This window comes from Pleurodeles waltl, unplaced genomic scaffold (assembly GCF_031143425.1).
Source record: "Pleurodeles waltl isolate 20211129_DDA unplaced genomic scaffold, aPleWal1.hap1.20221129 scaffold_39, whole genome shotgun sequence".
NCBI classification, from domain to species: domain Eukaryota; kingdom Metazoa; phylum Chordata; class Amphibia; order Caudata; family Salamandridae; genus Pleurodeles; species Pleurodeles waltl.
Genome location: NW_027150097.1, coordinates 4208236 through 4352414, shown reverse-complemented (window position 1 = coordinate 4352414; position 144179 = coordinate 4208236). Strand labels below are relative to the sequence as shown.

At 47.6% G+C, this 144179-nt stretch overlaps 13 non-coding genes across 13 annotated transcripts; 7 read left to right on the top strand and 6 right to left on the bottom strand.

Moving 5' to 3' along the window:
* Window positions 1-7022: 7022 nt before the first annotated feature.
* TRNAP-AGG (transfer RNA proline (anticodon AGG)) lies at window positions 7023-7094 on the top strand. Its single transcript has one exon. It is a non-coding gene; the product is annotated as a tRNA-Pro (tRNA).
* Window positions 7095-7221: 127 nt separating this feature from the next.
* On the bottom strand, window positions 7222-7293 carry TRNAP-UGG (transfer RNA proline (anticodon UGG)). Its single transcript has one exon. It is a non-coding gene; the product is annotated as a tRNA-Pro (tRNA).
* Window positions 7294-37745: 30452 nt separating this feature from the next.
* TRNAE-CUC (transfer RNA glutamic acid (anticodon CUC)) lies at window positions 37746-37817 on the top strand. Its single transcript has one exon. It is a non-coding gene; the product is annotated as a tRNA-Glu (tRNA).
* A 19287-nt stretch (window positions 37818-57104) lies between these two features.
* TRNAC-GCA (transfer RNA cysteine (anticodon GCA)) lies at window positions 57105-57176 on the top strand. Its single transcript has one exon. It is a non-coding gene; the product is annotated as a tRNA-Cys (tRNA).
* A 917-nt stretch (window positions 57177-58093) lies between these two features.
* On the bottom strand, window positions 58094-58165 carry TRNAC-GCA (transfer RNA cysteine (anticodon GCA)). Its single transcript has one exon. It is a non-coding gene; the product is annotated as a tRNA-Cys (tRNA).
* A 9742-nt stretch (window positions 58166-67907) lies between these two features.
* TRNAT-UGU (transfer RNA threonine (anticodon UGU)) lies at window positions 67908-67980 on the top strand. The gene has a single exon. It is a non-coding gene; the product is annotated as a tRNA-Thr (tRNA).
* A 4795-nt stretch (window positions 67981-72775) lies between these two features.
* On the bottom strand, window positions 72776-72847 carry TRNAC-GCA (transfer RNA cysteine (anticodon GCA)). The gene has a single exon. It is a non-coding gene; the product is annotated as a tRNA-Cys (tRNA).
* A 24470-nt stretch (window positions 72848-97317) lies between these two features.
* Window positions 97318-97390, top strand: TRNAT-UGU (transfer RNA threonine (anticodon UGU)). Its single transcript has one exon. It is a non-coding gene; the product is annotated as a tRNA-Thr (tRNA).
* Window positions 97391-103823: 6433 nt separating this feature from the next.
* Window positions 103824-103895, bottom strand: TRNAC-GCA (transfer RNA cysteine (anticodon GCA)). The gene has a single exon. It is a non-coding gene; the product is annotated as a tRNA-Cys (tRNA).
* Window positions 103896-110681: 6786 nt separating this feature from the next.
* TRNAT-UGU (transfer RNA threonine (anticodon UGU)) lies at window positions 110682-110754 on the top strand. Its single transcript has one exon. It is a non-coding gene; the product is annotated as a tRNA-Thr (tRNA).
* Window positions 110755-121349: 10595 nt separating this feature from the next.
* On the bottom strand, window positions 121350-121421 carry TRNAC-GCA (transfer RNA cysteine (anticodon GCA)). Its single transcript has one exon. It is a non-coding gene; the product is annotated as a tRNA-Cys (tRNA).
* Window positions 121422-133885: 12464 nt separating this feature from the next.
* TRNAQ-UUG (transfer RNA glutamine (anticodon UUG)) lies at window positions 133886-133958 on the top strand. The gene has a single exon. It is a non-coding gene; the product is annotated as a tRNA-Gln (tRNA).
* Window positions 133959-140608: 6650 nt separating this feature from the next.
* On the bottom strand, window positions 140609-140680 carry TRNAC-GCA (transfer RNA cysteine (anticodon GCA)). The gene has a single exon. It is a non-coding gene; the product is annotated as a tRNA-Cys (tRNA).
* Between the last annotated feature and the right edge of the window lie 3499 nt (window positions 140681-144179).

Here is a 144179-nt window from a genome sequence, read left to right as displayed (position 1 = left end):
AGAAAAGAAGCAACGCGTTCTGCAGGACCAGCGACCCATGAAAAGCCTCCAGGGGACTGCCTGCATCACAGAGGACCGAGAAACTCCTGTGGACAGTGAACCTGTCCAAAAAGAAGACAAAGAAACCATCTTTAAAGGGACTCTCACCTCACTCCAGAAGCGTGAGTCCAACTACTCTGCACCCAACGCCCCCAGTCCGTGTCCAGAGAAACCGACTAGCCAGAGAGGATCCCCAGGTGACTCCAATGACGTGTCCACCCTGGGCTGACTTCTCTACACCCCCACGACGATGCCTGCAGAGGGAATCCCGAGGACTCCCCTGACCGCGACTGCCCGGGAGGAAGATACCTGACGCCTGGAAAAGCACTGCACCCGCAACCCCCAGGTCAGAGAGAAACCGACCACCGTGTAGCAACGACCAGCAGACGGCCCTCACCCTTGCCCAGTTGGTGGCTTTCCCAAGAGGGCCTCTAGTGCCCTGCCTGCAGCGCCCAAGCGACCCCCGGGACCCTCAATAGAGTTTTATTGAGAGCCCGACGCCCTGTTTGCACACTGCACCAGGCCGCCCCCATGACACTTAGAGTGTGGTTTTTGTGCCTACTTGGTGCACCTCCAGTATTCCTCCAAACCCCCCTGGTCTGCCCTCCGACAACACGGGTACTTACCTGCAAGCAGACCGGAACCGGAGTACCCCCTGTCTCCGTAGGGGCCTATGTTATTTTGGCTCCTGTTTGACCTCTGCACCTAACCGGCCCTGTGTTGCTGGTACTGGGTGTTTGGGGTTATCTTGAACCCCCAACGGTGGGCTACCTATGCCCCGAAGATTGAACCCGTACGTTTGTTACTTACCTCACAAACTGTACTTTACTTACCTCCCCCAGGAACTGTTGAAAATTGCAGTGTCCACTTTTAAAATAGCTTTTTGCCATTTTAAAGAAAACTGTGTACATTGTTGATTCCATTCAAAGTGCTAAGTATTGCTGTGTAAAGTACCTTTCATTTAATGTACTTACTTGCTAAATTAATTTTGTGGTTCTAGAAATAAATTAACAAAAGAATATTTTTCCATATAAAAACCTATTGGCCTTGAGTTAAGTCATTGAGTGTGTGTTCTTACTTATTGCTTGTGTGTGTACAGCAAATGTTTAACACTACCCTCTGATAAACCTAACTGCTTGACCACACTACCACAAATGGAGCATTAGTATTATCTATTATTGCCTCTGTCAAGCCTCTTGGGGAACCCCTGGACTCTATGCACACTATGGGGGTCATTACGACCCTGGCGGACGGCGGAGAAGCGGCGGTAAGACCGCCAACATACATGCACTCACACACCCCCTCTACATACACACAAGCACAACCTCATGCACGCACACAACACACAACACCCCCCACCCCCCTCCCCTAACGGACCATCGACTTACCTGGTCCGTCGATCCTCCGGGAGGGGACGGGAGCCATGGGGGCTGCTCCGCCGACACCACACCGTCAACAGAACACCGCCACGCCGAATCACAGGACGTGATTCCGTGGGCGGTGTTCTGTTGACGTGGCGGTGGAGGTGGAGCAACCTCCACTTCCCCGCCGCCCGCCAGTATGGCTGTTGGTGGCTCTCCGTCCGAAAAAGGACGGAGAGCTGCCAACAGTCATAATAAGCCGAGCGGAAAACCGCCACCACTGGCAGTCTTCAGCATGGCGGTCCCTCGGTGGTCTTTCAAAAAGACCGCCGAGGTCAAAATGACCCCCTATATCTCATTTTGATATAGTATAGACAGAGCCAGCTTCCTACAATGCCCCTTACTGTGACAACTGCTGTATCAAGATTACCTTTGAGCTCCAGGGCACACAAGGGGAGGTGTTGCTCAGCTGATAAGTGGAGCCATGATGCGTCATGATGTCATCATGATGCTGAAAGTACTTCAGAGCCTCCTCACCGATATGTCTAGTTCTTATCTATCCAATGTATCTTCTAGATTCTGGGTCAAATAGTGCTCACCATCCGATGTGGGTCACAAAAACGCTAGAGAACGTACTTCCAAAAATCTGATAGATAGATGCTCCTGGTGATGATTTAAGAAAACATGGAGGTTCTTTTTTTAATAATATAGCTTCTTATTTATATGCATTTTTATTACTTCAAAGTAGCTGTATTTTTTGTGACTTGCCCTTTTTAGAAGGGCTCAAGAAAAGAGGCACAGGCCTTGTCTGCTTATTGCCATGGACGCAAAGACCAATGCTGTCCTCAAAAGTTTATTAAGAGAAATGTGTATGCAGAGTTCTTTGTCGGGCACCATTGTCTATAGAATAATGTTTGTGTCGATGCTGGCTATTCAGAGAGCTGAGGAAGACAGCAAAAAGAGAAGGAAGTGTTTCTGAATGCTAGAAATTACCTATTTGTGCATCATAATATATTATGATGTATAAAGATAGAATCTAGGCAGTGAGCTAATATTTGGAAGAATTTGAGTAAAGTTTAGGAAAGCTGAGGTCCTAGTGAGATTTGAACTTGGATCGCTGGATTCAGAGTGGTAGCTATATCATGGAACCACACAAAATGACTTGATTATAACCTTCAATGAGAAGGCCCAACCAAGGGAGGCTCCTCATCCGTGCTTCCATCTTTCCATTTACTGCAGGTGCTTTCAATATTTCACATTTAATATAAACCTCAGGTAAGATTCCAAAAGAGACACTTCACAATTACAACAGGAACAGCCACAGCTGTTTTCCTCCAAATTGCCACAAGACATTTTAAAAAAGGACATGGGAAAGGATGTGTTTTGCTGCATTCATAGGCAACTTAGCACAAACACTTCTCACACAGACACATGTACATTGCTCACAAATCAGGCAAAAGTGCCAGGGGACTCTTATCAAAGCAGTTAATTTTTACGTCTCTGCGGTCATAGATAGAAACAGACCTTGACTTGACTTTAGGCTAGAGGAAAGCACTGACCCAAACTTTATAGTCCTTCTAGAAAACCTCAGAAACCTCGGCCTCATGCAGCACATTACCAAACCCACCCACACTGCCCGACACCGATTGGATGTGATTTTCTCATAAATTAGCAACATAACAATTGACAGTCCAGCACTGTGTCCTAGACAGACAACTCCCTCGTCGGATTTAGCATACCCATCCTGCATCACCACAGACCTACCACCACCAGACCCACCCACCACAGCTTGAAAAGCATCACAGAAGAGAGCTGGGCTTCCACTTTCTAAGAGTACTAGCTCGAGCACCTCAGCAACCTGCCAAAAGCCATTAAGAACCTCAAAAGCTGGATCACCTCATGCGCCCACACCCTGTCGCCCCTCAAGTGAAACCCAATGGTATGAGGCTGACCTCAGACCAGCTAGTAGACAGAGAAACTGAGGGTGCTGAAATGTCACTGCAAGAAACTGGAGCACAAATGGAGAACAAATCAAAACACCACGGATAAAGACATCTTCAAATCCTCCCTAAGAAACTATCATCAGCAAATAAGGGAACAGCAAGAGCACATCTCTTGCAGACAGCATTGACGCTGGAGAAAACATCAGCAAGGAAATCATTACCTTCATCGACTATTGCACTGAGTTTTATGCCGACTTCAGCGACATCAAAAACATTAGCTTTTCTTCAAGCTTGTAAAATTCTTCTGCAGCAAAATCACCTACATATTTGGGAACTTTGACGCGCAAATAGACCCCCATCACTGTTACTCCTCAACTTCCCATCATGGTTGAAGAACGAACCCTAGCGTTGTGGCGCACCATTTCCACAGTTGAAACTGTAGCTACCATGAATACTATCCACTTATGGGGCCTTTCTGACCCTTGGCCTCACCACAGGACTCTCACTGATCAGTGAAGCATTAGCACCCATCCTCAATGCCTTCATTGACTCAGTCATGTTCTCAGACAGGGGAAAAATGCCATAGTCACGCCCCTTCTCAAGAAACCACCGCTCACCCAGCCACACTCTCCAACTACAGATCCACCTTCCTTCTACCATACACAGCTAAGTTCTCAGAGAAACTAATCAAACAACACCTCACCGACCACCTCAGCAGCCACTAGCTTCTTGATGTCATGCTGTGAGGATTAAGGCCCAACCACAAAACAGAAACATCATTTGTTGCTGCCACACACAACATCTGCATGTTCCTTGGCAGAGGAGACACAGAAGCCCTCATTCTCCTTGACCTCTCTGCAGCATTTGACACTGCCTCACACCCCATGCTAATCAGGAGCCTGCATGAGATTGGCATCAGGAGCCTGCACAAGATTAGCTTACATGGACTCACTCTCCACTGGATCTGCTCTTTTGGCCAGAACACAAGCTGTCAGCCTTGCACATTCCTCCTCAGAAGCCCTCAAACTCACATAGGAAGGGCCTCAAGTTTCATCACTTAGCTCCACACTCTTCAGTGCATACATGATCTGTTTGCCCAACACCAATGACCCACAATGTATTCCTCCCCTTTCGGATAGGACCCCCAAAGTAAGAAACAAGTTCACTGCCTACATGACCGAAGTCACTAAATGGACAAGACAGAAATAGTGATCTTCAGCAAGAACACCTTTCCATAGGACTCCATCTGGTGGCCATCCAAACGCAGACCCACACCCAGCACCCTCACCAGGAACCTCAGAATCATCATAGTAAGCAAACTGGACATGACCGCACGAGTCAATTCCGTCATCACTGCATCCTGCTTCCACACCCTGAAGATGCTGAGGAAGATATTTTAATGGCTCCCAAGAAACACCAGGAAAACATCATTCACACCCTAGTCACCAGCAAGTTGGGCTTACTGAACACCTTCTGCGCCGGGATATCCAAGCAAATCATCTGAAGATTACAAACCTTCCAGAAGTTGGCAGACACAGTCATCCTCAACCTCTCGCACAGAACTCATATCACACTGCACTTCAGGGAGGTCAATTGGCTCTCAATACATAAACACACTCATTTCAAACTCCTCACAATCAAATTCAAGACACTAAACAACTTGGGCCCCACCTACCTGAACAGTAGCATCTCCTTCTACAACCAACCAGACACCTTCGCTCCACAGGTCTCCTTCTTCCCAGCATCACACACATGCACTGAACCAGATCAGGAGGACATGCATTCTCTTAGATCATTCCTTAAGCATGGGACAATCTCCCACTCCCTATCAGAGCCTCTTCCTCTCTTTTTGAATTTTGCAAGCAGACTTGGCATCTCAATTAACCAAACTATAGCAGGCAGGGCTAGGCGCACACACTTGCTCAGTACCAGGATACCCTAGCAGTTGAAAGTGCACTTTACAAATACACCCAAAATAACATAAAGGAACTCAGCCTCTTTCCTCTGTATGATTATGAAATTCCTCGGTGAAGCGCAATATTCTTGTTATGTACGGCAGAGGGTACTTTATCCCATATATAAAATTTAAGTGAGAATTTCTGGACTGTCTAAAATTAGGATGAGCATCTTCAAATACTTTGCACTTCTATCAGACCTGTATCGGTGGTTTCGGTCAACCCAATAATACTGATTTGGTTATTCTTAGACATTTCTTCCTAGTCATCGTTTTACACTTTGTTTCTTTCACTTGCTCCTCCAACTTTTTAACCGAGATGACAATGGGGCATGGCTTTGGCTCGAAAACGGGCCCACCCTATCCTTTGCTTTCCTTACTCCATGTTTCAGCTAAGATGGGCTCCCAGATCTTTTTGATGTTATGCTGAGAGTTTGCAGTTCAACCTTTATTTATCAGTCAACTGATGCAACAAAGAAATCGCCTTTCGCCACATTATGGGTAAATGCATTTCCTTCATGCAGGTCTTGTGAAGATGAGGGAGATAATAAATGTGTCTGACGTGTTTTCCGTGTTGTGGTGGGGTAGGCGGCCAAAGAGGGCAGCAGCAACACTCCTCAACTGTATGTGCCCATTTTGGAGCCAGAAAAAGTCCTGCCCCAGGGCAGCCCCTGACTCAAAGGTTCCCTGCACATCTGGATCCCTATCAGGAACCTCCCTGTAAGAGAGAGAATGGATTCTGATGTTCCAAGGGAAGCAGCCCCCAGCTAACACATTCACAGAGCAGGATTTCTCAGTATGCATCCTGAGGGCACCCCGGAGATGAGACACCCCCGGTGAGGGCTGGCTTTAGCATTGGCAGTGCCTTCTTCCCCCCCCCCCCTTCTCCTCAGATTCCATCTCAACCGCCTGGCAAAAGTGCCCCCATCCCTCCATAGCCCCCGTCTCACACACATTTCATTTACTTCAAAGCCCTGGTAAAGGTTGTTTACTAATCCAGTCAGCCATCCACATAAAAGACAGATCTGTACTTCGCAGCAGGCACATTAACCCTCTGTGCTACCATTTCATGGCGATTCAAAACTATCACTAGACAAAGCTCTGATCTCTTTAGGGCGGTGCGGCTGCACCGGTCGCACAGCCCTGAAGAGGGCCCTGTGGCAAAGCCAGGGGCATTTAAGAAGGAAGTGGAGACCACTTCCTTGCACCATGCAGACATAGGGGGGGACTTTGCACTAGTGACAGAGGAAGGGCATGTCAGTGAGGGGATGGGGGGCATCTATTATATTTTGCCCCAGTATCAGCATTCACAGCCCGGGCATCTTCTGCCACACGTACTTTACCAAGAAAATCAAATCAACTGGAGTCTCTGCTCTCAACCAGACACATTTGGGTTTTATGACTGAACCAATCAAGATCATACATTTGTCACTGATGGTGCATGAATGATGTAGGACCCACGCTTCCGGCGCAATATACTGGAACCCTTCAGGTTTGACTGAAATGTGAGATATAGGTTCACAAACAGGCGGAAAATAGCATTAAATGACCCTTGTAGTTGCATTCCACGTTTCCTCTCTGTCTAGTATGAATAAAAACAGACGAAGCCGTTTATTGTTATCAAGGATAGTAGGAGCTGAAAATACCAGAAAAATACAAACCACTGCATAGGCCTGAAATCATATTCTTTATTCCCTGAAAATCGCTGGACCAGCTTTCACGACTGGCTCGTTGGTCTAGGGGTATGATTCTCGCTTAGGGTGCGAGAGGTCCCGGGTTCAAATCCCGGACGAGCCCTACTTTTTTAAATTTTTGTTGACAGGATCCTCTGTTTACATTTTTTTATGAATTTATACCATGATTCTCTGGAATCAATGATAAAAATAAATAAATATTAAAAAGTTTTAAAAAAATAAAAAAACAAGGGCTCGTCCGGGATTTGAACCCGGGACCTCTCGCACCCAAAGCGAGAATCATACCCCTAGACCAACGAGCCAGCTGATCTAGCAGATGCAGCGGCATCTTGTTAGTCGTGAGAGACGCCACGTGAGCCACGCTCTTTTTGTGGATTGGTGGAGCTGGGAGCCACTGTGTACCGCGCGCTACGCAGTTACATCACACACGTGCCTGACGTCACGCGCTGACAGACGTAGGCTTGCTCCCCTACGAGGCGCTGTGGCACTCTGCCGGCGTCTGCTTCTCTCCGCATTGCATGGTGGTGCTCATTGGGTGCTGGGCAGGAGGTGTGTATAGAATCAGCCACTCATAAGCTAGCATGCAAATGATGCAACATGGGCAGCCCTGGGAGCAGCACATAGTGCCACGAGGGCTCCTCAGCTGGTGATGGGTGAAGGGAGCTGATGTCGTGTACCACGGGGCTCCCCTCGGGCGCAGTCCAGGGGTTGCAGGTCCGACACCTGCCTTACCCTTTGCCACCACTGGTCTCAGAGATGGCAAAACCAGTGCCAGGACCTCAGTGCCAAATCTTCCTTAAGGAAGTCAGTGGGGACTCCAATCTTTGCTGTCAATTTTTTGTTACACTTACAGTGAGTGGTGAGGTATTATCCACTATTAGTGTGATAGAAAAGGGGTATAATTATCTCTAATATGCCCTAACATGGCAGCTGAGGTAAGTATAAATGATTTTACATGTATATCGTCTGTGTGTGCGGGTGTGTGATATCACTTCCTTAACCCTATCACTTCAGAGACAGTGTGACATTTTGCCAGATTTCACCCCTCTTACTATGTTGTTGTTAACCGCGTCTGTTAGCTGCAGACAGGCTGCAGTGCTGTTGTTCACCATGACTATCAGCTGCAGACAGGCTGCAGTGCTGTTGTTAACCATGTAGCTGCAGACAGGCCTCACTGTTGTTGCTGATCCCATCTGTTAGCTGCAGACAGGTTGCACTGCTGTTGTTCACCATGACTATCAGCTGCAGACAGGCTGCATAGATGTTGCTGATCCCATCTGTTAGCTGCAGACAGGATGCACTGCTGTTGTTCACCATGACTGTTAGCCTGCAGACTTCATAGATGTTGCTAACCACATCTGTTAGCTGCAGACTTCATAGATGTTGCTAACCACATCTGTTAGCTGCAGACAGGCTGCATTGCTGTTGTTAACCATGTTTGTTAGCTGCAGACAGGATGCACTGTTGTTCACCATGACTATCAGCTGCAGACAGGCTGCAGTGCTGTTGTTAACCATGTTTGTTAGCTGCAGACAGGATGCACTGTTGTTCACCATGACTATCAGCTGCAGACAGGCTGCATAGATGTTGCTGACCACGTCTGTTAGCTGCAGACAGGATGCACTGCTGTTGTTCACCATGACTGTTAGCTGCAGACTTCATAGATGTTGCTAACCACATCTGTTAGCTGCAGACTTCATAGATGTTGCTAACCACATCTGTTAGCTGCAGACAGGCTGCATTGCTGTTGCAAACCGTGTCTGTGTGGGGGTGAGGAGTTTCAGCCGTTTTGGCCCCTATGGAGAAGCCACCCCTGGAGAAATGTACAGTGAAGAGAGAACGGTAAGGTGAAAGTTCAAGCAAGGTAGAAAGAGGACTAGGTACAGAAAGAGAGGTCGAGCGATGAGAAAGATTTTAGATTGGGGTACAGCGGTAGAGATAAATAAATGTAAAGAGAGGGGAGGGTTGTGTACACTGAGGGGTGAGAAGAGTGAGTGGTGAGGTGGAGAGAGGGGCAGAGAGGTGGGAAGGAGACTTTGGTGAGAAGAGAGAAGGAGACACAGTGAGACTGAGAGAGAAGGAAGTGATAGAGTATAACAGGGAGAGAAAGAGGTAGGAAGAAAGAATTCAGGGGGGCAGATAACAGGTGAGAGGAATCATGTGGAAAAAGAGGAAGAGGAGGCGGAGAGATAAGGTAGCAAACTAACGGTGAGATAAATTGAGAAGTTACGCAGTGGGAGATGTGATGCAGAGAAAGAAGTGAGGGAGAGAGGGTAGATGTAGAGAATGAGGAGGGAAAGGTGAGGTTTAGAAAGAAGGAAAGAAAGATAGAGTTGTGGGTGAGTGAAAGATAAAATCAAGAAGACATATAGGGAGGTGAGAAGGAACTAGAGTGCTGAGAAGCAGTACTTTGGTCCTCCCATGATACATAATGCCAGTGGTTCTGACTAAAAGTTAAGCAGTTTGTGAAGATGTTGACGTTGCAAACGCTGCTGTTGAGAAAGAGTGGGGGAAAGGATGGAACTTTTGCTGCTGAGGATGCAATTAGAAATGCGTCAGCAGCTCTATGTATACTCTGGGGTGACAGTATTGCTCTGTTTACACTCCTTCTGGGTAACGTGAGGCAACAAAGACAAGAAGTGGCATTTAGCCCTAAGGCAAAGAGAATTTGTAACTTCCAATTTGCAGGTATCGCAGAAGGAACTGAGTGCCAGGACAGGCGGGACACTAATCAGTTGGATAGTATAATTGATTAAATGATGTTACCGGGGTTACCAGACCTGGACCTGTCTAGGACACATGGATCTCCTCCATGCTCTATTAAATCAGGGAGTCCGATATGTACAGCAGAGCCCAGACACAGTTACGAATAAAACCTGTACGTTAAAGGCTTCATTACGGACAATGGACATTTGTCTGAAATAACGGACAGTCCATGTAAATTACAGATGAAAGCCACCCTCGGTCAGCAATGCAGCATTCCTGCAGCTAACAGAGATGGCAAGGAGCAACAGTGCAGTCTGTCTGAGACCATCAGAGGCAACGTCCTGTAAGCCGTGCAGACTGTCTATCTGCAGCTAAAACGGGAGGAGACTGGTCAGCATTACATCCTGCCTACTGCTAAAAAAACTTTGTCGGAGTAGGAAGACTGGCCCCCCTCAGCCTGCACCACACCACAGGTGCGGCAGGCGAGGTGACCACTCCATTTCATTTTCCTTCATCTTGGATGGCAGGAAAATAGCCAGTCAGGGGTAGGGATGTGACCTCTTCCTTAAGGAAGAGGTCACATCGTGGATATAGCCACCTAAAGTAAGTGGCCCACTGGCCACTATCAGGTACTCACCTTAACGCCCACTTGATGCAGTATTTAGTGGGCATCCCTAGACCTGCAGATCAGATGCATTGAACACAAGAAGGCCAGAGACAAAGAAGAGCCAAGGCTTGAGAACAGAAGTCCTGCTGCAGGAAGAAAAAGGCGCTAAACCCTGTCTGCTGCACCCAGGACTCGACAATCACCACTGAGGGGTCGAGTGGACAGCAGACGGACTCTAAGAAACCCCAGAGGACCTCCAACCTTCTAAGAATTCCCAAGAACCTCCGTCCGGAGTGAAGGCATCACTCCCTGCCCCCAGCAGGCAAGAACAAGTGAAGTCCAGTTCACTGACTGGCCGCTGATCAACGAACCAGGCACAGCAGCCAGACCAAGCTTCACCGAATGGAGCCAAGGATAAACCCTGACAGTGGGCCAAGTCTGGTGGCACTGCGGCATCCAGTGGCAAAGACATCTCATAGCCCGTGGTACTGGCCCCCCAAGGTCGGACACCCAGAAGAAAAGTCCACTCCGGACTCTCCGAGGGCCAGAAGCAAGCTCAAGTCAAGGGACTTCAGGACACCCAAGCGCTACCCCCCAGAGTGGCCCTGCTGACCTGCAATCCACCCTCAAACTGACCTGCACCTGCTCCAAGGACCCTCGGACACACAACCCTTGGCTGACCTATCTGCACTGCACCTGGCCTCCGTGGCCTCTGCATCGGAAAACCAGCTGTGCTCTAGGGGTCCCTAACCCCTTATGACCTCTACACTCCAAGGGTACCCACTTGAATTATGTTACTGCTTGGAATATTTCAGCTTTTTCACGTAACAAAATTATCTCACTAATCATTTGTTTACATATAAAAGTTGCAATATCATCTTCCGCCGGATGAGGCCTGCCCTCGGCTGTTTTACGTATGTTTCAGGCATAGCCTATTACAGTTTGTCCGTACACAAACGCAGTACATATCTGACATGTTGCACTAGCATCAAGCAGTGCAACATGCCAGACAATGGTGATGTGGGGCCTGTCAGTCATGCACCCTTATGCCCCATCAGAAGCCATGATAAAGGAAAACAGATATCCTTCCGATCTGAGCTTGTAAGGGGGTGAGCCTCGCTATGGCGACTTGTTGTTCGACCTTAAATTTGGGAATCAACATGCAGAGGAAAATGTGGGTAGGGTGCGCGCACCAAGGCATCAGGGCACGTGCGGGCCGGATCGGACCAGTTCTAGGCAGCGGCCCAGCAGTGGGCGCCACACAAATTTTGAAAATCGTGCTCACCTACCCCCCGGGGTGAGCTCATTGGTCGATGGGGGCATGGTGGGGGCTCCAGGGGCAATCAGCAGGGGCAGCCAGACAGGGGTTAAAAGGGACCACAAGTCCTGTGAAGGTAATCTTGTTCTCTTGCCCCTTGTTGCCCCTGACGATCGTCGACATACACACCTCCAGAGGACTGGAGGAATTATTTGGATTCTTCGCCAGCTGAGGTTTGTTCCTGCTTCAACCCGGTGCTGCCTTCACCCTTGCTGCCCTCGGGTTTGTCTTCACCTTTCTCTGGCCTGGGGTGACGGCGGCTGGCAAGAAAACCCCAGCTGGGTGACTTAAGGTCTGCCTTGACCTTCATGGCTGCCAACAACTTCCTAGACGTCATGCTTCTGCACATACACCATCACATCTTGCTGCCTTGCCATTGTTGTTGGGGCCTTGGATCAGGAAAGAGGGGGGGTGGGGCAGGGCTACAAAAACTAAGTACGCTCCTTCAGGGGAGAGGATCACATATTTGGAACCAGCGTGAATTATTTGGCTATTTGGTTGAAGGTCTCAGTACGGTCCCCCCTGTGCACCGAGGACTACCCCAGATAAGTTTCCACGTTATGTGTATAAGTGAGGGCATGCCTGTCTCCAAGCGTGCACCAGCGTGTGTATGTGAGCTTGTATCTGAGTGCTTGTTTGTATGTGTCCTGACTACAGTTTTACAAAAACTATTGTTTAAGGTAAGTGCATTCCGCCAATACAACCTTCTATTTGCTAGCCCCACCACTTTATAAATTCACCAGCCACCAGTGCATTTCTCCCTGCCATGCCTATCCACGTATAATACACCCCTTCTCTCGCTAATTTACCTTTCTTGCTGTACTGTTCTCTTCTCGCTCTGTCCTCATGCCTGCTTCTCCCTTCCACTCCTTTTCCTCAGCAGAGCAAGAGGTCACCATCTAGCTAGCGACATGTACCCATAGAAGGAGGGGATTCGAGGCAGTGGAACAAAACTAAGGCGAAAGTTATCTTACTTCTCGAACAGGAACGGTGAAAGTCCATGGCCAGTGATTTGATTTCCACTGATGCTGCGAGAATGCCAGTGTGAAGGGGAATTAACACGTGTTCACAAATCTCTGCCAATTAAAGCTATAATTCCAGGCTACTTCACTATTATGCACAACCCCCCTGACTCACCCTTACTTTTTCAAAGTGACTTAGAGGTGCTTTCTATTGGTTTGATTCAGATGGTGGGTATCGGGTAGCTTGTGCTTTCATCTGTTTTTGTATACTCCCCTTACTGAAAATGTAATGCATAGTTCAAGATAAAAGAGCCTCTAGAAGGCTTGAATTAGCAGAAAATAGGAAATTCTTCAAAGTTGTTCCAAAAAGAGCCCCAAAATGCATTTTGGCCAGGATCCAAAAGTCCTTAAGATGACACTAAGTGGGATGGGGTGGCAAGCTGTCCACTGGGAGTTTAATGTGGTGGTTTCTTGTGGTTCAGTTATGCTGTATTCAGTTGGAAGTTGGCTTGTGTGGTTGCTCAACCTTCCCCAGGTGTGGAATTATTACCCTCAAACATAGTCTTGTTTACCCTCCATGTGCCCCTTCTCGCACTTAGAACCACATTGTTGATGCCATCTGCCTCTGGGGACCTCAGTCTGGCCACATTGCTGATTAGCAGCCACTTCTGTTAGCCCTGGCAGAGCCTACCCCAGACCTCCTGCCCCTCTCTCGGCCACAGATGGACCCAACACTGATCACACAGCTGACTCTGAGCCAAAGACTGGCCCCACTTCTGACCCGCAGGCATCTGTTTCAGTGAAGGGCGGGCTACCCTGCTGACCCCCAGTCATCTGCTTGCTGCAGACATGTTCCCTACAGGGGCGTGGCTTGGTCAGTAAGACTGGGGGGGGGGGGCTTCAGATTTCACAACAATCATGCTGGCGCATTTTGCTAATGTACATTATTTGAGAAGTACACGGGGGGCTGAAAAGTCAGTGGAAAGGGAGAGCAGTGTGGATTGTTAGCAGTACTGAAAACAAAATATTTTGTAAAATAAGTAAGATTTTTGTAAGAGCTTCAAAGCGGGGAGGATAGAGAGAGTGTGTGTGTGTTTTCGTCTGTGTGTGCATGCAAACTCTTAGGTAAAATCCGACAGACACCTCACCATACCCGACTTAAAGCACCTGAACACAACTATCTACTACAGAATGCACTTACTTGGGGGTGTAACACCCCAAACGCCTTCCCCGAAGCTCTGCCCCGGGCTCCACACGTGACTGGCAGCTCACTCTGTGCACTGAACACCAGCCTCACTGCTGGGCAGCAGCTGCTGCTCTCGGCCTTATATTGGCCACAGTGCTGGCACGCAGCCGCGCCTCTAGCCGCTAGGAGATGGGCTCCACTGCTCCAGCCCTATCTATGAGCTGCAGCAAGACGTATGTCTCACTCACCCCCTCTGTTAGCTGCAGGAGGACACACTACTGACCCCAGCCCTCTCCATTACTGACTCCAGACCTCTCTGACTCCACCCTATTAGACCACAGTACTGACTCCAGCCCTCTCTATTAGGCCACAGTACTGACTCCAGCCCTCTCTATTAGGTCACAGTACTGACTGTAGCCCTCTCTATTAGGCCACAGTACTGACCCCAGCCCTCTGTAATAGAGCACTGACTCCAGCCCTCTCTATTACTGACTCCAGCCCTCTCTAATAGACCACACTACTGATCCCAGCCCTCTCTATTAGGCTACAGTACTGAGTCCAGCCCTCTCTATCAGGCCACAGTACTGACTCCAGCCCTCTCTATCAGGCCACAGTACTGACTCCAGCCCTCTCTATTAGGCCACAGTACTGAGTCCAGCCCTCTCTATTAGACCACAGTACTGACTCCAGCCCTCTCTATCAGGCCACAGTACCCTCTCTATTAGACCACAGTACTGACTCCAGCCCTCTCTATCAGGCCACAGTACTGACTCCAGCCCTCTCTATTAGGCCACAGTACTGAGTCCAGCCCTCTCTATTAGGCCACAGTACTGACCCCAGCCCTCTCTATTAGACCACAGTACTGAGTCCAGCCCTCTCTATTAGGCCACAGTACTGACCCCAGCCCTCTCTATTAGACCACAGTACTGAGTCCAGCCCTCTCTATCAGGCCACAGTACTCAGTCCAGCCCTCTCTATTAGGCCACAGTACTGAGTCCAGCCCTCTCTATTCGGCCACAGCACTGACTCCAGCCCTCTCTATTAGGTCACAGTACAGACCCCAGCCCTCTCTATTAGACCACAGTACTGAGTCCAGCCCTCTCTATTAGGCCACAGTACTCAGTCCAGCCCTCTCTATTAGGCCACAGTACTGCCTCCAGCCCTCTCTGTTAGGCCAGAGTACTGAGTCCAGCCCTCTCCATTTGGCCATGTTACTGACTCCAGCCCTATTAGGCCACAGTACGGAGTCCAGCTCTCTCTATCAGGCCACAGTACTGAGTCCAGCCCTCTCTATCAGGCCACAGTACTGAGTCCAGCCCTCTCTATCAGGCCACAGTACTGACTCCAGCCCTCTCTATTAGGCCACAGTACTGACTCCAGAGCTCTCTAATAGGTGAAACTACTGACCCCAGCCCTCTGTAATAGAGTACTGACTCCAGCCCTATTAGGCCACAGTACTGCCTCCAGCCCTCTCTGTTAGACCACAGTACTGACTCCAGCCCTCTCTATTAGGCCACAGTACTGACTCCAGCCCTCTCTATCAGGCCACAGTACTGAGTCCAGCTCTCTCTATTAGGCCACAGTACTGAGTCCAGCCCTATTAGACCACAGTACTGCCTCCAGCCCTCTCTATTAGGCCACAGTACTGAGTCCAGCCCTCTCTATTAGGCCACAGTACTGAGTCCAGCCCTCTCTATTAGGTCACAGTACAGACCCCAGCCCTCTCTATTAGACCACAGTACTGAGTCCAGCCCTCTCTGTTAGGCCACAGTACTGAGTCCAGCACTCTCTATTAGGCCACAGTACTGAGTCCAGCCCTCTCTGTTAGGCCACAGTACTGAGTCCAGCCCTCTCTATTACTGACTCCAGCCCTCTCTATTCGGCCACAGTACTGAGTCCAGCCCTCTCTGTTAGGCCACAGTACTGAGTCCAGCCCTCTCTATTAGGCCACAGTACTGAGTCCAGCCCTCTCTATTACTGACTCCAGCCCTCTCTATTCGGCCACAGTACTGAGTCCAGCCCTCTCTGTTAGGCCACAGTACTGAGTCCAGCCCTCTCTATTACTGACTCCAGCCCTCTCTATTCGGCCACAGTACTCAGTCCAGCCCTCTCTATTCGGCCACAGTACTGACTCTAGCCCTCTCTATTCGGCCACAGTACTCAGTCCAGCCCTCTCTATTCGGCCACAGTACTGACTCCAGCCCTCTCTATTCGGCCACAGTACTGAGTCCAGCCCTCTCTATTACTGACTCCAGCCCTATTAGACCACAGTACTGAGTCCAGCCCTCTCTGTTAGACCACAGTACTGACTCCAGCCCTCTCTATTAGGCCACAGTACTGACTCCAGCCCTCTCTATCAGGCCACAGTACTGAGTCCAGCTCTCTCTATTAGACCACAGTAGTGAGTCCAGCCCTCTCTGTTAGGCCACAGTACTGCCTCCAGCCCTCTCTATTCGGCCACAGTACTGCCTCCAGCCCTCTCTGTTAGGCCACAGTACTGAGTCCAGCCCTCTCTATTCGGCCACAGTACTGCCTCCAGCCCTCTCTATTCGGCCACAGTACTGAGTCCAGCCCTCTCTGTTAGGCCACAGTACTGAGTCCAACCCTCTCTATTAGGCCACAGTACTGAGTCCAGCCCTCTCTATTACTGACTCCAGCCCTCTCTATTCGGCCACAGTACTGAGTCCAGCCCTCTCTGTTAGGCCACAGTACTGAGTCCAGCCCTCTCTATTACTGACTCCAGCCCTCTCTATTCGGCCACAGTACTCAGTCCAGCCCTCTCTATTCGGCCACAGTACTGACTCTAGCCCTCTCTATTCGGCCACAGTACTCAGTCCAGCCCTCTCTATTCGGCCACAGTACTGACTCCAGCCCTCTCTATTCGGCCACAGTACTGAGTCCAGCCCTCTCTATTACTGACTCCAGCCCTATTAGACCACAGTACTGAGTCCAGCCCTCTCTGTTAGACCACAGTACTGACTCCAGCCCTCTCTATTAGGCCACAGTACTGACTCCAGCCCTCTCTATCAGGCCACAGTACTGAGTCCAGCTCTCTCTATTAGACCACAGTAGTGAGTCCAGCCCTCTCTGTTAGGCCACAGTACTGCCTCCAGCCCTCTCTATTCGGCCACAGTACTGCCTCCAGCCCTCTCTGTTAGGCCACAGTACTGAGTCCAGCCCTCTCTATTCGGCCACAGTACTGCCTCCAGCCCTCTCTATTAGACCACAGTACTGAGTCCAGCCCTCTCTATTAGGCCACAGTACTGACCCCAGCCCTCTCTATTAGACCACAGTACTGAGTCCAGCCCTCTCTATCAGGCCACAGTACTCAGTCCAGCCCTCTCTATTAGGCCACAGTACTGAGTCCAGCCCTCTCTATTCGGCCACAGCACTGACTCCAGCCCTCTCTATTAGGTCACAGTACAGACCCCAGCCCTCTCTATTAGACCACAGTACTGAGTCCAGCCCTCTCTATTAGGCCACAGTACTCAGTCCAGCCCTCTCTATTAGGCCACAGTACTGCCTCCAGCCCTCTCTGTTAGGCCAGAGTACTGAGTCCAGCCCTCTCCATTTGGCCATGTTACTGACTCCAGCCCTATTAGGCCACAGTACGGAGTCCAGCTCTCTCTATCAGGCCACAGTACTGAGTCCAGCCCTCTCTATCAGGCCACAGTACTGAGTCCAGCCCTCTCTATCAGGCCACAGTACTGACTCCAGCCCTCTCTATTAGGCCACAGTACTGACTCCAGAGCTCTCTAATAGGTGAAACTACTGACCCCAGCCCTCTGTAATAGAGTACTGACTCCAGCCCTATTAGGCCACAGTACTGCCTCCAGCCCTCTCTGTTAGACCACAGTACTGACTCCAGCCCTCTCTATTAGGCCACAGTACTGACTCCAGCCCTCTCTATCAGGCCACAGTACTGAGTCCAGCTCTCTCTATTAGGCCACAGTACTGAGTCCAGCCCTATTAGACCACAGTACTGCCTCCAGCCCTCTCTATTAGGCCACAGTACTGAGTCCAGCCCTCTCTATTAGGCCACAGTACTGAGTCCAGCCCTCTCTATTAGGTCACAGTACAGACCCCAGCCCTCTCTATTAGACCACAGTACTGAGTCCAGCCCTCTCTGTTAGGCCACAGTACTGAGTCCAGCACTCTCTATTAGGCCACAGTACTGAGTCCAGCCCTCTCTGTTAGGCCACAGTACTGAGTCCAGCCCTCTCTATTACTGACTCCAGCCCTCTCTATTCGGCCACAGTACTGAGTCCAGCCCTCTCTGTTAGGCCACAGTACTGAGTCCAGCCCTCTCTATTAGGCCACAGTACTGAGTCCAGCCCTCTCTATTACTGACTCCAGCCCTCTCTATTCGGCCACAGTACTGAGTCCAGCCCTCTCTGTTAGGCCACAGTACTGAGTCCAGCCCTCTCTATTACTGACTCCAGCCCTCTCTATTCGGCCACAGTACTCAGTCCAGCCCTCTCTATTCGGCCACAGTACTGACTCTAGCCCTCTCTATTCGGCCACAGTACTCAGTCCAGCCCTCTCTATTCGGCCACAGTACTGACTCCAGCCCTCTCTATTCGGCCACAGTACTGAGTCCAGCCCTCTCTATTACTGACTCCAGCCCTATTAGACCACAGTACTGAGTCCAGCCCTCTCTGTTAGACCACAGTACTGACTCCAGCCCTCTCTATTAGGCCACAGTACTGACTCCAGCCCTCTCTATCAGGCCACAGTACTGAGTCCAGCTCTCTCTATTAGACCACAGTAGTGAGTCCAGCCCTCTCTGTTAGGCCACAGTACTGCCTCCAGCCCTCTCTATTCGGCCACAGTACTGCCTCCAGCCCTCTCTGTTAGGCCACAGTACTGAGTCCAGCCCTCTCTATTCGGCCACAGTACTGCCTCCAGCCCTCTCTATTCGGCCACAGTACTGAGTCCAGCCCTCTCTGTTAGGCCACAGTACTGAGTCCAGCCCTCTCTATTAGGCCACAGTACTGAGTCCAGCCCTCTCTATTACTGACTCCAGCCCTCTCTATTCGGCCACAGTACTGAGTCCAGCCCTCTCTGTTAGGCCACAGTACTGAGTCCAGCCCTCTCTATTACTGACTCCAGCCCTCTCTATTCGGCCACAGTACTCAGTCCAGCCCTCTCTATTCGGCCACAGTACTGACTCTAGCCCTCTCTATTCGGCCACAGTACTCAGTCCAGCCCTCTCTATTCGGCCACAGTACTGACTCCAGCCCTCTCTATTCGGCCACAGTACTGAGTCCAGCCCTCTCTATTACTGACTCCAGCCCTATTAGACCACAGTACTGAGTCCAGCCCTCTCTGTTAGACCACAGTACTGACTCCAGCCCTCTCTATTAGGCCACAGTACTGACTCCAGCCCTCTCTATCAGGCCACAGTACTGAGTCCAGCTCTCTCTATTAGACCACAGTAGTGAGTCCAGCCCTCTCTGTTAGGCCACAGTACTGCCTCCAGCCCTCTCTATTCGGCCACAGTACTGCCTCCAGCCCTCTCTGTTAGGCCACAGTACTGAGTCCAGCCCTCTCTATTCGGCCACAGTACTGCCTCCAGCCCTCTCTATTAGACCACAGTACTGAGTCCAGCCCTCTCTGTTAGGCCACAGTACTGAGTCCAGCCCTCTCTATTAGGCCACAGTACTGAGTCCAGCCCTCTCTATTACTGACTCCAGCCCTCTCTATTCGGCCACAGTACTGCCTCCAGCCCTCTCTATTACTGACTCCAGCCCTCTCTGTTAGGCCACAGTACTGCCTCCAGCCCTCTCTATTAGACCACAGTACTGAGTCCAGCCCTCTCTATTACTGACTCCAGCCCTCTCTATTCGGCCACAGTACTGCCTCCAGCCCTCTCTATTAGGCCACAGTACTGAGTCCAGCCCTCTCTGTTAGGCCACAGTACTGAGTCCAGCCCTCTCTATTAGGCCACAGTACTGACTCCAGCCCTCTCTATTAGGCCACAGTACTCAGTCCAGCCCTCTCTGTTAGGCCACAGTACTGAGTCCAGCCCTCTCTATTACTGACTCCAGCCCTCTCTATTCGGCCACAGTACTGCCTCCAGCCCTCTCTATTAGACCACAGTACTGAGTCCAGCCCTCTCTATTACTGACTCCAGCCCTCTCTATTCGGCCACAGTACTGCCTCCAGCCCTCTCTATTAGACCACAGTACTGAGTCCAGCCCTCTCTATTACTGCCTCCAGCCCTCTCTGTTAGGCCACAGTACTGACTCCAGCCCTCTCTATTAGGCCACAGTACTGAGTCCAGCCCTCTCTATTACTGCCTCCAGCCCTCTCTGTTAGGCCACAGTACTGAGTCCAGCACTCTCTATTAGGCCACAGTACTGACTCCAGCCCTCTCTGTTAGGCCACAGTACTGCCTCCAGCCCTCTCTGTTAGGCCACAGTACTGAGTCCAGCCCTCTCTGTTAGGCCACAGTACTGAGTCCAGCCCTCTCTATTAGGCCACAGTAGTGCCTCCAGCCCTCTCTATTAGGCCACAGTACTGACTCCAGCCCTCTCTGTTAGGCCACAGTACTGCCTCCAGCCCTCTCTGTTAGGCCACAGTACTGAGTCCAGCCCTCTCTATTACTGACTCCAGCCCTCTCTATTCGGCCACGTTGCTGACCCAGCCCCCCCTGCTCACAGCGCCTGGAGTCTGCCTCTCTCCATGGTTCCAGCATCCCCCAGAATGTCCTCGGCCTCCATGTGGACACCCGTCGAGCCTGGTGTGGTGCCTCATTTATAAATACTCAACGAGCAGCCATGTGTTTTTCCCCCAGCTTCCCCTAAATAAATGTGATTATCCAAACACCCCCACCCCGAACCCCTTAAGAAGAATGGGCATTTGTGTATTCCCCAAATGTGCAAACTCAAAGAAATTACGAGGTGAAATGTGCATTTTTTTGGCAATCTGTGCAAAGATGCCCTCGAGGTTAAGTTTGTTTTTTGCAGTAAAGCTTGTGCGGCTCCGGTGTATTTCCTCCCCCCCCGTGCGAACGCAGCCGCACATGCACGCGCACCCCCCCCCCCCCCCACATGCACGCACCTCCCCCCCCCCCCCCCCCCCCCCCCGCCTGCGCTCGCCCTTCCTCCTCCTCGAGCCCCCACCCTCCTCATCCTCGCGGGGGTGTAGACTCGTGCGGGGGCGTCGGGGGGGTCAGATGCGGCGTCTCCATTCACGGAACCGGTGTGATCCTTGTGCCCGCGCGTGTTTCACGGGGGGTGAAAAGTGTGTCCAGGAAAATTGCAATTTAATGTGTATTTCTTCTGCATTTCCTCTTCAGGTAGCGTGAGAAGCTGAGCCTTTAGCCACCTCCTGGGTCTAGTTGTGAAGTTTTACAAAATGTAATGTACAACATCACTGACACGACTTCCACGACATAGATACTAATAAATTGAAAGTCACTTGTCCCTGGTGGTCTAGTGGTCAGGATTCGGGCTCTCACCGCCGCGGCCCGGGGTCCATTCCCGGTCAGGGAACATGAGTACGTTTTGGTTTTTTTTTCTTATTAATTGGTACAACTTTCTCTTTACAATTAATATCTGATCGCATTCAATTGTGATTCTTTTTTACCTTCTATGTGATGGCTCCGTTATGCAGTTCTGAGGAATGTTAGAGGACTCGAGCATCAGTTAATGTAGGAAACAGAGAACTTGAGCATACTTTCCAAAATTATATGACCAAAAGTAGGTAGACATTATCGCCTTTCAAACGCAACCACGCCATCATTAGGAGTAACATCGCATGACCTTCGCCACTGCTGATATTGCAATAAATGTGCCACCCAAACATCCAGCAAATTGTGGGGTTGAAGATAATTCCGCTTGATCTGTGTGTTTGTGTTCGGGGTTACTTTCAGTCATTCGTCTGCCCCTTGGGCACTGTTCCCCTTTTTAGGCTGACTTTTTCCCTCCTCTCTTGTGCTTGGCATTCATTTTTACGCTGGGCACTGCCAGCACTGTGCTCCGCTTCCTATTTGGTCTTTTACCAAAGACCATTTTACCCATAGCCATTGTAGCAGTGTCTTTGTAGGGATTGGCCCGAGAAATGCCCCAGTAGATGGCAGGTGTTTAAATATTCAAGAAGCACTCTTTTGTGTTACCACTGTTACCAAATCACTGATTGTGTCAATGAGCCTGATGGTCCACCACCATAAAGTTCCCCAAAAATGTAAGTAAGTAGTATTGATGTTCACAAATACAAAGGTCACTGAAGGGATATGGGGCAGGACATATAGCCGGGCAATGTGCATAGTTGTTAAATAATAATGGGATGCACCTTGAAAGGCAGCATAAGGATCCAGTGCTTAATTTGAGCCAGTGCTTCTGCTGCTCGACACTGGCACTTCATCTCAACAACGGCACTTATGACAGTCTGTCACATGGTGGTGCTGTTTGTCTACTTTAGAGATGAGGACAACAAAAACTTTATTAAATTAATATACATTACAAATTACTAATACCTGTCGTCCGAGCAGTCCTTTAGCTTTGGGGGTCTGGAATAGTCTGACCAGCCTGAATTGTCGCACTTGTAGAAGTGTGATGAGTGGTACTTGTGTTGGTACGGTCATCGGCAGCCCTGGCAGGGGAAATGTGTGGTGCAAGCTGCATGAGCTTCCTTGCAAGGGCCCTGGCACTTATTTTGTTACAAATTAAGCACTGTATGACTCGGTAGCTGGTGGTCGCATAAGTGGCGATACCTGAACGCTGCTTTAAGATGTAATCTGCAGTATATGTGCTCTAGCAGAAGGGGAGGGAATGTTCAGTAAAATGCTGTTTTTTGTGGTTGCAAACCTTGCTTAACAAAACCATACAAATATTCTTAGTCTTCTCTCAAATAGGAAATTGCTAAATATGTGAAGTGTGTGCTGATAATGTAACAAGGATGATACTCCATAATGTAACACTCATTAACAGCAATCTCAAAAAAACTGGCCAGGTGGGTAGGTGGGTTTGTAGGGAGAAGATGTAATGCAAAGCCAAGCAGAGGGTGGATATAAGGAGCACATCAGTGCAGGTTCAATATTTGAGAGACTGCCCCCTCCCATGGCCTTGGCATATGTTATGGTTCATTCCTGGTTCTGGTTCTTGTGGCGTGTCAGAGCTGCCTGGTTCTGGCTCATGGTGCTTGCCAGAGTAACCCTGATTTTAATTTATGGTGCTTGTCGGGTAGCCCTGGTTCTGGTCTGTGGTACTGATCAGAGTTTCCCTGGTTCTGGTTTCTGGCCTTGTTCTTGGCAGATGTTATGGTTTGTTCTGTTTCGTAGTGCTTTACAGAGTCGCCCCAATTCTCAACGCATTGCTTTTGGCAGTCGCTTTGGTTCTGGTTGGTGGTGCTTGTCAGGGACGCCCTGGTTCTGGTTGTTGGTGTTTGTCAGGTCGCCTTGGTTCTGATTGGTTGTGCTTGCCACAGGCACCCTGGTTCTGGTTGGTGGTGCTTGTCAGAGTCGCTCAGATGTTGGTCCATTGTGCTTGTCAGGGACGCCCTGGTTCTGGTTGGTGGTGTTTGTCAGGTTGCCTTGGTTCTGATTGGTTGTGCTTGCCACAGGCACCCTGGTTCTGGTTGGTGGTGCTTGTCAGAGTCGTCCTTGTACTGGTATTTGATACCTGTCATATTTGCCCTTTAGATATTTGTTTCAAACTTTACTATTCCTCTTTCTGATGCCTCAGGGCTTCCCTACATCCTTGCTTGTGTTTGGGACCAGAGAAGTTTGGTCTTGCGCATGTCACTTGTAATGAATCAAACTACTGCACTAATGTTGGCCCAGGAGGTGGAACAATTGTTTGCTACATACTGAGACTCCTAGGGGGTCTGCATTGGAGACACGGAAATGTCTGGGAAATGCTTCGATTGATCTCAGATCCTCCGTTCCTCTGAGCCACGACGCCCCCTTTACGAGGTAATTGGGCAACCTTGTGCTGTGAGGCCAACTGAAAATAGGAGTGTGCAGGCACGGGGGACCAGCAATTTTTACACCTCAAATTTCTACCTCAAACAAAATACCCACAAATTTTCTTGAATCAGCAGAAGGCTAAATGTATTTAAAAAGTATGGGAACTGTGACCCTGAGTCCAGTGGGGGATGTGAGTGTGGGAGCAGGATCAAAGGCCTGTCTAGAAAAAACAAAGTATTCTGTAACTATTTCCTGGTCTTTCACCTTCAAATAGCTGCATATAAAATAGCACACACCTTAAATAAAAAATAAATGTAAGTTAAACTAATTAGTGGGAGGTGCAATTTTTAGGTTGTGAAACCTCTGTTGGTTAATGTGATCACTCCAGACATCTGTGTGTTTAACCAGAGAGCCACAGAACTGGATTCTGGTCGGTGCAGTGGGGAATAGTGACTTTAGTGTTACGAAGTCCCAACCTGCATCACAAAGCACTGTGAATGTGTCTAGCATTACTCAGCATAAGGTAGTCTGCCACAAATTGCACAACAGTATTTAGGTTTGAGATCAATAAAGTGCTTCCAAAATTTAAATCTGAGTAATATGCAGACTGTACCCAATGCAAACATTTCTTATATATATATCCATTAAATGTATACACTCCTCAGCTCATGGTCACCTTATGATACCTCTCAAAAAGAATTTTCTTCAAGTGACTCCATCAGATAAAGCCAGAACCTTCCAAGCATTGTTTACATTTACAGATCAACTAAATGCACATATTTGCATTTCTTTGAGGCAGCACACCCCCTGGCAGGAAGGCTTATTTCTTGTTGAGCTTGTTTGTCTTTCCCTCGGCTTCACAGCACAGGAGACTCCCTCCCTCCCACATCGGCCGAGCCGTCTCAGCTGTCAGAATTAACCACCCCCAGGTGCCTTTTAACATAAAGTAGGGGAACTGTTTTTGTCAAATGAATAAAGTATTGGTCGGTCGTGCCCCTCAGTTCCCGCCCACTTTGACCTCGTTAATTCAGAGACACTGCCAAACCTCAATTTCATGAATCAATGTGTCCCTGAAGAAAGGCACCTCCCAGCACATCACAAATACCAGAAATACATTCAATTGAAGTAAATGGGCCCACTCAACAACTAAGTATTAGATCAGCAGCATAGTTATAGATTTATTACAAAAACTAAAAAGTAATACAGTCCAGTAATACAAGAGGACATGAAGACTGTCAGTAAATAGGGCAGAGAGAGAAATGCAAAACCAAAACTATTCTAAGTCCCAAGCAGGCAGCAAAAACTTAGAGAGAACTGGAAGCATCCCTAGTAAAATAGGAAAGTCTCTGCTTCACCCCAGAATCGAGTGTTTTATTCATTATTTTTCATATAAAATGAACAGAACTTCGGAGTCATTGTGGTGTGATCAAAAACGTCACATTCACAGCAAATCAGAGCACAGTCTCAGTAAACATCATATTGCCTTAACACCTGAGCACCGTCCCACTGAGGGAAGAATTATTTTCCCTAATCTATCCTAATGCCACCCGGAGATGGTGGAACAAACTAGATAGATGAACAACAGCAGGTTATTATGAACGAATAAGGTGCAGTTATCCAGCGGAAAGACCTCGAAGAAATAGTTGCAGTTTGGTGACTGAGCCGAGGAAGATTTATGAACAATACAAACAATGAAAATAAACAAATATTCTTCTGATTGACTATGTGCTGTAGAAGTAACAAACAGTGAAACGTGCAGGGGGGAAGAGAAGAGCGACTTCCATTTTGAAAAAGATGGCAGCTAGGCCCAAATTTAGGCCCAGCGAACAAGGGCGAGGAAAACACACTTCTACACATCATAGGAAGCTAGCTTCAGAGACCACAGTGCTATATCCGTGTGCATATGTGTAACACGTGTATAACTGTATTCTGCATGTTGTTAATGATGCACAAACTTTTAAATGCACAAAAACCCTACGCATCTTTAGTGGTGGCAAGTAGAGTCAAGTAGCCATAGCAAAGCCACTCTGTTCACCAGCAACTGTCTCTGTAAACCATATATTGACCCCACCTTTGACTACAGCCGCCTATGTTAGCCATAGACCTCACTGCAGCTGCCAGGTGTCACTGTTAGCCACAGGCAGACAGCACTGCAGAGGCTAGCTGTTTTTGTTAGCCACAGGCATTCAGCCACACTGCTGACAACAGTCACCTCTGTTAGCCACAGACAGACAATCCTGCTAATGCCAGTCCCCTCTGTTAGTCACACACTGTAGGAAGTTGGCTCTGTATGCACTATTTCAAAGTGAGGAATAGTATGCACAGAGTCCAAGGGTTCCCCTTAGAGGTAAGATAGTGGCAAAAAGAGATAATACTAATGCTCTATTTTGTGGTAGTGTGGTCGAGCAGTAGGCTTATCCAAGGAGTAGTGTTAAGCATTTGTTGTACATACACATAGACAATAAATGAGGTACACACACTCAGAGACAAATCCAGCCAATAGGTTTTTATATAGAAAAATATCTTTTCTTAGTTTATTTTAAGAACCACAGGTTCAAATTCTACATGTAATATCTCATTCGAAAGGTATTGCAGGTAAGTACTTTAGGAACTTCAAATCATCAAAATTGCATGTATACTTTTCAAGTTATTGACAAATAGCTGTTTTAAAAGTGGACACAGTGCAATTTTCACAGTTCCTAGGGGAGGTAAGTTTTTGTTAGTTTTACCAGGTAAGTAAGACACTTACAGGGCTTAGTTCTTGGTCCAAGGTAGCCCACCGTTGGGGGTTCAGAGCAACCCCAAAGTCACCACACCAGCAGCTCAGGGCCGGTCAGGTGCAGAGTTCAAAGTGGTGCCCAAAACGCATAGGCTAGAATGGAGAGAAGGGGGTGCCCCGGTTCCGGTCTGCTTGCAGGTAAGTACCCGCGTCTTCGGAGGGCAGACCAGGGGGGTTTTGTAGGGCACCGGGGGGGACACAAGCCCACACAGAAATTTCACCCTCAGCAGCGCGGGGGCGGCCGGGTGCAGTGTAGAAACAGGCGTCGGGTTCGCAATGTTAGTCTATGAGAGATCTCGGGATCTCTTCAGCGCTGCAGGCAGGCAAGGGGGGGATTCCTCGGGGAAACCTCCTCTTGGGCAAGGGAGAGGGACTCCTGGGGGTCACTTCTCCAGTGAAAGTCCGGTCCTTCAGGTCCTGGGGGCTGCGGGTGCAGGGTCTCTCCCAGGCGTCGGGACTTTAGGTTCAAAGAGTCACGGTCAGGGGAAGCCTCGGGATTCCCTCTGCAGGCGGCGCTGTGGGGGCTCAGGGGGGACAGGTTTTGGTACTCACAGTCTTAGAGTAGTCCTGGGGTCCCTCCTGAGGTGTTGGATCGCCACCAGCCGAGTCGGGGTCGCCGGGTGCAGTGTTGCAAGTCTCACGCTTCTTGCGGGGAGCTTGCAGGGTTCTTTAAAGCTGCTGGAAACAAAGTTGCAGCTTTTCTTGGAGCAGGTCCGCTGTCCTCGGGAGTTTCTTGTCTTTTCGAAGCAGGGGCAGTCCTCAGAGGATGTCGAGGTCGCTGGTCCCTTTGGAAGGCGTCGCTGGAGCAGGATCTTTGGAAGGCAGGAGACAGGCCGGTGAGTTTCTGGAGCCAAGGCAGTTGTCGTCTTCTGGTCTTCCGCTGCAGGGGTTTTCAGCTAGGCAGTCCTTCTTCTTGTAGTTGCAGGAATCTAATTTTCTAGGGTTCAGGGTAGCCCTTAAATACTAAATTTAAGGGCGTGTTTAGGTCTGGGGGGTTAGTAGCCAATGGCTACTAGCCCTGAGGGTGGGTACACCCTCTTTGTGCCTCCTCCCAAGGGGAGGGGGTCACAATCCTAACCCTATTGGGGGAATCCTCCATCTGCAAGATGGAGGATTTCTAAAAGTTAGAGTCACTTCAGCTCAGGACACCTTAGGGGCTGTCCTGACTGGCCAGTGACTCCTCCTTGTTTTTCTCATTATTTTCTCCGGCCTTGCCGCCAAAAGTGGGGCCTGGCCGGAGGGGGCGGGCAACTCCACTAGCTGGAGTGTCCTGCTGGGTTGGCACAAAGGAGGTGAGCCTTTGAGGCTCACCGCCAGGTGTGACAATTCCTGCCTGGGGGAGGTGTTAGCATCTCCACCCAGTGCAGGCTTTGTTACTGGCCTCAGAGTGACAAAGGCACTCTCCCCATGGGGCCAGCAACATGTCTCGGTTTGTGGCAGGCTGCTAAAACTAGTCAGCCTACACAGATAGTCGGTTAAGTTTCAGGGGGCACCTCTAAGGTGCCCTCTGGGGTGTATTTTACAATAAAATGTACACTGGCATCAGTGTGCATTTATTGTGCTGAGAAGTTTGATACCAAACTTCCCAGTTTTCAGTGTAGCCATTATGGTGCTGTGGAGTTCGTGTTTGACAAACTCCCAGACCATATACTCTTATGGCTACCCTGCACTTACAATGTCTAAGGTTTTGTTTAGACACTGTAGGGGTACCATGCTCATGCACTGGTACCCTCACCTATGGTATAGTGCACCCTGCCTTAGGGCTGTAAGGCCTGCTAGAGGGGTGTCTTACCTATACTGCATAGGCAGTGAGAGGCTGGCATGGCACCCTGAGGGGAGTGCCATGTCGACTTACTCGTTTTGTCCTCACTAGCACACACAAGCTGGCAAGCAGTGTGTCTGTGCTGAGTGAGAGGTCTCCAGGGTGGCATAAGACATGCTGCAGCCCTTAGAGACCTTCCTTGGCATCAGGGCCCTTGGTACTAGAAGTACCAGTTACAAGGGACTCATCTGGATGCCAGGGTCTGCCAATTGTGGATACAAAAGTACAGGTTAGGGAAAGAACACTGGTGCTGGGGCCTGGTTAGCAGGCCTCAGCACACTTTCAATTGTAAACATAGCATCAGCAAAGGCAAAAAGTCAGGGGGCAACCATGCCAAGGAAGCATTTCCTTACACAACCCCCCCCCCAAACGAAAGAGGATGAGACTAACCTTTCCCAAGAGAGTCTTCATTTTCTAAGTGGAAGAACCTGGAAAGGCCATCTGCATTGGCATGGGCAGTCCCAGGTCTGTGTTCCACTATAAAGTCCATTCCCTGTAGGGAGATGGACCACCTCAACAGTTTAGGATTTTCACCTTTCATTTGCATCAGCCATTTGAGAGGTCTGTGGTCAGTTTGAACTAGGAAGTGAGTCCCAAAGAGGTATGGTCTCAGCTTCTTCAGGGACCAAACCACAGCAAAGGCCTCCCTCTCAATGGCACTCCAACGCTGCTCCCTGGGGAGTAACCTCCTGCTAATGAAAGCAACAGGCTGGTCAAGGCCATCATCATTTGTTTGGGACAAAACTGCCCCTATCCCATGTTCAGAGGCATCAGTCTGCACAATGAACTGCTTAGAATAATCTGGAGCTTTTAGAACTGGTGCTGAGCACATTGCTTGTTTCAGGGTGTCAAAGGCCTGTTGGCATTCCACAGTCCAGTTCACTTTCTTGGGCATTTTCTTGGAGGTGAGTTCAGTGAGGGCTGTCACAATGGATCCATATCCCTTCACAAACCTCCTGTAATACCCAGTCAAGCCAAGGAATGCCCTGACTTGAGTCTGGGTTTTTGGAGCTACCCAGTCCAGAATAGTCTGGATCTTGGGTTGGAGTGGCTGAACTTGGCCTCCACCTACAAGGTGGCCCAAGTAAACCACTGTTCCCTGCCCTATCTGGCATTTGGATGCCTTGATAGAGAGGCCTGCAGATTGCAGAGCCTTCAAAACCTTCTTCAGGTGGACCAGGTGATCCTGCCAGGTGGAGCTAAAGACAGCAATATCATCAAGATAAGCTGTGCTAAAGGACTCCAAGCCAGCAAGGACTTGATTCACCAACCTTTGGAAGGTGGCAGGGGCATTCTTTAAACCAAAGGGCATAACAGTAAACTGATAATGCCCATCAGGTGTGGAGAATGCTGTTTTCTCTTTTGCTCCAGGTGCCATTTTTATTTGCCAGTACCCTGCTGTCAAGTCAAAGGTACTTAAGAATTTGGCAGCACCTAATTTGTCTATGAGCTCATCAGCTCTTGGAATTGGATGAGCATCTGTCTTGGTGACAGAATTGAGCCCTCTGTAGTCCACACAAAACCTCATCTCTTTCTTTCCATCTTTGGTGTGAGGTTTGGGGACTAAGACCACTGGGCTAGCCCAGGGGCTGTCAGAGCGCTCAATTACTCCCAATTCCAGCATCTTGTGGACTTCCACCTTGATGCTTTCCTTAACATGGTCAGATTGTCTAAAGATTTTGTTCTTGACAGGCATGCTGTCTCCTGTGTCCACATCATGGGTACACAGGTGTGTCTGACCAGGGGTTAAGGAGAAGAGTTCAGGAAACTGTTGTAGGACTCTCCTACAATCAGCTTGCTGTTGGCCAGAGAGGGTGTCTGAGTAGATCACTCCATCTACTGTGCCATCTTTTGGGTCTGATGACAGAAGATCAGGGAGAGGTTCACTCTCTGCCTCCTGATCCTCATCTGTTACCATCAACAGATTGACATCAGCCCTGTCGTGGAAGAGCTTAAGGCGGTTTACATGGATCACCCTCTTGGGGCTCCTGCTTGTGCCCAGGTCCACCAGGTAGGTGACCTGACTCTTCCTTTCTAGTACTGGGTAAGGGCCACTCCATTTGTCCTGGAGTGCCCTGGGAGCCACAGGCTCCAGAACCCAGACTTTCTGCCCTGGTTGGAACTCAACCAGTGCAGCCTTTTGGTCATACCAAAACTTCTGGAGCTGTTGGCTGGCCTCAAGGTTTTTGGTTGCCTTTTCCATGTACTCTGCCATTCTAGAGCGAAGGCCAAGTACATAGTCCACTATGTCCTGTTTAGGCTCATGGAGAGGTCTCTCCCAGCCTTCTTTAACAAGGGCAAGTGGTCCCCTTACAGGATGACCAAACAGAAGTTCAAAGGGTGAGAATCCTACTCCCTTCTGTGGCACCTCTCTGTAAGCGAAAAGCAGACATGGCAAGAGGACATCCCATCTCCTTTTGAGCTTTTCTGGGAGCCCCATGATCATGCCTTTTAATGTCTTGTTGAATCTCTCAACCAAGCCATTAGTTTGTGGATGGTATGGTGTAGTGAATTTATAAGTCACTCCACACTCATTCCACATGTGCTTTAGGTATGCTGACATGAAGTTGGTACCTCTGTCAGACACCACCTCCTTAGGGAAACCCACTCTGGTAAAGATACCAATGAGGGCCTTGGCTACTGCAGGGGCAGTAGTCGACCTAAGGGGAATAGCTTCAGGATACCTGGTAGCATGATCCACTACTACCAGGATATACATATTTCCTGAGGCTGTGGGAGGTTCTAGTGGACCAACTATGTCCACACCCACTCTTTCAAAGGGAACCCCCACCACTGGAAGTGGAATGAGGGGGGCCTTTGGATGCCCACCTGTCTTACCACTGGCTTGACAGGTGGGGCAGGAGAGGCAAAACTCCTTAACCATGTTGGACATATTGGGCCAGTAGAAGTGGTTGACTAACCTCTCCCACGTCTTGGTTTGTCCTAAATGTCCAGCAAGGGGAATGTCATGGGCCAATGTTAGGATGAACTTCCTGAACAGCTGAGGCACTACCACTCTCCTAGTGGCACCAGGTTTGGGGTCTCTGGCCTCAGTGTACAGGAGTCCATCTTCCCAATAGACCCTATGCGTTCCATTTTTCTTGCCTTTGGACTCTTCAGCAGCTTGCTGCCTAAGGCCTTCAAGAGAGGGACAGGTTTCTTGTCCCTTACACAGCTCCTCCCTTGAGGGTCCCCCTGGGCCTAAGAGCTCAACCTGATAAGGTTCAAGCTCCAAAGGCTCAGTTCCCTCAGAGGGCAGAACTTCTTCCTGAGAAGAGAGGTTCCCTTTCTTTTGCTGTGTTGTAGTTGGTTTCCCAACTGACTTTCCTGTTCTCTTGGTAGGCTGGGCCATTCTTCCAGACTCCAGCTCTACTTGTTCACCCTGTGCCTTGCATTGTGCTCTTGTTTTCACACACACCAGTTCAGGGATACCCAGCATTGCTGCATGGGTTTTTAGCTCTACCTCAGCCCATGCTGAGGACTCCAGGTCATTTCCAAGCAGACAGTCCACTGGGATATTTGAGGAGACCACCACCTGTTTCAGGCCATTGACCCCTCCCCATTCTAAAGTAACCATTGCCATGGGATGTACTTTTCTCTGATTGTCAGCGTTGGTGACTGTGTAAGTTTTTCCAGTCAGGTATTGGCCAGGGGAAACCAGTTTCTCTGTCACCATGGTGACACTGGCACCTGTATCCCTCAGGCCCTCTATTCTAGTCCCATTAATTAAGAGTTGCTGTCTGTATTTTTGCATGTTAGGCGGCCAGACAGCTAGTGTGGCTAAATCCACCCCACCCTCAGAAACTAGAATAGCTTCAGTGTGGACCCTGATTTGCTCTGGGCACACTGTTGATCCCACTTGGAGACTAGCCATACCAGTGTTACCTGGATGGGAGTTTGGAGTGGAACCTTTCTTGGGACAGGCCTTGTCTCCAGTTTGGTGTCCATGCTGTTTACAGCTATGACACCAGGCCTTTTTGGGATCAAAGTTTTTACCCTTGTACCCATTGTTTTGTGAAGAGGCTCTGGGCCCACCCTCCTGTGCAGGTTTTTGGGGGCCTGTAGAAGACTCTTTACTATTTTTAGTTTTGGTTGTCTCATCACCCTTCCCCTGGGGAGTCTTTGTGACCCCTTTCTTTTGGTCACCCCCTGTTGAAGTCTTGGACACCCTTGTCTTGACCCAATGGTCCGCCTTCTTTCCCAATTCTTGGGGAGAAATTGGTCCTAGGTCTACCAGATGCTGATGCAGTTTATCATTGAAACAATTACTTAACAGGTGTTCTTTCACAAATAAATTGTACAGCCCATCATAATTACTTACACCACTGCCTTGAATCCAACCATCTAGTGCTTTCACTGAGTAGTCAACAAAGTCAACCCAGGTCTGGCTCGAGGATTTTTGAGCCCCCCTGAACCTAATCCTGTACTCCTCAGTGGAGAATCCAAAGCCCTCAATCAGGGTACCCTTCATGAGGTCATAAGATTCTGCATCTTTTCCAGAGAGTGTGAGGAGTCTATCCCTACACTTTCCAGTGAACATTTCCCAAAGGAGAGCACCCCAGTGAGATCTGTTCACTTTTCTGGTTACACAAGCCCTCTCAAAAGCTGTCAACCACTTGGTGATGTCATCACCATCTTCAAATTTTGTCACAATCCCTTTGGGGATTTTTAACATGTCAGGAGAATCTCTGACCCTATTTATATTGCTGCCACCATTGATGGGTCCTAGGCCCATCTCTTGTCTTTCCCTTTCTATGGCTAGGAGCTGTCTCTCTAAAGCCAATCTTTTGGCCATCCTGGCTAACAGGAGGTCATCTTCACTGAGAGCATCCTCAGTGATTTCAGAAATGTGGGACCCTCCTGTGAGGGACTCACTATTTCTGACTAACACAGTTGGAGACAGGACTTGAGGGGTCCTGTTCTCCCTATTTAGGACTGGAGGAGGGACATTGGCCTCCAAGTCACTAATTTCTTCCTCTGTGAGGTCATCATCAGAGGGGTTGGCTTTTTCAAACTCTGCCAACAGCTCCTGGAGCTGAATTTTGGTAGGTCTGGAGCCAATGGTTATTTTTTTGATATTACAGAGAGACCTTAGCTCCCTCATCTTAAGATGGAGGTAAGGTGTGGTGTCGAGTTCCACCACATTCATCTCTGTATCAGACATTATTTTGCTAAGAGTTGGAATACTTTTTTAAGAATCTAAAACTGTTTCTAGAATCTAATTCAAACTTTTAACAAACTTTTAAACTCTAAAAAGACAATGCTAAACAGGGACTTAACACACAAGGCCCTAGCAGGACTTTTAAGAATTTAGAAAACTTTTCAAATTGCAAAAATCAATTTCTAATGACAATTTTGGAATTTGTCGTGTGATCAGGTATTGGCTGAGTAGTCCAGCAAATGCAAAGTCTTGTACCCCACCGCTGATCCACCAATGTAGGAAGTTGGCTCTGTATGCACTATTTCAAAGTGAGGAATAGTATGCACAGAGTCCAAGGGTTCCCCTTAGAGGTAAGATAGTGGCAAAAAGAGATAATACTAATGCTCTATTTTGTGGTAGTGTGGTCGAGCAGTAGGCTTATCCAAGGAGTAGTGTTAAGCATTTGTTGTACATACACATAGACAATAAATGAGGTACACACACTCAGAGACAAATCCAGCCAATAGGTTTTTATATAGAAAAATATCTTTTCTTAGTTTATTTTAAGAACCACAGGTTCAAATTCTACATGTAATATCTCATTCGAAAGGTATTGCAGGTAAGTACTTTAGGAACTTCAAATCATCAAAATTGCATGTATACTTTTCAAGTTATTGACAAATAGCTGTTTTAAAAGTGGACACTTAGTGCAATTTTCACAGTTCCTAGGGGAGGTAAGTTTTTGTTAGTTTTACCAGGTAAGTAAGACACTTACAGGGCTTAGTTCTTGGTCCAAGGTAGCCCACCGTTGGGGGTTCAGAGCAACCCCAAAGTCACCACACCAGCAGCTCAGGACCGGTCAGGTGCAGAGTTCAAAGTGGTGCCCAAAACGCATAGGCTAGAATGGAGAGAAGGGGGTGCCCCGGTTCCGGTCTGCTTGCAGGTAAGTACCCGCGTCTTCGGAGGGCAGACCAGGGGGGTTTTGTAGGGCACCGGGGGGGACACAAGCCCACACAGAAATTTCACCCTCAGCAGCGCGGGGGCGGCCGGGTGCAGTGTAGAAACAGGCGTCGGGTTCGCAATGTTAGTCTATGAGAGATCTCGGGATCTCTTCAGCGCTGCAGGCAGGCAAGGGGGGGATTCCTCGGGGAAACCTCCTCTTGGGCAAGGGAGAGGGACTCCTGGGGGTCACTTCTCCAGTGAAAGTCCGGTCCTTCAGGTCCTGGGGGCTGCGGGTGCAGGGTCTCTCCCAGGCGTCGGGACTTTAGGTTCAAAGAGTCGCGGTCAGGGGAAGCCTCGGGATTCCCTCTGCAGGCGGCGCTGTGGGGGCTCAGGGGGGACAGGTTTTGGTACTCACAGTCTTAGAGTAGTCCTGGGGTCCCTCCTGAGGTGTTGGATCGCCACCAGCCGAGTCGGGGTCGCCGGGTGCAGTGTTGCAAGTCTCACGCTTCTTGCGGGGAGCTTGCAGGGTTCTTTAAAGCTGCTGGAAACAAAGTTGCAGCTTTTCTTGGAGCAGGTCCGCTGTCCTCGGGAGTTTCTTGTCTTTTCGAAGCAGGGGCAGTCCTCAGAGGATGTCGAGGTCGCTGGTCCCTTTGGAAGGCGTCGCTGGAGCAGGATCTTTGGAAGGCAGGAGACAGGCCGGTGAGTTTCTGGAGCCAAGGCAGTTGTCGTCTTCTGGTCTTCCGCTGCAGGGGTTTTCAGCTAGGCAGTCCTTCTTCTTGTAGTTGCAGGAATCTAATTTTCTAGGGTTCAGGGTAGCCCTTAAATACTAAATTTAAGGGCGTGTTTAGGTCTGGGGGGTTAGTAGCCAATGGCTACTAGCCCTGAGGGTGGGTACACCCTCTTTGTGCCTCCTCCCAAGGGGAGGGGGTCACAATCCTAACCCTATTGGGGGAATCCTCCATCTGCAAGATGGAGGATTTCTAAAAGTTAGAGTCACTTCAGCTCAGGACACCTTAGGGGCTGTCCTGACTGGCCAGTGACTCCTCCTTGTTTTTCTCATTATTTTCTCCGGCCTTGCCGCCAAAAGTGGGGCCTGGCCGGAGGGGGCGGGCAACTCCACTAGCTGGAGTGTCCTGCTGGGTTGGCACAAAGGAGGTGAGCCTTTGAGGCTCACCGCCAGGTGTGACAATTCCTGCCTGGGGGAGGTGTTAGCATCTCCACCCAGTGCAGGCTTTGTTACTGGCCTCAGAGTGACAAAGGCACTCTCCCCATGGGGCCAGCAACATGTCTCGGTTTGTGGCAGGCTGCTAAAACTAGTCAGCCTACACAGATAGTCGGTTAAGTTTCAGGGGGCACCTCTAAGGTGCCCTCTGGGGTGTATTTTACAATAAAATGTACACTGGCATCAGTGTGCATTTATTGTGCTGAGAAGTTTGATACCAAACTTCCCAGTTTTCAGTGTAGCCATTATGGTGCTGTGGAGTTCGTGTTTGACAAACTCCCAGACCATATACTCTTATGGCTACCCTGCACTTACAATGTCTAAGGTTTTGTTTAGACACTGTAGGGGTACCATGCTCATGCACTGGTACCCTCACCTATGGTATAGTGCACCCTGCCTTAGGGCTGTAAGGCCTGCTAGAGGGGTGTCTTACCTATACTGCATAGGCAGTGAGAGGCTGGCATGGCACCCTGAGGGGAGTGCCATGTCGACTTACTCGTTTTGTCCTCACTAGCACACACAAGCTGGCAAGCAGTGTGTCTGTGCTGAGTGAGAGGTCTCCAGGGTGGCATAAGACATGCTGCAGCCCTTAGAGACCTTCCTTGGCATCAGGGCCCTTGGTACTAGAAGTACCAGTTACAAGGGACTTATCTGGATGCCAGGGTCTGCCAATTGTGGATACAAAAGTACAGGTTAGGGAAAGAACACTGGTGCTGGGGCCTGGTTAGCAGGCCTCAGCACACTTTCAATTGTAAACATAGCATCAGCAAAGGCAAAAAGTCAGGGGGCAACCATGCCAAGGAGGCATTTCCTTACACACACACACATGCACTGGTGGCTGGCAGCCTCCTTTGTTAACTTTAGCTGCAGATAGGCCACAGTGCTGATATCAGCCACCTGTGTTAGTCACAGACTGATAATTCTTCTGAAGTCAGCACCACTGTTAGCCGTACTTGTGAAACTAGCCATCTTTGTTAGCCACTGACAGCTCACTCTGTTGCCATCAGCTACCTATGTTAGCCAGAGACAGTCCACACTGCTGAAGCCAGCTGTCTCTGTAAGCCACAAAGAGATCACACTGCGGATGCCAGGTGCCTCTGTTAGACACAGACGGGATGCAGTACTGTGAGCAGGCACCTCTGTTAGTCACACATAGATAGGAGGCGGTGCTGAGTGACAGCCCTGTTAGCCGCAGCCAGGCCCCTCAGCTGACCAACAGCTGTCTGTCAGCAACAGAGGGCCTCTCTACTGACCCCAATCATCCTTGCTCCAGACTGTGCACTCTCTTCCGAGGCCTGGCTTGCTCCAGAGTTTCACTGTCTCGATTTAGACATCTGCTGAGTCCGGTCCTGTGGGTAGTTCGCAAAAGTTTAGCAAATTACGTTAACGAGAGTTGACATTTGTTCAATTGTTTTGGTGCAACTTACACATATTTGTGTTATGGTGAACAACACTGACAGGCTCACAAACCAACGAATTGTGGGTGACTTCTGCCATTTTGAAGGAGTGAAGAAATATTGAGATTATTTTTCTCGTCCCTTTTAGTTTTTTTCACGGATAATAGTTTCGCCTCCTCCTTTATCACCCTTTTTAAAGTGTTTTTTTAATGTTTATAATCTGCACACGACCTTCATTGTTTTAGTTAGTGTTTCTGGTGCTGTGGGCCGACCCCTCTTCATTTCACACCCAACCCCCAATTCCTATGCTATAGTTTGACATAAAAAGAAACCTCAGATTTGCATTGCATGTGTCCAAAATGTATAATGCAGCCGCGTAATTATTTTAATGTATATTTTTTATTTGATGGTACACCGTGTAACACATTCTCCACAGAGTGAAAAAACCTGGCCTCAGGCTTTTACCCTTTGTTATGTCCTTCTCCTCTCTTTCCTCTGTTCCCGGAAGGGATGAGTGTCAGAGGAGGGGCAACGAGGATATAAAAGCAAGGCGAGCCAAACAGGCGATATGTTGGAATCTGGCAAAAGTCACCATGTTTTAGCAGCAATGTCAGTCATTTCTGTGCTCAGTCCGACTGAAGGTGCTTCATTCTGTGCATCACTTTGTGAGAGTCTTGCCGCATCCTATGTATATTAAGATGTACAACATGACTGTCACTGTAGTGCGATCTGAAACCTATTGAAAAATACAAATCCGTACTCCCTGGTGGTCTAGTGGTTAGGATTCGGCGCTCTCACCGCCGCGGCCCGGGTTCGATTCCCGGTCAGGGAAGGTGTCTTTTTTCTTTAAATCTATTTTTATTCGAGCACTATATTTTGCTCAACTACTTGATGGTTTCGTGTTTGCTAATTATTATTTTTCCTACATAGTGGCGTCCCCTGTAAGCACTCGAGCAAAGGGAGAAGAATAGCAGCAGTTCATGTGTATTAACGACATAGAAAACAGACTAGAAGAGCACTGTTTCCTCTCTGCCCCTGTTTGCCATGCCAGTGCTCTGGGTCCCTGTGCACATGTCCAGGCAGAAACTGTACCACGACGACGAGATCTCTGCTGGTCCGTGGCATCTGTCCTGACACGTGTGGTGAAGGTCACAGCGTCTGACTTTCACAGACTCTCTTTTTTCAATTAAACAACTAAAATGCACAGCTTGCAGAATGTTAGCTGAGCCTCTCTTGTTTATTCTCGCACATTTCTGCCCTTATTTATTGTGCACCTGCGGGGCAGCAATCACACACACGCCAAGAGACCCGATTCAAGCGGGAAACTCCCGATTTTTAAGCAAGAATGGCTTTATTTTGGCCATCTCCCGCATGAAATTGCCTCTCTTTCAATAGAAGTCGATGGGAGAAGTACATTCTCCCGATTATTATTTGTAATCTTTCACTTTTCTCTTCTAAAATGTTGGCATGTAAGTAACCAGGATGTAAACGCGTGGGTGTGGCTTAACCATTCTATAAAGCTTCTTTTGTCCAGATCAGCCCCCCCCCCACCCTTGCACCAAACCCCCCCCCCAACATATACTACTTTCCACCCCATCCCTGTGTTTCTTTGTCTCTGTGTTTTCTACTGTATATATCCAAATGCCCATTCTGTCATGTTTTCCTTCTTGGCGCTATTTCTTTTTGTCCCTGCCTCTTTGATTCCTTGAGTTCTTAAACATGTTTCCCACCCCAACATTACCTCCTGTCTGCCCCTATCACCTCCCACAAGGCTCACAACCCCTCCATTAGATCTATTGTATGCTTCACTAGGACAATGTGAGTTGGTTGGTCTGGGGTGTGAATGAGCGAACTGGGAGTAAGAATGCAGTGCACGGCTGGGTATAGTCTTCAGGAAGAACTTGTGAATGCCAAGTGACATGGCGTGTGGTAGGGATTTTAGTATGTGGCATGGAATCCATGCTTGTAACTAGGGTTGCCACCTGGCCGATTTTCTACCAGCGTGATCGGAATTTTAATGTCCCTGCCGGTACAAAAATGAGAAGAATCACTTAAAGCCAGTATTTTTTCTTACGGTTGCATACTAAAAAGAAAGTGCTTTCAACTATGATCTACAGCTGCCCTAATGTCCCAGGATTGATAATTAAAATAAACAAAGACCGAAAGGGCACATTTGAAATGAAAACAGACAGTATCCTATAAAGATCTATTTAAAAACCAGATACGGGCCTTTTCAGCATCTTAAAATGCGAACAGGTGACCAATATAGCTTCTCGAAAAGGTGGCAACGGTACTTGTGATGGAATGGGAAAGCAGCAGTTATGATTTGAGGCTGGATACTACCCTAGGGGGGCGTGTCCTGTAGTGAGGTCTTGTGGTATTGATTTGTGTAGGTGTGAAGTGTTTTGTGGCGATGAGGGGTCTCTAGTGAAGTTGAGCAGGCCGTGCATTGTGCTATGTTAATTGGAGTCCTAGTGAGCTGTGATATAGTTTGCACTAATATTCGTTAATGTGCATGCTGGATGGTGTGCATTAACACTGGGTGTGGTGAGGTGTTGAGTGTTGTTTGTTGTGTTAGAAGTTATGTGTTGTTTTGTGCAAATTGGATTTAAATATAAGTCTCCTATATGCTGTGAAGTCAATGCCATCGACAATTCATGCTGCCACACCCTGAAGATGCAGAGGAAGATTTTCAAATGGCTTCCAATCAGCATCCGGAAAACCGCCATGCATGCCCTCGTCACAAACCCGCTAGACTATGGGAACACCCTCTATGTCTGGATCAAGAAAAAACTGAAGTCCATTCAGAAATCGGCGGCCGGAATCACTCTCAACCTCCCATGAAGCACTCACATCACACCTAAAGGAGCTCCACTAGTTTACCATATACAAAATAGCACATTCCAGATTCCTCACCCACACTTTCAAGTCACTACATGACACTGGCCCAGCATAGCTCAGCAATCACATCTGGCACGAAAACCCAGCAGTTCCTACTAGTAGCTGCTGAGATGACTGTGTACGGAAAGTCCCTAGCAACAGTCCAATTTTGTTACAAACAGAAGTTCGAAGTTCCTTTGGCAGGAAAGGTGGAGTTGTTTGATGTGAGAGAGTGTTAAAATTTATAAACACCATGTATTGTTTTGTGTTTAATAGTTGCGATAGTAACAAAAAATTAGATTATAAAGTTATTCACAAGAAATCAGTATCTGATAAATTGCTTTCTTTTTAATCCTCTCCCTACTACATCTTAGTCAGTTGCATCCAAATGTCCAAGGTACTCTTGTAACAGAAAATGAGGACCATCCCACACCATTAGAATATTATTGGTTTATCAAGTGCAAGGCATATAATGTCGATCGCCCATTACATAAAACTCTAGAAATGCTAGATAGTCCCTCCAATATATGTGGAACCAATTCAGCAAATCTCAAATCAGTTGTGCTGAATATCAGTTCTCAGTTTTTGGCTGAGATGACCTCCAGTCACAAACTAGCCATAGATGGGAATGCAAGCCAAAGTCACCTAGAAGGTCTCACGCGTTACTTCGACATGGCAGACTAAAACCTTTGCAAGAAGGAACTAAGCAGAATCTTGAGTCCTGGTACTCTAAACTCATTGAAGAAATTGAGGAACTGTAAACCATCTGATGGCTTAGTCCACAATTCAGTGCCCTGAAACTGACTCTCAAACACTAGTATATATAGTTTACTACATGTAACCAACCAGTCCATACACAACAAAAATCAAGGTTTCCATGAAAAGCAAAAGTTCAGAAAGTCTGACTTTCTAAAGTAGTACAACTTACTAACAGGCTTAATTAAGGTACACATGAGACATCACAGAGAAGAAGTATGGAAGCCTGAGGAGGTGTGTTAAAGGAACCGGACAACTTTGTGTAGAGAGTGAGAATGAGCCATCATGTGTCTGGAAAAAAAAACAGGTAACACAGGGCAGGAATCACTTTTCAGGCAGCAACACAAACAAGTTTGCTGTCGTTATGGGTACCTTGCAATTAATATTTATATAAACAGATTAGCAAATTGAGAGCAGAAATTGATCAAAAAGTTGAAAAATACCATTGTAGACAACTCAGCTCAGACTGATAAAGGGAAAGTTGAGACAGGTACAAGGAATGACATGCTCAGACTGGCACTTGAGCTCACAAATTTTAATATTGAAAATAAATTGATACAAAAACCTTTCTGGACATAAACACTCCCCCCAAAGCCAAAGAAGGTCTAATTTGCAACTCTTTAGCATGAAAAAGACGATCGTGCTAACCTAGATTCCAAAAGGAAGTCAGAGCAGTGAAGGCGGACGTGTAACAGTGGAATGCAGTGGTATGATGCTGTGTCACTGTGTGCAGTGGGCAGTGCACTGCAGTTCACTGCAGAGCCCGCCTTATAGGCACCAGAAGGGAGCAGAGCAAACGAAAAGGGATCTGTGCGCGGACACACGCAGCATCCTCGGAATTCAAAGGAAGAAACTATTGGTACAATTAAGAAAAGTCAGCAGACAAAAGTGGACACACCTACGTCAGCATATCACTAAATAGAATGCTGTCCACTGGGTAGAAGCACCGATAGTTCAGTCGGTAGAGCATCAGGTTTATAATCTGAAGGCCTAGGGTTCGGGTCCTTATTTGGGAGGATAATTTTTTTTTTTTTAATATATGTTATTTACTTTTTAAGCTTTTTTAAATAAAACAACGGGAATGCGCTTTTCCAATTCACAAAGTAGTCGCTTCCATTTCCGTGAATTATTTGCACAGCTCGCACCGCTCCCGTTTCCCCTTTTTTTTAGTTTAATGTCATAGATTGACTCAGCAGCGCCATCTGTCGCCCAGCGGCGCGCACTGGCTTCTTTCGTGCAACTGCGGCTCAGCCCATTGTAGCATTTCACACTGGAAAACTAACTCAAGGAAGGCGAGGGACGGGCGGGCGTTGGAGAAATGTCAAAGCACAGGAAGTAAGAGGCCGAAAACCTAATGGGCGGAAGCAGTGACGAACCAGAAGTGAACCTTAGGATCCTGCATGACTCTACTTGCATATGTCTCAAAAATAGGGGGTACTTTGCAGGAAACTGTGGTATTGTGTGAGTAAATGTGGATTCTAAAATTCCATTTAACCATATTTGGCCAAAATGTAGCTCACCCCAAAGCAGTGCTTTAAATGGGCCGGTACTGTCCGGTACTGAGTACCGGCACTTTTTTATTTTGAGGGGGAGAGTACCGGCACATCTCAGGAAAAACGTAATACTTTTAATTGGAGAGTACCGGCACTTCTCGGAAACAAGCAGGTACTCTGGCACAGAGTACCTGCACTTTAATTTTTCCATTTCAAGCACTGCCCCAAAGTATTATGGCCACACATAGAGAAGGCCTCGTGGACAGTTCATATCAATGCACCCGAGGCCATCACTGTCTGCACTCTCCCTAAATTCCAATTTTACAATTGCTTATGCGTGGAATTGCCATGGTTTAAGGGGCATATTTATACTCCGTTTGCGCCGAAATTGCGTCGTTTTTTTTACGCAATTTCGACGCAAAACTAACTCCATATTTATACTTTGGCGTTAGACGCATCTAGCGCCAAAGTCCATGGAGTTAGCGTCATTTTTTAGCGTGGACACCTACTTTGCGTTAATTATATGCAAGGTAGGCGTTCCCGTCAAAAAAATCGACTCCGAGGCATGTGCGTGGGATTTATACTCCCGGGCAAAAATCACGCCCGGGAGTGGGCGGGTCAAAAAAAATGACGTACAGCCGCTTTTGCACCGTTTTTTAGCGCCTGCAAAAGGCAGGCGTTAAGGGACCTGTGGGCTCTGAAGGAACCCAGAGGTGCCCCCCCCATGCCCCCAGGGACACCCCCTGTCACCCATGCTCACCCCAGGAGGACACCCAAGGCTGGAGGGACCCATCCCAGGGACATTAAGGTAAGTTCAGGTAAGTGTATTTTTTTTTTTTTTTTTTTTGTGGCATAGGGGGGCCTGATTTGTGCCCCCCTACATGCCACTATGCCCAATGACCATGCCCAGGGGACAGAAGTCCCCTGGGCATGGCCATTGGGCAAGGGGGCATGACTCCTGTCTTTGCTAAGACAGGAGTCATTTCTATGGGGGTTGGGAGTGAAAAAGAATGGCGCAAATCGGGTTGAGGCGAAAAAATTGCCTCAACCTGACTTGCCCCATTTCTTGACGCCCAAGCTCCATATCCCCCTACGCCGGCGCTGCCTGGTGTACGTCGTTTTTTTTAACGCACACCAGACGGCGCCGGCGGCTAACGCTGGCTAACGTCATTCAATAAATACGGCGCCCGCATGGTGCTTCAGAATGGTGTTAGCCGGCGCTAATTTTTTTGACGCAAAACTGCGTTGGCGCAGTTTTGCGTCAAAAAGTATAAATATGGGCCTAAGTGTGCTTATGTGTGACAATATGAATCATGCTTAATTGCTATTAAAGCAAGCAGAAAAATCAATTTAAAGGTAAACACATATAAGAATTTGCCATTTTTTTTTAGTTCAACTGTACTTGGTCTGTGGTGGTGCTGGTGGGTAGAATCATTACATTTGACTCACCAGCTCTGCTAACAGCAGGGACCACTGACCATCAGTCTGGTACAACAGTGCACACTGTCCTGATGCAGGGGTGTAACAGAGGCCCAGGCCCCCGCAGCCCTCGCAGTTGTGCTGGGGAGGGTGGGGTGCAGAGTTCCTTTTGAAGGGGGACCCTCACTCCCCCAAAGCCATGCCATTGCACGCCTTGCAGAATGCATGCAATGGCATGCACTAAGAAATTGGTAAACGCTCGGGAAGTCACTCTGCTTTCCCGTCCAGGCCACCGGCAGGCCCCTCATCTTCCCTTCACCTCTCTTCCTGGTTGCAGAGTCGAAGGGACCTATGTATCAAAGGGGTTCCCCTTTCTGTGTCTGTGGGAGGACCTAGATGCTCAGTTTCAGAGTCTTTTTCGGAGGGCTGGTAAGCAGCTTTTCACACTTATGGCACACCAAAAAACGACTGCTGCTAAGCGCAGAGAAACTCTCCAGATTGCGTGACAAGAGGTGCCAGATGCGGGAATGATTAACAATGCGCGATCGTCTGACCCATGATGCGTGCAACTTGTTAGGGCTGATTTTCAATAACCTGGGTTCATTTTTGCTGCTAGCTTCCCTTTACATCTCGTGGGTGTTGAGTTGGCAGTAGAGTGCGTGGCGTAGTACAAACCAGATCCTGCATGCTAGGGTGCACTAAACATGCATACTTTATTTCAACACTCCTCCAAAGACCCCTCTTTGCTACAGCAGCCTCCTGCTATAGGCGGTCTCACGTCTTGGGAGACACCGAGCGGTCAAAGTGCATGCTTCATGCGATAGGGGTGAGGTCGAGTGAGCATGGGGACGGGGTCAAAGGCATGGCTAAAAAACGAATGCACATATTTACAAGAAAGTGGCGCATCATAGATGATGTGCCAATTTTCTCGTGCCCCCCCCACCTACGGCACCTACCAACATCATGGTCGCACGGTATTTAGAATACAGCGCACCATGGTGGTCATTGGCACAATAGCGTCAACATTTTTGACGCTATTGTGGCCCTTTGCTACACTAGTGTTTAAAATAGCCAAGTACAGGGAGGCCCACTGAACATAATATGTGCATCATTTTAACGCCTGCTCTAAGCAGGCGCTAAAACTGACAGAAAAAAATAGCGCAGTGAAATGTTGTAAATTTCACTGTGTCAATTGATGGGCCTCCCTGTTTCGGAACGCCCACTTGCATACATTATGCCTGATGCAGGTTTAATGTGGTGCAAGGGTTTACAAAGTATATGTGGCGCAGTAGAAAAGCCACCTTGCTGCCACCGTAGCGTAAAAAATGGCGCAATGATGGCATTAAGGTGGAACAAAGGGCTTGTAGGTATGCCGCTAAATATTCAGTTACTTTTTTTGGTCTTTCAGCTTCAAGTCACTACACATAAAATAATGCACTATTGTACATTGTAAAACCTCTTTTGGTTAATGCAATGCAGGGGTATATGTGTGTAACCAGAGAGCCACAGAATGGAAACATGGTTGGTGCACTGGAGAATAATGAGTTTATGTATGTTTAGTGCTAAAAGGTCAGTCTGTGACTGAAAGCACTGTATGTAAGTCATTATTTTAAACTTGCATTACACAGATTATAAGATAGGCTGCCGCAAAATGAGGAAAAAAGCTTTACCGAAAAAAAGTGCTTACACAATATACATTTTAGCAATACCCAGTCTGAATGTAGTTCAGTTTTTTAACTCTCTCTTAAAAGCAGACACTTCACAGCTCAGATGGCAACTCCCTTGCAATGCCACTTAAAAATAATAATAATAAATCAGTGCCATCAGGAAACTTCAAATGGTTCTGTTCATTAAAGACAATACCGGCTTCTAAGCACCTTTCGTATTTGCAGATTGACCAGTTGCACACATTTACATTTCTTTCAGGCAAGCAGGCACCCTGGCAAGAAGGATTGTTTAGCTGTCTGGCCCTCCCTTGGATTCACAGTGCAGGAGACTCTCTGCCTTACTCATCAGCGGAAGCCTTTCTGCTGTCGGAATTAACCCTCCCCGGGCGGTTGTATTTGCACAAAAAGTAGGGGAACTGTTTTAGTTAAAATAAAAAAGTAAGGGCACATCGTGCCCCTCAGGTCCCGCCCCGTAAGACCACTGAAGACACCACAAGTGTTAGCCTATGTGTGTGATTAGTGTGTGACTCGCCTCACACACCAGAACCTACTACAGTACAACTGGGGCTCATACTCAACGTTCCTTCCAAAAATACCAAATAATATAACACAAAGAAACAGAAACACCTCCCAAATGGTACAACTTCTGTTCAGGACCCCATAACACAGAACAGATCTCTCCACCTGTAGGTCACATAGTCCTGAAACTTGTTGGAGGCCTGCTGATGACCTGCAATTGATATCTGGATGCTGTCTCCCAAAAGGCACCAACAAGAGGGGTGGCATGGGAAGGGGTTTGTCCCATGGGCCTACCATCCTAGGATTCCCACAGGGCTGACTTCCAGAGTTGGTGTCTCAGGCACTTCTGCAGACTGTGACCATCTGCATATCTTGAAAAGAGACACATTCCGTGTAACTCTCACGGCAGTGACACGCCGTTAACATGGTACCTGTGGCAGTAATGACTCGTAGCCCATTCAGGTTCTTCTTATCTCTGATTTTTTGCAAGCCTGTCAAGTATGTGGCTTCCCTGCTGCCAGCATAACACCAACTGGCACCAAAGGAATCCACACAACCTTACCATTCTTCATGACATACCCACAGTTCTTACATAGAGTAAATGTTAAAGGTATAATACATCTCCTTAAATAAACTAACATCAATTACACCAAGAGAAAACCTATAACATAAAAAACACAAGTTAATAAAATAAAAAATAAGAATGGTTAACAATGAATACTGAACACTGTATTCCACTATAAAGAATGTGAATTTGCACATGGAGAACATTTACATGCCAGTACCAACAATGATATGAACAAACTTCTCTTGGTTACATACTCTTTCCGAAATATGGGTGGTATGTAAATTCTCCAACTCCTGTTTTCATATCTTTCAGCTTCTGCTACAACACTCTTTCCCAACTCCTGCTTGTTGTCGATATCTTCCATCATCATATAGCCACCAATGTTCTTGATGTCACTATTTCTAAGCAACACATCTTTTCCTCCCTTTTGATATAATGCCACCTTCCTCTAGTTCTATTTATCTCCATTCTCCAGAACCACATGCCATTTATGTACTTTCTTGACCTTAAAAAGTCCCATATACTTAACAACTCTGCTTCCACTTGACCTTTTTTTAGCTTGACCCAATCACCATTTTCCACATCCTTTTTAGGGTCGAGCCTGCACTAACGTGTGCTTGCGCATGCATATCTCTTGCGACACGCTGTAGTAGTTACAAAAGGGCTCGAAGCCCCGTCCATGTCACGTCAGTGTCTTTCATTGGTTGGTGGGCTTGCCTTTTAAAATCTGCTTGCTTTGATTAGTGGAAGGCATGCATACATCCAACCTTTTCCGGTGGTTAGCCTTCCTCGAGCGCAGCGACCAAATACTGAAAACATACGAGGCTCTCTGTTTTCGGTCTGGTTTGTGGACTACTTTTTCTCTTTTTTCGCAGCGTGATCTCATTTGGCAGAAGTCGAGAGCTTTGCATGACATCGACCCTGTTACATAATTAATTGAACTTTTGCCGGTTACATAGATAATTGCACTTTTACCGATAGGTTTCAATATGAGTGAACTGTAGCAGCGCGATCGTGCTCTTTTTTTCCATTTAATGAGGCAAGAAAAGTCCGGTTGGGAGTTTACAACTGCTAATAGCTCTAACTCGGAGAAATGCGAGACCTGTTGCATTACAAATGCTTGTTCTTGACATGCTTGTTCTTTACTTCTAGGAGGGGACTGAAGTTGGATACTAGACCTGTTATTAGATAGAATGGGTTACGTTGATTCACAGAACAGCGGCAGTACTATTATGCTCGAAGACTTGGGGTGTGATGTAGTGTTTGGTGGAGGGGTTACTCCGTCACAACGGTGACGAATATCCTGTCTGCCGAAATATAAATCCTACGATATCCTATGGGATTTATTAGTCCGCTGACAGAATATCCACCACCCTGATGATGGAGTAACCCCTCTGCCAAACTCATAATCAGACCCACTGTGAGTGATCAGAGTTTTGTAGATATATGTAGATTATTGCATACCACAGATAAATTATGCACTTTTTCCCTTGCCCACGCAATTTTCTCTGCTGTATAGATGGGGACGCAGGCTCTGTTTTCTGCATAGTTATGGAATTGCTGCATTCGCCACATGACCCACCATATGCTGCATAATCTGCAGATGTAAAACAAAAGTAGATTTTGTTTGTGTCTTAAACGGATCAAAAGTTACTAAAAACGTTTCTACATGTGTGCAGCCAGTGGAGGACCGTCTTTCTGTTGCTTATTGCCGCACATGGGTGTTATGCTGGTACTACTGACATCAAACCTTTGCCCAGATAGTGTTAATGTGTGTAAAAATGACAAAATAGTGACGTAATACTATCACAAAATGTGCTGCATTAGGCGCCATATTTTGCCATTTATTATTTATTATTATTTATTCATGTGGCGCAAGGGTTTACAGAGTGGTGCAGTGCTTGCATTGCGCCACTTTGTAAATATAGCGCATGGGAAATGCCACCTTAATGCCACATTTGCTTAAAAAAATGATGCAAATGTGGCTCAAGATGGTGCTTGTAAATATGCCCCTATGTGCAGTGGGAAAGGCTACATAGAGGGTGTTACTCATGAGAGGCTCTGCGAATAACAAGCGACGACAGAAGGAGGAAAATGTAACACTAGAAAGCAGAGTTAGGAACCTAATGGTTCAATATATAAACAACCCCAGCCGTGTGGCTTAAAGAGCATTGGAATTTGTCAGGTTCCAACTAAACTCTCTTTATAGGGTGATGGTAGAAAAGACCCTAGTTAAACTGAAGCGAAGAAGATATATAATCTGATGAAAAGTTAGGATTAATTGTTGGCAGCTCAGTTTCAAAACTGAGACCCTCAATTACTGATGGCTACGGTTAGAGGAGAGGGTGGACGGATCTGTAGATACCCAGCTGACATACCGTAACCTTGCTGTATAGTACACTAAACTGTACAACTCAGACAATCGTGATAATCTAGACCAGGAAGGCACATTCCTATGCTCACGACTCTATCAAATGATGGTAGATCTCCTTAGAGGGCAAAGTCACATAGGATGAGAGAGTAGAGGCAATCTCAAACCCGGCCACTTGTAAATCCCCAGGGATAATGGTTTCCCCAAGTGATTTTATATGACTGGTAAATCCCTCATAACACCTGGGTTGTACTGAACCTTCATAGAGGCAAAATCTACAGGCTCCTTGGGAAAGATTTCTAATTTGGCTACCTTAATCCTCCTACTCAATGAAGGCAAAGATCCTCTGGAATTCTTTAGTTAATGCCTTAAAACTCTGATCAATATTGATATCAAGATACTTGTGAAAAACTGCTGGAGAAAGTAGAGTGGTACCATTAATGATTCACAAAAGTCATGTAGGTTTTGCCCCCGGGAAGTCATCAAAGAGCCATCTTCAAATGTTGGCACAACTTCTCTGATTTCAATCAAGGCATCAGAACCTGGCTTGACGGTTCACGATGGAATGTTCCTATTGAAGCAGAAACAAGACTGGTTTGCTTATGGCTAGGTCCAAACTGAAGTAGCATGATGGGCAAAAGAACGATGGGTTGGAATGCTATCTCGATTAATTGTCAGTGGTTCAACTTCATGTAAACATCCTTTTGTGTGTTTGATGTATCTCCCTAGGTGGTAAAGGGTGTGCCCAAATGTGGGCCCCTTGCTCACTCTGTCACTAGAACCAAACTACATTAGACTGAAGTATCCCAATCAGGGTGACGCTGGTCTGGGATTGCTCGTGTTCCTGTTCAGGGAGGACCTGGCCTGATATTTCGAGCTGAACTGTTCCTATTGGAGCCGGAAGGCTGTTTAGCAAATGGCTGGGTCCAAACTGTGGTGGCATGATGAGCAAAAGAACAATGGGTTGGAATGCCACCCCCCAAGTGAATGCCCCTGGATAGACTTATTGCATTCATTCTCCCATCACCTTTTGTGCATTTGAGATACTTGATACCCAACCTAGCCACCTCTAGGCAGAATTTATAAATCCAACTACACATTGAGTAAACCACTGAGAATTGTGACACTTTGCTACAAGACCGTGATAGAATCTTCAGAGGATCCAAATTAACACCCTTAATGATTGGCATTGGACCCCTACAATATTGAGGGAGGAGGCTTCTTGATATGAGAAGTGTTGGAATTACAATTTGATGTATGAAATATAGTCCATGTTCATTGGAACTGCTTGTTTGTGATATAAAATTGCCCATACCTGCACAACTAACAATATTGCATGATGTAACAGATAGATCAGGTTTGAATGCACAAAGACATAGATGGTTAGCAACTTCCCTGGCCGCTGCAAAGATATTTATTTTAGGACATTAGTTCAAGAATACCACGTCCACAGATAGTGGGCATTTAACTGAACTTAAAAAAATTGCATCATGTGAAAGATTGACGTGTAAAGTGAATGATATATTGGAAGGTTTTGATCTTTTTTGGGGTCCTTTCCTTTCAACTTATGAGTTTGACTTGTACACTGGAGACTTTTTCAAGCTCTGACAGCTGTTTATTGGTGAAAGCAAGGATTAGGCTCAGCTTACGATGGCTCAGTCTTCCTGTGAGTGAGAGATACAAAAATAATGTGCGTAGTAATGAGATAATAAATTGTCATAGAATGGCTTGACCATCGGAGGAAAAAATATGAATGGCTGAAAACATGTAGTGCGAAGGAGGTCCAGTATGCTGAATCCTTGTTTTTGTTGCCTGTTGGTCCCACTATTTCTCCCACCCTGCTCCACCTTTCTTTTTTCATTCCTTTTAGTGACATTTGCTGACTTGAGTTTTTTGATAAATAGAAAATTTACTTTGCATGCAAGGGCGACTTCAAAACTGTGGTTTTATGATCCATTGCATGTATCTGAAACAGGGTCCGCAGTCATTTTGATACTGTCCGGTTTACCCTTTTTCATGTTTTCAATAAAATAAACAATTATTAGAAAAGATAAGGGAAAAACAAGATGATGGTAAAGAAGCTGTGCTGCAGTGCAGGGACAAACAGAGGAAAAAAAGGAAAGATGCCGAATAGGAAAAATTCAAATGGGAATGACACGAAAGCCGACTCATGTTAAGCAGTGGGCGGGCTCGAAGCCTACTGCAAGTTTTTCATATTGTCCTCAAGAGCTAAAAGATGTTTTTAAGAGCGACCTAAAACTGAACGTACTTATTAGTTCCTCATTTGGCTTGCAAATATAATCACCAAGCTGCAAAGTCTCTTTTACATCTCTTTGCCAGCACACTCCTCACTGCCTCCTCAATAATAACTGAGCGGACCTTGGCTCTCATGCTTTTCTACCTCTCAAGGGTTATGACCTAGTGGTGCCACCTGCTGTTTCCACCTGAGGCCAGGCAATAAAACGGCACCTTAACTTATTTAGATAGCAGTGCATATAAGATAGTAAAACAATTATTGACAAGCCAATATGTATTGGCCATTGTTTGACCTGCCCCGTCTGCAGGGCCACCCAAAACTTTTTGACTTCAAACCTCATGTTTTTCTAAATTTGTTTTTGTTGGTTTTAGGACTCTGTGCACTTTACCACTGCTAACCAGTGCTAAAGTGCTTGTGGTCTCTCCCTAAGACTTGACAGAAGTGGCCTACATCTGATTGGTATATAAAGTTTATGTAGATTGTTCTGTCTGCACCCAGGACCTGCAAATTAAATGCTTCTGCTAGGTCTGCAGCACTTATTGTGCCAGCCACTAAAGTAGCACTTTAAAACATGTCTCAGTCTGCCATTGTAGCCTGCAGTACAGTTCTAAACTACCTTTTCGACCTGCCAAAATAAACTTTATGCCTGGCCTAAACCTTCCTTTTTAATACTTATAAGTCACCCCTAAGGCAGGCTGTAACAGCTCCTGGGGCAGGTCACATAGTATTTAAAGAGTGGGACATGCGTACTTAATGTTTTACATGTCATGGCAGAGAAAAACTTCTAAAGTTGTTTTTCATTATGGTAAAGCCCATCTCTCCCATTGACTAACAGTGGGTTAACTTATTACATTTAATAAGTGCTAATTTTGGATTGGGAGCAGATTGAGATCTGCTGTTTAGAGTCAAATTGATTATAATTTAAAATTGTCTTCAATGGTAAAGTCAGATTTTAAGTCACAATTAAAAAATACCACTTTTAGAAAGTTAGGATTTTATGTCCTAACCATTTGTGCCTTCTGCCAGTGCCATGGGTCACATTACTGTGAATGACTCAGCTGTTTGGGTTTGTTTATTCCCTCCAGATAGTGTCACAAAGAGGACTTGATGTGGGCAGGATGAGCCATCCTCCCAGGATGGCTGGGGCGGACATGTGCCCAGCCCCATTTACAATTTAGGTGGCTTGCCACCGGCACAAACAAAGGAACCTGACACCAGCCTATTATTACCCCAGACAGTTTGGAGTATTGACAGGGGAAGGGTAGATCTTTCTAAAATCAGATTTTGGGGTAGGATAGTGTATATGTGTGCACACAAAGGCTGGCACTGAATATAAATATTAGACCCTCAGAACCACTGTTCAGATTACTCAGAAGTCTTTGAAGACTCCGAAGAAGGACTGCTGTGCTGCCCTGTTGCTGGTGGGACTGCCCTGATGGCCTTCTGGTGGAAGGACAGCCGTGCTGCCAGAGGAAGCAAGACTGGACCTGTTCCTTGAACCCAGGACCACCAGAGTAAATCCAGGGGCTATCTGTTTGGCCTCCTGTGTGAGCAACAGGAACGCAGCAGGCTCCTGAGACCCTGCAACTTACCTACCTTCCGATTTCTGCTGGAATGAGTCCTAGCCCCCGTGGTACCCCAACAGGTCTTGGAACCTTGGGGTTGTGCTCGAGTGGCCTTCTCCTACCAGAATTCAAAATCTAAGACTTTTTTCACCAAAAACTTCTCTGAGAACTGACAGGAGCCCACGAACTACCTGTAAGCCAACTGGCCAGAGGTGCATCGCCTGAAGGATTGACATTGTCGCAGCTCCTGCTACGCGCTTCTATGCAGCCTCACATCCTCTTTAGCTGGACCTCCTGGTGGTGGTATCCAGCCTTGTGGAGCCCTCTTTGGCCACAGCCTGCAGCCTTTTCCTTTTGTGTGATTCTGAGCTCCAGAAAACATCTGTGTCTGAAGGTAGAAGTCTTCACTTGACGATGACAATGACAACCTCCTCTGGCTGAAAATCCAGCTTTTCCCACACAGAGCTTTTCCTGCCATTATCAATGGCTTCTCTGAGATTTTGTCCAGTGGCTCACCTTCATCGATGACCTCCCCTCAGATGCAACCTACTGCCTTGTCCTGCTGAGACTCTACCTACTCCAGAACTTTTTCAAGGAATTTTTCTAAGTCTGAAGGTAAGCCAGGACCAGCCCCAAACCACCAACACTTGTGTCCAATCCGCACTCCATCGTGGTCAGCTTTAACTTTTGACTTTGACTGTGTGTTGCATAACCAGATACCCAAGGTTGGTGCTTTAAATTTTGAGGTGCCGAATTTCACTAAAAACTTTAAAAAATCATAATTCTGTTTCTACTGATAGGATTTAATTAGTTTTGATGACATTTTATTTATTACAAATCCCTCTACTTTTCTAAATTGGTGTGAGATTTTTCTTGTTTTGTGTTTTCACTCTATTACTGTTTGATTGCTGCATAGATACTTTCCACATTTCCTCTAAGTTAAGCCTGAGTGATTGTGTATCAAGCTACCAGATGGTTGAACACAGGATAATTTACTGACTTTTTGTGGTGCACCCTGACAAGGATTGCATTTATTATTTGAATGGGGCTTTCACCCCCTCAACTAATAACCCAATTTCTTATAGCAGTGACACTTATTGGCTTTGGCAATGTTTTTTTTAATCTAATACTGCTGTTGCAAAGGCACATGCACCTGTGGTGGCCATCTTGGAATGGGATTCATTAAAATGTTACAAAATGCCTTTAAATGTGGCCATTGTGGATGTGCAAATCCACTGGATCATCTCTGAATACATTTTAATTTATTTAAACAAATCCCTTTCAAAGATGGCACTGTGAAAATGCATGTTAAAAGTAATTCAAACATGTTTGCTGTGCAAGGATGTGTGTTGTGTGGATGGCCATCTTGAAATGATTTTAAAAAGGTTTTAGGGTGACTGGCTGCTGTTAATGCAGTGGGTAGCATGAATGAGTAAGAAGGGAGGGAGGGTGCAACAGGACATTAGATAGCGAGGAATGAAGAGAGGGAGATGGGGATGGGTAACAGATATTGCAAGAGGAATAGAAAATAGTATTTCCCATGAACTGCAAACTAGGTCTGATGTCAGCAATGGAGAGATACATCGTCCAATCAAAACAGTGCGATCGGAATGCTCTGGGCAGGACAAATGGAAGCACAGAGACGAAAGCCATCAAATCGAGGCAGGGAGGTTTGATAGACAACAAAGTTATCCACTCATGAGCTAATGGCTGACCCAAAGGCAACTCTTAAGTACATATAATGCATTGGAAACAGCAGGTCTCTAAGAGACAGCTGTGTGTAGCTGAGACATAAAAATGTGAATAAAAATCATTAACAGTCAAGCATAACATGCACCATAAAGTGATACCTTTATGGTCACCTACAGACACTTTGAAAAACTTACTTTGCTTTAATGCTGCTCAAGTCCATATTGCATTCTAGCTTTTTCTTACTCTGCACCCTTACCTCAGCCCTAACGATTTGCCCCTCCATTACTTTCTAATCCTCACGTCTCCTGTTCCATGTGTCTGCCAGGCAGTGACAAGCACACCTGCCTACTTGGTATCACCTTCGCCGCATCTCATTGGTGCGGATGCATATCTACAGGACGGTGGTGCTCAGGCCACCCACATCCTCTTCATCATCACTCTCTTTTTCCCTTCTTCTTTGGTTATTATCGGTGCTTTATTTGCAAAACAATAAGAGCCGGAGCCCAAAGCACTGCTCAGACACACTCAACTGGCACCATTCAATGTCAGAATGTGAATAACAAAGGTGTATAGTCCCGAATCCACCTCAGGCCTCTTTAGTTCACTGCCAGGCACTCCCTGCCCAGTTATCTCACTCTTACAGGTGTCTGCTATCTCCCTTGGTGACAGGTTTTCTGTATTTCTCTCCCTCAGCCATTTTGTTTAGTTTGTTTTCCACTCTGTAAGTCTCGGGAAATGTCTGATGTGGAGAAGTAAGTGCCAGTCCCCACAATAAGTGCTGGTGCCCTCCACCGGCAACCACCGGCTCAAGTTAAACAGTGGTTATTGTCCTTCCTGTAGTGTAGGTGATGAGTGACCACATACCTCCTATTCATCATATTACCAGGGAGCCCCATCCATTAAATAAAAAACACAATATAACACAAGGTTTTCTCCCACAACAGGAGCTTGAATATAAAACACTTTCAGGCATCGCTGAGTGGTAGAGGAGTGACTGAGAACATTGATCTAGCTAAGTGGTAGATCTGTGATAGAGGACGGACATGAGAAGCACTACAAACCTGACCCAGTGGCATGCACCTTGATGGCTTCGAAATCCAACTTTCACTGAATGCCAAGTCACTTGAATTCACCCTGGACACAAACCTTACCCTTCAGAAATGCAATGCTAAAAGAGACTAAGATGGCCTGGAATCAGCTCTGTCTACTGAACAAAATTAATTGTTCCTTCCCAAGCTATTTATAGTATCCCCACACTCACACATCTGGGTGGTGATAACGCCTTGCTCCATGGCCTCCGAGATTCCACATTGAGCTGCTCAACACCCTCCTCAAAAGGCATCCTACACTCTTCAGCACGTCTCATCCAGCACCTGATGAAATATGGTCACATTACGCACATCCTCATGGAAGTTGGTTCCAATTTTGTCAGGCCGCACCTTCTTCAAAACTAGCTGCATCATTTACAAAGCCTGGGAAACACAAATTGAACAGGGGAGGTAAAGAGCCCCCATACGTCTCCCTGGATAAATTGCATAAACACAAAATGGTATGGGCGCATCCAAACTACACAAAAACTTCATCCCCTTACAGGTATGTGTTTCCGCTCTGCTTGGATAACTTAGTGGTCCTGTCAGGTCACATGAAAAAAGCAATCCTTTCGGGAGAAGGAGCCTCACTTGCTAGTTGTGCCATGCTTCATCCTCGGTAATCTCTCCCCTACCCTGGGAGGACAATGCCACCAGGGCGGCAAACCATCACTTAGGCCAACACGCCCCTATGTTAGCCTAATTGGTCTTGCCCATTGGTCAGGGCCAAGGATCCCTAATGGATTGGCCAAATCATCACAAACAATCAGGAAAAGGGCACTCAGGTGAATCCTACCTGGAACCTCGTACACTTGTACCATATTAACTTAGGCACTGAGCTCCCTGGTCTGGTAGGGGACGATGTCCTCTTTAGTCACACATTCTTCAAGAGGGCACCGTGCAGGTGCGTCGATGTAGACCACATGTCTCCCTGCCACATGATTGCTTTTCTCACATGACCTGACAGGACCACTGAGTTACCCAAGTAGGGCTGACACACGTACCTGTAAGTAGGGGATGTAGTTTTGTGTATTTTGGATGCAACCATACCATTTAGTGTTTATGCCATTTTCAAAGCCATCATGACCACCACCTCCGCTTATCTTGCAGACAAGCTCAGCATCTCTGGTGGTTCTTCGCTCACTGGCAGCCAGGACTCCCATCACATTGCAGAACAAGAAGTGCAAAAAAGAAAAAAAACAAAGCAACCGGACGATTCCATCTATGCACCCGGGACCTGGGACGGCCCCAATGCTGCTCCAATTTAGGAAAGAGTTGAAGACGCACCTCTAAAGAACACATCACAATGCGCTCACCGTTCACAGCCCAGCTGCCCCTCCTGTCTCCTGTTGACTCTGTGCTTGTCTTTGACCCTGTACGACATTCCCCTACCTTTTGAGAAAGTTTGCGCTGCAGGAATACCACATACATGATACACACACATACGGGATGAAGATATAGCTAAGCGGTAAAGCAAGTGTGATGGATCGGGAGATAGGTCAGTGGTAGAGTATTGACCGAGGACAATAATGTAGCTGGGCGCTAGCGTAGTGATGGAGAACGAGTATGTAGTTCAGTGGTATGTCAGCGATACAGGATGAGGACATAGCACAGCGGTGGACTAGTGAGAGGGCAAGTACATAGCACAGCGGTAGCCTGGTAATATCCCAGTGATGAATGATGGAGATATGGCCAGTGGTAGAGCAGTGACAGGGGACCAGGGATAAAGCTCAATGCTGGGGCAGTGATGGGGACGAGCATATAGAAGTGTGGTAATCTACCATTAACTCACAGCACCATGGGAGGAAGATACATATGGGTGATGGAGGCCACTAATGAAAGAAGGGGATATAGCTCAGTAGTAGAGCATTTGACTGCAGATCAAGAGGTCCCTCGTTCAAATCCGGGTGTCACCTTCAGATAATTTTAAAAGAAATTCACTTTACTCAGCATTAGTTGTTGCAAAAATACACCACAGTTTAAAGAGCGTTTTTTGCTTTTAAAGGGACCTCAGAAGCAACACCCCTTTTCCCATCACGTTTTCCAGCAAATCGAAGGCTACTCAAACTTTAATTCACTTTCACTGAAATTACGTGTGAATATTCAGTGCACTCGCTTCATTTCTCTACAGATAACATAACTTGCGTGGCGGGAGCGAACAGGTGTAATCTGTCACTGGGGAAAGCTGTGAGGCGTATTCTTTCACTAGAATGTATATATATAGCATCCGACTCACTGAGTGCACTAGGTTCACTCGTCTGGAATGAAAGCCCACCCCGATTAGGTGACATCAGAAGTAGCATCTCACATAAACGCTAAAAGACCCGATACGGGCGGGAGACGCCCGAATTTTTAAAAAGCGGCTTCATGTTATCTGTCTCCCTCCCGCAGTCGCCTCTGCTACAACATAAGTCAACGGGGGAGAATCCATTCCTCCGATATATATCAGTTATTTACAAAATATCCCTCTTTCACCGTCTAAAATCTTCGCATGTTTGATCTCAGGGTCTCCGAGGCAGCGAAGGAGGCCGGGGGAGGGTGAGAGGCGTCATCCATAGGTCCCGGGGGCATCTGGGGGGGGTAATAGTTTAATATCCTGTAAAGCGCGGCCCCCGCTCGCGCCGCCATTGCACAGGTGAGTTTACATTCGCTCAGGTGAGCTCCACTAGGAGGTGACATTGGTACAACGCGGGCATCTCAAGCGCATATACAGGCGCCGTGTCAGCCTGATGTCCACTGTTTGTTGAACAAAAATGTTTTTCACGCTTTACAGCAGCGAGCCTATGTATTTAATAAAAATAACGCGGAAATAGACAATTCTATAAAAGGTTGAAGGGGACACCCGGATTTGAACCAGGGACCTCTTGATCTGCAGTCAAATGCTCTACCACTGAGCTATATCCCCCTGCCTGTTTCTGCACATACTGTGTCCTTCTGTGATGTCCTACTATCAATGAGCTATATCCCCATATGTTTCAAAGGACCACTACCGTCCTGTACCTCTGCGTAATGAACCATTCTCAGCCCCTTGTCAGGTTCAAGTGTGAGGTACCAGCTGGAAACTGGAACAGGAGAAAGAGTTAATGTCCTCTCCTTGCAACTAACCTCAATCTCCTCAGCAATCACTTTTTCAATACACACCTCAGCAAACATCAGAACTCTTCCAACTAAAACGTGCTACACTAGGAAAGCTCCTGGTCCTGCTGCTTTGCAGTATTGGTTCTTGCACTTGCCTTAATTGTTTGATCTTGGCCAAGTCATGTTAGTTCCCCTTGCTTGCCATTAACTCTTCCATGTTCGTGTAAAGTAAGAAAAAGGTAGAACGCAAAATGGACTTGAGCAGCATTAAAGCAAAGTACGTTTTTCAAAGTGACTGTAGGTGACCATAAAGGTATCACTTAATGGTGCATGTTATGCTTGACTGGTAATGATTTTTATTCACATTTTTATGTCTCAGCTACAGACAGCTGTCTCTTAGAGACCTGCTGTTTCCAATGCATTATATGTACCTAAGAGTTGCCTTTGGGTCAGCCATTAGCTCATGAGTGGATAACTTTGTTGTCTATCAAACCTCCCTGCCTCGATTTGATGGCCTTTGTCTCTGTGCTTCCATGTGTCCTGCCAAGAGCATTCCGATCGCACTGTTTTGATTGGACGATGCATCTTTCCATCGCTGACATCAGACCTAGTTTGCAGTTCATGGGAAAGACTATTTTCTAAGCTAATACAATACCTCAATAGTCACACAGTAACTTATCACACATGAAAGGAACCACACAGTGTTACAAAAATAAAGATACTTTATTTCAGTAACAGTACACTAGATTACTTTTTTTGACAGTTCCCTCAACCCGAGGTAAGTATACACTATGTATATACACAATAGCAATCAGAAATTAGCATAGAACAACAAGCATTGGCAAGAATTGTAGAAAAATAGTTAGGGTCCTAGGAGAGGACCAAACCATATACTAAAATAGTGGAATGCAAAGTGAAGTCCCCCACCCAAAGTTATGGAGTAGTTAGGGGGAGCTGGATGAACTTGGGATCCCAAGAGGTGAGTACCTAAGTGACACTCAGCGACCAGGAGATTAGAGGTAAGTACCAGGTCTTCCCAAAGATTAACAAGAGAATTTAGAAAATGGATTTTACAGGAACAGGACCAGACCAGAGGAATCCAAAGGTGGATTCTGGAAGAAGAAGACCTGCAAAAGAAGGGGACAGGGTCCGGTCCACGATGGAGTATCCAGTTGGGCAGAAGCCACTACCCACCCTTCAGTGGATGAACATCCGGGTTGATGGGGAGGAGAAAAACAGCTGTGGAGCCGAGGCGCTGCAGAGGAGTCCTTGGAGCAGTGCAGATAATGTTCCATGTTGGTCGCCAGGTTGCAGATGGTCAGTGGTTAGGGGAAGCACCAACAAGCCTTGGCAAATACAAGAGGAGGCAAAACAAGAGTTGCAATGATGAAGACGACCAGCAAGGTCCAGGGGGCTCGACCCTTGGAGGGGAGCCTGGGCTGACCCTCAGCAGTTGGGAGAGTCAGCAGAAGCAGCTGCAGCCCGCACAAGCAACCCAGTGGCAGCAGGCACAGTAAGTTGCAGTGAGGCCCAATCAGCACACCTGGAGAGGAGTCCAATGTTGCTGGAGCAGCAGAGAGGAGAAAGTCCTTGCAACTATGACGTGCTGGGGCTTCTCGGAGCCTGACAGTCCCTTGGAGCAGGAGACAACAAGCCTTGGTTGCTGCAAGAGGTGCAGTACACAGGGGTACTGTCCTGCAAGGGCTCATTGTCTCCCAAGTTAGGCAGTGGACAGAGAGGGGACCACTTCAGACCACCAACTGTGATGCAGGATTCAAGCAGTTCCAGAGAAGAGCAGATCCACTCAGCCAGACATCATTGCTTTAGGTGCCTGCAGATGCAGGGGAGTGACTTCTTCACTCCAAGGGAGATTCCTTCTTGCTTCTTGGTGCAGCTGAAGTCTTGCCAACCACAGAAAATGCACCGCCGGGGAAATGTTGCAGTTGCTGGAAGGAGCCTGGGAAACAATGCTGCAAGGTGAGGTCATCTCAGGAGTTGCAGTCTTGTTGGTTCCTGAAGTGTCCAGTTGCGGTTCCAGTGGCCAGGAGCAGAAGTAAACGATGCAGAGGAGTCCTGGTGGAGTCTTGCACATCGAATCTGGGAACCCACCTGCAAGGGAGTCCCTAAATTAGCCCCAAAATGGGGTTGATCACCTTGCACGGTGACCACCAATGAGGAGGGGCATCACCTGACCACTCAGATGCTCCCAGGGGCCTCTGCACATTTTGGTTCAAGATGTCAGAATTGAGTGGCCACCTGGAGGAGCTCTGGGCACCACCACTGGGGTGGTGATGGACAGAGGAGTGGTCACTCCCTTTTTCTTTGTCCAGTTTTGCGCCAGAGCTGGGACCAGCAGTCCCTGGGCTGGTGCAAACCAGTTTATGCAAGGAGGGCACCAAATGTACCCTTCAAAACAAACCAGTGGCTTGGGGAGGCTACTCCTCCCAAGCCTTGTAACACCTATTTCCAAGAGAGTAGGTGTTGCCTCGCTCTCTCACAGGAAATCCTTTGTTCTGTCTTCCCCTGCCTGAGGTGGTCAAACCTGTCGGAAAGGCTGCAGCAGCACGGGCTGCCCAAAAAACCCTGGAAGACTGGTAGGAGCAATACAGGACGATCCTCTAAGGAGCACCCAGAGTGCATGGAATCATTCAACCAATACTGGCAATAGTATTGGGGTATGATTCCGACATATTTGATACCAAACATGCCCAGGTTCGGAGTTACCATTATGTGGCTGGACACAGGTAGAGAGTGACCTGTGTCTGGTACACAGATTATATGGCTTCCCCGCACTTACAAAGTCCAGTGCAATGGAACTGGAGTTCATAGGGGCTCCTCTGCTCATGCAGGGGTGCCCTCACACACAGGGACCTGCACCCTGCCCTTTGGGCTGGGAGGGTCTACCATAGGGGTGACTTACAGTGACCTGGTGCAGTGACCTGTAGTGAAAGGGTGCATGCACCTTTTCACGTGGGCTGCAGTGGCAGGCCTGCAGACACATTGTGCATGGTTCCCATGGGTGGCATAATACATGCTGCCGCCCATGGGGGACCCCTTGTATCCCAATGCCCTGGGTACCTAAGTACCATATACTAGGGACTTATAAGGGGACACCAGTAGGCCAATTGTGGAGTGCACCAAGGTAACCATATTTGGAGGGAGAGAGCACAATCACTGGGGTCCTGGCTAGCAAGATCTCAGAGACAACATTCTACGCACACTGATAGCAGCATGAAGTGGGGATGGTAATTGTAATTAGATAGAGCTTACTACACCTTGCCAAAAAGAGAGTACTTTCCTACACTTACAGCGAATGAAAATCTCTTATATACAGGGACTGAGCAAGATAAAACGCACACCTTGTCAGGGGGTAGTAAAGCGCTATACGAATACAATGTATATGTGAAGTGATAACAAGCTGTGAGCCTTTTCCCCTCCCTCTTGCATTTGCAGCTAGGTGTGAGCCTTAGGTCAGCTCCCAGTCATGATAGAGGAACACAAGGAGACCTGATGGCCCCTCAGCCTTTGTTATGGGCCCAGCTGGAGTCTGATATATGAAAGCCCCCTCCCAGCACGTTGCTGGTGCAAAACAAAAGCAGACAGGATGGGGGCACTGCCGAAAGCGTCCCAGTGTTTGAAAATTACACCTGGACAAGTTCAGGATATCTCAGCGGGGGCACCTCTTGCAGGGGGGATGGCGTCCAACATATGAAAATAGTGTGTGCACGCCGGGTACCCCCGACTTGTGCGCTGCATAACAGGTGTTCACTCGATGGGTTTTATTTTGAGAAGTTCTCAAGCTGATGTAAGGGGTCACATGACTCAAAGGCATTTGTTTGGGACACTTTGAAAACCTTTATTAAGGTCTGTGATCGTGTTCTGTTTTTATCAGAGCTCTGAGGTGTTCTGACTCGAGGAGCTCCCGCCAAAAACAGAGAAATGTGAAACGGACTTCACTTCATGTGTTTCACCGTGTATGTGGCCAAAGCATCAAGGGGTAACTGAGATTGCTGGGCCGCCCCCCTCGTTTAAGCGCTACAAAGGTGACCCCCCTCCTGGCACGTCCTCTTCCCTGGGATCGGAGGGGTTAATCCTCCCCCTCACTCTTCCCCCTCCCCCGATGGACCAGTCTTACTATTGCATCAGATCACCTACATTGCACGTGAGAAGATTAGTGTGAGGACATAGAGAGAACCCCGGAAGAGCGACCTCTGACCCTGGTTCTCAGGCAGGTCGCTCCCCTCACCGCCTCACAGCCTCCAGCGTGACCGCTCTCGCTCCTGTGCCCTGTGCTCCTGTGCCCTGACTGCCTTTTCCCGCCTCCAGTGACCTAGCGGCAGCGCCCTCTTCGTTGTGCCCGAGTGCCTGTGTCCGCTCTTTCTTCTGTACCCCGAGTGCCTGTGCCCCTGGTATTGTTCCACTGTATTGTATTGTTTTTACCTTTTTTGCCCTTACCGTGTTCTTCTCTCTTCCAGCCTCGTCGCGTCACCCCATCGCCGCCCGTTCGTTTCCCGCCGCTACACTCCGGTAGCTCCGCCCCCTTGCTCCCCATTGGCCGCCCCGCTCCCACCTCCCAGCTGCTCCTCCCTCCCTCTTCCCCTCATATGGAGGCCGCGCAGCGATAGAGAGAGCGACCTCTGACCCTGGTTCTCAGGCAGGTCGCTCCCCTCACCGCCTCACAGCCTCCAGCGTGACCGCTCTCGCTCCTGTGCCCTGTGCTCCTGTGCCCTGACTGCCTTTCCCCGCCTCCAGTGACCTAGCGCCAGCGCCCTCTTCGTTGTGCCCGAGTGCCTGTGTCCGCTCTTTCTTCTGTACCCCGAGTGCCTGTGCCCCTGGTATTGTTCCACTGTATTGTATTGTTTTTACCTTTTTTGCCCTTACCGTGTTCTTCTCTCTTCCAGCCTCGTCGCGTCACCCCATCGCCGCCCGTTCGTTTCCCGCCGCTACACTCCGGTAGCTCCGCCCCCTTGCTCCCCATTGGCCGCCCCGCTCCCACCTCCCAGCTGCTCCTCCCTCCCTCTTCCCCTCATATGGAGGCCGCGCAGCGGGCGCGCCGCTGGCGCGCCAAAGGCAAGCCCGTCTGCGCCCGTCCGCGCCTGGACCGCGCCCAGCGCCAGACCCCCTGGCCCCCACCGCTGCGAGCCTACACGCCGGACCTACGAAGCCGCCACCCTCATCGCACTCAACACCGGCCGGATCCCCGGGTGCTGCCGTGCCGCCCCAAGACGCACCCACGGACCCTTCACCTGCCAATCCTGCAAGTTCTCCTGCATCCAGACCCGCACCGCGCCCGCCAAACCAAGCACCAACAGCAACCACCTGAAGTGCATCCTGCTTAACACCCGCTCCATCCACAGACACGCCGTGGAACTCTGGAACCTGCTCGACACCACATCTCCAGACGTCGCCTTCCTCACAGAAACCTGGATGAACGCCTCCTCAGCGCCCGACATCGCCATCGCCATCCCGGACGGATACAAGATCACCCGGAGGGACCGCATCAACCAGACAGGAGGAGGCATCGCCATTGTCCACAAGAACACCATCCGCATCACGACCAACTCCGACGACACCCTCACAGCTGCCGAACATCTCCACTTCCAGATTCACACCGACCCCAAGACCACACTCAGAGGCACCCTCATCTATAGACCCCCAGGACCCCGCACACAATTCAGCGAAGACATTGCAGACTTCATCAGCCCTCACGCCCTCTCCTCCGCCGACTACATCCTCCTAGGGGACCTCAACTTCCACCTGGAGAACAACAACGACAACAACACCACCACCCTGCTGGACAACCTCGCCAACCTCGGACTCAAGCAACTGGTGAACACCCCCACCCACTACGCCGGACACACGCTTGACCCAGTCTTCTCCTCCAGCAAGTACATCTCCTTCAGCCACTCCACCGGACTCCACTGGACAGACCACAGCTGCGTCCACTTCAGCTTCAGAAAAACCACGACTCACCACCACCCACAACAGGCTCCCCGCAGGAGCTGGAACAAGATCACCACCGACCAGCTCTCCACATCACTGAGCCAGAACCCTCCCGCCAGCTCAGCGGACCCCAACCAAGCAGCCAACAACCTTACACAGTGGATCACCAACTGCGCTGACAACCTCGCACCTCTGAAAACCCATCCCATCAGGCCCAACAGCAAGAAAGCCTCCTGGTTCAACAACGACCTCAAGAACTCCAAGAAGAACTGCCGCACCCTCGAGAGAGCCTGGCGAAAAAACCCGACTACAGACAACATGACCGCCCTCAAGTACGCGTCCCGTAAACACCACCAGCTGATCCACACCACCAAGAAGACAGCATTCAAAGAATGACTAGACAACAACGCACACAACAGCAAGGAACTCTTCAGCATCGTCAAAGAGCTCTCCAACCCCAGCGCCGGTAACAACGACATCACCCCCTCACAAGACCTCTGCGACTCACTCGCCTCGTTCTTTCACCGCAAGATCGCCGACATACACAACAGCTTCGGCGCACAGACCACGCACCCAACCACCAAACAGACGCCCCCCAACACCACCCTCCGCGCCTGGACCCCGGTCAGCACCGAAGACACCATCCATACGATGAACACTATCCATTCCGGATCACCAACCGACCCATGCCCCCACCACGTCTTCAACAAGGCCGACTCCGTCATCGCACCCCATCTCCGGGACATCATCAATTGCTCCTTCAACACCGCCACCTACCCGGAGAGCTGGAAGCATGCCGAACTCAGCGCCCTCCTGAAGAAACCATCAGCAGACCCCACCGACCTCAAGAACTACCGCCCCATCTCGCTCCTCCCGTTTCCTGCCAAAGTCATCGAGAAGACCGTCAACAGACAGCTGGCCGCCTTCCTCGAGACTAATGGATCCCTCGACCACTCACAGTCCGGCTTCCGAGCCAACCACAGCACCGAGACCGCCCTCATCGCAGCCACTGACGACATCCGAGCCCTGCTCGACAATGGGGAAACAGCGGCCCTCATCCTCCTGGACCTCTCCGCAGCCTTCGACACGGTCTGCCACCGCACCCTAGTGCAGCGCCTCAGCAACATCGGAATTCAAGAGAAGGCTCTAGAGTGGATCATCTCGTTCCTCACCGGAAGAACCCAGAGAGTCCGCCTCCCCCCGTTCAGATCCGAGGCCACCGAAGTCATCTGCGGCGTACCACAAGGATCTTCACTCAGCCCCACCCTCTTCAACGTCTACATGAGCCCCCTCGCAGCCATCACACGCCATCACAACCTCAACATCATCTCCTACGCCGACGACACCCAGCTGATCCTCTCCCTCACCAACGACCCAGCCACCGCCAGAACCAACATGCACGAAGGGATGAAAGACGTAGCCGAGTGGATGATGAACAGCCGCCTGAAACTAAACTCAGACAAGACGGAAGTCCTCATCCTTGGATCATCACCCTCTGCCTGGGACGACTCCTGGTGGCCCCCTGCCCTGGGCAGCGCACCCAAACCAACGGACCACGCACGCAACCTGGGCTTCATCCTGGACTCCTCCCTCTCGATGACCAGACAAGTCAACGCCGTCTCTTCATCATGCTTCAACATCTTACGCATGCTCCGAAAGATCTTCCGATGGATCCCCACCGAAACCAGGAAGACGGTCACCCAGGCACTCGTCACCAGCCGACTGGACTACGGTAACACCCTCTACACCGGAACCACGGTCAAACTACAGAAAAGACTCCAACGCATCCAGAACGCCTCCGCACGCCTCATCCTTGACATCCCCCGACACAGCCACATCTCCGGACACCTGAGAGACTTGCACTGGCTCCCCGTCAGCAAGAGAATCACGTTCCGCCTCCTCACCCACGCACACAAGGCCCTCCACGACCTGGGCCCCAGGTACCTCAACAACCGCCTGACCTTCTACACTCCCACCCGCCAGCTACGATCGACCAGCCACGCCCTCGCCGCCGTGCCACGCATTAGAAAAGCCACCATGGGAGGAAGATCCTTCTCCTACCTGGCAGCCAAGACTTGGAACTCCCTCTCCATCCACCTCCGTCTGACCCACGACCAACTCTCCTTCAGGAAGCAACTCAAGACCTGGCTGTTTGAGCAGTAGCGGTCCCCCCTCCCCCCCAGCGCCTTGAGACCCTCCGGGTGAGTAGCGCGCTATACAATTTTTTTTTTGATTGATTGATAGCACCGGTGTCACCCCTTTTCAACCGAAGGCTATATGAGTTCATGGGGGCCCGTCCCTTGTGTGACGTCACTGGTTGGCAAGGCCCCTCTTCGCTAACTTCTGAGCCTGGCCCCCCGGTGGGAAAAGAATGATCTTATAAAAAGTCATCATTTGTAAAGAAGTGTTCTGCATGCGCGTGACCCGTGGGGCTAGATTACTCCTGCCTGCGCGTGCCGCAAGCGTCGAGGAGAGGGCAGGCGTAAAATGTATAGGTAAAACACCGCTTCACCCTCATTAATGCTGCGTCCCTTTAATTACCAGGGCCAGCTGTGGGTTGTGCTCAGCAGCGCACCTTCTACTGCGCTCCCGTGTAAGTGAACATGTGTGTGTGCATGTTAAGGATAGACACGTGTGTGCATGTTAAGGATAGGCACGTGTGTGCATGTTAAGGAGCAGCCGCTGGGGCGCAGCGGATAGACACGTGTGTGCATGTTAAGGAGCAGCGGCTGGGGTGCAGCGGATAGAAACGTTTGTGCATGTTAAGGAGCAGCGGCTGGGGCGCTGCGGTAGACTCGTGTGTGCATGCTGGATAGACACGTGTGTGTATGTTAAGGAGCAGCGGCTGGGGCGCTGCGGTAGACACGTGTGTGCATCTTAAGGATAGACACATGTGTGCATGTTGGATAGACACGTGTGTGCATGTTAAGGGGCAGCGGCTAGGGCGCTGCGGATAGACACGTGTGTGCATGTTAAGGAGCAGCGCTCATGTGTGCATGTTAAGGGGCAGCGGCTGGGGCGCAGCGGATAGACATGTGTGTACATGTTAAGGATAGACATGTGTGTGCATGTTAAGGAGCAGCGCTCATGTGTGCATGTTAAGGGGCAGTGGCTGGGGCACAGCGGATAGACACGTGTGTGCATGTTAAGGAGCAGCGGCCCTGTAGATAGACGTGTGTGCATGTTAAGGGGCAGCGGCTGGGGCGCTGCGGATAGACACGTGTGTGCATGTTAAGGGGCAGCGGCTGGGGCGCTGGGATAGACACGTGTGTGCATGTTAAGGAGCAGCGGCGCTGTAGATAGATGTGTGTGCATGTTAAGGGGCAGCGGCTGGGGCGCTGGGATAGACACGTGTGTGCATGTTAAGGAGCAGGGGCGCTGCTTCCAGTGTCACTGCACACACCAGGGCGTGGGGCTCTTGTGAGTGACTCAGTGTGGGAAGGAGCGGTCTGTGGACACAGCAGGGCTCACATCCTGCAGGTCCTGTTCTCTGCCTCCTCCCCGCTGACGCAAGCCTCTCTGCCTGTGTCCTTGCTGACTCTCCGCCAGGGGAAAACAAGGACACTGATTCCACTCACGGGTGAGCTCCCTTGTGATGTAATACTGTGTCCTGTATATTAACAGCTGGCTCCATAGCTCAGGGGTTAGAGCACTGGTCTTGTAAACCAGGGGTCGTGAGTTCAAATCTCACTGGAGCCTTTATGTTTTTTTTACCACTGGGCATTATTTTTGGGAGGCAAGGTTATCCATTTGCTGAGTTTAACACAAACCATTAAAAAAAAAATCATACTCATTTGTTAACATTTAAAATAAAGTATTCCTGGAAAGATGTGTTTCAACTTGACGTCTGCGAAGGGAAATCATTGTTTTCTCGATCAAAGTCTGATTTGCTAGAACATCTTTGGGACATTGGAAAGCTGACCTATAGTGTATTCCGCCCATTTATTACAATTGGCTTGTAACTCACATTTGCTTGTTTTCTTAGTACTGTCTTTACTTGTTTTATGCTGTCTTGTTAGTCTATCTTGTGGAGCCTAGCCTGTTTCCTAAAGACATCTTGGTGACATTCAGAAAGCTGACCTAGCAACGCTTTGTTGTTTATACACACATTTGCTTGTTCTCTATTTGTTGACTTCATTAGTTTTAGGCTGTCCAGCTTGAGTCTGTTCATCACGTGGAGCATACACTGTTTACGGTATTCTTCCACAGTGCTCGCTTTCTATAAACAGCCCTTTACATGTTCTTACCATATCACATTTGCTGTGCCTTCAAAGACAGAGGTCAAATGTTAGGCATTGTCTTCTGAAGGAGTTTGGTATTTACTTTTCTTTGTCTGACTTCAAAGTGAGCTGTCTGTGTGTGTGAAAGGGGGTGGCTTTTTTCCTCTCGGATTCTTTGTAGGGTTTTTTCTTCTTTTTCATTTGCTCTCTCTGCCTCTGTCACAGCTTCTGGGTTTGGCTAGCACAATTACATCTTTCGGTACAAATTTATTTTACTTGCTTGCCATCACCTTCTTTCTAGCACACAACAACATTAACATCTCTGTAAATGAACTATGCAATATTTTCAGAATATATCAGAATTAGTAAAGCATAAATGAAGCACACTTTTCTATAATACTAAAGTGTGCATGAAACAAATATTTTAATACAATCAAAACACTACGTGATGCTACTTCCACACATTATTATTTGTGTGTGGTATAGCTTTATCAGTGAAACAATATGCCTGTGTAAATGTGATGGTCATTTCAAGTGAAAATGTTTTGTCAGTAATTGCAGTGCAGTACCACACCATGCAAACTCCACTTTATTCTACAACACTTTCCATTCCTTTCTCCTTTCCTTTTCTTTCCTTTCCTCACCCTTTCCCTTTCTTTCCTTTCTTTTGGTTTCCTTGTTCCTTGTTCGTTTCCTTTCTTTTGGTTTCCTTCCTTTTTTATTTCTTTCTTTCTTTTTGTTTTCATTTAATCTTTCTTTTGCTTTCCTCTCTTCTTTCTTTCTGTCACTTTTCTTCATTCTTCTTTTTGCTTTCCTTCTTTCTTTCTTTTACTATCCTTCTTTCTTTCCCTGTTTGCTTTTCTTTTTCATTCCTGTGTTTTCTTAGCTTTTTTCTTTCCTTCTTTAGTGCACTTTCCTTCTTTCCTTCTCTTTCCTACTCTTTCACTTTCCTTCGCTTTCTGGTCCTTCTCTTTTCCTTTCCTTTCCTTTCCTTTCCTTTTCTTTCTTTTCCCTGGGTTGAGCCTGCGAGTGCATGCGCTAGCGCATACGTCTTGCTTGCAAGACTCTTTTGTTTACAAAAAAGGGGTTGGAGACCGAACCTTGTTTACCATTTGTTGGCATCAGTGCCCTTTTTTAATTGACAAGCTCCCTGGAAACTTCACATCTGTTCCTAACAATGGAGCAGGGTCCAAGCACAGATTAATTCAACTTAATCTGTGATCATCCACTGCTCTCTCCGTGATTGAGGTGGTATTTTGTTGTTTTTATTAACTTTTAGTGCTATGCAAACAGAAGGCATCTGACTGGCAAAAATGTACCTAGCAGGACCCACAAAATTGCAAAAATATATTTTCTGAAGTTAACTTTCTTTTATTTTGCCAAGTCTGTTTTTCTCACTTTGCTCTCATGTTTTCCTTTGTTTTTGCTTGTGGGAGCTGTTCTTGAAAGATCATGATTATCTTGTTCTAAATATTGCAAAGCAACATTGTTTATGTGTAATTTATGAAATTATACCTTAACACATAATTGCGCAGTATACCCCAGTTTACCCCATTCAAATCCACGCCACTCCAATCCACATCAATCCACCCACCTCACCCCATGGCAATCTACCCCATTCAGTCTAATCCACCACATACCAATCCAATCCAAACCACTCACTCCAATCCAACCCACTCCAATCCACCACACTCCAGTCCTCACAATTTAACTCAATCCAATCTTCCCCTCTAGAATTTGCCCTATTCCAATCTTCCCCACTTCAATTAAAAACAATCTACCCCACTCCAATTCAAAACAATGTGCCTCACTTCAACCTTCCCCACGTCAGTCTGCTCCACTCCAATCAAAAACAACCTTCCTCACTCCGCTATGCCTCACTCCAGCCTGCCCCACTCTAATGTGGCCCACTCCAATCCAAAACAATCCGATCCACTCCAGTCTGCCCACTCAAGTCCAAGACAATCTGCCCCACTCCAATCTGCCCCACCCCAGTCCTAACCAATCTGTCCCACTCCAATCTGCCCCACTCCAATCCAAAACAATCTGCTGTACTCCAATTCAAAACAATCTGTCCCACTCCAATCCACCCACTCCCATCTGCCTCACACCAATCCACAACAATCTGTCCCACCCCAATCTTCCCCACTTTAATCCACCCAGCTCCAATCTGACCCACTCCAGTCCAGAACAACCAGCCCCACTTCAATCCATCCCACTCCAATCTGCCCCACTGCAATCTTCTCCACATAAATCTGCCACACTCAAATCTGCCCACTCCAATCTTTCCCAGCCCAATCAAAAACAATCTACCCCAATCCAGTCTGCCCACTCCAATCTGCCTCAATCCAGTCTGCCCCACTCCAACATGCCCACTGCAATCTGCCCTGATTCAATCCAATCCTCCTCCCCCAATCCGCCCACTCTATCCCAATTCACCCTACTCCAATCCACCACAACCCAAACCGCTCCCAGTCCAATCCACCCCACACCAATCCAATCCACCCTAATCTATCCCACTCCAATCCATCACAATCAACCCCACTCCAATCCAAAACAATCTGCCCCACTACAATTTTCCCCACTCCAATCCAAAACAATATGCCCCACTCCAATCCAAAACAACCTGCCCACTCCAATCCAAAACAATCTGCCCCAATCCAATCTGCCCCACTCCACTCCAAAACAATCTGCCTCACTCCGCTATGACTCACTCCAGCCTGCCCCATTCCAATGTGGCCCACTCCAATACAATCTGATCCACTACAATCTGCCTACTCAAATCCAAGACAATCTGCCCCACTCCAATCTGCCCCACCTCAATCCCAACCAATCTGTCCCACTCCAATCTGCCCCACTCCAATCCAAAACAATCCGCCCCACTCCAATCCGCCCACTCCCATCTGCCTCACTCCAATCCACAACAATCTTCACCACCCCAATCTTCCCCACTTTAATCCACCCAACTCCAATCTGACCACTACAGTCCAAAACAACCATCCCCACTTCAATCCACCCCACTCCAATCTGCCCCACTCTAAACTGCTCCACAATAAATGTGCCCCACTCAAATCTTCCCACTCCAATCCACCCCAGCCCAATCCAAAACAATCTACCCCACTCCAGTCTGCCAACTTCAATTAGCCCTATTCCAGGCTGCCACACTCCAATATGCCCACTGCAATCCACCCGATCCAATCCAATCCACCTCCCCATTCCACCCACTCTATCCCGATTTACCCCACTACAATCCACTACAACCCAAGCCGATCCAGTCCACTCCACCGGATCCAATCCAATCCACCACCCCATTCCACCGACTCTATCCCGAGTCACCCCACTCCAATCCACTACAACCCAAGCCTCTCCACCCCAATCCAGCCCAATCCAGCCCAGTGCAATCTACCCCACTCCAATCCAGTCTGCCTCACCAAGCCCACCTCACTGCAATCCAATCCACCCCTTTTCCCATCACGTTTTCCAGCAAATCGGACGCTACTCAAACTTTAACTCACTTTCACTGAAATTACCTGTGAATATTCAGTGCATTTGGTGCATTTCTCTACAGATAAAATAACTTGCGTGGCGGAGCGAACAGGTGTAATCTGTCACTAGGGAAAGGCTGTGAGGCGTATGCTTTCACTAGAATGTATATATATAGGATTCGACTCACTGAGTGCACTATGTTCACTCGTCTGGAATGAAAACCCCCCTGATTAGGTGACATCAGAAGTAGCATCTCACATAAACGCTAAAAGACCCGATACGGGCGGGAGAAGCCCGAATTTTTACGCAAAAAAAATTGCTTCGTTTTGTCTGTCTCCCTCCCGCAATCGCCTCTGCTACAACAGAAGTCAACGCGGAAAATCCATTCCTCCGATATATATCAGTTATTTACAAAATATCCCTCTTTCACCGTCTAAAATCGTCGCATGTTTGATCTCAGGGTCTCCGAGGCAGCGAAGGAGGCCGGGGGAGGGTGAGAGGCGTCATCCATAGGTCCCGGGGGCATCTGGGGGGGTAATAGTTTAATATCCTGTAAAGCGCGGCCCCCGCTCGCGCCGCCGCTGCACAGGTGAGTTTACATTCGCTCAGGTGAGCTCCACTAGGAGGTGACATTGGTACAACGCGGGCATCTCAAGCGCATATACAGGCGCCGTGTCAGCCTGATGTCCACTGTTTGTTGAACAAAAAATGTTTTTCACGCTTTACAGCAGCGAGCCCATGTATTTAATAAAAATAACGTGGAAATAGACAATTCAATAAAAGGGCGAAGGGGACACCCGGATTTGAACCAGGGACTTCTTGATCTGCAGTCAAATGCTCTACCACTGAGCTATATCCCCGTCCTTGTCACTTTACAATCTGTGTCACTCCTACAGCGTCGTGCAAGAGTGCTCATCTGTGATGTCCAGCTGTCAATGAGCTATATCCCCACATGTTCCAAGGGACCACTACCGTCCTATACTCTGCGTAATGAACCATTCTCAGCCGCTTGTCAGGTTGAAGTGTGAGGTACCAGCTGGAAACTGGAACAGGAGAAAGAGTTAACGTCCCCTCCATACAACTGACCCCAATCTCCTCAGCAATCACTTTTTCAATACACACCTCAGCAAACATCAGAACTCTTCCAACTAAAACGTGCTACACTAGGAAAGGTCCTGGTCCTGCTGCTTTGGTTCTTGGTTCTGTATTGGTTCTTGCACTTGCCTAAATTGTTTGATCTTGGCCAAGTCATTTTAGTTCCCTTTGTTTGCCATTAACTCTTCCATGTTCGTGTAAAGTTTTATGGACTGTTTCCCTTGCTTCACGGCACGTTCTCATCTTTCCTGTATTAACATATTGTATTTAAAGGTGAACACTTTCCTAAAGTGGCCTGTGTGTGAAGTTTCTCCCTCCTAGTTAGATGGAAATGCCTGCAGGCCCAGTGCTTAATTTGTGCTTGTTGTTTCCCGTGCTGGGCACTTATTTTTGAGGGCCGGTACTTATTTTTCTGCCACAAGCATTCACTGCGATCAAAAGACACATACGGGAAAGACGGAGGAAGAGAAAAATGAAAAAGCGTCACAGAGGTAGAAAGCAGAAAGCTGCAAGAGTAAACTGAAGGGGCAGGGAGTGGCTGTAAATGGATTAAAGATGCCCGAGATGGCTTCAGGATTACGCTGCCTCTGTATTCCGTGTTCCGACATTTAATTGCAGCAGCTGTGTGTTTAAGAGGGGGGCTTTGGGCACCGGCACGTTTTTATTTGCAAATTAAGCACCGTGCAGGCCCCTCGCGCTACTTGACAGTGTGCAGCATGATGCCACACTTTACTGGCCTCTGAACTCCCCTGCTGGCCTGTTTGCCCACCTTGTAAAGCCACCTGCCTTCTCTGGGCTCTGTGAGCTGCCCCTGAGACGCCAAATATCAGGATATTCGGTGAGCTGCACTAGGTCTTGGAGGCAGCCTAACACCTGAAGGGTCAGAAGTGCCCGGATGTACCTTTGATGACATCATAGCTGAAGCTCAAATATGTTACCTTTGTTGGGAGGAGCTGTGACACACAGGCCACTTTACAAAAGTGTTAACCTTCAAATATGTTCATACAGAGAAGACGAGGACCTGTAAGTGAAGCAGAGGAGAACCATGGCTGCCAAGTTTTCAGATGGCATATGTGCCATTTTCATAGTTTCGGTGTACCCTTGAGTGACAATCAACTGCCAAATGTGTGAACTTAGAGTGACACTTCTTTTGCATGGAAAACCAAGCGATAAAGAGCAAGGAAAGACAAGTCAGTAATTACACCCTTTTGAGCAATGAGAAGCTCTGAAAAGATCTTAAAACTGCTCCAAAACCCTTGAAATAGAAGGTCCCTACGCTACTGCCCCTTTCTAAGACGATTGTTGCACGTTTATAGTGCTTCAATCGCAGGCTGGACCCTCATAGCACTATGAACACAGAAGTTACTATTGCCCATAGCGACAATAAGGGTTCAATTCTGTTTCTCGCTCGTTTCACACATACAGTATCTGCAGAGACTGGATTAACCAGTTGAGTTTTCAGAAGGTAAAATGAAAGAAAATGGCTGCTTTTTCCCATCAATTTAACTCGCATGATTTATAATTCCCTTTCCGTGAAGGTGTATCACTGGTATGTCCTTTAAGCCATGTGATGTCTTTGACCCTTCGAAAGCACTCTTAACAGACATGATCATCACCCCCATCAGTGGTGGGGATCGGAGGGGTGCCATGTGCCCATGAGAAATCATTCCCCAACTTTTGGTAAAAAGACAACCATCCCAGGACTGTTAATTCTGACAGGTTAGATGCCTCAGCTGAAGTGTCATTGGGTGAGTCTCCTGTGCAGTGAAACCGAAGCCAGGCAGGCAGCTAAACAAGCCTCCCTGCCAGGGTGCCTGCTGCCTGACAGAAATGCAAATGTGAGCAACAAGTTAATCTGCAAATGTGTAGGGTGATCTGCAAATGTAATGTATGCTTGGGAGCCGGCACTGGCTTTAATTGATCTGATCACTCGAACCTTTGTGATGACAAAGATTTATTTTCAACAGGTAGTGCAAATAATTAACCAATGAGCTGTGAAGTGCCTGCTTTTAATTTAATGTGTATTTACATTTATACTTACTATTTTTTTAAATATATTTTATATATACTACGCCTGATGAGGTGTTGAAGGGACATTTATGTCAGAAAACTTGCAGTACCTTCAGACTGGGTATTACTAAAATCTATATTTTGGAAGCACCATTTTATCTTCAACCTTTTTGTGCATTTTGTAGCAGTCTATACTGTGTGAAATGCAAGTTTAAAATCATTTTAATTGTATTTATATAGACCTACTACACCTGATGAGGCATCAAAGCACTTTTCAGCGAGTAGCACTCTACTCCGGAACTTAAGAGGAATTAGTGGTGGATTAGTATAGGTAAATACGAGTACAGTATTAGTATTAGTATGAGTTAATTTGAGCAGAGGATATGTCAATCAATCAATCAATCATGGAGTTTGTAAAACACACTACTCACCCGTGAGGGTCTCAAGGCGCTGAGGTGGGGGTGGGGGAGGTGCTGCTACTGCTAGAACAGCCAGGTCTTGAGAAGTCTCCTCAAGGTAAGGAGGTCTTTGGTCTGACGCAGGTGGGTGGGAAGAGTGTTCCACGTCTTGGCGGCGAGGTGCGAAAATGATCTGCCACTGGTTGTAGTTCTGTGGATGCGTGTGACGGTGGCGAGGTCGGTGGATGGAGTTGCCGGGTCGGGTGTAGAAGGAGAGCCGTCTGGTGAGGTATTCTGGTCCGGTGTTGTGCAGTGCTTTGTGAGCGTGGGTGAGGAGTTTGAAGGTGATTCTCTTGTTGACGGGGAGCCAGTGCAGGTCTCTCAGATGGCATGTGATGTGGCAGTGGCGGGGGTTGTCCAGGATGAGGCGTGCAGAGGCGTTCTGGAGTTGGCCGTGGTTCCTGCATAGAGGGCGTTGCCGTAGTCCAGTTTGCTGCTTACGAGGGCTTGGGTGACTCTTCTTCTGATTTCGGTGAGGATCCATTTGTAGATCTTTCGGAGCACGCAGAGGATGTTGAGGCAGGAGGAGGATATGGCGTTGACTTGCTGGGTCATGGACAATGAGGAGTCCAAGATGAATCCTAGTTTGCGTGGGTGGTCGGTGGGAGTCGGAGCGGATCTGAGAGTGGCAGGCCACCAGGAGTCACCCCATGCGGAAGGGGGTGGAGTCGAAGATGAGGACTTCCGTCTTGTCGAAATTGAGTTTGAGGCAGCTGTTCTTCATCCATTCGGCGATAGCCTTCATTCCTTCATGGAGGTTGGTCTTGGCAGAGTCCTTGGTGAGGGAGAGGATCAGCTGGGTGTTGAGGTTGTGAGATCGGGTGATGTTAGCGAGCGGGGCCATGTAGACGTTGAAGAGGATCAGGCTTAGGGACGAACCCTGTGGTATGCCGCATATGATTTTGGTGGCTTTGGTGTGGAATGGGGGGAGACGGACTCTCTGGATTCTGCCGGTGAGAAAGGAGGTGACCCAGTCCAGGGCTCTGTTGCAGGTTCCTGCATTGCTGAGGTGTGAGCGTAGGGTGTGGTGGCAGACAGTGTTGAACGCGGCCGAGAGGTCCAGGAGGATGAGGGCCGCAGTTTTGCCGCTGTCCAGTATGGTTCTGATGTCGTAGGTGGCGGCAATGAGGGCAGTTTCGGTACTGTGGTTGCTGCAAAATCCGGATTGGGAAGGGTCCAGGGTGCTGTTCTCCTCGAGGAAGCGGGTATGTTGTCCGTTGACAGCCTTCTCAATTACTTTTGCCGGGAAGGGGAGCAGGGAGATAGGCCGGAAGTTCTTGAGGTCCTTTGGGTCCGCCTAGGGTTTTTTGAGGAGGGCGTTGATATGTGAGTTTGTTAGTTGGATTGACTAGAGTAATGGAGGGATAGAGGAGGAAAGAATCCAGAAATGTTAATTGGGAGTTTATAGTAACATGATGAGGCTTGGGATGAGTAAAGGAGAGATGGAGGAGGGAGGAGTCTGTGGAAAGGGTTAGGGAGAATGTAGGAGGCTGGCCTGGCTTGTAGTGGGTACCTTGTGGTACTTATACCTTGTGCCAGGTCCAGTTATCCCTTATTAGTAGAATAGAGGTGTCTAGCAGCTTAGGCTGATAGAGGTAGCCATAGCAGAGCAGCTTAGGCTGAACTAGGAGACATGCAAAGCTCCTACTATACCACTTATATCATATAGCACAATATCATAAGAAAACACAATACTCAGAGTTACTAAAAATAAAGGTACTTTATTTTAGTGACAATATGCCAAAAGTATCTCAGAGGATACCCTCACTTAGGAGGTAAGTAATATACACAAATTATATGTACACAAACCAAAAACAGGTAAGTAACAGTTAGAAAAGTAGTGCAAACAATGTAGAATCACAATAGAATGCAATAGGCAGAAATAGGCCTAGGGGCAACACAAACCATATACTCCAAAAGTGGAATGCGAACCACGAATGGACCCCAGACCTAGTGTAGGTTGTAGAGGGTCGCTGGGACTGTAAGAAAACAGTAAGGGTGTCCAAGATACCCCACCTCAAGACCCTGGAAAGTAGGAGTAAAGTTATCCTACTACCCCAAAAGGACAGAATAGTCGTGATAGGGGATTCTGCAAGAACCACAAGAACCAACAAAACACTGAAGACGGATTCCTGGACCTGAGGACCTGTCAAGGAAGGGGACCAGGTCCAAGAGTCACAAAAGTGTCCAGGGGGGGCAGATGCCCACTAAACCCCGGATGAAGGTGCAAAGGGGCTGCCACTGGGTGGAAGAAGCCAAAGATTCTTCAACAACGAAAAGGGCTAGGAACTTCTCCTTTGGATGGAAGATGTCCCACGGCGTGCTGGAGGTTGCAGAAGTGTTTCCAGGCATAAATACCGCAAACAAGCCTTGCTAGCTGCAAGAGTTGCAGTTGAGGATTTTGGGTTCTGCTGGGGCCCAGGAAGCACCAGGATGTCGCCACTTGGAGGAGGAGACAGAGGGGGCGCACAGCAACTAAGAGAGCCCCTGCAGAAGCAGACAGCACCCGCAGAAGTACCGGAACAGGCACTTAGAAGATTTGAGGACAGCGGTCGACTCAGAGTCACAAAGGAGAGTCCCATGACGTTGGAGTCCAACTCAGCGAGTAGGGCAATGCAGGACGGAGTGCTTGGGACCCATGCTAGGCTGTGCACAAAGGAATCCTTGGAAGAGTGCACAGAAACCGGAGCAGCTGCAGATCACGCAGTACACAGGATTACTGTCTGGCGTGGGGAGGCAAGGACTTACCTCCACCAAATTTGGACAGAAGGGCCACTGGACTGGGGGAGACACTTGGACCCAGCTCCTGTGTTCCAGGGACCACGCTCGTCAGGATGAGGGGGGACCCAGAGATTTTTCTTGGCTTCCAGTGCAGAGTGAAGGCAGACAGCCCTCAGAGCATGCACCACCAGGAAACAATCGAGAAAGCCTGCAGGATGAGGCGCTACAATGTTGCTGGTAGTCGTCTTGCTACTTTGTTGCGGTTTTGCAAGCATCCTGGAGCAGTCAGCGGTCGATCCTTGGCAGAAGTCGAAGAGGGAAGTGCAGAGGAACTCTGGTGAGCACTTGCATTTGTTATCTGAGAAATAGCCCATAGGAGAGACCCTAAATAGCCAAAAAAGGAGGTTTGGCTACTAAGAAAGGAGGCTTGGCTACTGAAAGAGGTAAGCACCTATCAGGAGGGGTCTCTGACGTCACCTGCTGGCACTGGCCACTCAGAGCAGTCCATTGTGCCCAAGCACCTCTGAATCCAAGATGGCAGAGGTCTGGGGCACACTGGAGGAGCTCAGGGCTCCTTCCCTGGGAGGTACTGGTCAGGGGAGTGGTCATTTCCCTTTCCTTTGTCCAGTTTCACGCCAGAGCAGGGCTGGGGGTCCCTGAACCGGTGTAGACTGGCTTATGCAGAAATGGGCACCATCTGTGCCCATCAAAGCATTTCCAGAGGCTGGGGGAGGCTACTACTCCCCAGCCCTTCACAACTATTTCCAAAGGGAGAGGGTGTAACACCCTCTCTCAGAGGCAATCCTTTGTTCTGCCTTCCTGGGACTGGGCTGCCCAGACCCCAGGGGGGCAGAAACCTGTCTGAGGGGTTGGCAGCAGCAGCAGCTGCAGTGAAAACCCCGGAAAGGCAGTTTGGCAGTACCCGTGTTCTGTGCTAGAGACCCGGGGGATCATGGAATTGTCGCCCCAATACCAGAATGGTATCGGGGTGACAATCCCATTATCATAGACATGTTACATGTGTAGGAAAGTACCATCTTGCCTGGCATGTTACCCCCATATTTCACTGTATATATGTTGTTTTAGTTGTATGTGTCACTGGGACCTTGCCAGCCAGGGCCCCAGTGCTCATAAGTGTGCCCTGTATGTGTTCCCTGTGTGATGACTAACTGTCTCACTGAGGCTCTGCTAACCAGAACCTCAGTGGTTATGCTCTCTCTTTACTTTCTAAATTGTCACTAACAGGCTAGTGACCAATTTCACCAATTCACATTGCCATACTGGAACACCCTTATAATTCCCTAGTATATGGTACTGAGGTAACCAGGGTATTGGGGTTCCAGGAGATCCCTATGGGCTGCAGCATTTCTTTTGCCACCCATAGGGAGCTCTGACAATTCTTACACAGGCCTGCCACTGCAGCCTGAGTGAAATAACGTCCACGTTATTTCACAGCCATTTACCACTGCACTTAAGTAACTTATAAGTCACCTATATGTCTAACCTTTACCTGGTAAAGGTTGGGTGCTAAGTTACTAAGTGTGGGGGCACCCTGGCACTACCCAAGGTGCCCCCACATCGTTCAGGGCAAATTCCCCGGACTTTGTGAGTGCGGGGACACCATTACACGCGTGCACTATACATAGGTCACTACCTATGTATAACGTCACAATGGTAACTCCAAACATGGCATTGTAACATGTCTAAGATCATTCTGGCATTGGGGAGACAATTCCATGATCCCCGAGTCTCTAGCACAGACCCGGGTACTGCCAAACTGCCTTTCCCGGGGTTTCACTGCAGCTGCTGCTGCTGCCAACCCCTCAGACAGGTTTCTGCCCTCCTGGGGTCCAGCCAGGCTTGGCCCAGGAAGGCAGAACAAAGGACTTCCTCAGAGAGAGGGAGTTACACCCTCTCCCTTTGGAAAAAGGTGTCAGGGCTGGGGAGGAGTAGCCTCCCCAAGCCTCTGGAAATGCTTTGATGAGCACAGATGGTGTCCATCTCTGCATAAGCCAGTCTACACCGGTTCAGGGATCCCCCAGCCCTGCTCTGGCGCGAAACTGGACAAAGGAAAGGGGAGTGACCACTCCCCTGACCTGCACCTCCCAGGGGAGGTGCCCAGAGCTCCTCCAGTGTGCTCCAGACCTCTGCCATCTTGGAAACAGAGGTGCTGCTGGCACACTGGACTGCTCTGAGTGGCCAGTGCCAGCAGGTGACATCAGAGACTCCTTCTGATAGGCTCTTACCTGTGTTGCTAGCCTATCCTCCTTCCTAGGTAGCCAAACCACCTTTTCTGGCTATTTAGGGTCTCTGCTTTGGGGAATTCTTTAGATAACGAATGCAAGAGCTCATCAGAGTTCCTCTGCATCTCTCTCTTCACCTTCTGCCAAGGAATCGACCACTGACTGCTCAGGACGCCTGCAAAACTGCAACAAAGTAGCAAAGACAACTACTGCAACCTTGTATCGCTGATCCTGCCACCTTCTCGACTGTTTTCCTGGTGGTGCATGCTGTGGGGGTAGTCTGCCTCCTCTCTGCACTAGAAGCTCCAAAGAAATCTCCTGTGGGACGACGGAATCCTCCCCCTGCAACCGCAGGCAACAAAAGACTGCATCACTGGTCCTCTGGGTCCCCTCTCAGCACGACGAGCGTGGTCCCTGGAACTCAGCAACTCTGTCCAAGTGACTCCCACAGTCCAGTGACTCTTCAGTCCAAGTTTGGTGGAGGTAAGTACTTGCCTCCCTACGCTAGACTGCACTGCTGGGTACCACGTGATTTGCAGCTGCTCCGGCTCCTGTGCACTCTTCCAGGATTTCCTTTGTGCACAGCCAAGCCTGGGTCCACGACACTCTAACCTGCAGTGCACGACCTCCTGAGTTGTCCTCCGGCGTCGTGGGACCTTCTTTTGTGACTTCGGGTGAGCTCCGGTTCACTCCTCTTTGTAGTGCCTTTTCCGGCACTTCTGCGGGTGCTGCCTGCTTTTGTGAGAGCTTCCTATCTTGCTGGGCGCCCCCTCTGTCTCTTCACGCAAGTGGCGACATCCTGGTCCCTCCTGGGCCACAGCAGCATCCAAAAACCTTAACCACGACCCTTGCAGCTAGCAAGGCTTGTATACGGTCTTTCTGCGTGGGAATACCTCTGAAAGCTTCTTCCCGACGTGTGACATCCATCCTCCAAAGGGGAAGTTCCTAGTCCTCTTCGTTCTTGCAGAATCCACAGCTTCTACCATCCAGTGGCAGCTTCTTTGCACCCTCAGCTGGCATTTCCTGGGCATCTGCCCAATCTCGACTTTGTCGCGACTCTTGGACTTGGTCCCCTTGTTCCACAGGTACTCTCATCCACAAATCCACCTTTGTTGCATTGCTGGTGTTGGTCTTCCTTGCAGAATTCCCCTATCACGGCTTCTGTGCTCTCTGGGGAATATAGGTGCACTTTACACCTACTTTTCAGGGTCTTGGGGTGGGCTATTTTTCTAACCCTCACTGTTTTCTTACAGTCCCAGCAACCCTCTACAAGCTCACATAGGTTTGGGGTCCATTCGTGGTTCGCATTCCACTTCTAGAGTATATGGTTTGTGTTGCCCCTATACCTATGTGCTCCTATTGCAATCTACTGTAATTCTACATTGCTTGCATTACTTCCTTTTGCTATCACTGCATATTTTTGGTATTGTGTACATATATCTTGTGTATATTTGGCATCCTCATACTGAGGGTACTCACTGAGATACTTTGGCATATTGTCATAAAAATAAAGTACCTTTATTTTTAGTATATCTGTGTATTGTGTTTTCTTATGATATTGTGCATATGACACCAGTGGTATAGTAGGAGCTTTGCATGTCTCCTAGTTCAGCCTAAGTTGCTCTCCATAGCTACCTTCTATTAGCCTAAGCTGCTAGAAACACCTCTTCTCCACTAATAAGGGATAACTGGTCCTGGTACAGAGTGTAAGTACCCCTTGGTACCCAGTACAAGCCAGGCCAGCCTCCTACATTGGTTGTGCAGCGGTGGGATAAGTACTTGTAACTACTTACCACTTTGTCATTTTGTACTTTTCATAAGAGAATAATATACAAAACAAGTTCAGTGTATATATACTTAACCAAAAAGTTTTGCTTTTCTTCTCTTACTCTATTTGCTAAGTGCTGAAAAGTACCTCTAAACTTTCAAAAAGTTTCTAAAAAGTTGAAAAAGTTTTTTTCTGTTTCCTTAAAAAGTTCTGAAACTTTTTCTTTCTCTTTCTGTCCCTTAAACCTTTTTCTATCATGTCTGGAACAGGTCCTACTCTTGATCTGGCCAGCACTGCTTATGACCACCTTAGCTGAAAAGGTGTAAGGAGTCTCTGCATTGATAGAGGTTTAGGGGTAGGGAAGAATCCCTCTAGAGAATTGTTGATTAACATGCTCATTGAAAATGATAAGGCCTTAGCTGGCACATCAGTTGAGAAGTTAGCAGATGGTTCACACTCTGATTCGGGGGCAGCCCCAGTAAGAACGTTAGATGGTATTCTTTCCAACTTGCCCCTTAGCAGACCACCTAGCATAACTGGTACTAATGTGAGCTCTTACCACAGTAGGGATGTCATTCCTGCAGGTCAAGTTGTTAGAGTGCCAACTGTTAGGGACAATTCTCCCTCTGTTCATTCACACCATTCTTCTGTGTCAAAGCATGCCCAACCCACCCACCCTGATGACAGAATGTTAGAAAGGGAGCTCAATAGATTGAGAGTGGAAGAGTCCAGACAGAAGCTTAAACAGCAACAGCTGGCTCTAGACAGGGAATCTTTGGACTTAGAAAAAGAAAGACAGAGGCTGGGGTTAGGAACCCATGGTGGCAGCAGCAGTATTACAGATAGTAATCCTGTAAAAGAGCATGATTCTAGGAATCTGCATAAGATAGTTCCCCCTTACAAGGAGGGGGATGACATTAACAAGTGGTTTGCTGCACTTGAGAGGGCCTGTGTTGTACAGGGGGTCCCTCAAGGCAGTGGGCTGCTATCCTATGGCTATCTTTCAGTGGAAAGGGTAGGGATAGGCTCCTTACTGTGAAGGAAAGTGATGCCAATAATTTTACAGTTTTAAAGAATGCACTCTGGGATGGTTATGGCTTAACCACTGAACAGTACAGGATTAAGTTCAGAGAAACCAAAAAAGAGTCTTCACAAGACTGGGTAGACTTTGTTGACCATTCAGTGAAGGCCTTGGAGGGGTGGTTACATGGCAGTAAAGTTTCTGACTATGAAAGCCTGTATAATCTGATCCTGAGAGCATATTCTGAATAACTGTGTGTCTGATTTGTTACACCAATATCTAGTGGACTCAGATCTGACCTCTCCCCAAGAATTGGGAAAGAAGACAAATGGGTCAGAACAAGAGTGAACAGAAAAGTTCATACAGGGGGTGACAAGGATGGCAAGAAGAAGGATGGTAAGTCTTCAGACAAGGGTGGGGACAAATCTAAAAATGAGACTTCATCAGGCCCACAAAAACACTCTGGTGGGGGTGGTGGGTCCAAATCCTCTTCTAATCAAGTAAAGAAACCATGGTGCTATTTATGTAAAGTAAAAGGCCATTGGACAACTGATGCCAGATGTCCAAAGAAAAGCACCAAGCCTCCCACTACCACAACCCCTACAGCTACACCTAGTGCCCCTAGTAATAGCAGTGGTGGTGGGAGCAAACCTACTAATAGCCAATCCAAGGGAGTAGCTGGGCTCACTTTTGGTAATTTAGTTGGGGTTGGTCTTGTTAGGGAGACCACAGAGGCTGTGTTAGTCTCTGAAGGTGCCATTGATTTGCCACCTTGGTTGCTTGTCCCCTTAATATGGATAAGTACAAGCAACTTCCCCTAATAAATGGTGTTGAGGTTCAGGCCTACAGGGACACAGGTGCCAGTGTTACCATGGTAATAGAGAAACTGGTCCACCCTGAACAACACCTACTTGGTCACCAGTACCAAGTGACTAATGCTCATAACAACACTCTTAGCCACCCCATGGCTGTTATGAATCTCAACTGGGGGAGGGTTACTGGTCCAAAGAAAGTTGTGGTTGCCTCAGATTTACCTGTAGACTGTCTACTAGGGAACGATTTAGAAACATCAGCTTGGGCAGAAGTGGAGTTGGAGGCTCATGCAGCAATGCTGGGCATTCCTGGGCATATTTTTGCTTTAACCAGGGCTCAGGCCAAAAAGCAAAAAGGACAGGGTGACTTGGATCCTGGAACAATGGACCAAGTGCTCCTTAAAGCTAGGGTTAGTAAAGGTAAATCCCTACCTACTATCCCTCCCTCTACAGATGATTCTACTTCTGAGGAATAAAAATGTCCCCCTGTGCAGAACCTTCACCAGAAGAGCTGGAAGCAGACACTGCTGAGCTTTTGGGTGGAGGGGGGCCTGCCAGGGAGGAGCTGAGTGTGGCACAGCAGACCTGTCCCACACTAGGGGGTCTAAGACAGCAAGCTGTCAAACAGCAAAATGGGGATGTCAGTGACTCTCACAGAGTTTACTGGGAGGACAACCTCTTATATACAGAGGCAAGGGGCCCAAAACCTGGAGCTGCCAGGAGATTGGTTATTCCCCTGCAATAAAGAGAGTTCCCCCTAACTCTAGCCCACGACATTCCCTTGAATGAACATTTCGGGCAGATGAAAACATGGGATAGGCTTGTCCCCCTATTTCATTGGCCTAGAATGTCAGAGAACACAAAATAATTTTGTAAGTCCTGTGTCACCTGTCAAGCCAGTGACAAAACAGGTGGCACCCCAAAGGCACCCCTTATTCCACTGCCTGTGGTTGGGGTTCCCTTTGAAAGGGTAGGGGTTGACATAGTTGGCCCCCTTGACCCTCCTACTGCTTCAGGCAATAGGTTTATCTTGGTGGTAGTGGACCATGCCACAAGATATCCTGAAGCAATTCCTCTAAGGACCACTACAGCTCCCGCAGTGGCAAAGGCCCTCCTGGGAATCTTTTCCAGGGTGGGTTTCCCAAAAGAGGTGGTATCAGACAGGGGTAGCAACTTTATGTCTGCATACTTGAAGGCCATGTGGAAGGAAAGTGGTGTAACAAATTCACCACAACTTATCATCCACAAACAACTGGACTGGTTGAGAGGTTTAACAAAACTCTCAAAGGAATGATAATGGGACTCCCTGAAAAACTCAGGAGGAGATGGGATGTCCTGTTACCTTGCCTCCTTTTTGCTTACAGGGAGGTACCCCAAAAAGGAGTGGGCTTCAGCCCCTTTGAACTCCTATTTGGGCACCCTGTAAGAGGTCCTCTAACACTTGTTAAGGAGGGTTGGGAACAACCTTTAAAAGCTCCTAAGCAAGACATAGTGGACTATGTACTTGGCCTAAGATCCAGAATGGCTGAGTATATGAAAAAGGCCAGCAAAAACCTTCAGGCCAGCCAAGAGCTCCAAAAGCAATGGCATGACCAGAAGGCGGTTCTGATTCAGTACCAACCAGGACAGAAGGTGTGGGTCTTGGAGCCTGTGGCCCCAAGAGCACTCCAAGACAAATGGAGTGGTCCCCACATTATTGTTGAGAAAAAGGGAGAAGTCACCTACTTGGTTGACTTGGGCACTGCCAGGAGTCCCCTTAGGGTGCTCCATGTCAATCGCCTAAAACCCTACTATGACAGGGCTGATCTCACCCTGCTCATGGCAACAGATGAAGGACAGGAAGAAGAGAGTGACCCTCTCCCTGATCTCTTCTCTTCCACAGAACAAGATGCTCTAGTGTAAGGTGTAGTTCTGGCAGATTGTCTTACTGCTGAGCAGAAAGACCACTGCATAAATCTCCTGGGTCAGTTTTCTGAACTCTTTTCTACTGTGCCAGGCACCACTTCTTGGTGTGAGCACACTATAGATACTGGAGACACCATGCCTGTCAAAAGTAAGATCTATAGGCAGCCTGACCATGTCAGAGACTGCATAAAACAAGAGGTTCAGAAAATGCTTGAACTGGGAGTAGTTGAGCACTCTGAAAGTCCATGGGCCTCTCCTGTGGTACTTGTACCAAAGCCTCATTCCAAAGATGGGAAAAGGGAAATGAGATTTTGTGTAGACTACAGAGGTCTCAACCAGGTAACCAAAACTGATGCTCACCCTATACCCAGGGCAGATGAGCTAATAGATACACTGGCATCTGCCAAGTATCTAAGCACCTTTGATTTGACTGCAGGGTATTGGCAGATCAAGTTATCAGAGGATGCTAAAGCAAAAACAGCATTTTCGACTATTGGAGGGCACTACCAATTCACAGTAATGCCCTTTGGTTTTAAAAATGCACCTGCCACTTTTCAGAGGTTGGTGAATACAGTCCTGCAAGGGTTGGAAGCTTTTAGTGCAGCATATCGAGATGATATAGCTGTCTTTAGCTCCACCTGGGATGATCACCTGGTCCACCTGTGGAAAGTTTTGCAGGCCCTGCAAAAGGCAGGCCTCACTATCAAGGCTTCAAAGTGCCAGATAGGGCAGTGGAAAGTGGTTTATCTGGGACACCTTGTAGGTGGAGAACAGATTGCACCAATTCAGGGGGAAATCCAAACTATCATAGATTGGGTTCCCCCTACAACCCAGACCCTGGTGAGAGCCTTCTTAGGCCTCACTGGGTATTACAGGAGGTTCATAAGGAACTATGGCTCCATTGCAGCCCCTCTTTCAAAGAAAATGCCTAAAAAGGTATTGTGGACAACTAACTGTCAGAAAGCTTTTGAGGAGCTGGAACAGGCCATATGCTCTGCACCTGTCCTAAAAAGCCCATGTTACTCCAAAAAATTCATTGTCCAAACTGATGCATTTGAATTAGGGGTAGGGGCAGTCTTATCACAACTCAATTCTGAGGGCCAGGATCAACCTGTTGCTTTTATCAGCAGGAGGTTGACCCCTAGAGAAAAGCGTTGGTCTGCCATAGAGAGGGAGGCCTTTGCTGTGGTCTGGGTACTGAAGAAGTTGAGGCCATACCTGTTTGGCACTCACTTCATTGTTCAGACAGACCACAAACCTCTACTTTGGCTAAAACAAATGAAAGGTGAAAACCCTAAATTGTTGAGGTGGTCCATATCTCTACAGGGAATGGACTATACAGTGGAACATAGACCTGGGAGTACCCACTCCAATGCAGATGGACTCTCCAGATATCTACACTTACACAATGAAGACTCATCAGGTCATGGCTAGTCTTATTGTCCTTCGTTTGGGGGGGTGGGGGTGTTGTGTAGGAAAGTACCATCTTGCCTGGCATGTTACCCCCATATTTCACTGTATATATGTTGTTTTAGTTGTATGTGTCACTGGGACCCTGCCAGCCAGGGCCCCAGTGCTCATAAGTGTGCCCTGTATGTGTTCCCTGTGTGATGACTAACTGTCTCACTGAGGCTCTGCTAACCAGAACCTCAGTGGTTATGCTCTCTCTTTATTTTCTAAATTGTCACTAACAGGCTAGTGTCCAATTTCACCAATTCACATTGGCATACTGGAACACCCTTATAATTCCCTAGTATATGGTACTGAGGTACCCAGGATATTGGGGTTCCAGGAGATTCCTATGGGCTGCAGCATTTCTTTTGCCACCCATAGGGAGCTCTGACAATTCTTACACATGCCTGCCACTGCAGCCTGAGTGAAATAACGTCCACGTTATTTCACAGCCATTTACCACTGCACTTAAGTAACTTATAAGTCACCTATATGTCTAACCTTTACCTGGTAAAGGTTGGGTGCTAAGTTACTTAGTGTGTGGGCACCCTGGCACTAGCCAAGGTGCCCCCACATCGTTCAGGGCAAATTCCCCGGACTTTGTGAGTGCGGGGACACCATTACACACGTGCACTATACATAGGTCACTACCTATGTATAGCGTCACAATAGTAACTCCGAACATGGCCATGTAACATGTCTAAGATCATTCTGGCATTGGGGAGACAATTCCATGATCCCCCGAGTCTCTAGCACAGACCCAGGTACTGCCAAACTGCCTTTTCCGGGGTTTCACTGCAGCTGCTGCTGCTGCCAACCCCTCAGACAGGTTTCTGCCCTCCTGGGGTCCAGCCAGGCTTGGCCCAGGAAGGCAGAACAAAGGACTTCCTCAGAGAGAGGGAGTTACACCCTCTCCCTTTGGAAAAAGGTGTCAGGGCTGGGGAGGAGTAGCCTCCCCCAGCCTCTGGAAATGCTTTGATGAGCACAGATGGTGTCCATCTCTGCATAAGCCAGTCTACACCGGTTCAGGGATCCCCCAGCCCTGCTCTGGCGCGAAACTGGACAAAGGAAAGGGGAGTGACCACTCCCCTGACCTGCACCTCCCAGGGGAGGTGCCCAGAGCTCCTCCAGTGTGCTCCAGACCTCTGCCATCTTGGAAACAGAGGTGCTGCTGGCACACTGGACTGCTCTGAGTGGCCAGTGCCAGCAGGTGACGTCAGAGACTCCTTCTGATAGGCTCTTACCTGTGTTGCTAGCCTATCCTCCTTCCTAGGTAGCCAAACCTCCTTTTCTGTCTATTTAGGGTCTCTGCTTTTGGGGAATTCTTTAGATAACGAATGCAAGAGCTCATCAGAGTTCCTCTGCATCTCTCTCTTCACCTTCTGCCAAGGAATCGACCGCTGACTGCTCAGAACGCCTGCAAAACCGCAACAAAGACGACTACTGCAACCTTGTATCGCTGATCCTGCCGCCTTCTCAACTGTTTTCCTGGTGGTGCATGCTGTGGGGGTAGTCTGCCTCCTCAATGCACTACAAGTTCCGAAGAAATCTCCCGTGGGACGACGGAATCCTCCCCCTGCAACCGCAGGCACCAAAAGAACTGCATCACCGGTCCTCTGGGTCCCCTCTCAGCACGACGAGCATGGTCCCTGGAACTCAGCAACTCTGTCCAAGTGACTACCACAGTCCAGTGACTCTTCAGTCCAATTTTGGTGGAGGTAAGTCCTTGCCTCCCCACGCTAGACTGCATTGCTGGGTACCGCGTGATTTGCAGCTGCTCCGGCTCCTGTGCACTCTTCCAGGATTTCCTTTGTGCACAGCCAAGCCTGGGTCCCCGACACTCTAACCTGCAGTGCACAACCTCCTGAGTTGTCCTCCGGCGTTGTGGGCACCCCCTCTGTCTCCTCACGCGAGTGGCGACATCCTGGTCCCTCCTGGGCCACAGCAGCATCCAAAAACCCTAACTGCGACCCTTGCAGCTAGCAAGGCTTGCTTGCGGTCTTTCTGCGTGGGAACACGTCTGCAAGCTTCTTCACGACGTGGGACATCTATCCTCCAAAGGGGAAGTTCCTAGTCCTTTTCGTTCTTGCAGAATCCACAGCTTCTACCATCCGGTGGCAGTTTCTTTGCACCCTCAGCTGGCATTTCCTGGGCATCTGCCCAATCTCGACTTTGTCGTGACTCTTGAACTTGGTCCCCTTGTTCCACAGGTACTCTCATCTGGAAATCCACCTTTGTTGCATTGCTGGTGTTGGTCTTCCTTGCAGAATTCCCCTATCACGACTTCTGTGCTCTCTGGGGAATATAGGTACACCTACTTTTCAGGGTCTTGGGGTGGGCTATTTTTCTAACCCTCACTGTTTTCTTACAGTCCCAGCGACCCTCTACAAGCTCACATATGTTTGGGGTCCATTGGTGGTTCGCATTCCACTTCTAGAGTATATGGTTTGTGTTGCCCCTATACCTATGTGCTCCTATTGCAATCTACTGTAATTCTACATTGCTTGCATTCCTTCCTTTTGCTATTACTGCATATTTTTGGTATTGTGTACATATATCTTGTGTATATTTGGCATCCTCATACTGAGGGTACTTACTGAGATACTTTGGCATATTGTCATAAAAATAAAGTACCTTTATTTTTAGTATATCTGTGTATTGTGTTTTCTTATGATATTGTGCATATGACACCAGTGGTATAGTAGGAGCTTTGCATGTCTCCTAGTTCAACCTAAGCTGCTCTCCATAGCTACCTTCTATCAGCCTAAGCTGCTAGAAACACCTCTTCTCCACTAATAAGGGATAACTGGTCCTGGTACAGAGTGTAAGTACCCCTTGGTACCCACTACAAGCCAGGCCAGCCTCCTACAACATGGCCATGTTCGGAGATACCATTTTGACGCTACACATAGGTAGTCACCTATGTGTAGTGCACGCGTGTAATGGTGTCCCCGCACTCACAAAGTTCGGGGAATTTGCCCTGAACAATGTGGGGGCACCTTGGCTAGTGCCAGGGTGCCCACACACTAAGTAACTTGGCACATAACCTTCACCAAGTGAGGGTTAGACATATAGGTGACATATAAGTTACTTATGTGCAGTGATAAATGGCTGTGAAATAACGTGGACGTTATTTCACTCAGGCTGCAGTGGCAGGCCTGTGTAAGAATTGTCTGAGCTCCCTATGGGTGGCAAAAGAAATGCTGCAGCCCATAGGGATCTCCTGGAACTCCAATACCCTGGGTACCTAGGTACCATATACAAGGGAATTATAAGGGTGTTCCAGTGTGCCAATGAGAATTGGTAAAATTAGTCACTAGCCTGCAGTGACAATTTTAGAAAGCAGAGAGAGCATAAACACTGAGGTTCTGGTTAGCAGAGCCTCAGTGATACAGTTAGGCACCACACAGGGAACACATATAGGCCACAAACTTATGAGCACTGGGGTCCTGGCTAGCAGGATCCCAGTGACACATATCAAACACACTGACAACATAGGGTTTTCACTATAAGCACTGGGCCCTGGCTAGCAGGATCCCAGTGAGACAGTAAAAATACCATGACACATACTCACAAACAGGCCAAAAGTGGGGGTAACAAGGCTAGAAAGAGGCTACCTTCCTACAGAGATCATAGAAGGAGATGAGTCAAAGGTGAGATAAATGAGGGAGAATTCATTAGGTTCGTTTTGGAGATCATGGTGGTAAACTGAGGTTTGGGTGAGCTAGATACGGTAGAGGAGGGAAGAGCTTAGGCAGGGTTATTCTGGAGACGAAAGTAGTAGAATGGGTTTGGTATGAATTAGAGAGAAGATGGAGGAGAGATTGATAGAGACAGGGTGTTGGGGACACAGAGTAAAGCTTATGAGAGAGTAAATTGTATTTTACTTTTTATTTATATCTTTTTTTATTTACTTTTTTTTTATGTATTAATGTATTTAATTTTATTTCTTTTTTCTCTAGTACAGTGGGACTAGAGTAATAAATTATTAGATATGTAAATATATAGTAAGTAATATGTGCAATGAATATAATAATGGGTATAATGATATGAGAAGTAAAGTTGTATTGTATAAAACACAGACTTTCAAGATTTGAGCGAAATGCTTGCTGTTAAATAGTTAAAGATAACATCTGCTCATTGTGAAATAAAAAAGAAAGCAGGGATTCATAAGTATCTAATAAAACAACTCATCTAGGAGCTATGCAATGACCTAGGAACATGTTAAGCATAGAATAGAATACACACACATATACATATACGCACACACATGCATACACACACATATATATATATTTAACTGTGAGTACATATACATTTGTTAAACAGGCTTGAAGAGTTTATTATGAAATAGTAACTGTACATATTTCTTAAAGAACTATACATATCACATGACGCAAGCTTGAGGGATGAGCTCACTGCCACAGGGTGGAAAGAATTAGTTGGGTCATGGTAGGTTGACTAGGTAGAGGGGTGAGCTCATGCCAACAAGATGGAAAGGATGAGTCAGGTCATAGTGGGTTGACTAAGTAGAGGGGTGCGATCATGCTCATGAGATGGAAAGGATGAGTCGGGTCACGGTGGGTTGACTGAGTAGAGGGGTGCGATCATGCTCATGAGATGGAAAGGATGAGTCGGGTTGTGGTGGGTTGAAAAAGCAAAGGGGTGCGATCATGCCCATGAGATGGAGAGGATGAGTCGGGTCGTGGTGGGTTGACTAAGTAGAGGTGTGCGATCATGCTCATGAGATGGAAAGGATGAGTCGGGTTGTTGTGGGTTGACTAAGTAGAGGGGTGCAATCATGCCCATGATATGGAAAGGGTTGTGGTGGGTTGACTAAGTAGAGAGGTGCGATCATGCCCATGAGGTGGAAAGGATGAGTGAGGTCATGGTAGGTTGGCTAGATGGAGGGGTACGATCGCACCAACACTGTGGAAAGGATGAGTTGAGTCTTGGTGGGTTGACTAGATGGAGTGGTACCAAGGTGGAAAACATCAGTTAGGTCATGGTGGATTGACTAAATGGGGGAGTGATCACACCAACGAGGAGGAAAGAATGAGTCGGTCATGGTGGGTTGACTAGTTGGAGGTAAGCCTCCACTTTATTCCATAGCCTCTTTGAACTGTTACCTGCCTTGAGGTGTTTACGCAGGCGATTCAGCTCAACAGCCTGTTACTTTAAAAAGAATGAGCTTATTGACACTCAAACCTGAGATACAGCGTTTGCAATATTGGATATATAAATGGAAAAAATGTAGTATTGATACTGACACCTCGGTCCGGTGTTTACTACTTTTCTGGGAATGCAAAGCAGTTGGTGTATTTTACAATACACAAACCTACGTTTACAGAATATGAAGTGCATTTACATACAATTAAGAATGTGTATGTTCTGAAATAATGAACAAAGGTACATACCTGTTGTGCAATAAACTTAACTGTATGAATGCAGAAATTGCATAAAAGGAGGACACAAGTCCTAAAAAAGAAAGTGGGGGACTAACCAAATTAGGCAGTATGCAAGTGACATCATGGTGGGTGACATCACAGTGCGTGACATCACACCGAGTGGCATTGTATGTACCATCACAGGAAGTGGCATCACAACCCATGACCTCACAAGAAATGACATTAGAAGAAGTGACATCAGATCTTAAGGCCTCACACAGGTTCAGCAGGTCCACCATGATTACATTTTAGCGTGTTACAATATTTAACAAATTAGAATTTGTGTTGGGGGTGTGCCAAAATAGGGACGCAACCCTGATACAATATGTAGGCCTCAACTTATACATTTATTTTTTTTAAACACCGCCCTAAAGATATTGTCAACAAGGAGAAACATGGCAATAAATCTGTTCTGCTTAACTGGTTGCAAAGTCTGCATTTTGCAATATGGGGTTCAGGGACCTGCTGCAGAGATCCTTGTGTGCCCAGTAAATCTCAGGGAATAATAATAATGGTAAAATATCTTTGGAGGGTAAAACATATGTTGGAAAAACCTGTGTTTTCTCTAGTCCCAGTTTTCAATCACAATAGCTTAGAGGTTTTATAAGTCTCCTGCAAAGCATTTTTATTTTAAGTAGCTTGGTGAATTACTGCTTTTAACGCAGAGATCCTTTTGTTACTTGCAGTTCATGAATTGTAATCCTTCTAATATGTCACAGTGAGCTATTAAGGACACGTGGCGCCTACACCTTGTAACCCTCACTGTCTTTTATAACACATTTAGTACACTGAATTACACATTATAGGATGTATTGTGAATGCGTAATGTGTACATGTGAAGTAAAGTGCTCTGACACCCTGCACTAGGATGCGAACCGCTATAAAAGAAATAAAACAAAATAGTGGTATTTTAAATTGTTATTTGTGAAAATACTGGAACAGACCAACAGGTCTGACATTCTTACTGTAGGAAGCTGGCCTGGTGTGTGGTGGACACCTATGGTGTTGGCACCTTATGGCAGGTCCAGGCAACCCCTATTAGTGAACGTAGGCAGTGTTTAGGAAGCCAGGCTCTCTAGGGGTAGCAGTGGATGAGCAGACAAGACTTATCTAGGAGACATGCAAAGCTAATGCAATACCGCAATAGTCACACAGTAACTTATCTCTCATGAAAGGAACCACATAGTGTTACATAAATAAAGGTACTTTTAGGCAGTCCCCCCACCGGAGGTAAGTATACACTGTTTATATGCACAATAGCAATCAGAAATTAGCTTAAAACAACAATCATTGGCAAGAACTGTAGAAAAATAGTTAGGGCCCTAGTGGAGGACCAAACCATATTCTAAACAAGCATTTGCAATGCAACGGGTCTCGCGTTTGCTCATTTTAGAGCTGATAGCGTTGAAACTCCTAACTCGACTTTCACCCATCGGGCAAAAGTGCATTTATATACGTAACCGAAAAAGTGCAATTAACTATGTAAAGCGCTCGACCTCTGCCAAGCGAGATCGCGCTCATAAATTAGAGAAAAAGAAGTCAACGAGCCCGATAAAAAACAGCGAGCCTCGCATGTTTTCTGTACTTGGTCGCTGCGCTCGAGGAGGGCTAGCCACCGGAAAAGGTATGCGTGCCTTCGACTAATGAAAGCAAGCAGATTTTATTAGGCAAGCCCACGAACCAATAAAAAACACTGACGTGATGTTGACAGGGCTCAGAGCCCTTTTCTAAACACTAAAGAGTCTTGCTGCAATACGCATGCGCGAGCGCATGCAACGCAGGCTCGACCCTAAAAAGTGGAATGCAAAGTGAAGTCCCACACCCCAGGTTCGGAGTTACCATTATGTAGCTGGCCACAGGTAGTTAGTGACCTATGTCCAGTACACGGATAAAATGGCTTCCCACACTTACAAAGTCCAGTACAATGGAACTGAGTTCATAGGGGCTCCTCTGCTCATGCAGGAGTGCCCTCACACACAGGGACCTGCACCCTGCCCTTTGGGCTGGGAGGGTCTACCATAGGGGTGACTTACAGTGACCTGGTGCAGTGACCTGTGGTGAAAGGGTGCATGCACCTTTTCAAGTGGGCTGCAATGGCAGGTCTGCAGACACATTGTGCATGGGCTCCCATGGGTGGCATAACACATGCTGCTGCCCATGGGGGACCCCTTGTATCCCAATGCCCTGGGTACCTAAGTACCATATACTAGGGACTTATAAGGGGACACCAGTAGGCCAATTGTGGAGTGCACAAAGGTCCATGGTAACCAAATGTGGCGGGAGAGAGCACAATCACTGGGGTTCTGGTTAGCAGGATCCCAGTGAAAATGTTCTAACACTGATAGCAGTAAGAAGTGGGGATTGCAATTGTAATTGTATTTTTATAGCGCTTACTACCCCTTGCCAAAATGAGAGTACTTTCCTACGCTTACAGCGAATGAAAATCACTTATATACAGGGACTGAACAAGGTAAAATGCACACCTTGTCAGGGGGTAGTAAGCGCTATACGAATACAATGTATATGTGAAGTGATAACAAGCTGTGAGCCTTTTTCCCTCCCCCTTGCATTTGCAGCTAGGTGTGAGCCTCAGGTCAGCTCCCAGTCATGATAGAGGAACACAAGGAGACCTGATGGCCCCTTAGATTCGGCCTTTGTTATGGGCCCAGCTGGAGTCTGATCTATGAAAGCCCCCTCCCTGCACGTTGCTGGTGCAAAACAAAAGCAGGCAGGATGGGGGCGCTGCTGAATGCGTCCCAGTGTTTGAAAATAACACCGGGACAAGTTCATCATATCCCAGCGGGGGCACCTCTTGCAGGGTGGACGGCGACCACCCTGCGAAAATAGGTGTGGACGCCGGGTACCCCCGACTTGTGCGCTGCATAAGAGGTGTTCACTCAATGGGTTTATATTGTGAGGCTCTCAAGTTGATGTAAGGGGTCACATGACTCAAAGGCATTTGTTTGGGACACTTTGAAAACGAGACGCTCTTATTAAGGTCTGTGATCATGTTCTGTTTTCATCAGAGCTCTGAGGTGTTCTGACTCGAGGAGCTCCCTTCAGAAACAGAGAAATGTGAAACGGACTTCACTTCATGTGTTTCACCGTGAATGTGGCCAAGCATCAAGGGGTAACTGAGAATGCTGGGCCGCCCCCCTCCTTCAAGCGCTACAAAGGTGACCCACCTCCTGGCACGCCCTCTTCCCTGGCATCGGAGGGGTTAATCCCCCCCCCTCACTCTCCGCCCTCCCCCAATGGATCAGTTTTACTATTGCATGAGATCACCCACATTGCACGTGAGATTAGTGTGCACCCTTGAAGTTGCACATGCGCCCCCACTTCATCCGAGGGCTATCAGTATGAGTGGTATATATGAGTTCATGGGGGCCCGTCCCTTGTGTGACGTCACTGGTTGGCAAGGCCCCTCCTCGCTAACTTCTGAGCCCCGCCCCCGGTGGGAAAAGAATGATCTTATAAAAAGTCATCATTTGTAAAGAAGTGTTCTGCAGGCGCATGACCCGTGGGACTAGATTACTCCTGCCTGCGCGTGCCGCAAGCGTCGAGGAGAGGGCAGGCGTAAAATGTATAGGTAAAACACCGCTTCACCCTCATTAATGCTGCGGCCTTTATATCCCGAGGACCAGCTGTGGGTTGTGCTCAGCAGTGCAGCCTCTTCTGAGCGCCCCTGTAAGGTAGACACGTGTGTGCATGTTAAGGATAGACACGTGTGTGCATGTTGGATAGACACGTGTGTGCATGCTAAGGAGCAGGGGCTGGGGCACTGCGGATAGACACGTGTGTGCATGTTAAGGATAGACACGTGTGTGCATGTTAAGGATAGGCACGTGTGTGCATTTTAAGGAGCAGCGGCTGGGGCGCTGCAGATAGACACGTGTGTGCATGTTAAGGATAGACACGTGTGTGCATGTTGGATAGACACGTGTGTGCATGCTAAGGAGCAGCGGCTGGGGCACTGCGGATAGACACATGTGTGCATGTTAAGGAGCAGCGGCGCTGTAGATAGACGTGTGTGCATGTTAAGGGGCAGCGGCTGGGGTGCTGGGATAGACACGTGTGTGCATGTTAAGGATAGACACGTGTGTGCATGTTAAGGATAGACACGTGTGTGCATGTTAAGGAGCAGGGGCGCTGCTTCCAGTGTGCACTGCACACACCAGGGCGTGGGGCTCTTGTGGGTGACTCAGTGTGGGAAGGAGCGGCCTCTGGACACAGCAGGGCTCACATCCTGCAGGGCCTGTTCTCTGCCTCCTCCCCGCTGACGCAAACCTCTCTGCCTGTGTCCTTGCTGACTCTCCGCCCAGAGGAAACAAGAACACTGATTCCACTCACGAGTGAGCTCCCTTGTGATGTAATACTGTGCGAGTAATGCCGTCAGCTGGCTCCATAGCTCAGGGGTTAGAGCACTGGTCTTGTAAACCAGGGGTCGTGAGTTCAAATCTCACTGGAGCCTTTCACGCCTTTTTTGACCACTGGGCGCTATTTTCGGGAGGCATGGTTGCTGAGTTTAACACAAACCATAAAACCATGAAAAAAAATTCAATCACATTTGTTAACACTTTAAATAAAGTATTCCTGGAAAGGTGTGTTTCAACTTGACCTCTGCCAAGGGAAATAATCTTTTTATCGATCAAAGGTTTGCTAGGACATCTTGGGACATTGGAGAGCTGCCCTAGAGTGCATTCCGCCCATTGCTTACCATTCGCTTGTTTTCTTTGAACTGGCTTTACTTGTTTTACGCTGTCTAGCTTCAGTTAGTCTTTCTTGTGGAGCCTAGCCTGTTTGCTAAAGACATCTTGGTGACATTTATAAAGCTGACCTAGCAAGGCTTTGCTGTTTATAACACATTTGCTTGTTCTCTATTTGTTGACTTCATTAGTTTTAGGCTGTCCAGTTTGAGTCTTTTCATCACGTGGAGCATACACTGTTTACGGTATTCTTCCACAGTGCTCGCTTTCAATACATGTTGTTCTTACTATATCACATTTGCTGTGCATTCAAAGACAGAGGTCAAATGTCATCTGAGGGAGTTTGGTATTTACTTTTCAGTCAGCAGCTTTATCTGACTGTCTGGGTGTGTGAAAGGGGGTGTTTTTTTCCTCTCTGATTCTTTGTAGGGTTTTCTCTTCTTTTTCATTTGGTCTCTCTGCCTCTGTCAAAGCTTCTGGGTTTGGCTAGCGACAAATTTATTTTACTTGCTTGCCATCACCTTCTTTCTAGCACACAACGTTAAAATCTCTGTAAATGAACTATACAATATTTTCAGAACATATCAGAATTAGTAAAGCATAAATGAAGCACACTTTTCTATAATACTAAAGTGTGCATGAAACAAATATTTTAATACAATCAGAACAAATCAAAACACTACGTGATGCCACTTCCACACATTATTATTCATGTGTGGTATAGCTTTATTAGTGAAACAATATGCCTGTGTAAATGTGATGGTCATTTCAAGTGAAAATGTTTTGTCAATAATGGCAGTGCAGTACCACACCATGCAGACTCCACTCTACGCCACTCCATTCTACAACACTCTACTCCATGCTTTGCCCCTTTACTCAAATCCAATCTACGGTATTCTACATCATTCCACTCCACCACACTCTTCTCCACTGTACTCAGTGGTACTCTACTCTAAGTCAGTCCACGCCACTGTACTCTACTCCACTTAGTGCATGCCACCCAACTCCAATGCCCTTAGTGCCACACTTCTCCACTCCATTCTACCTGTTCTTATCCACTCTACGTCAATCTACGACATTCTACGAGACTCTACAACACTTCATGATATGACACTGTATTATACTCTATGCACTTCCCTCTACACCACTCTAAGCCAGTCTTCTCTATTCCACTCTATGACACTCCACTCTATCCCACTCCACTGTGCTCCACTCTATGGCACCACTCCAGTCTACTTTAGCAACACACAAGAATGATGGACGGAGTGTTGAAACTTTTCAAACACTCATCCCTGTCACAGATCTGGGTTTAATCCATTGTTCTTTTGCTCACCATGTCACTCCAATTTGGACCCAGCGATATGCAAATCAGTCTTGACCCTGCTCCTCATGGGAACAGTCCAGCCCAAACTGCCAGGCCATGTCCTCCCTGGACCGTAAACAAGCATCCTGGGACCGGTTTCAGGGTATCACCCTTCATCAGCCAGGCTAGCTTGAATCCAGTGGCACAGTGAGCAAGGGACCCACATCTGGGCAGATCCTACCCACTTTAGCAACTTTAGCAACACAAAAGGATGATGGACGGAGGGATGAAACTTTTCAAACACTCACCCCTGTCACAGATCTGGGTTTAATCCATTGTACTCCACTGTACTCCACTACGGCACTACTCCAGTCTACGCCACTCTTCTCCATGCCACTCTACACCACTTCACTCAACTTTACGACACTCTATGTCACTTCACTTTAGGCCACTCTACTCCTCTCTAGGACACTCCACTTTATGCCACTCTAGGATGCTCCACTTTACAACACTCTATACCTCTGTATGCCACTCTATGCCACTCCACTCTACAGCACTCCTCTCCATGCCACTCTACACCACTTCACTCAACTTTACGACACTCTGTCACTTCACTTTAGGCCACTCTACTCCTCTCTATGACACTCCACTTTATGCCACTCTTGCCACTCCACTCTACTACACTCCAGGTCACTTTATGGCACTCTACGATACTCCACGCTTCTCCATTCCACTCTATGATACTTTATTGAAGTCTAAACCACTCCATTCTACGCCACCCCACTCTACAACACTTGACTGCACTCTATGCTTTGCCACTCTATGCCCTTCTACTCTACATCAATCTACTCTATGGCACTCTACTCTCACCACACTTTACTCATATCTATGCCACTCCTCTCAACGTCACTCCACTCTATGGCACTCTACCCCCCCACACTCTTGTCCCCTCTACGCCACGCCACTCTACTCTGGCACTCTATGCCACTTAGCTCTTGGCCACTGAACTCCAACCTATGCCACGCCACTCTATGAAACTCCACCATATGACACTCCACTCTACGACACTCTATGCCACTCTACAGCACTCTTCTGCACCACCCCACTCTGTAACAATACTCCACGCCACACTCCTCTGCACCACTAACTTTTAGCCATGCTGATCAGCAGCGACGCTGGTGGACAATGTGGATAAAACACATTGGCAAGGCCAGTAGCTCTTGTATAGGTGAGACCTATTGGCTCTGCCAAAGCTTGTTTAAAATGTGTTTCAATAAGGTGCTCTGTTAATTTGCCAGTTAATGTCCTCCCTCACACTATAGAGGGCCTTCAAGAACTCCAATCCGCAGTCTGTCAAGGGCTCCCACATACAGCACAACTTTACTTCAGCATCATGTCCGCCTTTTAAGGCTTTTTAATTAAGTTACTTTAATTCAGTGACCAGAGCAACACAGCACACATCTGCCCCTGGCTCCCAAGTTGTATGTAGGAGCAATGAGAGAACCTCGGAAAAATGTAGAAAAATGGCTGAGCTTAAAAAAAAGAGCAACGCTTACTTTTTAGGTCTGACATTAGGCAAGAACTTTTGATTTTACTAAAAAAGGTGTAATATACTTACATATAGGGGCTTTCAGCCACCTCTCTTCATCCATTGGTCTGTTTTTTGTCAATCACATTTTGTTTCCACCAACTACAGCATACAGCGTGGGGCAGCCTACTTCAGCCACTGGCTAACTTCACTTTGAGCGACTGCATTTTGCCCTTTCACAATGAACATATTCACACACAAGCTAGTTCGCATGAGTGCCGGTGTTTTTGTTTTTAATTTATAATTACTTTATTGTTGCTTTTGTGTTTAGATCCTAATGTGATAGCAGGACTCTTCTGATGCACACTCCATCTTTATCAGATCCCATCTCTTGTCAATGCTGTTGTAAATTCCTGTTGTAATTTTTTGCTTTCCTGACTGCTGCTACTTCACAGCATACCAGACTGTGTTCATTTGAACCTGTTCTGTATTAGGTTACTCTCTTTTACTTTTTTCTTTTTTTCTTCTTTCTTTGCTAATTTATTTACTTCTATCTTTCTATTTCCTTCTTTCTTTCTTTTTTCTTTCTTTACTTCTTCCACTCTTGCCTTCTCTCTTTTTTCTTCACATTTTCCTTTGTCTCTTTTTCTTGCTCTCTTTTTTATTTATTTCTCTTTTCTTCCCCTTTATTTCTCTTCTCCTTCTTTCACTTTCCTTCTCTCTCTTTCCTTCATTCTCTCTCTTTCATTCTATTTCCTTCTCTTTTCTTTCCTTTCCTTCCCTTCCCTTTCCTTTCCTTTTTATTCTTCCATTTCTTTTGCTTTCCTTGTTCCTTGTTTGTTTCCTTTCTTTTGGTTTCCTTCCTTTTTCTTTCTGTCTTTCTTTTGTTTTCATTTAATCCTTCTTTCTTTTGCTTTCCTCTCTTCTTTCTTTCTGTTGCTTTTCTTCATTCTTCTTTTTGCTTTCCTTCTTTCTTTCTTTGACTATCCTTTCTTTCCTTGTTTGCTTTTCTTTTTCATTCCTGTGTTTTCTTAGTGTTTTTCTTTCCTTCTTTAGTGCACTTTCCTTCTTTCCTTCTCTTTCACTTTCCTTCACTTTCTCCTTTCTTCTCTTTCTCGTTCGTTTTCCTTTCCTTTCCCTGGGACAAGCCTGCGAGTGCATGCGCTAGCACATAAGTCTTGCTTGCAAGACATATTTGTTTACAAAAAAGGAGTTGGAGCCCAAACCTTGTTTACCATTTGTTGGCATCAGTGCCCTTTTTTTTGCAGCCTAATTAACAAGCGCCCTGCAAACTTCACATCTGTTCCTTACACTGGAGCAGGGACCAAGCACAGATTAATTCAACTTCATCTGTGATTGCCCGCTGCCCGTACGTGATTGAGGTAGTATTTTATTGTTTTTATTAACTTTTAGTGCCTTGCAAACAGAAGGCGTCTGACTGGCAAAAATGTACCTTGCAGGACACACAAAATTGCAAAGATTTATTTTCTGAAGTTAACTTTCTTTTATTTTGCCAAGTCTGTTTTTCTCACTTTGCTCTCATGTTTTCCTTTGTTTTTGCTTGTGGGAGCTGTTCTCGAAAGATGATGATTCTCTTGTTCTAAAAGCAACATTGTTTATGTGTAATTTATGAAATTATACCTTAACACAAATTGCGCAGTACACCCCAATTTACCCCATTCCAATCCACCCCACTCCACTCCACATCAGTCCACCCACCTCACCCCATGCCAATTTACCCCATTCAGTCTAATCCACCACATACCAATCCAATCCAATCCACTGCACTCCATTCCAAACCACTCACTCCAATCCAATCCACCCCACTCCAATCCACATCAGTTGAACCACCTCACCCCACGCCAATCTACCCAATTCAGGCTAATCCACCACATACCAATCCAATCCAATCCACCTACTCCAGTCCAAACCACTCACTCCAATCCAATCCACTCCAATCCGCCAACTCCAATCCAAAACAATCTGCCTCACTTCAACCTTCCCCACGTCAGTCTGCCCCACTCCAATCCAAAATAACCTGTCCCACTCCAATCCAAAACAATCTGATCCACTCCAATCCAAAACAATCTGCCCCTATCCAATTTGCTCCACTTCAATCCAAAACAATATGCCTCACTCCACCATGCCTCACTCCAGCCTGCCCCACTCCAACGTGACCCACTCCAATCCCAACCAATCTGTCCCACTCCAATCTGCCTACTCCAATCCAAGACAATCTGCCCCACTCTAATGTGCCCCAACCCAATCCCAACCAATCTGTCCCACTCCAAACCACCCCAGCCCAATCCAAAATAATCTGCTGCACTCCAATCCGCCAACTCCAATCCGCCCTACTCCAGGCTGCCCCACTCCAATATGCCCACTGCAATCCACCCGATCCAATCCAATCCACCTCCCCATTCCACCCACTCTATCCCAATTCACCCCACTCCAATCCAACCCAACCCGCTCCAGTCCAATCCAGCCCAGTGCAATCTACCCCACTCCAATCCAGTCTGCCTCGCCACGCCCACCTCACTGCAATCCAATCCACCCCTTTTCCCATCACGTTTTCCAGCAAATTGGAGGCTACTCAAACTTTAATGCACTTTCACTGAAATTCCATGTGAATATTCAGTGCACTTGCTTCATTTCTCTACAGATAAAATAACTTGCGTGGCGGGAGCGAACAGGTGTAATCTCTCACTAGGGAAAGCTGTGAGGCGTATTCTTTCACTAGGATGTATATATATAGGATCCGACTCACTGAGTGCACTATGTTCACTCGTCTGGAATGAAAGCCCACCCCGATTAGGTGACATCAGGAGTAACATTTCACATAAACGCCAAAAGACCCGATACGTGCGGGAGACGCCCGAATTTTTACGCTAAAAAGCGGCTTCATGTTATCTGTCTCCCTCCCGCAGTCGCCTCTGCTACAACTGAAGTCAACGCGGAAAATCCATTCCTCCGATATATATCAGTTATTTACAAAATATCCCTCTTTCACCGTCTAAAATCTTCGCATGTTTGATCTCAGGGTCTCCGAGGCAGCGAAGGAGGCCGGGGGAGGGTGAGAGGCGTCATCCATAGGTCCCGGGGGCATCTGGGGGGGTAATAGTTTAATATCCTGTAAAGCGCGGCCCCCGCTCGCGCCGCCGCTGCACAGGTGAGTTTACATTCGCTCAGGTGAGCTCCACTAGGAGGTGACATTGGTACAACGCGGGCATCTCAAGCGCATATACAGGCGCCGCGTCAGCCTGATGTCCACTGTTTGTTGAAAAAAAATGTTTTTCACGCTTTACAGCAGCGAGCCCATGTATTTAATAAAAATAACGCGGAAATAGACAATTCTATAAAAGGGTGAAGGGGACACCCGGATTTGAACCAGGGACCTCTTGATCTGCAGTCAAATGCTCTACCACTGAGCTATATCCCCGTCCTTGTCAGGTTGCAATCTGTGTCACTCCTAGAGCGTCGTGCAAGAGTGTTCTCATGTGATGTCCTGCTATCAGTGAGCTATATCCCCACATGTTCCAAAGGACCACTACCGTCCTGTACCTCTGCGTAATGAACCATTCTCAGCGGCTTGTCAAGTTACCAGCTGGAAACTGGAACAGGAGAAAGAGTTAATGTCCCCTCCATACAACTGACCTCAATCTCCTCAGCAATCACTTTTCCAATACACACCTCAGCAAACATCAGAACTCTTCCAACTAAAACGTGCTACACAAGGAAAGCTCCTGGTGCTGATGATTTGCAGTATTGGTTCTTGCACTTGCCTTAATTGTTTGATCTTGGCCAAGTCATGTTAGTTCCCCTTGCTTGCCATTAACTCTTCCATGTTCGTGTGAAGTAAGAAAAAGGTAGAACGCAAAATGGACTTCAGCAGCATTAAAGCAAAGTAAGTTTTTCAAAGTGACTGTAGATGACCATAAAGGTTTTACTCAATGGTGCATGTTATGCCTGACTATAAATGATTTTTATTCACATTTTTATGCCTCCGCTACAGACAGCTGTCTCTTAGAGACCTGCTGTTTCCAATGCATTACATGTACTTAAGAGTTGCCTTTGGGTCAGCCATGAGCTCATGAGTGGATAACTTTGTTGTCTGCCTCGATTTGATGGCTTTCGTCTCTGTGCTTCCATTTGTCCTGCCATGAGCATTCTGATCGCACTGTTTTGATTGGACGTTGCATCTTTCCATCGCTGACATCAGACCTAGTTTGCAGTTCATGGGAAAGACTATTTTCTAAGCTAATGCAATACCTCAATAGTCACACAGTAACTTATCACACATGAAAAGAACCACACAGTGTTACAAAAATAAAGATACTTTATTACAGTAACAGTACACTAGATTACTTTTAGGCAGTCCCCTCAACCCGAGGTAAGTATACACTATGTATATGCACAATGGCAATCAGAAATTAGCATAGAACAACAAGCATTGGAAAGAATTGTAGAAAAATAGTTAGGGTCCTAGGAGAGGACCAAACCATATACTAAAATAGTGGAATGCAAAGTGAAGTCCCCCACCCAAGGTTATGGAGTAGTTAGGGGGAGCTGGATGAACTTGGGATCCCAAGAGGTGAATACCTAAGGGACTCCCAGTGACCAGGAGATTAGAGGTAAGTACCAGGCCTTCCCAAAGATTAACAAGAGGATTTAGAAAATGGATTTTACAAGAACAGGACCAGACCAGAGGAATCCAAAGGTGGCTTCTGGAAGAAGAGGACCTGCAAAAGAAGGGGACAGGGTCCGGTCCACGATGGAGTATCCAGTCGGGCAGGAGCCACTACCCACCCTTCAGTGGATGAACATCCGGGTTGATGGGGAGGAGAAAACCAGCTGTGGAGCCAAGGCGCTGCAGAGGAGTCCTTGGAGCAGTGCAGATGATGTTCCACGTTGGTCGCCAGGTTGCAGATGGTCAGTGGTTAGGGGAAGCACCAACAAGCCTTGGCAAATACAAGAGGAGGCAAAACAAGAGTTGCAAGGATGAAGACGACCAGCAAGGTCCAGGGGGCTCGACCCTTGGAGGGGAGTCTGGGCTGAACCTCAGCAGTTGGGAGAGTCAGCAGAAGCAGCTGCAGCCCGCACAAGCAACCCAGTGGCAGCAGGCACAGTAAGTTGCAGTGAGGCCCAATCAGCACACCTGGAGAGGAGTCCAATGTTGCTGGAGCAGCAGAGAGGAGAAAGTCCTTGCAACTATGAAGTGCTGGGGCTTCTCGGAGTCTGACAGTCCCTTGGAGCAGGAGACAACAAGCCTTGGTTGCTGCAAGAGTTGCAGTACACAGGGGTACTGTCCTGCAAGGGCTCATTGTCTCCCAAGTTAGACAGTGGACAGAGAGGACCAAGGAGACCACTTCAGACCACCAACTGTGATGCAGGATTTAAGCAGTTCCAGAGAAGAGCAGATCCACTCAGCCAGACATCACTGCTTTAGGTGCCTGCAGATGCAGGGGAGGGATTTCTTCACTCCAAGGGAGATTCCTTCTTGCTTCTTGGTGCAGCTGAAGTCTTGCCAACCACAGAAAATGCACAGCCGGGGAAATGTTGCAATTGCTGGAAGGAACATGGGAAACAATGCTGCAAGGTGAGGTCATCTCGGGAGTTGCAGTGTAGTTGGTTCCTGAAGTGTCCAGTTGCGGTTCCAGTGGCCAGGAGCAGAAGTAAACGATGCAGAGGAGTCCTGGTGGAGTCTTGCACATCGAATCTGGGAACCCACCTGCAAGGGAGTCCCTAAATTAGCCCCAAAATGGGGGTTGATCACCTTGCACGGTGACCACCAATGAGGAGGGGTCTCTGGTATCACCTGACCACTCAGATGCTCCCAGGAGCCTCTGCACATCTTGGGTTCAAGATGGCAGAATTGAGTGGCCACCTGGAGGAGCTCCGGGCACCACCGCTGGGGTGGTGATGGACAGAGGAGTGGTCACTCCCTTTTTCTTTGTCCAGTTTTGCGCCAGAGCTGGGACCAGCAATCCCTGGGCTGGTGCAAACCAGTTTATGCAAGGAGGGCACCAAATGTGCCCTTCAAAACAAACCGGTGGCTTGGGGAGGCTACTCCTCACAAGCCTTGTAACACCTATTTCCAAGAGAAAGGGTGTTGCCTCGCTCTCTCACAGGAAATCCTTTGTTCTGTCTTCCCCTGCCTGAGCTGGTCAAACCATTTTGGAAAGGCTGCAGCAGCACGGGCTGCCCAAAAAACCCTGGAAGACTGGTAGGAGCAATACAGGGAGATCCTCTAAGGAGCACCCAGAGTGCATGGAATCATGCAACCAATACTGGCAATAGTATTGGGGTATGATTCCGACATGTTTGATACCAAACATGCCCAGGTTCGGAGCTACCATTATGTAGCTGGACACAGGTAGAGAGTGACATGTGTCTGGTACACAGATTAAATGGCTTCCCACACTTACAAAGTCCAGTACAATGGCACTGGAGTTCATAGGGGCTCCTCTGCTCATGCAGGAGTGCCCTCACACACAGGGATCTGCACCCTGCCCTTTGGGCTGGAGGGGCCTACAATAGGGGTGACTTACAGTGACCTGGTGCAGTGGCCTGTGGTGGAAGGGAGCATGCACCTTTTCACGCAGGCTGCAATGGCAGGCTTGCAGACACATTGTGCCTGGGCTCCCATGGGTGGCATAATACATGCTGCAGCCCATGGGGGACCACTTGTGTCCCAATGCCCTGGGTACCTAAGTACCATATACTAGGGACTTATAAGGGGACACCAGTAGGCCAGTTGTGGAGTGCACCAAGGTCCAAGGTAACCAAATTTGGAGGGAGAGAGCACAATCACTGGGGCCCTGGCTAGCAGGATCCCAGTGAAAATGTTCTAACACTGATAGCAGTAAGAAGTGGGGATGGAAATTGTAATTATATAGCGCTTACTACCTGTTGTCAAAAATAGAGTACTTTCCTACGCTTACAGTGAATGAAAATCTCTTACATACAGGGACTGAACAAGGTCAAACGCACACCTTGTCAGGGGGTAGGAAAGCGCTATACAAATACAATGTATATGTGAAGTGATAACAGTCAGTGAGCCTTTTTTCCCTCCCCCCTGCATTTGCAGCTAAGTGTGAGCCTCAGGTCAGCTCCCAGTCATGATAGCGGAACACAAGGACACCTGTTGGCCCCTTAAATTCAGCCTTTGTTATGGGCCTACCTGGAGTCTGATATATGAAAAGCCCCTCCCTGCACGTTGCTGGTGCAAAACAAAAGCAGACAGGATGGGGGCGCTGCTGAATGCGCCCCAGTGTTTGAAAATAACACCGGACAAGGTCAGAATATCCCAGCGGGGGCACCTCTTGCAGGGTGGACGGTGTCCACCTCTGAAAATAGTGTGGACGCCGTGTACCCCCGACTTGTGCGCTGCATAAAAGGTGTTCACTCGATGGGTTTTATATTGTGAGGCTCTCAAGTTGATGTAAGGGGTCACATGACTCAAAGGCATTGGTTTGGGACACTTTGAAAACCTTTATTAAGGTCTGTGATCATGTTCTGTTTTTATCAGAGCTCTGAGGTGTTCTGCCTCCAGGAGCTCCCGCCAAAAACAGAGAAATGTGAAACGGACTTCACTTCATGTGTTTCACCGTGAATGTGGCCAAGCATCAAGGGGTAACTGAGAATGCTGGGCCGCCCCCCTCCTTCAAGCGCTACAAAGGTGACCCACCTCCTGGCACGTCCTCTTCCCTGGGATCGGAGGGGTTAATCCCCCCCCCTCACTCTCCGCCCTCCCCAGATGGACCAGTCTTACTATTGCATCAGATCACCTACATTGCACGTGAGAGGATTAGTGTGAGGACATAGAGAGCACCCCGGAAGTAGCACCGGTGTCACCCCTTTTCAACCGAAGGCTATATGAGTTCATGGGGGGGGGGGGGGCGTCCCCTTTTGTGATGTCACTGGTTGGCAAGGCCCTCCTCGCTAACTTCTGAGCCCGGCCCCCCCGGTGGGAAAAGAATGATATTATAAAAAGCCATAATTTGTAAAGAAGTGTTCTGCAGGCGCATGACCCGTGGGACTAGATTACTCCTGCCTACGCGTGCCGCAAGCGTCGAGGAGAGGGCAGGCATAAAATGTATAGGTAAAACACCGCTTCACCGCCATTAATGCTGCGGCCTTTATATCCCGAGGGCCAGCTGTGGGTTGTGCTCAGCAGCGCCCCTTCTACTGAGCGCCCCTGTAAGGTAGACACGTGTGTGCATGTTAAGGATAGACATGTGTGTGCATGTTGGATAGACTGTGTGTGCATGTTAAGGATAGACACGTGTGTGCATGTTGGATAGACACGTGTGTGCATGTTAAGGATAGACACGTGTGTGCATGTTGGATAGACACGTGTGTGCATGTTCAGGAGCAGGAGCTGGGGCGCTGCGGATAGACACATTCTTGCTTGAAGTTGTATTTTTCCAGTAGAAACTGGCTGGTACACTTATCTCCAAGGTTTCGTACTAGGCCGGTTTCATCCCCTTTGATACAAGGTCAGTCTCTGCAGGTGCGGACAATGGAGGTACAGATAGTAAAATAATTGGCAAACCATGATACAATTTGTGTTCCAAGGCTCCAAGGACAGTGTATGCATAAATGGGCGCTAGTAAAAGACAATTTTTGATTGGACAATTTGAAGCCAACCTATGAACCCTCCAATGGAAGACCCTACAGAATTTGGAATGTTTCTTACTTAAACCCACCGGACAAAGAGAAGTCAGCCATTTTTCCTCGATGCCAGTTTGAAGCCTGATGCCAGACTCCGTTTTGGACGACACCCTGATGCCCTTTTCTCTATCTGAGAGAAAGAGACTTTAAGAATTCTCACCCTAGAGACTTTAACTTTGATTTGCCCCCGTCTTGCCCATGCAGTAACTTTGCCCTATTCTCCTTGCCGTTGAAAGGAAGCTTGCCCTTAACTTTGCCCCTCTGAAATTTGCCCCATGCTGATCAACCGGTACCTGAAGGACGAAGACTTTTCTTGAATGCTGATTGTATTTGGTAAATATGAAAGGATAAATGTATTATGCATTGTGTTTTTCCTTTTAGGTACCAACTGCTATTTTGATAGGATCCTAACTAGAAGTTTTCCAAATTTGTGTTGACTAAATTCATTTTGCATGAAGTCCCACATGCCAATGCTAATTAGAGGTTAGTCGAGGTATTCATTCAATGTATCATGAAGAATTGAAATCTTGTTATGCTGACCGAATGTATGCATTTAGTCAAATACAGTTAGTCACATTAGTGATTTGCATTGCTATAACAGAGTGTATCATAATTCAGATTTTGCGTAGATTGCGTTTCTTCCGCCGTTATGGACAGCTAGTAATGTTCATATACATATATCAATTGGTCTTGAGACATATATATATTGTGCTAGCTTTGTTAATATAGGGAAATAAATTCACTAACTTTTAATAAACTGGTGTGGTTATTCATGACTGAAAGGTCATGGTGCGCCGAAATACCAACTGTTATTGATTTCTGATGTGTTATATTGATCTATTAATTGAGTACTGATTACCGATTACAACAGTTATTGATTATTGATCTGAGTGTCTCGACTATTGAGGATGAGGAGAGCCCGACTCGGTTAAAAGATTCACCGACCTCCAACGTGTCCAGATACAGGTAATTTATAAAAGCTGGACGCGTTATCAATGTTAAGGATAGACACGTGTGTGCATGTTAAGGATAGACACGTGTGTGCATGTTAAGGAGCAGGGGTTGGGCGCTGCGGATAGACACGTGTGTGATGTTAGGGGGCAGCGGTTGGGGCGCTGCGGATAGACACGTGTGTGCATGTTAAGGGGCAGCGGCTGGGGCGCTGCAGATAGACACGTGTGTGCATGTTAAGGGGCAGCGGCTGGGGCGCTGCGGATAGACACGTGTGTGCATGTTAAGGAGCAGGGGCTGGGGCGCTGCGGATAGACATGTGTGTGCATGTTAAGGGGCAGCGGCTGGGGCGCTGCTTCCAGTGTGCACTGCACACACCAGGGCGCGGGGCTCTTGTGAGTGACTCAGTGTGAGAAGGAGCGGCCTCTGGACACAGCAGAGCTCACATCCTGCAGGGCCTGTTCTCTGCCTCCTCCCCGCTGACGCAAACCTCTCTGCCTGTGTCTATGCTGACTCTCCGCCAGGGGAAAACAAGAACACTGAGTCCACTCACGGGTGAGCTCCCTCATGACGCACTACAGTGTCATTCATATTGTCACCTGGCTCCATAGCTCAGGGGTTAGAGCACTGGTCTTGTAAACCAGGGGTTGTGAGTTCAAATCTCACTAGAGCCTTTCACGCCTTTTTGACCACTGGGTGTTATTTTCGGGAGGCATGGTTGCTAAGTTTAACACAAACCATAAAACCATGAAAAAAATTTCAATCACATTTGTTAACACTTTAAATAAAGTATTCCTGGAAAGGTGTGTTTCAACTTGACATCTGCCAAGGGAAATAATCTTTTTATCGATCAAATGTTTGCTAGGACATCTTGGGACATTGGAGAGCTGCCCTAGAGTGCATTCCGCCCATTGCTTACCATTCGCTTGTAACTTACATTTGCTTGTTTTCTTTGAACTGGCTTTACTTGTTTTACGCTGTCTAGCTTCAGTTAGTCTTTCTTGTGGAGCCTAGCCTGTTTGCTAAAGACATCTTGGTGACATTTAGAAAGCTGACCTAGCAAGGCTTTGCTGTTTATAACACATTTGCTTGTTCTCTATTTGTTGACTTCATTAGTTTTAGGCTGTCTGTTCATCACGTGGAGCACACTCTGTTTACTGTATTCTTCCACAGTGCTCGCTTTCGATACATGTTGTTCTTACTATATCACATTTGCTGTGCATTCAAAGACAGAGGTCAAATGTCATCTGAGGGAGTTTGGTATTTACTTTTCAGTCAGCAGCTTTATCTGACTGTCTGGGTGTGTGAAAGGGGTGGCTTTTTCCTCTCTGATTCTTTGTAGGGTTTTCTCTTCCTTTTCATTTGCTCTCTCTGCCTCTGTCAGAGCTACTAGGTTTGGCTAGTGCCATGACATCTTTCGGTACAAATTTATTTTACTTGCTTGCCATCACCTTCTTTCTAGCACACAACATTAAAATCTCTACAAATTAACTATGCAATATTTTCAGAACATATCAGAATTAGTAAAGCATAAATGAAGCACACTTTTCTATAATACTAAAGTGTGCATGAAACACATATTTTAAGACAATCAAAACAAATCAAAACACTACGTGATGCCACTTCCAACCATTATTATTTGTGTGTGGTATGGCTTTATCAGTGAAACAATATGTCTGTATAAATGTGATGGTCATTTCAAGTGAAAATGTTTTGTCAGTAATGGCAGTGCAGTACCGCACCATGCAAACTCCACTCTACGCCACTCCATTCTACAACACTCCGTGCTTTGTCACTTTACTCAAATCCAATCTACGATATATCATTCCACTCTACCACACTGTAGGAAGGTAGCCTCTTTCTAGCCTTGTTACCCCCACTTTTGGCCTGTTGTGGGTGTTTTTACAGTCTCAATGGGATCCTGCTAGCCAGGACCCCAGTGCTCATAGTTTGTGGCCTATATGTGTTCCCTGTGTGGTGGCTAACTGTGTCACTGATGCTCTGCTAACCAGAACCTCAGTGCTTATGCTCTCTCTTTCTTTTAAATTGTCACTGCCGGCAAGTGACCATTTTCACCAATTCTAATTGGCACACTGGAACACCCTTATAATTCCCTAGCATATGGTACCTATGTACCAAGGGTATTGGGGTTGCAGGAGATCCCTATGGGCTGCAGCATTTCTTTTGCCACCCATAGGGAGCTCAGACAATTCTTACACAGGCCTGCCACTGCAGCCTGAATGAAATAACGTCCACGTTATTTCACAGCCATTTTACACTGCACTGAAGTAACTTATAAGTCACCTCTATGTCTAACCCTCACTTGGTGAAGTTTAGGTGCAAAGTTACTAAGTGTGAGGGCACCCTGGCACTAGCCAAGGTGCCCCCGCATTGTTCAGGGCAATTTCCCCGGACTTTGTGAGTGCGTGGACACCATTACATGCGTGCACTACATATAGGTCAATACCTATATGTAGCTTCACAATGGTAACTCCGAACATGTCTAAGATCATGAAATTGTCCCCCCAAGCCAAATCTGGTATTGGGGTGCCAATCCCATGCATCCCGGGGCTCCAGCATGGACCCCGGGTACTGCCAAACCAGCTCTCTGGGGTTTTCTCTGCAGCTACCGCTGCTGCCAACTCACAGACAGGCTTCTGCCCTCCTGGTGTCTGGGCAGCCCAGTCCCAGTCCCAGGAAGGCAGAATAAAGGATTTCTTCTGAGAGAGGGTGTTACACCCTCTCCCTTTGGAAATAGGAGTTAAGGGCCTGAGAGGAGTAGCCTTTCCTGGACTCTGGGAATGCTCTGAAGGGCACAGATGGGGCCCTCCTTGCATAAACCCGTCTACACCGGTTCAGGGATCCCCCAGCCCCTGCTCTGGTGCGAAACTGGACAAAGGAAAGGGGAGTGACCACTCCCCTGTCCATCACCACCCCAGGGGTGGTGCCCAGAGCTCCTCCAGTGTGTCCCAGACCTCTGCATCTTGAATGCAGAGGTGTGAGGGCACAATGGAGACCTCTGAGTGGCCAGTGCCAGCAGGTGATGTCAGAGACCCCTCCTGATAGGCTCTTACCTAGTTAGGTAGCCAATCCTCCACTGAGGGCTATTTAGGGTCTCTCCTGTGGGTTTCTCGTCAGATAACAAATGCAAAAGCTCACCAGAGTTCCTATGCATTTCCCTCTTTGACTTCTGCCAAGGATCGACCGCTGACTGCTCCAGGACGCCTGCAAAACTGCAACAAAGTAGCAAGAAGACTACCAGCAACATTGTAGCGCCTAATCCTGCTGGCATTTTCGACTGTTTCCTGGTTGTGCATGCTCTGAGGGATGTCTGCCTTCACCCTACACTGGAAGCCAAGAAGAAATCTCCCGTGGGTCGACGGAATCTTCCCCCTGCTAACGCAGGCACCAAACTTCTGCATCACCGGTCCTCTGGGTCCCCTCTCATCTCGACGAGCGTGGTCCCTGGAACACAGGAGCTGGATCCAAGGGACCCCGACAGTCCAGTGGTCCTTCTGTCCAAATTTGGTGGAGGTAAGTCCTTACCTCCCCACGCCAGACAGTAATCCTGTGTACTGCGTGATCTGCAGCTGCTAGGGCTTCTGTGCACTTTTGCAAGAATTCCTTTGTGCACAGCATAGCCCAGGTCCCCAGTACTCCGTCCTGCATTGCTCAACTCGCTGAATTGACCACCGGCTTTGTGGGACCCTCTTTTGTTGTGTTGAGATGACCGCCGTGCTCAGATTTCTGAAACGCCTGGGGTGGGGTATCTTGGACACCCTTAGTGTTTTCTTACACTCCCAGTGACCCTCTACACACTACACTAGGCCTGGGGTCCATTCATGGTTCGCATTCCACTTTTGGAGTATATGGTTTGTGTTGCCCCTAGGCCTATTGTCTCCTATTGCCTTCTATTGTGTTCTACAGTGTTTGCACTATTTTTCTAACTGTTTATTTACCTGATTTTGGTTTGTGTGTATATTTGTGTATTTTAATACCTCCTAAGGGAGTATATCCTCTGAGATACTTTTGGCATATTGTCACTAAAATAAAGTACTTTTATTTTTAGTAACCCTGAGTATTGTGTTTCTTGTGATATAGTGCTATTTGATATAAGTGGTATAGTAGGAGCTTTGCATGTCCCCTAGTTCAGCCTAAGCTGCTCTGCTATAGCTACCTCTATCCGCCTAAGCTGCTAGAATACTACTAATGTACTATAAGGGATAACTGGACCTGGCACACAGTGTAAGTACCATCAGGTACCCACTATAAGCCAGGCTAGCCTCCTACACACACTCTACTCCCCTGTACTCCATGGTACTCTACGTCAGTCCACACCACTGTACTCCACTCCACTCAATGCATGCCACCCTACTCCAACCCCCTTAGGGCCACACTTCTCTACTCCACTCTACTCTGTTCTTATTCACTCTACGTCAATCTACATTCTACGAGACTCTACAACACTTCATGATATGACACTGTATTCTACTCTATGCACTTCCCTCTACACCACCCTAAGCCAGTCTTCTCTATTCCACTATACTCCACTCCACTCTATGACACTCCACTCTATCCCACGCCACTGTACTCCACTCTATGACACTCTACTCTATCCCACTCCACTGTGCTCTACTCTGTTCTTATCCACTCTATGTCAATCTACGACATTCTACGAGACTCTACAACACTTCATGATATGACACTGTATTCTACTCTATGCACTTCCCTCTACACCACCCTAAGCCAGTCTTCTCTATTCCACTATACTCCACTCCACTCTATGACACTCCACTCTATCCCACTCCACTGTACTCCACTCTATGACACTCCACTCTATCCCACGCCACTCCACTCCACTCTATGACACTCCACTCTATCCCACGCCACTCCACTCCACTCTATGACACTCCACTCTATCCCACTCCACTGTACTCCACTCTATGACACTCCACTCTATCCCACGCCACTCCACTCCACTCTATGACACTCCACTCTATCCCACACCACTCCACTCTATGACACTCCACTCTATCCCACGCCGCTCCACTCCACTCTATGACACTGCACTCTATCCCACTCCACTGTGCTCCACTCTATGACACCACTCCAGTCTACTTTGGCAACACAAAAGGATGATGGACGGAGTGTTGAAACTTTTCAAACACTCACCCCCAGTCACAGATTTGGGTTTAATCCATCGTACTCCACTCTATGGCACTACTCCAGCCTACGCCACTCCACTCTATGACACTCTTCTCCATACCACTCTACACCACTTCACTCAACTTTACGACACTCTATGTCACTTCGCTTTAGGCCACTCTACTCCTCTCTATGACACTCCACTTTATGCCACTCTAGGATGCTCCACTTTGCTAATTTATTTCCTTCTATCTATTTCCTTCTTTCTTTTTTCTTTCTTTCCTTCTTCCATTCTTGCCTTGTCTCTTTTTTCTTTACATTTCCCTTTATTTGTCTCTTTTTCTTGCCCTCTTTTTGATTCATTTCTCTTTTCTTCCCCTTTCTTTCTTTCTGTTCTCCTTCTTTCACTTTCCTTCTCCCTCTTTCTCTTTCCTTCATTCTCTCTATTTCATTCTATTTCCTTTCTTTTCCTTTCCTTTTCCTTCTTTCCTTTCTTTTGCTTTCCTTGTTCCTTGTTCGTTTCCTTTCTTTTGGTTTCCTTCCTTTTTTCTTTCTTTCTTTTTTTTCACTTAATCCTTCTTTCTTTTGCTTTCCTCTCTTCTTTCTTTCTGTCGCTTTTTTTCATTCTTCTTTTTGCTTTCCTTCTTTCTTTCTTTCACTATCCTTCTTTCTTTCCTTGTTTGCTTTTCTTTTTCATTCCTGTGTTTTCTTAGCTTTTTTCTTTCCTTCTTTAAAGCACTTTCCTTCTTTCCTTCCCTTTCCTACTCTTTCACTTTCCTTCTCTTTCTGGTCCTTCTCTTTTCCTTTCCTTTCCCTGGGTCGAGCCTGCGAGTGCATGCGCTAGCGCATACGTCTCACTTGCAAGACTCTTTTGTTTACAAAAAAGGGGTTGGAGCCCAAACCTTGTTTACCATTTGTTGGCATCAGTGCCCTTTTTTGCAGCCTAATTGACAAGCTCCCTGCAAACTTCACATCTGTTCCTTACAATGGAGCAGGGACCAAGCACAGATTAATTCAACTTAATCTGTGATCGTCCACTGCTCCCTACGTGATTGAGGTAGTATTTTGTTGTTTATATTAACTTTTAGTGCCATGCAAACAGAAGGCGTCTGACTGGCAAAAATGTACCTAGCAGGACGCACAAAATTGCAAAGATTTATTTTCTGAAGTTAACTTTCTTTTATTTTGCCAAGTCCTTTTTTCTCACTTTGCTCTCATGTTTTCTTTTGTTTTTGCTTGTGGGAGCTGTTCTCGAAAGATCATGATTATCTTGTTCTAAATATTGCAAAGCAACATTGTTTATGTGTAATTTATGAAATTATACTTTAACACATAATTGCGCAGTACACCTCAACTTACCCCATTCCAATCCACCCCACTCCAATCCACATCAATCCACCCACCTCACCCCATGCTAATCTGCCCCATTCAGTCTAATCCACGACATACCAATCCAATCCAATCCACCGCACTCCATTCCAAACCACTGTAGGAGGCTGGCCTGGTTTGTAGTGGGTACCAAGGGGTACTTACACTCTGCACCAGGTCCAGGTATCCCTTATTAGTGGAGAAGAGGTGTCTAGCAGCTTTGGCTGATAGAAGGTAGCTATGGAGAGCAGCTTAGGTTGAACTAGGAGACATGCAAAGCTCCTACTATACCACTGGTGTCATATGCACAATATCATAAGAAAACACAATACACGTATATACTAAAAATAAAGGTACTTTATTTTTATGACAATATGCCAAAGTATCTCAGTGAGTACCCTCAGTATGAGGATGCCAAATATACACAAGATATATGTACACAATACCAAAATATGCAGTAATAGTATTAGAAAACAGTGCAAACAATGTATAGTTACAATAGGATGCAATGGGGACACATAGGGATAGGGGCAACACAAACCATATACTCCAAAAGTGGAATGCGAACCACGAATGGACCCCAAACCTATGTGAGCTGGTAGAGGGTCGCTGGGACTGTAAGAAAACAGTGAGGGTTAGAAAAATAGCCCACCCCAAGACCCTGAAAAGTAGGTGTAAAGTGCACCTAAGTTCCCCAGAGAGCACAGAAGTCGTGATAGGGGAATTCTGCAAGGAAGACCAACACCAGCAATGCAACAACAATGGATTTCCAGACGAGAGTACCTGTGGAGCAAGGGGACCAAGTCCAAGAGTCACACTCAAGTCGGGAGTGGGCAGATGCCCAACAAATGCCAGCTGAGGTTGCAAAGAAGCTGCCACCGGATGGTAGAAGCCGTGGATTCTGCAAGAACGAAGAGGACTAGGAACTTCCCCTTTGGAGGATGGATGTCCCACGTCGTGAAGAAGCTTGCAGAGGTGTTCCTGTGCAGAAAGACCGCAAACAAGCCTTGCTAGCTGCGAGGATTGCGGTTAGGGTTTTTGGATGCTGCTGTGGCCCAGGAGGGACCAGGATGTCACCAATTGTGTGAGGAGACAGAGGGGGCGTCCAGCAAGACAAAGAGCCCACTCAGAAGCAAGCAGCACCCGCAGAAGTGCAAGAACCGGCACTAAAAAGAAGAGTGAACCGGAGCTCACCCGAAGTCACAAAAGAAGGTCCCACAACGCAGGAGGACAACTCAGGAGGTCGTGCACTGCAGGTTAGAGTGTCAGGGACCCAGGCTTGGCTGTGCACAAAGGAAATCCTGGAAGAGTGCACAGGAGCCGGAGCAGCTGCAAATCACACAGTACCCAGCAATGCAGTCTAGCGTGGGGAGGCAAGGACTTACCTCCACCAAACTTGGACTGAAGAGTCACTGACCTGTGGGAGTCACTTGGACCGAGTTACTGAGTTCCAGGGACCACGCTCGTCGTGCTGAGAGGGGACCCAGAGGACCGGTGATGCAGTCTTTTGGTGCCTGCGGTTGCAGGGGGAAGATTCCGTCGACCCATGGGAGATTTCTTTGGAGCTTCTAGTGCAGAGAGGAGGCAGACTACCCCCACAGCATGCACCACCAGGAAAACAGTCGAGAAGGCCGCAGGATCAGCGATACAAGGTTGCAGTAGTCGTCTTTGCTACTTTGTTGCAGTTTTGCAGGCGTCCAGAGCAGTCAGCGGTCCATTCCTTGGCAGAAGGTGAAGAGAGAGATGCAGAGGAACTCTGATTAGCTCTTGCATTCATTATCTAAAGAATTCCCCAAAGCAGAGACCCTAAATAGCCAGAAAAGGAGGTTTGGCTACTTAGGAATGAGGATTGGCTAGCAACACAGGTAAGAGCCTATCAGAAGGAGTCTCTGACGTCACCTGCTGGCACTGGCCACTCAGAGCAGTCCAGTGTGCCAGCAGCATCTCTGTTTCCAAGATGGCAGAGGTGTGGAGCACACTGGAGGAGCTCTGGGCACCTCCCAGGGGAGGTGCAGGTCAGGGGAGTGGTCACTCCTCTTTCCTTTGTCCAGTTTCGCGCCAGAGCAGGGCTGGGGGATCCCTGAACCGGTGTAGACTGGCTTATGCAGAGATGGGCACCATCTGTGCCCATCAAAGCATTTCCAGAGGCTGGGGGAGGCTACACCTCCCCAGCCCTGACACCTTTTTCCAAAGGGAGAGGGTGTAACACCCTCCCTCTGAGGACGTCCTTTGTTCTGCCTTCCTGGGCCAAGCCTGGCTGGACCCCAGGAGGGCAGAAACCTGCTGAGGGGTTGGCAGCAGCAGCAGCTGCAGTGAAACCCCGGGAAAGGTTGTTTGGAAGTACCCGGGTCTTTGCTAGAGACTCGGGGGATCATGGAATTGTCTCCCCAATGCCAGAATGGCATTGGGGTGACAATTCCATGATCTTAGACATGTTCCATGGCCATGTTCGGAGTTACCATTGTGACGCCATACATAGGTAGTGACCTATGTATAGTGCACGCGTGTAATGGTGTCCCCGCACTCACAAAGTCCGGGGAATTTGCCCTGAACAATGTGGGGGCACCTTGGCTAGTGCCAGGGTGCCCACACACTAAGTAACTTAGCACCCAACCTTTACCAGGTAAAGGTTAGACATATATGTGACTTACAAGTTACTTAAGTGCAGTGGTAAATGGCTGTGAAATAACGTGGACGTTATTTCACTCAGGCTGCAGTGGCAGGCCTGTGTAAGAATTGTCAGAGCTCCCTATGGGTGGCAAAAGAAATGCTGCAGCCCATAGGGATCTCCTGGAACCCCAATACCCTGGGTACCTCAGTACCATATACTAGGGAATTATAAGGGTGTTCCAGTATGCCAATATAAATTGTTGAAATTGGTCACTAGCCTGTTAGTGACAATTTGTAAAGAGAGAGCATAACCACTGAGGTTCTGGTTAGCAGAGCCTCAGTGAGACAGTTAGGCATCACACAGGGAACACATACATATAGGTCACAAATTTATGAGCACTGGGGTCCTGACTAGCAGGGTCCCAGTGACACATAACAAACATACTGAAAACATAGGGTTTTCACTATGAGCACTGGGCCCTGGCTAGCAGGATCCCAGTGAGACAGTGAAAACACCCTGACATACACTCACAAACAGGCCAAAAGTGGGGGTAACAAGGCTAGAAAAAGGCTACTTTCTCACAACCACCCACCCCAATCCACCACACTCCAGTCCTCCCAACCTAACCCAATCCAATCTGCCCCTCTAGAATCTTCCCTATTCCAATCTGCCCCACTTCAATTAAAAACAATCTACCCCACTCCAATCTGCCCCCTCCAATTAAAAACAATCTACCCCACTCCAATCTGCCCACTCCAATCCAAAACAATTTGCCTCACTTCAAGCTTCCCCACGTCAGACTGCCCCACTCCAATCCAAAATAACCTGCCCCCCTCCACTATGCCTCACTCCGGCCTGCCCCACTCCAATCCAAAACAATCTGCCCCACTCACATCTGCCTCACTCCAATCCACAACAATCTTCCCCACTTTAATCCACCCAACTCCAATCTGACCACTTCAGTCCAAAACAACCAGCCCCACTTAACTCCACCCCACTCCAATCTGCCCCACTCTAAACTGCTCCACATAAATGTGCCCCACTCAAATCTTCCCACTCCAATCCTCCCCAGCCCAATCCAAAACAATCTTCCAGCTCCAATCCGCCCTATTCCAGGCTGCCACACTCCAATATGCCCACGGCAATCCACCCCGATCCAATCCAATCCACCTCCCCATTCCACCCACTCTATCCCGATTCACCCCACTACAAGCCACTACAACCCAAGCCGCTCCAGTCCAATCCAGCCCAGTGCAATCTACCCCACTCCAATCCAGTCTGCCTCACCAAGCCCACCTCACTGCAATCCAATCCACCCCTTTTCCCATCACGTTTACCAACAAATCGGAGGCTACTCAAACTTTGATTCACTTTCACTGAAATTACATGTGAATATTCAGTGCATTTGATGCATTTCTCTACAGATAAAATAACTTGCGTGGCGGAGCGAACAGGTGTAATCTGTCACTAGGGAAAGGCTGTGAGGCGTATGCTTTCACTAGAATGTATATATATAGGATCCGACTCACTGAGTGCACTATGTTCACTCGTCTGGAATGAAAGCACACCCCGATTAGGTGACTTCAGGAGTAACATTTCACATTAAACTCCAAAAGACCCGATACGTGCGGGAGACGCCCGAATTTTTACGCTAAAAAGCGGCTTCATGTTATCTGTCTCCCTCCCGCAGTCGCCTCTGCTACAACTGAAGTCAACGCGGAAAATCCATTCCTCCGATATATATCAGTTATTTACAAAATATCCCTCTTTCACCGTCTAAAATCTTCGCATGTTTGATCTCAGGGTCTCCGAGGCAAAACCAAGGCACCTCGCGAGGGAGGCCGGGGGAGGGTGAGGGCGTCATCCATAGGTCCCGGGGGCATCTGGGGGGGTAATAGTTTAATATCCTGTAAAGCGCGGCCCCCGCTCGCGCCGCCGCTGCACAGGTGAGTTTACATTCGCTCAGGTGAGCTCCACTAGGAGGTGACATTGGTACAACGCGGGCATCTCAAGCGCATATACAGACGCCGTGTCAGCCTGATGTCCACTGTTTGTTGAACAAAAAATGTTTTTCACGCTTTACAGCAGCGAGCCCATGTATTTAATAAAAATAACGCGGAAATAGACAATTCAATAAAAGGGTGAAGGGGACACCCGGATTTGAACCAGGGACCTCTTGATCTGCAGTGAAATGCTCTACCACTGAGCTATATCCCCCTCCCTATCACTATTCATACTGTATCACTTCTACAGTATTGTCGAGGACTGTTCCTTTGTGATGTGCAGCTCCCATTCAGCTATATCCCCACATGTTCCAAAGGACCACTATCGTCCTTTATCTCTGCGTAATGAACCATTCTCAGCGGCTTGGCAAGTTGAAGTGTGAGGTACCAGCTGGAAACTGGAACAGGAGAAAGAGTTAATGTCCCCTCCATACCACTGACATCAATCTCCCCAGCAATCACTTTTTCAATACACACCTCAGCAAACATCAGAACTCTTCCAATTAAAATGTGCTACACTAGGAAAGGTCCTGGTCCTGCTGCTTTGGTTCTTGGTTCTGTATTGCTTCTTGCACTTGCATAAATTGTTTGATCTTGGCCAAGTCATTTTAGTTCCCTTTGTTTACCATTAACTCTTCCATATTCGTGTAAAGTTTTATGGGCGGTTTCCCTTGCTTCAGGCAGGTTCTCATCTTTCCTGTATTAACATATTTAAAGGTCAACACTTTCCTAAAGTGGCCTGTGTGTGAAGCCTCCACCCCCCCCCTAGTTAGATGGAAATACCTGCAGGCCCAGTGCTTAATTTGTGCTTGTTGTTTCCGGTGCTGGGCACTTATTTTTCTGCCACAAGCATTTACTGCGAGCAAAAGACACATAAGGGAAAGACGGAGGAAGAGAAAAAAAAAAGTGTCACAGAGGTAGAAAGCAGAAAGCTGCAAGAGTGAGCTGAAGGGGCAGGGAGTGGCTGTAAATGGATTAAAGAAGCCCGAGATGGCTTCAGAATTACACTGCCTCAGTATTCCATGCTCCCACTTTTAATTGCAGCAGCCGCATGTTTAAGAGGGGGGCTTTGGGCACCGGCACGTTTTTATTTGCAAATTAAGCACTGTGCAGGCCCCTCGCGCTCCTTGACAGTGTGGGCAGCATGATGCCACACTTTCCTTTCCTCTGAATTCCCCTGCTGGCCTGTTTGCCCACCTTGTAAAGCCACCTGCCTTCTCTGGGCTCTGTGAGCTGCCCCTGAGACGCCAAAAATCAGGATATTCGGTGAGCTGCACTAGGTCTTGGAGGCAGCCTAACACCTGAAGGGTCAGAAGTGCCCGGATGTAGCTTTGATGACATCATAGCTGAAGCTCAAAGATGTTACCTTTGTTGGGAGGAGCTGTGACACACAGGCCACTTTACAAAAGTGTTAACCTCCAAATATGTTCATACAGAGAAGACGAGAACCTGTAAGTGAAGCAGAGAGAAACCATGGCTGCCAAGTTTTCAGATGGCATATGTGCCATCTTCATAGTTTCGGTGTACCCTTGAGTGACATTTAACTGTGAGATGTGTGAACTTAGAGTGACACTTCTTTCGCATGGAAAACCAAGCGATGAAGAGCAAGGAAAGACGTGTCAGTAATTACACCCTTTTGAGCAATGAGAAGCTCTGAAAAGATCTTAAAACTGCTCCAAACCCTTGAAATAGAAGGTCCCTAATCTACTGCCCCTTTCTAAGACGATTGTTGCATGTTTATAGTGCTTCAATCGCAGGCTGGACCCTCATAGCACTATGAATACAGAAGTTACTATTGCCCATAGCGACAATAAGGGTTCAATTCTGTTTCTTTCTCGTTTCACACATACAGTATCTGCAGAGACTGGGTTAACCAGTTGAGTTTTCAGAAGGTAAAATGGCTGCTTTTTCCCATCAATTTAACTCGCATGATTTATAATTCCCTTTCCGTGAAGGTGTATCACTGGTATGTCCTTTAAGCCGTGTGATGTCTTTGACCCTTCGAAAGCATTCTTAACAGACATGATCATCACCCCCATCAGTGGTGGGGATCGGAGGGGCACCACGTGCCCATGAGAAATCATTCCCCAACTTTTGGTAAAAAGACAACCATCCCAGGACTGTTAATTCTGACACGTTAAATGCCTCAGCTGTAGTGTCATTGGGCGAGTCTCCTGTGCAGTGAAACCGAAGCCAGGCAGGCAGCTAAACAAGCCTTCCTGCCAGGGTGCCTGCTGCTTGAAAGAAATGCAAATGTGAGCAACAAGTTAATCTGCAAATGTGTAGGGCGATGTGCAAATGTAAAGGATGCTTGGGAGCCGGCACTGGCTTTAATTGATCTGATCACTCGAACCTTTGTGATGACAAAGATTTCTTTTTAACAGGTAGTGCAAATAATTAACCAATGAGCTGTGAAGTGCCTGCTTTTAATTAAATGTGTATTTACATTTATACTTACTATTTTTTTTCCACATTTTATATATACTACGCCTGACGAGGTGTTGAAGGGACATTTATGTAAGAAAACTTGCATTACCTTCAGTCTGGGTATTACTAAAATCTATATTTTGGAAGCACCATTTTATCTTCAACCTTTTTGTGCATTTTGTAGCAGTCTATACTGTGTGTAATGCAAGTTTAAAATAATTTTAATTGTATTTATATAGCGCTACTACACCTGATGAGGCATCAAAGTACTTTTCAGCGAGTAGCACTCTACTCCGGAACCCAAGAGGAATTAGTGGTGGATTAGTATAGGTAAATACAAGTACAGTATTAGTATTAGTATGAGTTAATTTGAGCAGAGGATATGTCAATCAATCAATCAATCAATCAATCATGGAGTTTGTAAAGCGCACTACTCACCCGTGAGGCTCTCAAGGCGCTGAGGTGGGGGGATGGGCGGTGCTGCTACTGCTAGAACAGCCAGGTCTTGAGAAGTCTCCTCAAGGTAAGGAGGTCTTTGGTCTGACGCAGGTGGGTGGGAAGAGTGTTCCACGTCTTGGCGGCGAGGTGCAAGAATGATCTGCCACCGGTTGTAGTTCTTTGGATGCGTGGGACGGTGGAGTGGAGTTGCCGGGTGGGGGTGTAAAAGGAGAGCCGTCTGTTGAGGTATTCTGGTCCGGTGTTGTGCAGTGCTTTGTGAGCGTGGGTGAGGAGTTTGAAGGTGATTCTCTTGTTGACGGAGAGCCAGTGCAGGTCTATCAGATGGCCTGTGATGTGGCAGTGGCGGGGGTTGTCCAGGATGAGCCGTGCACAGGCGTTCTGGATGCGTTGAAGCCTCTTCTGGAGTTTGGCCGTGGTCTCTGCAAAGAAGGCGTTGCCGTAGTCCAGTTTGCTGCTTACGAGGGCTTGGGTGACTGTTCTTCTGATTTCGGTGAGGTTCCATTTGTAGATCTTTCGGAGCATGCGGGGGGTGTTGAAGCAGGAGGAGGAGATGGCGTTGACTTGCTGGGTCATGGACAATGGGGAGTCCAAGATGAATCCTAGTTTGCGTGAGTGGTCGGTGGGAGTCGGAGCGGATCTGAGAGTGGCAGGCCACCAGGAGTCACCCCATTCGGAGGAGGGTGGAGTAGAAGATGAGGACTTCCGTCTTCTTGGAATTGAGTTTGAGGCAGCTGTTCTTCATCCATTCAGCGATAGCCTCCATTCCTTCATGGAGGTTGGTCTTGGAAGAGTCCTTGGTGAGGGAGAGGATCAGCTGGGTGTCGTCGGCATATGAGATGATGTTGAGGTTGTGGGATCGGGCGATGTCAGAGAGCGGGCAATGTAGACGTTGAAGAGGGTCAGGCTTAGGGACGAACCCTGTGTTATGCCGCAGACAATTTTGGTGGCTTTGGTGTGGAATGGGGGGAGACGGACTCTCTGGGTTCTGCTGGTGAGAAAGGAGGTGACCCAGTCCAGGGCTCTGTCACGGATTCCTGCATTGCTGAGGCGTGTGCGTAGGGTGTGGTGGCAGACAGTGTCGAACGTGGCCGATAGGTCCAGGAGGATGAGGGCTGCAGTTTCGCCATTGTCCAGTATGGTTCTGATGTCGTAGGTGGCGGCGATGAGGGCAGTTCCAGTACTGTGGTTGCTGTGGAATCCGGATTGGGAAGGGTCCAGAGAGCTGTTCTCCTCGAGGAAGCGGTCAGTTGTCTGTTGATAGCCTTCTCAATTACTTTTGCCGGGAAGGGGAGCAGGGAGATAGGCCAGAAGTTCTTGAGGTCCTTTGGGTCCGCCTAGGGTTTTTTGAGGAGGGCGTTGATATGTGAGTTTGTTAGTTGGATTGACTAGAGTAATGGAGGGATAGAGGAGGGAAGAATACAGAAGTGTTAATTGGGAGTTTATAGTAACAGGATGAGGCTTGGGATGAGTAAAGGAGAGATGGAGGAGGGAGGAGTCTGTGGAAAGGGTTAGGGAGATCATAGTAGGAGGAGGGATTTTGGATGAGTCAAAGGTGAGATAAATGAGGGGGAATTGATTAGGATTGTTTTGGAGATCATAGTAGTAAACTGAGGTTTGGGGGAGCTAGATGCTGTAGAGGAGGGAAGAGCTTAGGCAGGGTTATTCTGGAGACGAAAGAAGTAGAATGGGTTTGGGATGAGTTAGAGAGAAGATGGAGGAGAGATTGATAGAGGCATAGAGTGTTGGAGAGACAGAATAAAGCTTATGAGAGAGTAAATTGTATTTTACTTTTTATTTATATATTTTTTTATTTAATTATTATTATTATTTTAATGTATTAATTAATTTAATGTTATTTCTTTTTTCTCTAGTACAGTAAGACTAGAGTAATAAATTATTAGATATGTAAATACATAGTATGTGAATATGTGCATGGAATATAATAATGGGTATAATGATATGAGAAGTAAATTTGTATTGTATAAACACATACTTTCAAGATTTGTAATATTTGATGTTAATTAATAAGCCTACTTTTCTAACATTCATTTATCTTTTCTCAATTTTTCAACAGCGAAATGCTTGCTGTTAAATAGTTAAGATAACATCTGCTCATTGTGATATAAAAAAGGAGGCAGGGATTCATAAGTATCTAATATAACAACTCATCTAGGAGCTATGCAATGACCTATGAACATGTTAAGCATAGAATAGAATATACATATATGTGTATATACACACACATATACATATACACACATGCACACACATGCATACACACACATATATATATATATTTAACTGTGAGTACATATACATTTGTTAAACAGGCTTGAAGAGTTTGTTATGAAATAGTGACTGTACATATTTCTTAAAGGACCATACATATCACATGCCTTTACACTGGAAGGTAAGCAACTGTACTGATCCATACACCTATGACCCGCCAGACGTGACCCGCTGCTTTGGATATCTCCGTCAGTGAAGAGAGGTTGAGGTTCTGCTGCTCTGAATCTAGGGCCCTTTACCAAACTATAGGCTGTGTTTAATTCATTGTAAATATCTGCATAGGATCTATTGTATCAAACAAAAGTGCAGTTTCACAGGATGGGGCTGGTGGACGACGCAAGCTTGAGGGATGAGCTCACTGGCACAGGGTGGAAATAATTAGTTGGGTCATGGTAGGTTGACTAGGTAGAGGGGTGAGCTCATGCCAACAAGATGGAAAGGATGAGTCGGGTAATAGTGGGTTGACTAAGTAGAGGGGTGTGATCATGCTCATGAGATGGAAAGGATGAGTCGGGTCACGGTGGGTTGACTAAGTAGAGGGGTGCGATCATGCTCATGAGATGGAAAGGATGAGTCGGGTTGTGGTGGGTTGACTAAGTAAAGGGGTGCGATCATGCCCATGAGATGGAGAGGATGAGTCGGGTCGAGGTGGGTTGACTAAGTAGAGGGGTGCGATCATGCTCATGAGATGGAAAGGATGAGTCGGGTTGTTGTGGTTGACTAAGTAGAGGGGTGCGATCATGCCCATGATATGGAAAGGGTTGTGGTGGGTTGACTAAGTAGAGAGGTGCGATCATGCCCATGAGGTGGAAAGGATGAGTCAGGTCATGGTGGTTGACTAGCAGTAGGGGTGCAATCTCTCCAACCAGGTGGAAAGGATGAGTGAGGTCATGGTAGGTTGGCTAGATGGAGGGGTACGATCGCACCAACACTGTGGAAAGGATGAGTTGAGTCTTGGTCGGTTGACTAGATGGAGTGGTACCAAGGTGGAAAACATCAGTTAGGTCATGGTTGATTGACTAAATGGGGGAGTGATCACATCAACGAAGAGGAAAGAATGAGTCGGTCATGGTGGGTTGACTAGTTGGAGGTAAGCCTCCACTTTATTCCATAGCCTCTTTGAACTGTTACCTGCCTTGAGGTGTTTACGCAGGCGGTTCAGCTCGTCAGCCTGTTACTTGAAAAAGAATGAGCTTATTGACCCTCAAACCTGAGATACAGCGTTTGCAATATTGGATATATAAATGGAAAAAATGTAGTATTGATACTGACACCTCGGTCCGGTGTTTACTACTTTTCTGGGAATGCAAAGCAGTTGGTGTATTTTACAATACACAAACCTACGTTTACAGAATATGAAGTGCATTTACATACAATTAAGAATGTGTATGTTCTGAAATAATGAACAAAGGTACATACCTGTTGTGCAATAAACTTAACTGTATGAATGCAGAAATTGCATAAAAGGAGGACACAAGTCCTAAAAAAGAAAGTGGGGGACTAACCAAATTAGGCAGTATGCAAGTGACATCATGGTGGGTGACATCACAGTGCGTGACATCACACCGAGTGGCATTGTATGTACCATCACAGGAAGTGGCATCACAACCCATGACCTCACAAGAAGTGACATCAGAAGAAGTGACATCAGATCTTAAGACCTCACACAGGTTCAGCAGGTCCACCACGATTACATTTTAGCGTGTTACAATATTTAACAAATTCGAATTTGTGTTGGGGGTGTGCCAAAAAAGGGACGCAACCCTGATACAAAATGTAGGCCTCAACTTATACATTTATTTTTTTAAAACACCGCCCTAAAGATATTGTCAACAAGGAGAAACATGGCAATAAATCTGTTCTGCTTCACTGGTTGCAAAGTCTGCATTTTACAATATGGGGTTCAGGCACCTGCTGCAGAGATCCTTGTGTGCCCAGTAAATCTCAGGGAATAATAATAATGGTAAAATATCTTTGGAGGGTAAAACATATGTTGGAAAAACCTGTGTTTTCTCTAGTCCCAGTTTTCAATCAAAGTAGCTTAGAGGTTGTATAAGTCTCCTGCAAAGCATTTTTATTTTAAGTAGCTGGGTGAGTTACTGCTTTTAACGCAGAGATCCTTTTGTTACTTGCAGTTCATGAATTGTAATCCTTCTAATATGTCACAGTGAGCTATTAAGGACACGTGACGCCTACACCTTGTAACCCTCACTGTCTTTTATAACACATTTAGTACACTGAATTACACATTATAGGATGTATTGTGAATGCGTAATGTAATGTGAAGTAAAGTGCTCTGACACCCTGCACTAGGATGAGAATCGCTATAAAAGAAATAAAACAAAATAGTGGTATTTTAAATTGTTATTTGTGAAAATACTGCAACAGACCAACAAGTCTGACATTCTTACTGTAGGAAGCTGGCCTGGTGTGTGGTGGACACCTATGGTGTTGGCACCTTATGCCAGGTCCAGGCAACCACTATTAGTGAACGTAGGCAGTGTCTAGGAAGCCAGGCTCTCTAGGGGTAGCAGTGGATGAGCAGCCAAGACTTATCTAGGAGACATGCAAAGCTAATGCAATACCTCAATAGTCACACAGTAACTTATCTCTCATGAAAGGAACCACATAGTGTTACATAAATAAAGGTACTTTTACGCAGTCCCCCACCGGAGGTAAGTATACACTGTTTATATACACAATAGCAATCAGAAATTAGCTTAAAACAACAATCATTGGCAAGAATTGTAGAAAAATAGTTAGGGCCCTAGTGGAGGACCAAACCATATTCTAAACAAGCATTTGCAATGCAACGGGTCTCGCGTTTGCTCATTTTAGAGCTGATAGCGTTGAAACTCCTAACCCGACTTTTCACCCATCGGGCAAAAGTGCATTTATTTACGTAACCGAAAAAGTGCAATTAACTATGTAAAGCACTCGACTTCTGCCAAGCAAGATCGCGCTCATAAATTAGAGAAAAAGAAGTCAACGAGCCCGATGGAAAACAGCGAGCCTCGCATGTTTTCTGTACTTGGTCGCTGCGCTCGAGGAGGGCTAGCCACCGGAAAAGTATGCGTGCCTTCGACTAATGAAAGCAAGCAGATTTTATTAGGCAAGCCCACGAACCAATAAAAAACACTGACGTGATGTTGACAGGGCTCAGAGCCCTTTTCTAAACACGAAAGAGTCTTGCTGCAATACGCATGCGCGAGCGCATGCAACGCAGGCTCGACCCTAAAAAGTGGAATGCCAAGTGAAGTCCCACACCCCAGGTTCGGAGTTACTATCATGTAGCTGGACACAGGTAGTGAGTGACCTATGTCCGACTCACGGATAAAATGGTTTACCACACTTACAAAGTCCAGTACAATGGAACTGAGTTCATAGGGGCACCTCACACACAGAGACCTGCACCCTGCCCTTTGGGCTAGGAGGGTCTACCATAGGGGAGACTTACAGTGACCTGGTGCAGTGACCTGTGGTGAAAGGGTGCATGCACCTTTTCACGTGGGCTGCAATGGCAGGCCTGCACACACATTGTGCCTGGGCTCCCATGGGTGGCATAATACATGCTGCAGCCCATGGGGGCCCCTTGTGGCATGGGGGCCCCTTGTGTCCCAATGCCCTGAGTACCTAAGTACCATATACTAGGGACTTATAAGGGGACACCAGTAGGCCAATTGTGGAGTGCACCAAGGTCCAAGGTAACCAAATTTGGAGGGAGAGAGCACAATCACTGTGGTTCTGGTTAGCAGGATCCCAGTGAAAACGTTCTAAGCACATTGATAGCAGGCAAGAAGTGGGGATGGTAATTGTAATTGTATTTTTATAGCGCTTACTACCCCTTGCCAAAAAGAGAGTATTTCCTACACTTACAGCAAATGAAAATCTCTTCCATACAGGGATTGAACAAGGTAAAACGCACACCTTGTCAGGGGGTAGTAAGCGCTATACGAATACAATGTGTATGTGAAGTGATAAACAAGGAGTTGTGAGCCTTTTTCCCCTCCCCCTTGCACTTGCAGCTAGGTGTGAGCCTCAGGTGAGCTCCCAGTCATGATAACGGAACACAAGGAGACCTGATGGCCCCTTAGATACGGCCTTTGTTATGGGCCCAGCTGGAGTCTGATCTATGAAAGCCCCCTCCCTGCACGTTGCTGGTGCAAAACAAAAGCAGAAAGGATGGGGGCACTGCCGAAAGCGTCCCAGTGTTTGAAAATAACACCGGACAAGTTCATCATATCCCAGCGGGGGCACCTCTTGCAGGGTGGACGGCGACCACCCTGCGAAAATAGGTGTGGACGCCGGGTACCCCCGACTTGTGCGCTGCATAAGAGGTGTTCACTCGATGGGTTTATATTGTGAGGCTCTCAAGTTGATGTAAGGGGTCACATGACTCAAAGGCATTTGTTTGGGACACTTTGAAAACGAGACGCTCTTATTAAGGTCTGTGATCATGTTCTGTTTTCATCAGAGCTCTGAGGTGTTCTGACTCGAGGAGCTCCCGCCAAAAACAGAGAAATGTGAAACGGACTTCACTTCATGTGTTTCACCGTGAATGTGGCCAAGCATCAAGGGGTAACTGAGAATGCTGGGCCGCCCCCCTCCTTCAAGCGCTACAAAGGTGACCCACCTCCTGGCACGACCTCTTCCCTGGGATCGGAGGGGTTAATCCCCCCCCCTCACTCTTCCCCCCTCCCCCGATGGACCAGTCTTACTATTGCATCAGATCACCCACATTGCACGTGAGAGGATTAGTGTAAGGACACAAGGCATAAGCCTGGAAGTGCACCCTTGAAGTTTCACCCGTGCCCCCCACTTCATCCGAAGGCTATTAGTGTGAGTGGTATATTACCCAGGGTTCTAATTATGTATTGTATGTACATATATGTGTGCATGTGTGTGTATTCATGTGTGTTTGTGTGTGAATATATGTATATATGTATATATATGTGTGTGTATATGTTCTGTGCTTAACATGTTCGTGGGTCATTGCATGGCTCCTGGCTGGGTTGTTCTACTAGTTATCTATGAATCCCTGCTCTCATCTTATCACACTTCTCTACCCATCATCATATGTCATGTCTCTATCAGTCTATCCTCCGTTCCTACTCTGACTCATCCCAAATCCATTCTACTACTTTCATCTCCTAAATAACTCTGCCTAACCTCTTCCCTCTGCTTCCACATCTAACTCACCAAACCTCACTACTACCATGGCCTCCCAAACAACCCTACTAAATTCTCCCTCCTTTATCTCACCCTGCTACTATGATCTTCCTAACTCTTCCCTCCTCCATCCCCCTTTACTCATCCCAAGCCTTTGGGATGAGTAAATGAGGGATATACTCCCAATTAACACTTCTGGATTTCTTTCCTCCTCCACCCCTCCATTACTCCAGTCAATCTAACTAACAAACTCTCATATCCGCGGCTCAAATTAACTCATAAAAATACTAAAACTGTACTCATATTTCCTGATACTAATCCATCACTAATTCTGGTTAGGTTCCGGAGTAGCGTGCTACTCGCCGAAAAGCGCTTCGATACCTCGTCAGGGGTAGTAAGCAGTATATAAATACTGTTACAATACAATACAATACAATATGAGTGTATGGGGGGCCCGTCCCCTTGTGTTACGTCACTGGTTGGCAAGGCCCTCCTCGCTCTCTAACTAACTCCTGAGCCCGGCCTCCCCGGTGGGGAAACAATTATCTTATAAAAAGTCATCATTTGTAAAGAAGTGTTCTGCACGCGCATGACCCGTGGGACTAGATTACTCCTGCCTGCGCGTGCCGCAAACGTCGAGGAGAGCGCACCCATAAAATGTATAGGTAAAACACTGCTTCAACGTCATTAATGCTGCGGCCTTTTCATCCCGAGGGCCAGCTGTGGATTGTGTTCAGCAGCGCACCTTCTTCTGAGCTCCCCTGTGAGGTAGATAGACACCTGTGTGCATGTTAAGGATAGACACGTGTGTGCATGTTAAGGGGCAGGGGCGCTGCAGATAGACACATGTGTGAATGTTAAGGGGCAGCGGCGCTGCAGATAGACACGTGTGTGCATGTTAAGGAGCAGCGGCTGGGGCGCTGCGGACAGACACGTGAGTGCATGTTAAGGATAGACACGTGTGTGCATGTTGGATAGACATGTGTGTGCATGTTAAGGGGCAGCGGCTGGGGCGCTGCGGATAGACACGTGTGTGCATGTTAAGGGGCAGCAGCTGGGGTGCTGTGGATAGACACGTGTGTGCATGTTAAGGGGCAGCGGCTGGGGCGCTGCATATAGACACGTGTGTGCATGTTAAGGATAGACACGTGTGTGCATGCTAAAGAGCAGTGTCTGGGGCGCAGCGGATAGACTTGTGTGTGCATGTTAAGGATAGACACATGTGTGCATGTTGGATAGACACATGTGTGCATGTTAAGGGGCAGCGGCTGGAGCACTGCGGGTAGACACATGTGTGCATGTTAAGGAGCAGCGGCTGGGGCGCTGCGGATAGACTCGTGTGTGCATGTTAAGGATCAGCGGCTGGGGCGCTGCGGATAGACACGTGTGTGCATGTTAAGGATCAGAGGCTGGGGCGCTGCGGATAGACATGTGTGTACTTGTTATGGGGCAGCATCTGGGGTGCTGCGGATAGACACGTGTGTGTATGCTATGCGGCAGCGGCGCTGCGGATAGACACTTGTGTGCATGTTAAGGGGCAGGGGCGCTGGGATAGACACGTGTGTGCATGTCAAGGATAGACACGTGTGTGCATGTTAAGGGGCGGCGGCTGGGGTGCTGCGGATAGACATGTGCGTGCATGTTAAGGGGCAGCGGCTGGGGCGCTGCGGATAGACACGTGTGTGCATGTTAAGGGGCAGCGGCTGGGGCGCTGCATATAGACACGTGTGTGCATGTTAAGGATAGACTCATGTGTGCATGTCAAGGATAGACACGTGTGTGCATGTTAAGGGGCGGCGGCTGGGGTGCTGCGGATAGACACGTGTGTGCATGTTAAGGGGCAGCGGCTGGGGCGCTGCGGATAGACACGTGTGTGCATGTTAAGGGGCAGCGGCTGGGGCGCTGCATATAGACACGTGTGTGCATGTTAAGGATAGACACGTGTGTGCATGTTAAGGATAGACACATGTGTGCATGTTACAGAGCAGCAGCTGGGGCGCTGCGAATAGACACATGTGTGCATGTTAAGGGGCAGCGGCTGAGGCGCTGCGGATAGACACGTGTGTGCATGTTAAGGAGCAGGGGCGCTGCTTCCAGTGTGCACTGCACACACCAGGGCGTGGGGCTCTTGTGAGTGACTCGGTGTGAGGTGGGGCAGCCTCTGGACACAGCAGGGCTCACATCCTGCAGGTCCTGTTCTCTGCCTCCTCCCCGCTGACGCAAACCTCTCTGCCTGTGTCTATGCTGACTCTCCGCCCAGAGGAAACAAGAACACTGATTCCACTCTGGTGAGCTCCCTTGTGATGTAATACTGTGCGAGGAATGCTGTCACCTGGCTCCATAGCTCAGGGGTTAGAGCACTGGTCTTTGAAACCAGGGGTCATGAGTTCAAATCTCGCTGGAGCCTTTCACGAGCTTTTGACCACTGGGCATTATTTTCGGCAGGCAAATTGCTGAGTTTAACACAAACCATAAAAAAGCATTTCAACCACATTCACATTTGTTAACACTTAAAATAAAGAATTCCTAGAAAGATGTGTTTCAACTTGATGTCTGCGAAGGGAAATTGTTTTCTGGATCAAAGTGTCTGGTTTGCTAGGACATCTTTGGGACATTGGAAAGCTGACCTAGAGTGTATTCCGCCCGTTGGTTACAATTAGCTTGTAACTCACATTTGCTTGTTTTCTTGGTACTGGCTTTACTTGTTTTATGCTGTGTAGTCCATCTTGTGGAGCCTAGCCTGTTTGCTAAATATATCTTCCTGACATTCAGAAAGCTGACCTAGAAGAACAATTTATTTGTTGTTTATAACACATTTGCTTGTTTTCTATTTGTTAACTTCATTCGTTTTAGGCTGTACAGTCTCTTCATCACCTGGAACATACCCTGTTTACTGTATTCTTCCACAGTGCTCGCTTTCTATAACCATGTTGTTCTTACCATATCACATTTGCTGGGCATTCAAAGACAGAGGTCTTTGTCTTCTGAGGGAGTTTGGTATTTACTTTTCAGTGAGGAGCTTTATCTTACTGTCTGGGTGTGTGATAGTGGGTGTGTTTTTTTCCTCTCTGATTCTTTGTAGGGTTTTTCTTCTTTTTCATTTGCTCTCTCTGCCTCTGTCACAGCTTCTGGGTTTGGCTAGCGACAAATGTATTTTACTTGCTTGCCATCACCTTCTTTCTAGCACACAACATTAAAATCTCTGTCAATGAACTATACAATATTTTCAGAACATATCAGAATTAGTAAAGCATAAATGAAGCACACTTTTCTATAATACTAAAGTATGCATGAAACAAATATTTTAATACAATCAAAACAAATCAAAACACTACGTGATGCTACTTCCACACATTATTATTTGTGTGTGGTATAGCTCTATCAGTGAAACAATATCTCTGTATAAATGGGATGGCCATTTCAAGTGAAAATGTTTTGTCAGTAATGGCAGTGCAGTACCGCACCATGCAAACTCCACTCTACAACACTCTACTCCAGGCTCTGCCACTCTACTCCAATCCAATCTACGCTATTCTACATCATTCCACTCTACCACACTCTACTCCACTGTTCTCCGTGGTATCTACTCTATGTCAGTCCACGCCACTGTACTCCACTCCACTCAATGCATGCCACCCTACTTCAATCCCCTTAGTGCCACACTTCTTTACTCCACTCTACTCTGTTCTTATCCACTCTACGTCAATCTACGACATTCTACGAGACTCTACAACACTTCATGATATGACACTGTATTCTACTCTATGCACTCCCCTCTACACCACCCTAAGCCAGTCTTCTCTATTCCACTATACTCCACACCACTCCACTCTATGACACTCCACTCTATCCCACTCCACTGTACTCCACTCTATGACACTCCACTCTATCCCACGCCACTCCACTCCACTCTATGACACTCCACTGTATCCCACTCCACTGTGATCCACTCTATGGCACTCCACTCTATCCCACTCCACTGTGCTCCACTCTATGACACTCCACTCTATCCCACTCCACTGTGCTCCACTCTATGACACTCCACTCTATCCCACTCCACTCCACTCTATGACACTCCACTCTATCCCACTCCACTGTGCTCCACTCCATGGCACTACTCCAGTCTACTTTAGCAACACACAAGGATGGTGGACGGAGTGTTGAAACTTTTCAAACACTCACCCCAGTCACAGATCTGGGTTTAATCCTTTGTTCTTTTGTTCACCATGCCACCCCAGTTTGGACCCAGCCATATGCAAATCAGTCTTGACCCTGTTCCTCATTGGAACAGTCCAGTCCGAACTGCCAGTCCACACTACAACACTCTATGCCACTTAGCTCTTGGCCACTGTACTCCAACCTATGCCACACCACTCTATGACACTCCACCCTATGACACTCCACTCTACGACACTCTATGCCACTCTATGCCACTCTACTGTACTCCACATCACTCATAGCTCTCTATTCTAGCCTACATCACTCCACTGTACTCCACTCTGAGAGTTTACTCTACAAATGTATTCCTCTCTACGCCCCTCCATTTAACAACCTATGATTTTACACCCCTCAGCTCTACGACCCTTCACACTACAAACACTCCACTCTACAACACTCCACTCTATGATGCTCTACACCCCTCCAATCTATGCCCCTCAAACCTATGACACTCTATGCATTTCCATTCTACAACTCTTTACTCCACTCCACAATACGCCCCTCCACTCTATGCCACTCCACTCTACTACACTATACTACACATTACGCTCCTCCACTTTACCTCCCTCCACTCTATGCCACTCCACTCCACTACACTATACTCCACTCTACACTCCTCCACTGTACCTCCGTCCACTCTATGCCACTCTACACCACTCAATACCACTTCACTACACTCTACAACACTCCATACCACTTTAGACACTCTACATCCCTCCACTCTGCTCTACACCATTCCACTCCACATCACTCCACTCTACTGTACTCCACTCCACTCCACATCACTCCACTCTACTTCACAACACTCCACTCTACCTCACGATCATGACACTCCACAAATCTCCACTTAACTGCATGACACTCCTCTTCACTTTGTGCCACACCACAATCCTTTACCCCACTCTACACCACTCCATGGTACTCTATGCCACTCCACTCTACCCCACTCCACTCTACAGCACTCTTCTGGACCGCCCCACTCTGCAGCAACACTCCACGCCACACTCCTCTGCACCACTAACTTTTAGCCATGCTGAACAGCAGAGACGCTGGTGTACAATGTGGATAAAACACATTGGCAAGGCCAGTAGCTCTTGTATAGGTGAGACCTATTGGCTCTGCCAAAGCTTGTTTAAAAATGTGTTTCAATAAGGTGCTCTGTTAATTTTCCAGTTAATGTCCTCCCTCACACTATAGAGGGCCTTTAAGAACTCCAATCCGCAGTCTGTCAAGGGCTCCCACATACAGCACAACTTTACTTCAGCATCATGCCCGCCTTTTAAGGATTTTTAATTAAGTTAGTTTAGCTCAGTGACCAGAGCAACACAGCACACATCTGCCCCTGGGCTCCCAAGTTGTATGTAGGAGCAATGAGAGAACCTCTGAAAAATGTTGAAACATGGCTGAGCTTAAAAAAAAGAACAACACTTACTTTTTAGGTCTGACATTAGGCAAGAACTTTTGATTTTACTAAAAGATGTGTAATATACTTACATATAGGGGCTTTCAGCCACCTCTCTTCATCCATTGGTCTGTTTTTTGTCAATCACATTTTGTTTCCACCAACTACAGCATACAGCGTGGGGCAGCCTACTTCAGCCACTGGCTAACTTCACTTTGAGCGACTGCATTTTGCCCTTTCACAATGAGCATATTCACACACAAGCTAGTTCCCACGAGTGCCAGTGTTTTTGTTTTTAATTTATAATTACTTTATTGTTGCTTTTTTGTTTAGATCCTAATGTGATAGCTGGACTCTTCTGATGCACACTCCATCTTTATCAGATCCCATCTCTTGCCAATGCTGTTGTAAATTCCTGTTGTAATGTTTTGCTTTCCTGACTGCTGCTACTTCACAGCATACCAGACTGTGTCCATTTGAAACTGTTCTGTATTAGGTTACTCTCTTTGACTTTTTTCTTTTTTTCTTCTTTCTTTGCTAATTTATTTACTTCTATCTTTCTATTTCCTTCTTTCTTTCTTTTTTCTTTCTTTACTTCTTCCACTCTTGCATTCTCTCTTTTTTCTTTACATTTTCCTTTATTTGTTTCTTTTCCTTGCTCTATTTTTTATTTATTTCTCTTTTCTTCCCCTTTATTTCTCTTCTCCTTCTTTCACTTTCCTTCTCCTCCTCCTTCTTTCTCTTTCCTTCATTCTCTCTCTTTCATTCTATTTCCTTCTCTTTTCTTTCCTTTCCTTCCCTTTCCTTTCCTTTTTATTCTTCCATTTCTTTTGCTTTCCTTGTTCCTTGTTCGTTTCCTTTCTTTTGGTTTCCTTCCTTTTTCTTTCTGTCTTTCTTTTGTTTTCATTTAATCCTTCTTTCTTTTGCTTTCCTCTCTTCTTTCTTTCTGTTGCTTTTCTTCATTCTTCTTTTTGCTTTCCTTCTTTCTTTCTTTGACTATCCTTTCTTTCCTTGTTTGCTTTTCTTTTTCATTCCTGTGTTTTCTTAGTGTTTTTCTTTCCTTCTTTAGTGCACTTTCCTTCTTTCCTTTTCTTTCCTACTCTTTCACTTTCCTTCACTTTCTCCTTTCTTCTCTTTCTCGTTCGTTTTCCTTTCCTTTCCCTGGGACAAGCCTGCGAGTGCATGTGCTAGCGCATAAGTCTTGCTTGCAAGACATATTTGTTTACAAAAAAGGAGTTGGAGCCCAAACCTTGTTTACCATTTGTTGGCATCAGTGCCCTTTTTTTTGCAGCCTAATTAACAAGCGCCCTGCAAACTTCACATCTGTTCCTTACACTGGAGCAGGGACCAAGCACAGATTAATTCAACTTAATCTGTGATCGTCCGCTGCCCGTACGTGATTGAGGTAGTATTTTGTTGTTTTTTATTAACTTTTAGTGCCATGCAAACAGAAGGCGTCTGACTGGCAAAAATGTACCTTGCAGGACACACAAAATTGCAAAGATTTATTTTCTGAAGTTAACTTTCTTTTATTTTGCCAAGTCTGTTTTTCTCACTTTGCTCTCATGTTTTCCTTTGTCTTTGCTTGTGGGAGCTGTTCTCGAAAGATGATGATTATCTTGTTCTAAAAGCAACATTGTTTATGTGTAATTTATGAAATTATACCTTAACACAAATTACGCAGTACACCCCAATTTACCCCATTCCAATCCACCCCACTCCACTCCACATCAGTCGAACCACCTCACCCCACGCCAATCTACCCCATTCAGGCTAATCCACCACATACCAATCCAATCCAATCCACCTACTCCAGTCCAAACCACTCACTCCAATCCAATCCACTCCAATCCACCACACTCCAATCCAAAACAATCTGCCTCACTTCAACCATCCCCACGTCAGTCTGCCATACTCCAATCCAAAATAACCTGCCCCACTCCAATCGAAAACAATCTGATCCACTCCAATCCAAAAGAATCTGCCCCTATCCAATTTGCTCCACTTCAATCCAAAACAATCTGCCTCACTCCACCATGCCTCAATCCAGCCTGCCCCACTCCAACGTGACCCACTCCAATCCCAACCAATCTGTCCCACTCCAATCTGCCTACTCCAATCCAAGACAACCTGCCCCACTCCAATGTGACCCACTCCAATCCCAACCAATCTGTCCCACTCCAATCTGCCTACTCCAATCCAAGACAATCTGCCCCACTCCAATGTGACCCACTCCAATCCCAACCAATCTGTCCCACTCCAATCTGCCTACTCCAATCCAAGACAATCTGCCCCACTCTAATGTGCCCCAACCCAATCCCAACCAATCTGTCCCACTCCAAACCACCCCAGCCCAATCCAAAACAATCTGCCGCACTCCAATCCGCCTCACTCCAGGCTGCCCCACTCCAATATGCCCACTGCAATCCACCCCGATCCAATCCAATCCACCTCCCCATTCCACCCACTCTATCCCAATTCACCCCACTCCAATCCAACCCAACCCAACCCGCTCCAGTCCAATCCAGCCCAGTGCAATCTACCCCACTCCAATCCAGTCTACCTCACCAAGCCCACCTCACTGCAATCCAATCCACCCCTTTTCCCATCACGTTTTCCAGCAAATTGGGAGGCTACTCAAACTTTAATCCACTTTCACTGAAATTACCTGTGAATATTCAGTGCACTCGCTTCATTTCTCTACAGATAACATAACTTGCGTGGCGGGAGCGAACAGGTGTAATCTGTCACTGGGGAAAGGCTGTGAGGCGTATGCTTTCACTAGAATGTATATATATAGGATCCGACTCACTGAGTGCACTATGTTCACTCGTCTGGAATGAAAGCCCACCCCGATTAGGTGACTTCAGGAGTAACATTTCACATTAAACTCCAAAAGACCCGATACGTGCGGGAGACGCCCGAATTTTTACGCTAAAAAGCGGCTTCATGTTATCTGTCTCCCTCCCGCAGTCGCCTCTGCTACAACTGAAGTCAACGCGGAAAATCCATTCCTCCGATATATATCAGTTATTTACAAAATATCCCTCTTTCACCGTCTAAAATCTTCGCATGTTTGATCTCAGGGTCTCCGAGGCAAAAACCAAGGCACCTCGCGAAGGAGGCCGGGGGAGGGTGAGAGGCGTCATCCATAGGTCCCGGGGGCATCTGGGGGGGGGGGGGGTAATAGTTTAATATCCTGTAAAGCGCGGCCCCCGCTCGCGCCGCCGCTGCACAGGTGAGTTTACATTCGCTCAGGTGAGCTCCACTAGGAGGTGACATTGGTACAACGCGGGCATCTCAAGCGCATATACAGGCGCCGCGTCAGCCTGATGTCCACTGTTTGTTGAACAAAAAATGTTTTTCACGCTTTACAGCAGTGAGCCCATGTATTTAATAAAAATAACGCGGAAATAGACAATTCAATAAAAGGGTGAAGGGGACACCCGGATTTGAACCAGGGACCTCTTGATCTGCAGACAAATGCTCTACCACTGAACTATATCCCCGTCGTTGTCAGTTCACAATCTGTGTCACTCCTAGAGCGTCGTGCAAGAGTGTCCTTCTGTGATGTCCCGCTATCACTGAGCTATATCCCCACATGTTCCACAGGACCACTACCGTCCTATACTCTGCGTAATGAAACATTCTCAGCCGCTTGTCAGGTTCAAGTGTGAGGTACCAGCTGGAAACTGGAACAGGAGAAAGAGTTAATGTCCCCTCCATACAACTGACCTCAATCTCCTCAGCAATCACTTTTCCAATACACACCTCAGCAAACATCAGAACTCTTCCAGCTAAAACGTGCTACACTAGGAAAGCTCCTGGTCCTGCTGCTTTGCAGTATTGGTTCTTGCACTTGCCTTAATTGTTTGATCTTGGCCAAGTCATGTTAGTTCCCCTTGCTTGCCATTAACTCTTCCATGTTCGTGTAAAGTAAGAAAAAGGTAGAACGCAAAATGGACTTGAGCAGCATTAAAGCAAAGTAAGTTTTTCAAAGTGAGTGTAGGTGACCATAAAGGTATCACTCAATGGTGCATGTTATGCCTGACTATAAATGATTTTTATTCACATTTTTATGCCTCAGCTACAGACAGCTGTCTCTTAGAGACCTGCTGTTTCCAATGCATTACATGTACTTAAGAGTTGCCTTTGGGTCAGCCATGAGCACATGAGTGGATAACTTTGTTCTCTGCCTCGATTTGATGGCTTTCGTCTCTGTGCTGCCATTTGTCCTGCCATGAGCATTCCGATCGCACTGTTTTGATTGGACGATGCATCTTTCCATCGCTGACATCAGACCTAGTTTGCAGTTCATGGGAAAGACTATTTTCTAAGCTAATGCAATACCTCAATAGTCACACAGTAACTTATCACACATGAAAAGAACCACACAGTGTTACAAAAATAAAGATACTTTATTACAGTAACAGTACACTAGATTACTTTTAGGCAGTCCCTTCAACCCGAGGTAAGTATACACTATGTATATCAGAGGTCTCCAAACTTTTTAATGCTGCGCCCCCCCAGTTGAAAAATAAACATCAGTGGGCCCCCCCTCAGAATTTTTCACAATTATTTTATAAACATGGCAATGTTTAAATATGTCTAAACCTATTTAAACATTGCAGTTAAGTACTGTTACCTTTTAAAATGCAAAAACATGCTTCTGCTTAAAACAAAGGCCTGTTATCTGTATAATATTTATTTTGGCCAGAGTCTGGGGCCCCCCTGGGATCACTACAGGCCCCCCTAGGGGGGCCCGCCCCCCAGTTTGAAGACCTCTGATGTATATGCACCATGGCAATCAGAAATTAGCATAGAACAACAAGCATTGGAAAGAATTGTAGAAAAACAGTTAGGGTCCTAGGGGAGGACCAAACCATATACTAAAATAGTGGAATGCAAAGTGAAGTCCCCCACCCAAGGTTATGGAGTAGTTAGGGGGGAGCTGGATGAACTTGGGATCCCAAGAGGTGAGTACCTCAGTGACACTCAGCGACCAGGAGATTAGAGGTAAGTACCAGGTCTTCCCAAAGATTAACAAGAGGATTTAGAAAATGGATTTTACAAGAACAGGACCAGACCAGAGGAATCCAAAGGTGGATTCTGGAAGAAGAGGACCTGCAAAAGAAGGGGACAGGGTCCGGTCCACGATGGAGTATCCAGTCGGGCAGGAGCCACTACCCACCCTTCAGTGGATGAACATCCAGGTTGATGGGGAGGAGAAAACCAGCTGTGGAGCCGAGGCGCTGCAGAGGAGTCCTTGGAGCAATGCAGATGATGTTCCACGTTGGCCGCCAGGTTGCAGATGGTCAGTGGTTAGGGGAAGCACCAACAAGCCTTGGCAAATACAAGAGGAGGCAAAACAAGAGTTGCAAGGATGAAGACGACCAGCAAGGTCCAGGGGGCTCGACCCTTGGAGGGGAGTCTGGGCTGAACCTCAGCAGTTGGGAGAGTCAGCAGAAGCAGCTGCAGCCCGCACAAGCAACCCAGTGGCAGCAGGCACAGTAAGTTGCAGTGAGGCCCAATCAGCACACGTGGAGAGGAGTCCCACGTCGCTGGAGCAGCAGAGAGGAGAAAGTCCTTGCAAGTATGAAGTGCTGGGGCTTCTCGGAGCCTGACAGTCCCTTGGAGCAGGAGACAACAAGCCTTGGTTGCTGCAAGAGTTGCAGTGCACAGGGGTACTGTCCTGCAAGGGCTCATTGTCTCCCAAGTTAGACAGTGGACAGAGAGGACCAAGGGGACCACTTCAGACCACCAACTGTGATGCAGGATCCACGCAGTTCCAGAGAAGAGCAGATCCACTCAGCCAGACATCATTGCTTTAGGTGCCTGCAGATGCAGGGGAGTGACTTCTTCACTCCAAGGGAGATTCCGTCTTGCTTCTTGGTGCAGCTGAAGTCTTGCCAACCACAGAAAATGCACTGCCGGGGAAATGTTGCAGTTGCTGGAAGGAGCCTGGGAAACAATGCTGCAAGGCGAGGTCATCTCGGGAGTTGCAGTGTAGTTGGTTCCTGAAGTGTCCAGTTGCGGTTCCAGTGGCCAGGAGCAGAAGTAAACGATGCAGAGTAGTCCTGGTGGAGTCTTGTACATCGAATCTGGGAACCCACCTGCAAGGGAGTCCCTAAATTAGCCCCAAAATGGGGGTTGATCACCTTGCACGGTGACCACCAATGAGGAGGGGTCTCTGGCATCACCTGACCACTCAGATGCTCCCTGGGGCCTCTGAACATCTTGGGTTCAAGATGGCAGAATTGTGTGGCCACCTGGAGGAACTCCGGGCACCACCGCTGGGGTGGTGATGGACAGAGGAGTGGTCACTCCCTTTTCCTTTGTCCAGTTTTGCACCAGAGCTGGGACCAGCAGTCCCTGGGCTGGTGCAAACCAGTTTATGCAAGGAGGGCACCAAATGTACCCTTCAAAACAAACCGGTGGCTTGGGGAGGCTACCCCTTCCAAGCCTTGTAACACCTATTTCCAAGAGAGTTGGTGTTGCCTCGCTCTCTCACAGGAAATCCTTTGTTCTGTCTTCCCCTGCCTGAGGTGGTCAAACCTGTCGGAAAGGCTGCAGCAGCACGGGCTGCCCAAAAAACCCTGGAAGGCTGGTAGGAGCAATACAGGGAGGTCCTCTAAGGAGCACCCAGAGTGCATGGAATCATGCAACCAATACTGCCAATAGTATTGGGGTATGATTCCGACATGTTTGATACCAAACATGCCCAGGTTCGGAGCTACCATTATGTGGCTGGACACAGGGAGAGAGTGACCTGTGTCTGGTACACAGATTACATGGCTTCCCTGCACTTGCAAAGTCCAGTACAATGGAACTGAGTTCATAGGGGCATCTCACACACAGGGACCTGCACCCTGCCCTCTGGGCTAGGAGGGTCTACCATAGGGGAGACTTACAGTGACCTGGTGCAGTGACCTGTAGTGAAAGGATGCATGCACCTTTTCACGTGGGCTGCAATGGCAGGCCTGCAGACACATTGTGCATGGGCTCCCA